This window comes from Phoenix dactylifera, chromosome 12 (assembly GCF_051530095.1).
Source record: "Phoenix dactylifera cultivar Ajwa chromosome 12, Ajwa_hap1_PhDact_Kaust_v1.1, whole genome shotgun sequence".
In the NCBI taxonomy this organism is placed as follows: Eukaryota; Viridiplantae; Streptophyta; class Magnoliopsida; order Arecales; family Arecaceae; genus Phoenix; species Phoenix dactylifera.
The window spans coordinates 29604705-29746096 of NC_143201.1; the positions used below are offsets into that span (position 1 = coordinate 29604705).

A 141392-nucleotide genomic window follows, 5' to 3' on the forward strand; every position below is an offset into this window, starting at 1 on the left:
AAAGAAAGGGAGTGACCGAGAGGGGGAAGGCCACAGATTTGGCCGGAGGAGAAGAAGGTGAGCCGGAAGTTAAGGTTTCGGCGAAAATAAAGAAGAAAAAAAAAAAAAAAAAGAGAGAGAGAGAGAGAGTCAGGGAGAGTGAGAGTTGCTTTGGCCAGAGGCGAAGAGGAAGACCGAAGGGCCGGCCGGAGCAACCAGGGCCTCCGGTGAGAGTGAAGGAGAGAACGAGGGAGAGGGAGACCCGAGAGGAGAGAGAGGAGAGCGGGAGATTAAGAGGCGGAAGCCTCTGGAAGGGGGGAGAAAGATCTGTTAACGGGTTCGCGGGTCGGATCCGAATCCGAACCCGCAACCCGTTAAGCCCAAAGAAAAAGAAAAAAAAAAAGAAGAAAGAAAAAAAAAAAGAAAGAAAAAGAAAAAGAAAAAGAAAAAGAAAAAGGGAAAGGGTTTAGCCAAATTCGACTAAACCCGAGCCCAATCAAATTGGGCTAAGTCTGGACAAGCCAGACTATAAATTTAACCCGAAATTAAACCCAATTAAGCTGGGAATTAAGCTTAGTGGCCAATCGGAAGGCCAATTAAGACTTATGAGCCCAGCCAAGACCCCAATACAAGGGAATTAGGCTTGGGCTAAATTTCAGGTAGAAAAAGAAATAATATATTGTTATTATGACATGATTGTAGGTGACTTAGGACTCGTCACCAGGACGCAGGAGACCTAGGAGAAAGGCAAATTACGGTAAGTAACTTGTTTTAATCTTGTTGTTAATCGTGTGTGTAAGTAACCTGTCCTAATCTTTTATGGATCATGCATGAAATTTAACCCGTTATACAAATTATGATTATATGTGCTTTATGATTTCCATTGTGCCTACGAAATAAGTGTATTACATTATATCCTAAGATATGGATTATGAATTATGTGTACGAGTGGCATGTGTTAGCCATATAATTGGTGATTATGCATAAATCATGCTTATGTAGATTTCATAATGCATGTAAGGTGAACGGAATTGTATGTCATAACTTTTATTAGCATGAGCATAAAGCATGATGATGAATTGCCTCTAGTTGTTTGCACATCGTGCAAGGGGTACCTAAGGGTTTTGATGCTACGGGCCGAATGCAACTGAGCCGGCCTTGCCAGTGGCCGATAATGACTGAGCCAGCCCCGCCAGTGGCCGACTAATAACTGAGCAGGCCCCGCCAGTGACCATTAATGAATTCACCGTAGCATCTATGAGGTACTACCTATACGGAGCATTATTTATGAACTCTTAAGAGCTACTGACCTAATGTAACTGAGCCGGCCTTGCCAGTGGCCGAGAATGACTGAGCCAGCCCCGCCAGTGGCCGCCTAATAACTGAGCCGGTCCCGCCAGTGGCCAAGAAAGACTTCGCAGTAGCATTTAAGAGCATGACCACGGCAATGCCGGTGGCACGATTTTTCCTACATGTGCATATTACATGATTTCTTGATATTGTAGGATACTGTTTTATTTACTCAGCATGGATATTTTATGATTGATTTAGTAGCATACATGTCAGTTTCTCAAATCCTGATAAGCATGATTAATATTTTTAGTCGATTCGACAAGATTATGCAGGATTACTTACTGAGCCGTGTAGCTCATGCCTGTTCTTTTACGTTTTTTTTTTTTGATCACCACCAGTGACAGCTGCCAGAAGCATTTTTCTTTTGCCACAGGGCTTCTTTATTTTTGGGATGATATAAATAAACTTTTGTGTATATACAAACTATGTAGAAGCTCTGTACTTTATATGAACCAGTGGGTTGTAATACTTTCTTTTGATATATACAAGTTACACTGCTTTTGACTACCTGTTTACCATGTACGAGGCTGCGTGCTATTGCGGGTAGTAGTCGGCAATAGCACGGCCGTGTCACGGATTCGGATCCGGGGCGTGACATTTCGTGGTATCAGAGCTTTAGGACTAACAAGAATATAACAATAAAATTTGGGGTTAACGGGTAGTTAAGGGTGTTGAGACTTATTAGGGTATATTGACCTTACTTTGAATTTTGGTTGCAGTAAACACTATAAGATATGGAGGATGATAGGAGGCCACCGTCCCCAGATCCTAGCTACCGCTCCGAGTCCCCGGATACACCACGCTCTGGGGCAGGTAGCGCGGATCTAGCTGGAATGTACCAGCTGATAGTGCAGCTCCTCCAGCAGCAGCAGCAGATACAGCTAGCTACCCTACAACCAACCAGCTCTTATTATGAGAGGTTCCGACGACTGAACCCACCAGTATTTGATGGCGGACCGGACCCGATAGCGGCCGAGACATGGATTCGGGATATGGAGAAGATGTTCCAAGCACTCCAGTTCCCCGAAGAAACGAAGGTCCGATTAGCCATCCCCCAGCTAAAGGGGAGCGCCGAGTTTTGGTGGACGACCATGGAGACCGCATACCCCGCCAGCAGGATTACTTGGAGGGACTTCACGAGGCTGTTCTATGCAGAGTATTTCCCGGACTCGGTGAACCAGATGAAACAAGATGAGTTTTTGACACTGACGCAGTCCGAGCATATGTCTGTCCTGCAGTATGCCAGCAAATTCAACGAACTGGGCCGGTTCTGCCCCCAGTTCATGGAAAATGAAAGGAGTAAGGCAAGCCGGTTTGAGCGAGGGCTGAGGTATAGGATCAGATCTCGGATATCTTCTCACCTATTCACCTGCTACAGAGACGTGCTGGACCGGGCCTTGAAGGTTGAGGCCGACTTGATGAGGCCTGACTTAGAAAGAGGTGATCTGACGAAGGCCAGGTCAGCAGGAGGACAGAGCAGTAGGCCCAAGGGCATCAAGGGGTCTATGATTAAAAAGAGGCAGAACCGAGGTTGCCCTAGCTGCGGCAAGCATCACAGTGGGCCCTGTCTGAAGAAAATTGGGGCATGTTTTACATGCGGGCAGCTCGGACATATGGCACGTGATTGTCCAAAGAGGGCACCCAGACCTCCTGCAACTGAGGACCAGAAGCCAACGAACACCCCCCGAGTATTCGCACTGACTCGCCAGGACGCTAGTGCGAGCGACCAAGTGGTGACAGGTACACTGCCAGTTAATTTGATTGATGCCTCTATTCTATTTGATTCTGGTTCCACACATTCCTTCGTGTCAGTTAGTTTTTCCAAACAGTTGCACTGCACATCAGAGAAAATAGAACCATTGCATGTTGCCACACCCCTTCAAGAGACAGTGATAGTTAACACTAAATACAAGAACTGCATAATTCATTTGGGAGGAAAAGAATTAGAAGCAAATCTTCTACAGCTGGACATGCATGATTTTGACATCATCTTGGGAATGGACTGGATGTCCCAGTATCATGCCCACATTGATTGTTACCATAAGAAAGTGGTATTCCGAATGCCAGGAGAACCAGAATTCTTCTTTCAGAATGACGATACGCCCCCTCAATGTAAGCCGACACTGCATTTCATTTCTTCCTTGCGAGCCATTAAAGCACTCAGAAAGGGGTGCACGGCTTACCTGGCATGTGTCACGGATACCCAAAAGGAAATCAAACTAGAAGATATTCCGGTAGTCAAAGAATATCCGGATGTTTTTCCTGAAGAGTTACCGGGACTACCCCCTGATCGAGAGGTCGAATTTACTATAGACCTCACCCCTGGAGCAGGACCTATCTCCAAGGCTCCTTATCGAATGGCCCCTGCTGAGCTCAGAGAATTAAAGACACAATTACAAGAGCTTTTGGATAAAAAGTTCATTCAACCCAGTGTGTCTCCATGGGGAGCTCCAGTACTGTTTGTAAAAAAGAAGGATGGGAGCATGCGGCTGTGCATCGATTACCGGGAACTGAACAAGATAACAATAAAGAACAAATATCCTCTGCCCCGGATCGACGACCTGTTTGACCAGCTGCAAGGTGCCCAAGTCTTCTCCAAGATAGATTTGCGGTCCGGTTACCATCAGTTAAAAATCAAGCCGGATGACGTGCCAAAGACTGCATTCCGAACCAGGTATGGGCATTACGAATTTTTGGTTATGCCATTCGGACTGTCCAATGCTCCAGCTGCTTTTATGGACTTAATGAACAGAGTCTTCAAGCAGAATTTAGATCAGTTTGTGATAGTCTTTATTGATGATATACTGATTTACTCAAGGAGCAGGGAAGAGCACGAAGTTCATTTAAGAATGGTACTACAGACCCTTCAGAAGAAAAAGCTATATGCCAAGCTGAGCAAATGCGAGTTCTGGTTGAGCAGCGTGGCATTCCTCGGTCACGTGATCTCCGGGGATGGGGTGTCAGTTGACCCTAAGAAAATAGAAGCGGTGGTAGATTGGCCTCATCCCACCAATGTCAAAGAAATTAGAAGCTTTTTGGGACTGGCCGGGTATTACCGACGGTTTGTGGAAGGGTTTTCCAAAATAGCCACTCCCTTGACCCGATTAACCAAAAAACGGGCCAAGTTTATCTGGGACAGCAGTTGTGAGAAGAGCTTCCAGGAGTTAAAACAGAGGTTAGTGTCTGCTCCAATTTTAACTCTGCCATCCACAAATGGAGAATTTACTATTTATAGTGATGCTTCCAAAACCGGGCTAGGCTGTGTATTAATGCAAAATGGCAAGGTAGTAGCCTATGCCTCTAGACAGCTAAAGCCCTATGAGCAGAATTATCCAACCCACGACCTGGAGTTAGCTGCAGTGGTCTTTGCCCTGAAAATCTGGAGGCACTACCTTTATGGAGAGCATTGTGAAGTGTACACTGACCATAAGAGTTTAAAGTACATATTCACTCAGAAAGAATTGAATATGCGACAAAGAAGATGGTTGGAACTCCTGAAAGACTATGATTTGGATATCAAGTATCATCCAGGCAAAGCTAATGTGGTGGCTGACGCTCTAAGCAGAAAGTCAGCAGTAAGTTCATCTGCACTACTCACCACCCAGCCACAGGTGCAGAAGGATCTTGATAAGCTGCAGGTTGAAGTGATTGTACAACCTACAAAAAGTCTGCTGGCCACTCTAAGAATACAACCGACACTGATCGACAGAATAAAGATCGCTCAGCAGTCTGACGCACGCACAGGTCAACTCAAGGATGAAGTAGAAAAAGGGTTACGACCCGAGCTCCAGATTCACTCAGATGGTACCCTGAGGTTCGGTCATCGATTGTATGTCCCAGCTGATGTGGAATTAAAGAAAGAAATTCTAGGAGAAGCCCACCAATCCCGCTTCTCCGTTCACCCCGGCAGTACCAAGATGTACAGGGACCTCCGAGAGCATTACTGGTGGAAGGGTATGAAAAGAGAAATAGCTGAGTATGTTGCCCGATGCATGACCTGTCAGCTGATAAAAGCAGAACACCAGAGGCCGGCAGGGTTACTAGAGCCATTGGAGATTCCAGAATGGAAATGGGAGCATATCACTATGGACTTTGTTACAGGGCTTCCAAGAACAGTAAAAAGGAATGACGCAGTGTGGGTGATTGTCGACCGCCTCACAAAGTCAGCTCACTTCCTACCCTTTAGGGTTGGAACCTCATTGGACAGGCTGGCCTAAGTGTACATTAATGAAATTGTGCGCCTACATGGAGTGCCAGTGAGCATCGTCTCTGATCGTGACCCTCGATTTGTATCCAGATTCTGGGGAAGCTTTCAGAAGGCCATGGGTACCGAATTGAGGCTCAGTACCGCATACCACCCCCAGACCGATGGTCAGTCAGAGCGAACAATACAGACCCTGGAAGACATGTTAAGAGCTTGTACCATGGACCTAGGTGGAGGCTGGGACGACCACGTACCTCTGGTAGAGTTTGCCTACAACAACAGTTACCATTCCAGCATCCAAATGGCACCATATGAAGCTCTATATGGAAGGAAGTGCCGATCTCCTCTGCATTGGGATGAGGTCGGAGAACGAAAACTACTCGGTCCTGAATTGGTCCAGAGTGCTAGAGATAAGGTACTGCTAATAATGCGGAGACTACAAGCCGCTCAGGACAGACAGAAACGATGGGCTGACAAAGGCAGGAGAGAATTGGAATTTTTGGAGGGAAACTTCGTCTTCCTAAAAATTTCTCCGTCAAGGGGTGTTACTCGATTTGGGCGGCACGGTAAACTGAGTCCCCGCTACATCGGCCCATTCGAGGTTCTCGCTAAAGTGGGCAAGGTCGCCTACAAGCTGGCCCTACCTCCAGAGTTATCAGGAGTACACGACGTCTTTCATGTCTCCCTCCTACGCAGGTACATCCCAGATCCCAGTCATGTATTACAGTATGAACCCCTGCAGATAAATGAAGACCTGACCTATGAGGAAGCTCCTCTGCGCATCGTCGATAAGAAGGAGCAAATTCTTCGGAGGCGTACCATCCCTTATGTCAAAGTTCAGTGGGCCAACCACACTGAACGGGAAGCCACCTGGGAACTTGAAGAGGAGATGCGCCAAAGTTACCCCCAGCTCTTCGAAGATAGAGGTATGTATAATTTCGCGGACGAAATTTATTTTAAGGAGGGTAGGATGTAATGTCCGGGCCCACAACCTACTAGGCCCAATAAGAAATGGGCCCAGTTAAGGGTTTGGGCCCAAATTTCACTGTGGGCAGTGCTGTATAAGGTTTAAAAAAAAAAAAAAAAAAAAACGAAGGGATAAGACCGACAGGGGGGGTTACCGCGCCCCCTTGCTGGCAGCCGATGCCGGCGCGCCGGAGACAGGGGGGGCGGCGGCCAGTCCCGAAATATGGAGGAAAGGAGAGGATGGGACGTCTCAGACGAGGGTTTCATCCTCTAATCAAATATTTAATCCTCTGCCGGCAACCCCAAATCACAGACCCCCCTAAACACCGAACGAGAGAACGAGAGAGAGAGCCGAAGCCCTGGAGCCTAAGGCCAAGGAGCTCTGAAGCTCTGGGAAAGGAAGGACTATTAGGGAGGAAGCACTGCCGACTGCAACCGGCCAAGGTAAGGAGTTTTAGGGTTATGGTTTAATAGAAGTAAAGAAACCCCTCTGTGGGGTGCTCTCCCCCTCTGTGTCAACAGTGAAACAGAGGGGAGGAGGCCGACACAGGAGAGGGAGAAAAAACCCACAAGCCCTAGGTCGGACTGGACTCACAGGCCGCGTACTCGATGACCACCCGGGCCGAACCCAACCGGGCTCAGCCTGCGGACGAACCGGACACCGCGGCCTCGGCCGCGGGTACCCTGGGGTTCGGGGGGCAGCCCCGGGCCGCCGGATCTGGCCGAGCCGGCAACAGAGGTGGCCACAAGGCCACCAACCCCGGCCGGACCACCACCTCTTCTCCGGCAAGGGGTGGTGGAGCCGGAAGGAAGAACCAAGGAGTAGAGAAAAAAAGAAAGAAAAGAAGAAGAAAACGGAAGAGGAAGAAGAACAAAAAAAAAAAAAAAAAAAAAAAAAAGAGGGGGTACTTACCGCGGACCACGGCCTTACCTCGCCGTGGTCGGAGCCAGAGAAGTTCTCCCGGAGGAGATCGGCCTCGACCCCACCTCCCGGCTCTTTTCCTCTCCTCCGGCACCACTTCGAAGAAGAGGGAAAGGGCCGGCCTCCCACCGTCGCCGCCCCGAAGGGGAAGCACCACTCCGGGCTGGTAGATCGGGAGCCTCGCCTCCCCGGCCGCCTGCGAGAGGAGGGGAAGAAATGGAAGGCGGCGAGGGAAGAAGGAGGCCGGGGAGGGTTCGGTAAAGGTCGGAAGGAGGAGGAGGCCGTAGATTTGGCCGGATGAGGAGGGGAGCCGGAGGACCGGCCGGAGACATGGGTCGGTAGAGACGAAGGAGAGAAGAGGGAGAGAGAGAGAGGGAAAGAAAGGGAGTGACCGAGAGGGGGAAGGCCACAGATTTGGCCGGAGGAGAAGAAGGTGAGCCGGAAGTTAAGGTTTCGGCGAAAATAAAGAAGAAAAAAAAAAAAAGAGAGAGAGAGAGAGAGAGTCAGGGAGAGTGAGAGTTGCTTTGGCCAGAGGCGAAGAGGAAGACCGAAGGGCCGGCCGGAGCAACCAGGGCCTCCGGTGAGAGTGAAGGAGAGAACGAGGGAGAGGGAGACCCGAGAGGAGAGAGAGGAGAGCGGGAGATTAAGAGGCGGAAGCCTCTGGAAGGGGGGAGAAAGATCTGTTAACGGGTTCGCGGGTCGGATCCGAATCCGAACCCGCAACCCGTTAAGCCCAAAGAAAAAGAAAAAAAAAAAAAAGAAAGAAAAAGAAAAAGAAAAAGAAAAAGAAAAAGGGAAAGGGTTTAGCCAAATTCGACTAAACCCGAGCCCAATCAAATTGGGCTAAGTCTGGACAAGCCAGACTATAAATTTAACCCGAAATTAAACCCAATTAAGCTGGGAATTAAGCTTAGTGGCCAATCGGAAGGCCAATTAAGACTTATGAGCCCAGCCAAGACCCCAATACAAGGGAATTAGGCTTGGGCTAAATTTCAGGTAGAAAAAGAAATAATATATTGTTATTATGACATGATTGTAGGTGACTTAGGACTCGTCACCAGGACGCAGGAGACCTAGGAGAAAGGCAAATTACGGTAAGTAACTTGTTTTAATCTTGTTGTTAATCGTGTGTGTAAGTAACCTGTCCTAATCTTTTATGGATCATGCATGAAATTTAACCCGTTATACAAGTTATGATTATATGTGCTTTATGATTTCCATTGTGCCTACGAAATAAGTGTATTACATTATATCCTAAGATATGGATTATGAATTATGTGTACGAGTGGCATGTGTTAGCCATATAATTGGTGATTATGCATAAATCATGCTTATGTAGATTTCATAATGCATGTAAGGTGAACGGAATTGTATGTCATAACTTTTATTAGCATGAGCATAAAGCATGATGATGAATTGCCTCTAGTTGTTTGCACATCGTGCAAGGGGTACCTAAGGGTTTTGATGCTACGGGCCGAATGCAACTGAGCCGGCCTTGCCAGTGGCCGATAATGACTGAGCCAGCCCCGCCAGTGGCCGACTAATAACTGAGCAGGCCCCGCCAGTGACCATTAATGAATTCACCGTAGCATCTATGAGGTACTACCTATACGGAGCATTATTTATGAACTCTTAAGAGCTACTGACCTAATGTAACTGAGCCGGCCTTGCTAGTGGCCGAGAATGACTGAGCCAGCCCCGCCAGTGGCCGCCTAATAACTGAGCCGGTCCCGCCAGTGGCCAAGAAAGACTTCGCAGTAGCATTTAAGAGCATGACCACGGCAATGCCGGTGGCACGATTTTTCCTACATGTGCATATTACATGATTTCTTGATATTGTAGGATACTGTTTTATTTACTCAGCATGGATATTTTATGATTGATTTAGTAGCATACATGTCAGTTTCTCAAATCCTGATAAGCATGATTAATATTTTTAGTCGATTCGACAAGATTATGCAGGATTACTTACTGAGCCGTGTAGCTCATGCCTGTTCTTTTACGTTTTTTTTTTTAGATCACCACCAGTGACAGCTGCCAGAAGCATTTTTCTTTTGCCACAGGGCTTCTTTATTTTTGGGATGATATAAATAAACTTTTGTGTATATACAAACTATGTAGAAGCTCTGTACTTTATATGAACCAGTGGGTTGTAATACTTTCTTTTGATATATACAAGTTACACTGCTTTTGACTACCTGTTTACCATGTACGAGGCTGCGTGCTATTGCGGGTAGTAGTCGGCAATAGCACGGCCGTGTCACGGATTCGGATCCGGGGCGTGACACTTTATGCATCCCTCAGCTGCATTAATGGCAGGCATTCTTTTGATATGCCACCACACTAGTATTTTAGAGGAAGCTTGTTGGAACAATAGAGAGAAGGCACAACATGTTCTGAGTTAATGTACAACTTTTTATCACTTCCAAAGTTGCACAAACTCAGTCCATTACCATACACCCATTAATTCGTACAACTTTTTATCACATCAATGCCACATGTGACAGATGCACATTTTTTTTTTTTGATCAAGATGAAGATAGCAACATGATGCTATTAGGTTACCTTTTTTTTCTTTAATTTTTGAATAAGATTCTCTCTCCAAACCAAATTGCTAGAAAGCAATCAGGTTATCACATTTCATCTACAGTGTCACTGCATGCTCGTTACTTACAGAGAGCATTGTCAGCTATCTTGAATTCCTACAAAGACAAGAACTTGTACCATTATATATATGGTGTATGATAGAAAAATGGAGGCCTTCCAAAATTACCATAGCCATTATTTTAAACCATGAAATTTGCTGCATTATATAAAGCACTCTCACCATACGATCCAACTCGTAACAGCTGACAAGAGAAAGAAACTTGAGGTATGGAAGCAGGCTGCCATTTACATGTTAATGAAGACAAAACTGTGGTCTAAACTCTAAAGCCTCCCATGCATATCTTGTCAGTAATTAACTCAGTAAGCGAAGCTAACATGCATTCTCAAGTCAGTAAACAATATCTCACCAAATTCAACATGGTACATGAAAAAGATTGGAGTAACAAAACAACAACCTGTGGCTGTTCTTGGATGTATAAATAAAATGGAAGTAGGTTCTTTATAGTCTCATATTACTTGTGTGGGCACAGGGAGCTGTTGGTCCAAGACTGAGTGAAGCTGACAGTCATCCAACTAATCAAGACCTCGCAGGGTCACCCAGGGGACAAACCCTAGCAATCAAGAGGCCCATGTGTCTCCTCTGCTACCACCACCGAAAGCTAGGGATGATGTATGCTTTCTAACAACTTGGCCTTGTGGCTTGGTTCTTTTTCTGCACTTAGATTGTGTGATGACCCGTGTAAGTATTAGTCCTACGTACATTGGTTATTTGGGTAAGGTTCTAAGTTGTTACAAATGGTATTAGAGCAGACCCAACTCATGACATATGTAGATAAGGAGATACTGTAGCATGGATATATTTGAGCTGACCATGAGCTGATCGTAGTGTTTATGATTAGATTTGAGTGAATTTGGATACTTAGCTTAGCGAGGACGCCAAGGCTTAAATAGGGAGAGTATGTGATGATCCGTGCGGACGTGTGTTTGATCCACATCGATTATTCATTGGATAGATTTTGGATACTTATATAAGAACAAAGAACTCAAATAATATATTTCAGCTAGCCATTTTGGGTGATGCCCTGGGTTGTTACTCGATCGTGATATTTGTTATTGGATATGAATGGATTTGGATCAGTTTGGCAAGAAAACTAAAGCTTAAACAGGGGGAGTATGTGAGGATCCGTGCAGGTGTGTGTTTAATTTTATATCGATTATTCGTCAGGATAGATCTTAAGTACTTATACAGGATCAAGGAACTCAAGTAATACCTTCCGACTAGCCTTTTTGGGTGAGATCTTGGGTTGCTACAAATTGCATACACTAGCTCGCTATTCCATCATATTTGTATTGATTACCTAACATCTTACAAGAATTACGACTATTTGACAGCCATAGCTAGCTTGTCGATATGGTCATTGATGTTTCTTCCTCCCATTGTAACATCATCAAGCGAAATCAGTGCCTTTATCATCCAATTGATGGTGAGGTTGTCGCTAGAATAGAACATGGTATAAGGCATCCCTACTCTTAGATTAAATCTCCATAGGGCATTCATGAATCTTGATTCGGGTATCGTGAAGCAGCTATTATTGAGCAAGCAAGCACTAACATCATTCGCCATGGTTTGATGTTGTTTGTCGAGAATTATGATCCAACACAATTTGGATGTTGAAGTATAGCTTTGATGGCTGAAGGGTCGATATCAGTTTCAAACCCTCAGGCATGGTCAAGCTGTGCCACCATGATAGTCCTGCATGCTCTTGTAGTGGACCCTTTGAGGTTATAATTGAATAATAAAACAAGAAAAATTTGATGTTATTAGTGTAGTCATCATCATGAACCATTAGTGCAATTTGTTCGCCCATCCAGGACCTTATCTGCTTCTCTTCTCCCTTGGCTTCTAGCCTATTCATGCCTTCACAAATTTTTGCATATTAATCCACCATCCTCCACTACACTCGTGAAGCAATGACTGTTCAATGTTTCAATTATAGATCAATAACATAGGAGACAATAGTGCATTAGAATAAGACACCCATTCCGGTGGAGAAGATTTGCATCATTATGGTGTCTTGATACAACATGAGAAAGGCGGTGTGAGTCTATTTCCCATGGTCCCAAGAAGCATTCATTGTTTAAATTTGTGATGGTTACTTTAGTGAAGCCGTACTCTGGGAAAACATAGACTAAATTCACACAACGCCCTATTGCAAGCCATCCATTGGGCTACGTGTAATAGAATTGTTCCAGCTCCCTTTACGTCCTTTTCTCCGTAGCTGACAAGAATGGGCAAGACTGCCAATAAGCCTCTCAGGTTCCTCCCACGTCCACATTATGCCATTACTTTTGGACATGAAACATCGACGAAATGATCTCTTTGAGGGAAATGATATCATATTGTCAATTATTGTACGACAATTCAACGAATGCACCTGAATTGGACCCACTTTCCTTGCAATACTCACAATTGAATCATTTTGGTCCAACAGGGTACGTACAAGGATTATGCGTTCTGAAATGAAGTCTGCCTTCATTGGTGGGGTTCAGCCACTGGTCGAAAGAGATGATTACCGGAGCAACTTCTAGTCCGAAGTAAAGGACGTGCACAAAGTTCCCCAATCCATCAGATAAATTTGTAGATGTCTTGGAGCTACCATCTTAAACATATGCTTGGGATAATGAGGTGAGAGAGTTTACCAATCTTAACAATGCATGAGCTGCAGCAACTGAAAACTTGGAAAAATAACAGGAGCATGGAGAATCTGTGACTGCTGAGGAAAGATGAACAAGTTGTACCAAAAAAATAAAAGGGAAGAAAGACAGGCAATCAATTGGTTATCTTTTTAATTGCCATACTAAAGAATTAGATGAGCAATAAATGGATGTAGATAAACTGTCATAAACTTGCTACTTTGAACCGGGGGCATGTGCAGAGGTCACCTTGCTGAAAAATTTAAAGAATGTTAGAGAAAATAAACAGAAGTTATTCTCAAGAAATTTCGATGCAGATTTTAGGAACAAAAATCATATGAGACCGGCGCCATAAAATATTATATGAGACGAAATTTTTAATTTGCCCTGTTTTCTCTAGACTTCGACACCAGTTTAAGCATTCAAGTTATAAAATTCTGGTAAGTGGCAGAAGACCAGATAATCGTGTCCAAGAGACTACATTTGATGCAAGCATGAAAGTAGATTTGTTAAGGGAAAATTTGAGTGTTGAACCGATCTTATAAGAATCCTGTTCAAATTAGAATGCCGATGAATTGATCCATGCTTACCCTTAGTGTCTAATACAAACAGAAAACTAATGAGAAGTGCAATTCAAGAGCAAGAAACTTGAAGAATAATGGCACCTACTACATGTAAGAGAACGCAGAGATTGAAAAGTTGAAAGAGGGTATCCAAGATGAAGCACGACAGAGAACAATTCACTAGATTGAACCAAAATAAACAGAGATGAACAAAAACCACTAATCTGTACAGCACGTAAGAAATCTTGAACAATGTACATAACCTATAAAGCTATGATGGAGATTCATATATGATACATTAACTGGTGAACCTACAGGAAAAATTTCTCATACCACTGACATGGTAAGTGGTGAAGGAGATAGCAGGCTCGAGAGAACTTCTCAAATGAATGTCCATCACCTTCCTCTCTGAAGACTTCGGGAATCACCAATTTGCTCCCATCTTTCAATCTCTCTCTTCTTTGCCTTCCTTCAAGCTTATATCGACCATCCAGTAACTCCCAGCCACCGACGCAGAGGCAGTGGAGTCGACGGCAGACCCTGCCTGAATCTCCTTGAACATCGCCATCACATTTAGCATCGTGGGACGCTTCATCGGCCTGTCATTCAGGCAAGCATAAGCAATTTTTAGATGCTCCAGCAGCTCCAGCTCCAGTGTGGGATCTCCCTTCAGAAGCTCGGGATCGAACACATCAGTGATCCTAAGCTTTGAGTGCTGCATGACCCATCCGACCAAGTTATTGTCCCCGAAGTCCGCCGAGTCCGTGGGCCGCTTGCCGGTTAGGAGCTCGAGCAGGACCACGCCATAGCTGTAGACATCCCCTTTGGTGGTACAGCGGAAGCTCTGGTAATACTCCGGCGGAACATAGCCAGGCGTTCCGGCTAGTGTGGAAACACTTAAATGTGTGTCCATTGCGCTCATTAGCCTTGCCATTCCGAAATCCGAGACCCTGGCTTCCAAGTTCTCATCGAGAAGGACATTGCTCGATTTCATATCTCTGTGAATGATGTGGGGAATGCAGCTGTGGTGGAGGAATGCTAGGCCTCTGGCTGCTCCAATGGCAATCTTTCTCCTGGCTGCCCAGTTGAGCTTGATCCCGTTCTTCTTCCGGTCATGCAGCACATCTTCTAGGCTTCCATGCTTCATGTATTCATAGACTAGAAGGCGTTCTTCCTTGACCTTGCAGTAGCCCAACAAGGGAACGAGGTTCCGGTGCTTGACCTTTCCAATTGTTTCCATCTCGGCCATGAATTCCCTCTCACCTTGCCCGCTGATGTGAATCAGTTTCTTTATGGCTACTACGCTGCCATCTCTGAGCTGGGCTTTGTAAACATCACCAAATCCGCCGGAACCAATTAATCTATCATTGTGGAAGCCATTGGTGGCTTTGAGGAGATCGGCAAAAGTGAGGTTCTTGAGGGGCTTCTCAAATGTAGCAAGGCTGATGCTTAAGGCTTCCTTCGTTCCTGTGAGCTTCCAGCTGGAATCCCAGGTTCCTGATAGATCTCGGCTGCTGCTGCTATTATCCTTCTTCCACTTCTTCCTCTTCCTGCTCTCAACTGCGATTATGACGACGCCGAAGATGCAGAAGAGAGAAAAGAGCGATCCCATCACCACGCTCCCTGCAACAGAGGCTTGCCGTCGTCGGTGGGACTCTGAATGCTGACTGCTCGAGTTCAATACAAGATTCTCCTCGCAAGATGGGAGAGGATAACCACAGAGGGCTGAGTTGTTCTCATACCGATATCGGGGAAATGTCGCCAACTGACCCCCTTGAGGGATGGTGCCATTGAGCTTATTATTGGAGAGATCAATCTCTGAAAGCATCGAGAGCCCAGAGAAGCTCGCTGGAATTGGACCTTCAAGAGCGTTGTGGGAGAGATCGAGGACCCCCACAGACCGCAAGCCCCCCAAGTCCGGCGGGATGAGACCAGAGAGCATGTTGTGGCCTAGATTCAAGATCATGAGGTAGAACATGCTCCCGAGTTCCTTTGGAATCTGGCCCTCGAACTCGTTGTAGGAGAGGTCGAGGAAGATCATGGAGCCGTTGTTGTTGAAGGTGTACTGGGTGCTCCCCATGTAGACCCTGGTGAAGTTGCAGGACCGCGAGCTAGGTAGCCGGCCGAGCTGTTCTGGCCGGACGCCGGCGAACTCGAGGAGGTTCCCAGCCCCTCGGCACTCCTTGCTCCCGTCATTCCGCAGGTACACGTACCTCTTCCCGGTGACCAGACCGGCGGCTACCTTGCCGGATTGCTTGGCGAGGCTTCCCGGAATTGTCCCGTTCAATCTATTGCTGTTGAGGTCGAGCCATATCAGGCTCTTGCAGTCCCCGAGCTCGGGCGGGATGGCGCCGGAGAACGAGTTGCTGCTGAGCTTAAGGATGGCAAGTTTGTTCAGCCGGCCGATCCACGAGGGGATCTCGCCACTGAGGTGGTTGCTCGAGAGGGAGATCCAGTTCAAACTGGAGCAGTTTCCAAGGCCATCGGGGATCAGACCGGTGAGCCCATTGTTGTCGAGAATGAGATTCTCCATGGTCTGGATGCAGCCCAGCTCACCCGGAATGTCGCCTTGGAGCAGGTTCTGCCACATGATCAGATCACGGAGCTTGGAGAGCGACCCAATGGAGGACGGAATGGTTCCAGTTAGGTAATTGAAGCTGAGATCTAGGGAGACGAGCATCGAGCAGTTGCCGAGGCTCGCCGGAATGGAGCCGCTGAAAGCATTGTTCTGTAAATAGAGCTCCTTTAACCTGGGACCACGGGTTTGGCAGAGGCCGGAAGGAATAGGCCCTGATAGGCCGTTCGAGCTGAGATCGAGCAACTCTAGTTTTACGAGATTTGAGAGTGAATCAGAGAGACTTCCGGTGAGGTTGTTGAAGGCGAGCTCCACTCTCCTGAGACTGGGCATGGAGGTGAGGGCTTCTAGGGGGAGCTCGCCGGAGAAGCTGTTGCCGGAGAGGCTGATGGACTCTAAAGAGGAACAAGAAGAGAGATCGCCGGGGAAAGAACCGGACAAGTGGTTGGAGGAGAGATTCAAGAAGACTAGATTCCGGCATTCGCTAAAGATTCCCGCGCCGACCTCGCCAGAGAGATGGTTGGACGAGAGGTCGAGGTGGTAAAGGGCGGAGCAGTCGGGGATGGTCGGAATCACACCGGAGAGCTGGTTTCCGGCCAGATCCAAGTGCTGGATGTGGGAGCCGGAAAGGAGCCACCGGAGGTCGGTCTCGGCGGAGATCTTGTTGAAGGAGAGGTCGAGAGTCTGGAGGTGGAATCCGAAGCCGGAGGGGGCATTCCCGGCGGCGGAGGGCCCGACGGCGTTGCTGGAGAGATTTAAGTATCTCAAACCCGAGCACGAGGAGGCGAGGGCGGACACGTCGGCGACGGACCCGACCAAGCGGTTTCCGGCGAGATCGAGCACGGTCAGGCGGCCGCTGCAGCGGGAGCCGCCGGCCGAGGCGAGGGTTCCGGTGAGGTTTGCGGAGGCGAGGGAGAGGGACTCGAGGTATTCGAGGGCGAAGAGGGTGGAGACGACGGAGCGGAGGTCGGTGCTGAGGGTGAGACGCTCGAGGGCGACGGCGGCGACGCGGGAGCTCTTGCAGGAGACGCCGGCGAAGGAGAAGCAAGGGTTCCGGGTGGGCATCCAGCTCGGGAGAGCCTGGGGTTCGGGGAGCGAGCTCTTGAAAGAGATGAGGAGCTCCAAGTCCTCCGAAGGAGACGCGGCTCCTGGACGAAATAGGAGGACAACGACGAGGACTGAAAGCAGGAGGGAATCCATGGAGAGTCGGAGCTTTCTTCTTATAGTAGCTGAGTTTACGGTTTCTAGAGTTCGGGTTCCGCCATTAATGGAGGAATGGAGGTCCAGAGTGACACGGAGGGAGGAGCCCAGAAACGAAGGCTGGGGGGGAGCAGAGGAAGGGTTTTTATCGGGCGTCGTCCTTCAGATCCGATCCCGCGCGTGGGGCAACTGCCGTCTTCTATCAGACCTCATAAATCCCCTTGGCTCAACATGAAATAACGCAACTGACATCAATTCATGTAAATTACTTGCCAGCGGCTGGTATTTGTCGGAGAGTTTAACGTACCCGATTTAGATGACGTAGATTTCCGCAGAAACGTCTAGAAGTTAGGAATTTGTTCGATCTCAGCCGTTCACCGGATTTTTTTTTACATGAATACTTATTTAAAATTTAAATTTATATAAATATTTTTTTAAAATTTTTATTTACTACCATTGCTATCCTAAAATACTATGTGCAAATATAACAATTCTTCTAATACCATTAATAAAAATTATATTTATTTTAATTAAAAATAAAAAAATTTTAAATTACTTTTTTTTGTCTCATCATGAATGCTTTATAAATATTTTTGTTTTACAGAACTATCTATTAAAAATATTCTAATCATTTTAATTTGAAATTATTTATTTTTTTACGGTGTTAGTGTTAGATGATGTAAGTACATATACAAAAATAAAAATAAAAATAATATAGTAAAATAATTTTTTTAGAATATATACATGTAAATATTCATTTAAAAAATATTTATATAAAATTTAATATTTAAAAAAGTATTTGTATTAAAAAAATTAAATTAATGATCAAAAGTGTCTAATGTGAAAAGTCAGAGTGGTCATCATAAGGTGGTTAAATGAACGGACGGTAAAAATGGCCGTCCAAAGGTTGGAGGTAAGAAAAATTTTAATTGAAAAAGAAAAAAAAAAACCTGAGGTGACGTGGTGGCATATCCAACATTAGTGGCTAGGCCCCGCACATCCATTACCCAATCACGAAACGTCAACGCCCTCTTAGTGGAGTATCTGGTTATGTGCTGTTCACGTGCTGACATGACAATGATAGATTAGTGTGCCATGTCAGCATGTAATAAGGTGGGAGGAGAGGGACACGGAAAAAAATCAAAGCGCGATGCGATTTTACCATCAGAACCCTCCTTTGGGGGGGTTAAAAACTTAGCGAAAATCAGTATATATATATATATATATATATATATATATATATATATATATATATATATATATATATATATATATATATATATATATATATATATATATATATTAAGACATAGTTTCAGAATTTATTATTCATATTTTTTTTTCATTGTTACTTTCGAGATAAATTATTAACATCTATTAATATTTTCTATAATACTTTTTATAATATTAGTATTTATTATATATAATAATAAAATAATATATAGATATTATATTATAGTATAGTATATTATATATCTTATGATATAATATAATATAATATAATATATTAATGTAAAATAGCATGATACTATAATAATATTTATTTTATTATATTAGAATGTAATATATTATTATAGTAACATTGTTATTATAATAATGACATGATAATTTTATTATATCATATCATATTATTTATATATAGTAATTCATATAAGAGTATATTATATAAAATAATTGATATATATTTATATATTATTTTTATAATATAATAATATTATATTATATATACTATTTTTTATATTATTGTATTATTATATTATTATGAGATTGGGAGTATTTTAGAAATAACATAAAAATAATTTTTTTCGCTAATGGAAAAATAACTTATCCATGTCATAGGTCGGTAAGACTTTTTTCTCATTTAGGATCTATTTTAATAATAGGGCTGAAAATCTTATAAGAGCAAATCTTTTTTTCTTTCTTCGAGCCGGTCCACTTCAAAGCTCTTCGTGCGTATCTTTGCATATATGTCTAGTCCGTTCTGTAATCCAATAATTTTAAAGATTGTACTGGTTTAATTTATGAATCTTATAAAATTTTCAATCCAATCATTCAAATAGAAGTTTATGAATAAATACTATCTATAAAACAATAACTTATTTATTTTAAAAAAATATAAACTTTTCTATAATATTTATTCACCAAAAAAAACTGGCCATTAGTAGTACCTTTTTTTTTCCAAGGGAAATAAACAAGCACCTCATGCGCGCTTTGAACACCAACAATAGTTTTACCCAACTTCAAAAGCAACGTTACAGAAAATCCAATTTGTATAAATCTTCAACGACAAATCATCAACTTTAAAATTGAGGCGTGAGCGGAGGAGAGAGACCTCCTATATATGGTGCTTGCTGACGAGAGATAGCAAGAGAAGGGATAAGGGTATTTGGGAAATAGGGCAGCAGAGAGAACATCAAGCGATCGAGAGAGAGAGAGAGAGAGAGAGAGAGAGAGAGAGAGGCGTTGGAGTTGGGGTTCGGGTTAGGATTGGAGTTGCTGGACCGAGCACGGAGAAAAACCCAAAGACCTGGGGACAGAGAGGAGAAACCCAAGCGCCTCGTTGCTCTCAATCCTGGTGGGACAGAGTAAAGAAATCAAAAGCCCTAGTGAAAGAAAGGAGATACCCAAGGACCGTGAGCCATGGGGAACGAGATGAGAAAGCGACGGATCACTCCGTTTTGGCGTGATAGGGAGAGAGGGAGAGAGAGAGAGGAGAGAAGCCCACAGCCATGGAGAGAGATGAGAAACCTAGGCACCATGAGCCATGGGGAAAGAGGAGAAACCCAGCGCCCCGTTTCAGAGGTAAAATAGTTTGCAAGGAGTTTGTGCGTATGTATGGCGATTTTTGCCTTTTAAAGGGGCCGCTACCACCTGAAAGCTAGAGGAGAGAGCCAGAGGCGAAGAAGCCAGGGTGTTTTACCAAAAAAAAAAAAAAAACAAAAGAAGCCAGGGTGTGGACCCCACCATCTGGCCACAGACGTCTGGCTGTCCTGAAACCGACGATTGGTATTATACTTTTTCAGAACGGACATAAGAAAGTCCATTATAGTCGTCCAGATTTGATCAAACGGATCGAGCGACTCCAGTTGTGAAGCGAACTAGAATAATACTAGATTCAATATTTCGGATCGATTGAGCGTAACGGGTCCCGCCGGTGAGGGCAGAGACCACCACTCACAATAGAAGAATTTTTTTATATAAATACCTTTTAAATATCAAATTTTGTATAAATATTTTATTGAATTAATATTTATATGTATACCCCGTCAAATATTTATTTTATTATTTATATATATATATATATATATATATATATATATATAGACACACACACACATACTTACTCATGCCATCTGCTGTTAAAAAATTAATCAGTTTTAAATTAAAATAATTAAAATATTTTTATTGAATAAATGTAAAAAAATATTTATAAAATAATTTCGGTAGAAAAAAAAGTAATTTTAAAATTTAATAATTAAAATAAATATAGTTTTTATTAGCGGTGTTAGAAAAATCATTATATTAGGAATATTGTGAAAAATAATATTTTATAAAAGTACGAAAATAAATAAAGATTTTAAAAAGGCATTCACATAAATTTAAATTTAAAAAAAAATATTCATGCAAAAAAAAAAAAAAATCCCATAATAGAGCCAGGCGGGCTCAGAAGGCTTCTTGCGCGGAGGGCCGATCTTGCAAAGCCCAGGGATGTCACATCTCGGTTCCTTGGACCTAGAAAGAAAGATCCGTTTACGGCCTTTTTCATTGTATAAAGTTGATTCCTGCGATTCTCCTATCATGGCATTTTCGTATATTTTTCACGATTTTTAAAGAACATTCTACGGAAACGAAGTCCATTAATCTACGTCAATAAATGCTTCACTCCATTAAGAAAGATATTCGAAGCCGAAGTCCGTCCTCGTGCTATTGGAAAGGAATGGAACAGAGACAGTGCCAGATCAACAAAACTTAAACCCACCTGCGGAAGGAACGTCGACGTTGCCCACTTGCAGAAGAAAACGTGCAACTTTCGTTTCCAATCCCGGAACTCCACCCAGTTCTGGATAAAATAAGGTGGCGTGCCCGGTGCATCTTTGTAGATTAATCTGAATAGCAATTGGATCTGCGTCTCAAGAAAATGTGGCAAATAACTGGGAGGCTGGAAACCAAGGTTTTTAAAGCATAATGAAGGGGCTCCTTGATTAGGAGTAAACTTTGCGGGCAGTATAAGGCATCCCAGATTCTTATAAATCTAGCAATAGAAAAGAGAAGTATAAAAGATAGCCAGGTTACGGAAAATGTTTTCGCCTAAGCAAATACCAAGAGAGTGAATAAAACAGGAAAGAAAACAACAGGAAGCAAATGAAATCTTCAGCGTCCACAACAGGAAAAACCAAACTAGAGATGCAAATCAACCATTAAACCATCTTCTGTTGAATAAGATGCAGAGAGATTCTTCATTGCAGCAAGCTGCACTGAACAGATTGAGCGACAAACCAAGGACCAAGCTTCTTGTTTCAAACACGCATCCATGGACATAAAATGCTGCTTCAACCGAGCCGTGTTTGCTGGATATCTACTTGATTCGCAGGATCATCACACAGACCAAATATACTACCTACCAAGTTCGCCAAATTCATATGATCCATAAACACGAAAAAATAGCAAACAGCTTTAAAACACACACACACACACACACACACACACACAAATCGGGGCCATTTTTTACATAGAATTAGGCTGACAGCAGCTGAAACTAAGAAGCTTATAATTAACAATGGCTTTGACTCTCAGGGTGCATGGAGCTCCATGAGATAAATGTACTTTTTGGATGCCTCCACAAACACTCCAGCATGCAGACCTCACAATTGGAGCACCTTCATGATTTACGTTTACCAAGTTTTTTGAGGAAGGAGTTGCAGAAAAGTAACCGCAGGTAGGGTTACCGGGGCTAACAACAAAGAAGCGATGCAGCTTTTCTGAAAAGTATCAATAGGACTCGTGTGATGGACTATCTGAATGCATATCCATAGATGTGTCATTGGAATTGAGGGAGTTAGAGCCACGGATTTGATTGGGAAAGACAACTTCATGGTTCCGAGTTCCACTGCCATTTAGCAAGGCACAATTTGGATAATATCCTCCATCCTGTGCTAGGTTATAAGGCTGAAGGCTGTGACGAACAGGACTGGAGAGAGCATTTGAGAAAATCGAGTTCTTCGTTTGATCAGAGTGTCCAGTCCGAGGGGCAATTACAACTGTTGCTGGTCCAGACACACCAGAGGAGGCCTGGATGTTTGTGTTCGTAAAGTGCATTGTGGTTTGAGGATGGCTAGGAAATTGCAGTCTTGGAGACATTGACGCATCCTCTCCCCCATAATCAATCTCATTCTGCAAGACCATAACAAGTTATTTAACAAGTCTGATATGATGTACATGCCAGAAAATATGAAGTTAACGCCATAATTTAATATGTCCTATTTAGAAATATTAAAAAACAACCTGTTGCCATCAGAAACTTTTAAGCAACCAAGGAATATCACTTGGGATGGGGAAAAACCCCCCCAAACAATACGAGCACAAATTCCAAATGTAATCATCAAACCATCTCCCAGTACCAGTTCACCAGCTAGTGCTCTAGTAACATACCATAAAACAAACTACAATACAATGACACAATAACACAACAATATGACATGTCAACGAGGGAGAGAGGTCACATTTACCCCTAAATATTCATCTGTCACTGTCAATAAGAAACAAGAACACCTGCCTTAAAAATGTATTTGCTTCATCATAACATATTATCGATATCATAATATAATATTGTAGCTAAAATTCCTAACCAATTGCCAATGCAAAAACATCAAGAAAGTAACAAAAGGAGACAATGAAAAAGACTGAATATAAATTAGGTAAAATATTTCTCAAAATCTTTTTTCTGATGGAAAAATATTTCTTAAAATCAAAAGGTCAAAAAAGAAAACTCATCAAAATTCAGAAATGATCCAGATTACCTCATCAGATATTCATGATATAACATGAATTATTTCCCGGAATTCGAAAGATTTTTTACAGTAAAAAATAAGGGGAAAAAAAGATAATTTTTGGATAATGGGAAGAATTACGTCAACAACTAAACAAGTATTTTGGCTGAAATGGTTGTTAGCACTACAAACATTTGAAACAGCTTGTGCAAACCAAATGACTGTAAGGAAAGAAGATAAATTGGTTTTTTTCATCACTATATAAGGCTCACTATATCTATCATGCCGCATCTTCCTAGGCTCTCTATAGTATTTATTTGTGTTTTCACTTGGTGCCGCACATAAAACAGGGCAATGTATGTCCACTTCTAAAGCCCAGGTTGACTGAAGGAATATAATGGATTCATGGAGCCCTTAAAATTTTAAAACTGCTACTAAAATGAGTAAAGCGTTACCATGCGAACAACCAATAGAGTTTATGTATTCACTTAGATATGATCATTTGTTCCTTTATCTATCAAGATCAATGCTCCATAAGGCAAGCCTGTGTATTATAATAAAGAAAACCATGAAATTTAAGATGATAATCTACCTCTTGCTATTATAAATTAACAATCAAACATCTTAAACAGAAATAGTACAATATTTCATTAGTTGATCCCACAGAGTAAATGGCTGTCTAAAGGGATGTCAACAGACAGATTCAGTAGCCCCGTCTTAAATTGTTTCGATCCGGATCACTCGGTTGAGCTTATTATAAATTTTGTATATGCTCTTGCCTAGACCCAATCCAAGGACATCCCTTTTACATCCATCCAAGTCACCACAACAAGGAGGTAATGAGGAATCTGAACATCAAAAAACTCCAACTTCTTGCTTCTATTTTTCCAGCACATTAAACAAAATTTCAAAAATTTGTGCAGGTACAGCTAAATATCTTGAGGTTCCATATGTTTTAAAAGGAAGTCAAAATCCACATACAAGTAAAGATGCACAAGGTTTCAAGCAACTTTTCAATTGGGATCCCCCTTCCCACTGAAAAAATGAACCACTAGAACCCAACAAGACTTTCAGGAACTAAGCAACCTACATTTTGCCCATTTAAGTGTGCACAACTGTGTGCTTCCAACAATCAGATGCAAAAGTGAGCACAAACCAGTATAACGATCTAAATGAAAATGATGGATTGCTATGCACTAGAAAGATGCAACCTATATCACTTACTGTAAATAACTAAGAAATGTAGGATATGGATTATGTTCAACGTTCATGATTCCATTATAGTTCTACGCATAACTAAGAAAAGTGAAGAACTCATCAAACATCATATGTGCAAGCACGTAAGACTCCTTGGATACTTTGTCATGCTAGAGATAACAGGGCATCCCATGGAACCCTACGAATTCACCACCTCACGTTGAATCAAAGCTCGACTCTCAAACAGAATCCATGCATCTTCAGCCTCCTAGTTTTCATAAGTCTTCTCAAACTATTCCAGAGCATGGACAGGGTAATTCTATCTGAAGATCTAACTCTCCAGCTTTCTGATCCTTGTATAGCATTAAGGGGCATTGAAAGGGAAACAACCTTATACCTTTTAAGGACTTGATTAGATGACTTCTCTTGTCAATTTCCACAAACTTACAGTTTTACAAACAAAGAACTTGAACATCAGAAGATGGTCATGCTTGAGTACTTAACAAATTATGATAATAGAAACAACTAACCCACATAAAGCAAAATCCTACAAATTAAACCAGGAAATTACTATTGCAATTTATAAATCAACAATTAGATCCATGATTGAAAAAGCTCCTGGTAATTGCTCACCCAAGGCACTAGTACAATGAATGAGTTGAGTACACAATGTATGCCACAGTTAAAGCTAGGAACAAAAATGTGAAAAAAGAAGGAGAGGGACGAGAGAGAGAGAGAGAGAGAAAAATTTTTCTTGCTTGAGTTGTAATTACTGAACAGGGCAAAATAATACCTATTATCAGAAGCACAGAACATAATAAAATAGATGTCGAAACAGACAGCAATAAACCACAAAATTATCAATTGAAAGTATACGAAATTAGCAAAACCTGCAAATAAGCAACGACTTCTGCTGCAGTCACTATTGCCCCTTCCTCATGCTGTCTCAAAATCCACTGGTAGAGTTTTTCCTGTATAAAACATAAATCTAGTAACAGTAAGAAGCTTATATAGCACAGCTCATATAACAATCTAGAAGAGAGCAGGAAACCCAGGGGAGAAAAGCAGAGAAAACATTGCAAGTGGCATCCCCAAATTAGAAAAGGAATAAACCACATAACTACTAGCTAAAGGTGAAACTTTGATAAGAGCTTGTCAGGGATGAAGTTAATCTGAACTCGCGAGTTCTTCTTGCTTTTAAGTTATTTGATAAAACAGAAAATCCGTATAGATGAAAATGATCTGTCTTTAGCTGAACTATCTCGTTCTTCCAGTTTCCTTCGATTCTGTAAATAAGTCATCCGGACGGGGGAGGTGAGAATATCTCGATCGAAAGCTCTACTGTTCTGAATAGTGAGAAAGATTTTTCAAAAAAATGAAAAGTATAGGCAAATGAAAGTTATTCTTGATTATTGTACCAGGAAAAGATAGCACAGCTTTGGATGCACATAAATAAACTTCAATTTCCATAAATTTAAGGCAAAACATTTCATTCTTCATTTGATTCTGGAGAAAATAATACTCTCCTTCCCGGAAGCCAACATTCATTTTCAATCCATTTCATCATACTTCCAAATTTCAGTTTTGATACCCTCACCAAGCTCTTCTGTGGGATGGTAACTGCTCCCTGACTAGCCTCATACACATGGAAACTAGAAAGCAGGGAGATATCCGTGGGACCATAAACGAGAAAAATATTAAGAAATTAAGAAATGATGCCAATATAGACAACAAAAAGTCATCAATACTCGTGAAACCAGCAATGGTGCAAGAATTCTGCTCCACGTCCTTTGAATATGGGAATTACATGTAATGAAGGAAGCACTGTATTCTCAATGCTACTTAATCAAGCATCATGGGTTGGCTGCCAACTACTGCAAATGGAAGGCAATTGTTTAGGCTGATTTTGGGTTTATATTGTAGGTAAGTCTACCTTCCTTGCATCTAGAATTTATTCACCGAAGTTGACTAGGTATGACTAACACAATTTTGTCATTAACAATTGGGTTCCAAGGGAATTATCAGGTAGAAAAATTCAGCACCTTCTAGAGATTATTTTGCATTTGCATATTCTAAGGTTGTCAGGTTCCTGAGAAGAACAAGTACAATCTGGATATGGAAGGGCCTCATGCGACAAACTTCAAGCAATTGTCATCGGCATTAGAACTTTAAAGTGCATGAAATTACCATACTCTTAGCATAAAATGTTCCTTTCTCTCCTTCAACAACCAATCCAAGCATCCTTTACTTTGTATCAGCACAAAACACCATCAAAAATTACATGACATCTAGTTCATGAACCATTCTCAGTCCCCTAGGCGATCCCACCCGTAAGCCTCTTAATTCAGACCCATCTAAAAACTTTTTCCTTTTTCGAGCGAAAGTTTCTGATGGAATTAAACACCATTGCTCTGGGTTGTCCAGTGTTACGATTATCCAAGTACATTCGCTACTGGAGTGGATCAAAGCTTTGAACCAAGAAAGGATCCGCAACCTCACTTTAATTTTCCACATCTGTGATTAGGCAAATGACAGATTCTAGTAAGAGCGTACTTATAAATTCATATTAAAAAGTGAAAAACAGTGATCATCCATCACCCCTTCAATTGCGGATGCAACATTTGATATGCAAGGAACATAATTCAAGTGATCCGTAAAAAAAAAAAGAGAGAGAGAGAGAGAGAGAAAAGATAGGTGCAGTACCTGTGAAAGATAACATCAAAAGAAGAAGTGAAGAAGAAGAAGAAGAAGAAGAAGACAGAGATGAATATAAACATAGTAAAGCAAACAAAACCCCAATTTCGCCAACAGAATACAAAATTATCTAGGGGAAAAAGCGCCGCTTGAGATCCATTGAGCAAAGAGAAGCTCATGCACGAAAAGATTTCCCCAGGATTAAAGCAAAATCGAACGACGCACGAACAAATTTTCCTTACGAAACCTAACAATTAACTGACGCAAAAATTGTTGGAATCTAAAATATATTAATAATCACAAGCGGAAGGCCCAATAAATAAATTATTCCGTCGACCAAAACCCATTCAATCCATCAAATAGAACATATTTTTTTATAAAAAAAATTAAAGTCAAAAACTTTCAAATTATTATCAACGGAACCCGACACAAAAAAGCCACACCAGCGATGGAGGGCAAACACATCCAATCGACGAAGACCAGAAGAAGATGAGAGAAAGCAACAAAAGTGGGAGGGAGAAGAGGGTGTACAAACCAGGGCGTGGCGCTCTCCAGCCTGGAAGGAGAGCTTCTGCTGCGCCATCGCCTGCGTGTAAATCTGAGACAACGAGTTCGCCGCGCTGCAGAAGGTCAAGTACAAGCTCCGATCCACCTCGTCCAGCCGCGTCGCGTCCGACTTCCTCTTCTTCGCCATGATGATGGACGCCTTCGATTCAGAAGATTGATGGATCCACGAAACGAATCCCTGGAGATTAGATTACGGAAACGAGGTGAGGGAGAAGAAGAGACGATGATGATGATACAAGAACAAGAACGAAGAGTGGAGGGGGTCGGCGATTTCCTATAAATTATATCCCTCGCATCAAGGTTTGTCCGAGTCGAAATCAGACGCAGCTGTCTGGGGCTAGGCGCGCGTTACTTGATCTGGTCCCACCAGCTTCAGAGAGAGAATCTCATCCGTTCGATCGGTGCATGACTTATTGGATGGTGGAGATTTCTTTGCCGACTATGGTTGGTTGTGCGGCCCGGCTTTGCTTGATGGACCGAGTCATTGGTGGACAAGTTTTGATGCAAGAGTTCTTTTCAACTTATAGCTTTTTATGCACTCGGCCGGTGCCTAACAAATTACAATTAAGCAATAAGTAGAGCTTTATCACTTTATGAGGATCCATGCAGGTGTATCTTTAGTCTCATATATTAGATAAAATTTTAAATACTTATACAGGACCAAAAAACTCAAATAATATTTTCCAACTAATCTTCTTGAGTAAGATCTTGAGCGTGTGTTTAGTTTCATGTTGGCTATGCACTAGGTAGATTTTGGATACTTGTACAGAGCCAATGAACAAAAAAAGTATATTCTGGCTAGTATTTTTGAGTGAGGTTCTGAATCGTTACATAATTCAGCTACTATGACCAAGAGTTCAATAAGGAATTTTCTTGATTATTATTAGAAAGTTTAGATAATCTCATAAAATTTAGCATAATGGTTGTATTATTGTTTGAATTGATGTCTTTTTCGAATATACAGTACCATCTATAGAAGTATATTAAAGATGCTCATTTCTCTTGCTTAGAAAGGTTACATTGCTTGTGCGCATTGCAAAAAGGCAATTGCACCAACAAATCTTCTAAACCGATAAAACAACTTGCTATGATAATACTATGACCTTATTTTACTTACAATGTATGTAATGGTCTTTTATTGTCAAATTGCTTATTTTCTCCATTGCTTAGCAAATTAGATAGCGTAGCGTCTTGAATTTGTACTATCATCCATAACTTCCTCTACCAAAAGAAAAAGGGAAATATAGTAAGGCCTTTCATCTTAAACTAAGCCATGATCCTTAATCATCACCATTTCATACTTCAACAAAATAGACATCATAAACTAACCCAAATTTAGGGATGGCCACGATTAACCATTTAACTTGTTTCAACCCTATGTAGATCCGATTATATCATGTATTGATCAGGTTCGAGTTCGAGTTAACAGATTGTTTTTATCTATTTTATATCTGAACCAATCTATATCTGATTTGACCTAACTTGATTGCCACCCTTGTCCAAATTAAATTAACTATGGCTAAATTTAGGGTTGGACTTAGACAGAGGCCAGAACCCTACGCATGTTTTGGCCGACCATCATGAAGGCCCAAAATTGTGGCCCATATTGCCCAGGGCACGGATCAAGTGCCCCAGGCGGCACAAGCTGATTCGGGCAAAGTGGTCGCGTGCTGCTCCCGGTGGGGCCGTGTAGTGCTTGCTTGGATCCATGCGCAACTTCGTAACTCGCTAATCGATGGGTGAGAAACCGGGAGGAAATCAGATTTAGGGCCGAAAACTATGTACCATATCATGAGTGGATCCAGAGTTCCGGACCATATTCCCACGGGGAGGATACGGTGACCATATCTAGCGGAGACTAATGCTATCGGCCAGTTGGACTTGATATGACGCCGGTCGGCGGTCGATGGGGCGTCGGATTCATGGGGCTCGTTTACTTCCTCCGATGGAGACCACTTTGTCACTCATCTTGATGCCTTCACTGATCCCATGCTGCCATGCAGATAGGGACCTTGCAATCCACCCACAGCCATATACAGAATATCTTTTTTAAGAGGGGGAAAAAAAAGGGCCACTTTGTCACTAGATCTCCTTCACTGATCCCATGCCAAATAGAGACCATGCAATCCACCCATAGCCATATACGGATTATCTTTCTTAAGAGGGAAAAAAAAGGCTGATACCCATCTTTTTTTATTCTCCATCTAGAACTGATTTCAATTGGAGTTATGAATGATAATTTATGACCTATCTTTCAGTCTGCAAACGTTCCGCTTTAGGTGGATTTGGATTTGACGTAATTAGATCATAAATAGATTAATCCATCTAAACTTATTTATTAAATAAGTTGGATTTAGCTCTAAACGTGGGTCGGATTATGACCTGCCTCGTTTAACTTATTTAATCTGTTTTCAACCTGTTTAACCCGATCCGCTTAATCTGTTTAAATCCATTTAATCCGTCCAATTCTTTTTAACTTGTTTAATAAATGAATTATGTGGATCAGACCGAGTTATCTGTTTAATAAACATGTTGGATTCAAATTTAAAATTTTGAATTATAATAGATATGCCATATATGGGTTAATGAATATTTGACTCAACCTACATCCAATTCGATTCATGTCTGACCCGACCCGATCCGATTGCCACTCCTAACTCGAATCAAATCCAACTTTATTTCATCTTCTAACCAGATTTATTAACATCGACTGGATATGGACGTGTCACTATGCAGAAGCTATCTCTCGAATGATTGGAAAAAAAATTAAATTATAGATAACTCTGTACATAAGCTAGATTATTAAATGACACTTTTATTATTTTTATTTTATAATACAAATCTATAGATAATGTGCTATATAACAAGAATAATCCACTTCCAGATATTTTGAACCTAACAAATTTGGACACGGTTTTCTGTTATGCAAGGAATGTTACCCACCCCTGCTCACATACATGCAATAGGCCTGTTGTGGTTGAAACCTGGCCTGAGGGTGACCACGCCGGAGGAGGACGAGAAGGCGCCGTCCGGGACAAAAAAGGGGAGCCACCTCCTACACTCTTAGGGACCTGCACAAAGCCTTTGCCAGGATTTTGGCGAAAGACCCTTCAATGACTAAATTAGTGGAGTTTTTGGAGAGTCTTATGTTTTAGCGAAGAAGAAAAAAAAAGTCCTTCAGTGTCGTTGGTCTAGCCCATTTATGGTCCTTACAAAGGCGACTGCCGTATATATCATCCTCATCATGGAAGAGAATAGTCTTGGCCAGGTGTGGCAGAGTGTGGCTCATGCTAGGTGTGGCAGGCTATGGCCCTTGGCCAGTATAGCAGGGTATGGCCCTTTACAGGTGTAGCAGGGTATGGCCCTTGACATGTGCTTGGCGAGGTCAGTTCGGCCGTTAGTGGGGTCCAAGATCGGCCGGGCCTCTTGTGAGGACCCGTGCGGGCGTGTGTTTAGTCTCACATCGGTTATTCGCTAGGTAGATCTTGGGTACTTATACAGGATCAAGGAACCCAAATAATACCTTCTGGCTAGCCATTTTGGGTGAGATCCTGGGTTGTTACAAATGGTATCAGAGCGGACCCGGCTCATAACCTATGTGGACTAGGGGACACTGCAGCACGGATCTATTGGGGCTGACCACGGGCCAATCGTGGTGTTTGTGATTAGATTTGAATAGATATGAACCCTTAGCCTGACGAGGACGTCAGGACTTGAACGGGGGGAGTATGTGAGGACCCGTGCGGGCGTGTGTTTAGTCCCACATCGGTTATTCGCTGGGTAGATCTTGGGTACTTATACAGGATCAAGGAACCCAAATAATACCTTCTGGCTAGCCATTTTGGGTGAGATCCTGGGTTGTTACACCTCTGGCCGAAATCGGTTCGGTCTTCGGTAGGACCCGAGGTCGACTCTGGTCGAGGTCGTCTCTAGCTAAGGTCGGCTCGGTCTTCGGCAGGACCCGAGGTCGGCCCTGTTTCTAGGCGGGGCCGAGGTCTACCTGGCTCTTGGCGAGGTCGAGGTCAGCCTGGCTCTGGTCGAGGTCGTTGCTCGCGGTCGAGGGAGTCCCTTCGGCCTACTCGATTCTGAAGTTTGCTTGGCCAAAGTTGGGCGACTCCATGCCGGAGTAGGCCGATTCATTTTGCCTCCGATGGCATCAAGGCCTATATATAGTAACCTAGATCGCGGGTGTTGGTCAGTGCAACTCCACCATGTAGGCCTATGGCACCCGCGAGACGAGCGGTAATACTCGGCCACGACAAACAATCCACGCTTTCCTTCCAGTAAAGACAAGATTTGACCATGTCTCTAATGCTATCTCAGGTGAAAAAAAAACGAAATCATAATTGATAGGTTCACTTTAATTTTTTACATTTGCAAAGGTGATTCATTCATAGACATAGTTTTCCCTTGTGCAAGGAATGTTACCATCCCTGTGCCATACATGCGATGGGCCTGTATGTTTTAGTAACAGAGATCATATATGCTGGTCAACGCAGATCAACTGCTGCATTATTGTTGTATGCAGGCCTATGGAACATATGAGAGACCCAGCTAGACCTGCTTAGTAGGCAGGCTGGTTGGGCTCAGCCTAAGGTACCATTTTATTTAGTCAGGCTCGATCCGGCTTAGCCTTCGGGCCTACTTTCTAATTAGGAGTAGCTGGTTGCTGATCGCCTTTGCAGTCGACGAGATAAGCTTGAACGCGGAGTAGCAAAGGTCACAGGTGCTTGGTGATGCAAGCGGTCTCCAGGGAGGCTGTGGTACAATGGTGGGGGAGTCCTTCTCGAGGAGGATAGGGAAGCAGAGGAAGGCAAGTGGCCTGGTTGTTTTTGGCCAACTGCCCTGGTGCCTTGGCCGTCATGACCTTCATCTTAGCCTTAGTGCTCGAATCCTCCATATCCCTCTCTTGGTGTCCAACCTGGAGGACAAGTAGGGCTTCCATGAGGGGACGACATTGCTGGCAGCCATGGTGGTGGATTTGGAGGAGGTGAAACCCTACATATAGATAGATATATATTATATAAGATCGATGTCGGGCTGGGCGGACACAAACTCGAGTCTGGTCTATTTAATAGGCAGGCTCATATTTCATTTTTGGGCTGGCCCATGGGCTTATCCAGGCCCAAGCTTGTCCAAAACGTTTTGGGCCCGAGCGGGCTGGGCGGCCCGCTCAACTTGTGAATAGGAGTACGTCGAGCCACAGCAACCAATCTATGCTTTTAAGTCTCCAATAAGGACGAGATTTGACTTTAAGTCTCCAATACCATCTTAAAAAACAAAAAAGAAGAAATCTTAATCCAAAAGTGCATTACATTGGGTCTAGATTTTAGAATCAAATTTTAAATCCTATTGAATTGGACCATTACAAGTCCAAGTGAACCCAAAATATGAGCTGACCGGGCAGCCTATGTGTCCGTTTTACATAGCATGTCCAACATTTCCATTCATTCACCACCTATTTTAACCAAGAAATGATTCCTCAATTATCAGCTATTATGTCCCTAATGCTAACTGCGAGCACTATAGTGCGATATATCTAAAGGTGGCAATTTATGATCCGATCCGTCAACTATATTTGTGAACGACCCACTTTAAACAGGTTTGGGTCTGACATAAATGAGTTTAGATCGTAAATGAGTCAATCCATCTAAATATGTTTATTAAACAAGTTGGGCTCAGGTTTAACTTTTGACCCGTTTAATAATTGGATCGGATTATGACCCAACTTATTTAATCTGTTTAAAACCTGTTTAACTTATTTGAAACATGCTTAATTTATTTACAACCTATTAAACCTGGCCTGCTTAACTTGTTTAAATCCATTTAACCTGTTTAATAAATAGCTTATACAGGTCGGACCAGCTTACATGTTTAATAAAAAAGGTTGGACACTTATTTAAAATTTTGACATGTTTAATAAATAGGTTAGATTTTGATTGATGAATTTTGACTCAACCAGCATCTAACCCAATCCGCATCTCACTCAATCCGGCCCCATTGCGTCTCCTAAATACATCTCTTCAGTAATACCTAACAACTTAAACAAAATGTCAAGAAAATGAACCAATCCTAAATCAATAAATTTAAACGCCATTGGGCGCAGGTCTTGGAATAAAATAATGTACAACATGCTGAAGAAAAGGCGTTCCTTAACCTCAAATGATTAAAAAGTAACCCTTATCATTGTTGCTGAGGTGGTGGGATCAGGATGGACCACCAGATCTTGGACCACCTGAAAGGTTCGGCCCTCGGCGGATCGGATGGCCCCATCCCTTGCGCGACACGCAACCAATAGAAAATCTCGACCGCCGATAACCACTTCCACCGGCATATGTCGTTCACCAAGTACCGCCGTACGATCAAGATCGGAGAATCCCATCCCATCGTTACATCTTTGCTTGTCCTTTTAGCTTTCTGTTGTTACGAAAGACGGAGGGATTCGTATGAAAGCCGACAAAAACAATTGCTTTCTCCATTATTATCACCATCACGCTGTGAAAGAAGGCATTGATCTTTCTGTTGTTTTATACTACGTATTCGATGGATAAAATATTAGAAGACCGTCATCACATACCGTTCATTTTATGCGGCCCAGTGCGATGATCAAAGATCGAAATGCGAAGAAGCCCGCGAGCCGTGGGATTCCAAAGGAAAAGGAGCGCCGCAACCAACCGCGAAGGAGAGCAAAAACTCGCCGATCCGGCGCGTATGGTAGTTTGTGGGGACCTTTTGATCTCCTTTATCTCGTCGGGTCGCGTCTCCTCTTTTCGCTCGTCGCCATGTTTCTGGATCCGGGCGGCGACAACTCCCGCCGGAGCTCCTCTGGGGAAACCCAACAGGCTCGCCGCATCTAGTCTCGCCTCTCCCGATCAGGAGATCTCTTCGAGGTTACCCTAATGAATGAATTTCATGTTTTTTTTCCGAATTTTTTATCATTATTCTCGTAATTTTATGAGAAACAGGCTCCTCAAAGGCCGTAGTCTGTGGTGATCGGATGGAAGGCCGAAATGAGACCAGGATTGGTCTGAGAACACGCTAGTTAGCAGAATGCAGCTCGTTTTTTGAGTAATTCTTCCACAGACGAAAAAGGCTTTTTTTTTTTTTGGTTAGATCTATTGCGGTTGTAATGTTAGTTTTATCAATTTGTGTCGAAATTCGAGGTTTTTACCCCTACTGCTTCTGGTAGTTATCCGATGGATTCTTCGTTTATTTCCTGTATCCTATTTGTTTGATTTATTTGAGCTGCCATTGAATGTATGGATTTGAGGTCTAGCTTCTCATTCAGTAAACTTTGCTCGCTGTTCTGTTTCGATCTAAACATCTTTTCACTTCACGTAATTAGCTCAAAAATGTTTTACATAATCTGCTATCTGGGCGAACTTTAATTTTCTATGTAAGTGTTCCGATGCTATGACGATGTTGAATGCTCGTTGTTACATCCGGAACTTTACTGTGAGTCACAGTCCTTACTTGTTACCATTGGTCGTGACCAAGTCCATCAAGTGATCTAGAATAATAAAGTTTTATGGTTTCTAAGTCCCAAAAATCTATATTACAAACTAGGCTCATGGTGATCCTTTTTGATCCACTCTAATTTAAGTCTCAAACAAGAGCACACACGATTTAACTGGTTTGCCTTGCATGCAAATTCCGACAAGTGATTTTTAGCAAAATTAAGATCTTATTTTGGAACTCTATTATGGCTTTGATTGGCAGATGATATGCTATATGGTGATGTGTAACAACCTTCATGCTCATTAAAGGAACTTTTCTAAGACAGCTTCTTGCTCATGATCAATTCAACCAGGTTTATTGTAAGAACCTCACCACTAACAAATGCATTCTTACCTTAAAATTTTGAATGTAGAAATGTAATACTAAAAAAAAAGTGTACAATTGTTAAAATTTCTTGCCCATTCTTTCGTTTGATTGCCTGCATTATGGGCAATGAGTGCCGGTATTGCCCTGATCTAAAAATTTAGTAAGCTGCATCTTCAACCTAACTAGGTTATTAAAGAAAATTTCTTATGTCTTTTTTTGATAGAAGAGGAGACAAAAAGCTACCAATTTTTTTTTAAGAAATCTTCTTATGTCACCCAGATGAGCAGTAGCAATGCTATTGGCTGTGGAAGGAGGAGGATTTTTCTCATCTTCAGCTACAGGGTATAGCAAAGGACTTGCTCTTTTGCTTCTGGGCCGAAGAAACGAAGAAAAACCCATGAGAGTTTCACCCTGGAACCAGTACCAGTTGGTGGAAGAAGAAGTTGACCCTGATCTTCAGCTGGCTTCCAGAAAAAGCCGAGTTTCCTGCAGATGCGCTCGCTTCATTTGTTTTGGCCGCGCATCTGCAGGAAAGGATGGACCATGCCCTCCTAAAGTGGGTCCCATTCACCAGCCTGAAACACTGGCAGATTCCTCTTCTGCTTCGGACACTGGCAGGCTTTGTAGCATTTGTGATGCTATTGATGAGAGTGAGAGGAAGACATGTCTTAGAAGTAGCCTCAAGAAGCCATCAACAAGTTGTTCTATGTTAGTTGGTGAAGCTGATGATGCACATGACTCTTTGCAAGAGGTGCCAACTTCTGTGTGTGCTTGCAGTGAAAGGAGGAAAGTGCAGTGGATGGATGCATCTGGACTGGAGCTTGTTGAGATAAGAGAATTTGAACCCAGGTAGTTTTGATGGAAAATATAAATTAATTTATTCCATATTTCTTACAACATAGATGTTGTTTTCATTATTCAGAAAGAAACAGAATACGACTGTAGTGATTATTATCTATAATTGTTATGATGAGCTCCAAACACATGTCCACAACTAATTTTGCTCCTAATTTTCTTTGCAAAATAAAGGTTCCCTGTTGCTGGCCTTGTTTGTACATAAAATTGCTGGTAAAAGCTTACTCTGTGCTTCGACTTTTGTGCATGGACGATTGGATTTTTGATTCATCTGCTGCCTTTAGCATCTATTTGTTTGTGCATCATGCATTTACTTACGATTAAAAATAAATGTTTGATCACAAGTTTGAAGATACAGCCTACATGGTTCTGACCTCAAATTCAATGTGATTTGATCAAGTGACCTCAAATATGAAGCATACCTTTTAAATGCAACCTAGATGCTTGATCACAAAATCAAATTTATTCATGACAATACCCGATGCTTAATAAAGTTTGTTGTTTATGCGTCATGCTTAGTAGCTTTTTGGTAGTTGAAAACAATTTATTGTACATATAATTTTTATTTTCTAAATTTGAACAGAAATGTTACATGGGGCCATCTCAAGATGACTTGAAGAATCCAACATGACAACTCTCTAAAACACTGACATGTTAGCATGTGTCTATACTTAAAGAGAGCTTGTATGTGCATAATGTAAAATCAATGGGAGCAACTGCTTCATTGCTGAATGAAAATAACAAGACCTTTGAAGTGTTAAGTGCTTAACTGAAATATGATTTCCTAATAAAACCTGCAATTGAAGTTGGTTGGTATTGTCGAACAGTCTATGCTTTTGTCTATATACTCCATTAAAAAGAGCAAAGTTGGGTCTTTGCGTGGTTTCTCAGTATTTCTTCCAACTTTGCCATTAGCTTTTTCTAACTAAATCTTACTTAAACAGAATTTTTTATAGTGGCAGGTTTTAGTAACAATTTTGAACAAGCTGCCATTTTGTATAGTGGAAGCATCATTTTCACCGGTCATTCTTCCTCTGACATCAAATCCTGTGTAACTACCTTCCCTTCCCACCTCTCTCTAGCCCCCAGCTGTCCCGGCTACACCCAGCTTCTTTACATATCCTAATTAATTTGGAGGTTTTTTAGGATATGCCTAACTGCCTATTAATCAATTGATCTAAAATTCTTTCCTAACATAACCAGGGAAGAAAATCCATGAAAAGTGGCTCCCCATTCTCTCTAAACTCTCAACCTCTCCTTCCCATATCACACCCCCACATACTCTTACCAATGTCTCCAGCCACTCCACTTATTTTGCTTCTCTTTCCTCCCTCATCATAATTTTCTTTTATGGGCTTCACATGCATGTGTACTAGTAGACACTAATATAATATCATCATGTTGTAGTTTTTTTGTCATGTTCCTTCACGGCATTTATTCTTTATGGGTTGAGCCCTATTTAGTAGTTTTTAGTATCTATAAAATGTGTCTTGCTTCTTAGTAGGAATTGTAACACTGTGTGCACTTATTTGCTAAATGGTTTCCTGAATTACTAACTTAAGATGGATGTTCTTAGCACTTAAGCCTGGCAGTGGTGGGTTACTTGAAAGAGGGAACAGGAACTTTCCCTTATGAGATAGGCATTATTGATTTTATTTTTTATGATATTTTCTGTAGATAATAGATTCTGTGTCTTTTATTTTTCCTTCAACCTTTAAAGCTCTGTACTTGCTTATTTTAAAACTGTCTCAAAATCTGAAATAATTGAGATACTTGATTTGTTGATGATTGTTGTGTCTGCTTTGACCTTTGAAGTCTGGAAGTCTTTCACTCGAACACAGACTTCTGCTTTCTTAAGCTAAAGATAGATGTCCAAAGTCTGCAATGTCCTATTGTCTTGCATAAATGATGATCAAAAGTTAGATCTTTTCAGTTTCTAATGCACAAACCACCTACTGCGTTACATAACTTCCTGTAGTTATGCAATTATATGCGAACTAACTGTGCTTCTAATGTTGCTTATTTTTTCAGTGATGCTGGCTCATCAGATGATGAATTTGGACTTGGAGGTGAGAGATCATGTGAATGTGTTATTCAGTAGACTACTATCTTCTGTACAGATGAAGTTATTACATTATCCATCGGGCAAGCATGTTATTTTTCTTCAGCATCGGCAATACCTTTTAGGTGATTGGCTGGCCGTATATGACCTATTCAGTTAAACTTGCCTGCCATCTATTACATCCTCCTACATTCATCAAAGTCGGCTTTGAGCAGAGATAACCGAAGCTCAAATTACTGTATTTTCCTCTCTCTCTCTTTATTGCTGTCCATGCTCTCTGCCATTTATCTTCAGGATGTACTGGCATGCAACATGATCTCACCCTCATGGTTGTTTTTTTTTTTTTTTTTGGCTTATGTTAATGGTCGTGCTCAATGTTTCTGGAATTTCTTTGTTCTTGGAAATGGCACAGGGGAACAATGGTCTCACAGTTGGATCAAATGGCTTTGGAATTAATTTGCCTATTACAGTCGATTTCGGAAGTTCTGTAAATGTCAAATTGAAAGGAGAAGACTTCATTGTTGTTGCCCTTGTAAAAATTATAACCTTTATGAGCGTCATCAAATTGAAAGCTTTGAAATTCCTTGCTTTATAGCGGCTGACGGCTGTATTCTGAACTTCTTTATAGTCTATAGCACCTCCAATTAATTTAATGAGAACATTGGTAGGATTCATAATATTGCATATGCAAAAGTTTTTGAGAAGCAAATTTCTTGAGTAAAATGTGGTCAGTGTTTCCGTATTCGTAGTAGACAAAGCTATACGTTAATGTCAAATCTATGGGCTGCGTGCCTGCAAAGTACATGACTTTTCGTGTGCGCCACTGGTGGCCCAAAGCTTTTCACCCGTGCGGTATTAACTCTATTTCCCGAAGACGGCCAGCCCAGGCTTCTCGTTGTTAGCTGAGACGTGACGTGCCACTTCCGCCTTGTCCTGGGTCCGAATGAGCGTGGAGGGGAGGAAAACTTATACCCTACGCTAGGTGCACCACATCAGCGGTACACCATGCTAATGGAACTTCGCCACGTGGCTAGGCATGCCATATTAGCATAAGTTAAAGGAGGAGAGGGTGAAGCGTCTCGCCTGCTCCCCTCTTTCTGATCGGAAAGTCCTAGCCACCCCTCCCATGTCTCCTTCATTACCGTCCCGCGGCCTTCTTCGAGGATGGCGCCGCATGAAGGGTATTGGCGGCCATAATAGGTGTTGGAGTTTTAATTATAGTATGCCATACCGAATGGTACCAAACAGTATCAGACGTACCGTAACATACTGTTTCGGTACCGAACGATATCGGACATACCGTAACATGCTGATTCGGTACCGAACGGTATCGATCCTCGGTACGTCAAAAAAATTTCGTATTGTATTGACACTATGCTAATATGACATCGGTATGTATCTGATACCAGTACGGCAAACCTTCGTTATAATTAAAAAATAATTTTTTTATCTTCTAAATTTTAGTTGTTTTAAATATTTTAAAAAAGATGCCGTCAGAAAAGTTGTGACTCTTTTCGAAATATTAATTTTATCCAATTCAAATTTTTTTTTCTCTTTTTTTTTACTAATACTCTGTTTTTCAAGAGTTTCTTCCATAAACAGAGTTCTTCCACTTTTTAAATTTTTTGCTTTCTATTTTTCACGATCGTGCTCGTGAGAGGAGGATGGAGAATCAGATTGTTGTACCTTGGGGATGAGAACGTTGTAAACTCGTACGTAGTATATATCACATACCTCGATGCAGGCATGCTCTTTTAATCTTCTAAATTTATTTTAGTAAATTATTTTTTTATAATACTATTATAGGATAACAATATAGCAACTTCTCGACAGTAGCTTTTGACAGGAGACTAAAAAAATTTAATTTTTTAAATTAAAATTAAAATTTTAAAACAAGTAAAATTTAGGGGATAAAAAAATTTATTTATTTTTAATTAAAACTCCAACAGAGCGTCCGTGGTAGTTGACAAGATTAGCTTTTGTGATCATCTTAAGCTTGCCGACGGCGGAGAAGATGGGTGGCGGGCGATGAAGTCGTGGAGGTCCTGGCGCTCGACGAGGGGGGCCTCGAGATCGAGATGGATGACGCAGTAGCTGGCAGGATGGCAGACGGTGAGGAGGGCGCGCTTCATGAGTGGCGGTCACCGACGGAGCCGGAGACGAGGAAGGTGAGGCGGGGCGGGCCGAAGCTCGGACTCGACGAAGACAGGGGTGTAGAAGGCGACAAAGGGGTTGGAGGCGGAGGGGGAGGAGAGGAAGGAGGATGGGAGGAGGGCAAGCGAGATCGGGGTAAGAGAGACTTGTCAGGAAGAGGAGGAGGGCGACGGTGGAGCCGATCACCAAAGGCACGACCCCACGCCCTCTCCAGTCTCCATGCTCGCCACATGGCGTGCCTGGCCACGTGGTGAAATCCCACTAGCATGGTGCACCGCTGACGTGATGCACCTGGGTATAATTTCTCAAAGGGGAGAGGAAGGTACCGTATAGGGGTTGTATCTTTCGAAAGAGATAGAAGGATTACACACTGCACGGCTCTCAATGCGCTTCAAATTCTATCACGCATCTGCCTGCACAGCTCTCAAAGCGATCAGCGGATGATCCAACGGTGGATGTGCAAAAGAAAGGTGAATCTTCTTTCGCACGAAGGATATAACGACTATCCATACTTGGATATAGCGTGTTACGTAATCCTGCAGCGGATCCACCAAGGCCTTAGGTGGAAGAGTACCGCAGCACGCTGTTCCGATGCGGACGAAACGCCCAGCCGTCAACTCTGATCATTTGATGGCTCCAACTGGCTGCTTTAGCTCCATCTGGACCGTTTAAAACAGGGGTTACCTCGTATCCGGAAGGTACACTGTATGTAGTTCGTTTTAAAACGCCGGGTTTCGGGGGAAAGGGCGGTAACTCTCCGCCCTTCGACTCCCAGAGAGGAAAGACAGATAAAGCTCCAGAGTCCCAAAATAAATATCCTCTTTCCTTCGCAAGAATCCTTCATTATGAGCTCCGATCTTGTTCTTGTTTCACCGTCTTCTTTCGCTCCACGAGCCAAACCCTAAGATTCGCCCGGAGGAGGTCGTGGCAGCGATCGCTCCTCCCTTGGGACTTCAAGGTGAGGAATCGATCTTTTTCTTGAATTTAGGGTTATTTGCCCCAAAATCCAGCGGATAAGAGCAGAAGTTGCACTTTTTTTTTCTTTTGATCTTTTTCGTGCTGAGATTTGACTTAGGGTTCTCGTCGGTGATTGCCAGTGCTTTCTTTTAATATATTACTTGTTTGCCGGTGTATTTTTTTTTTATTTTAAGTTCGAAATGTTGGATCTTTACTATCTTTTGATCGTTCTGATTGTTAAAACATGACGAATTTCAGGAGATTATTTCGTTTGTGTGATGCTGCTGTGTTTAAATCTTTTTCTTTTGAAATCGTTGATGGCTTTTGCGTGGCTCAAGATTAGGAGTCCAAAAGATAATTATTTGTTGAAGCACTGGTTTGATCCACGCTTCTTGACGACATCAAGATGGAAGTGAAAAGAAGCTGATGTTGGGGTGATTGCACGTCCATGATGAACAAGCAACAAAGGCCATGAATTCTCATTGCTTATGGCCTTTCATTGAATCTCATGGTTGTGAAAAACCCTAGATCCAATGGATTTCTGCTAGATTTGATGGACATCTGTTTAGGTTTTCAAGCAAAAACCATGCAATTGATTCTGTATCTCTAATTAAACCACCATGTTCCCGATTAGTCTATTGGTATCATAACCTACCATCTATTCTTAACTCTAGCATCTATTCACCCTCTATCACGATGAGTCTTTTACCTCCATATCTAGCTTGTGCTCTGAAATCTGGTCAATTAGCTTTCAGGACAGCAAGTACAATAGCCATGAACATTTCAAATTTATGCATGAAACTTATTCCCTCTCATTTGATCCAAGAACAATGCTTGCATAATCCAGATAGCTCATTTGAAAAAGTCATTCAGCTAATGTGGAGCTTTCCTGTTGCTATTGTTGGACTCACACAATGCCGTGTGATGGACAAAGGAGCAACAAAAAGCTTCTGACCAGCTGAGTGGCTGCCCTTTTAGGTGAGATTTCCTAGTTGCTAAATCATCTCTATTGATTCGATTGATTGGAGGGCACTTGGAAGCAAATGAATGGAAGTACTTGGGTTTATTGTAGAATACTTCCATGTGGAAATACTAGATTCCCCCCCTAAAGAACTTCTTATCCAATTAAAGTTTGACTTTTCTTATTTAGATTTGATCCAACTCTCAGTTTTTTGAATTGGGAGTGGCATGAGTGCATGGTGAGACTTTGAAGTAGGTGTTCTAACCTACATAAAAGTTTCATGGGATTAATGTCCAATTTCCTTTAATGTTCATAATAAGAAGGGAACTACACATTAAGCACGATAAATGAAGAAAAACATAAAAGTTTTTGGAAAGCAAAGATAGTGCAAGGAGTGTAACAAGAAATACACACACACACACAGAGACACACATAAATATGACTGAGGGAAAAAGAAGGCATACCAATATTGAAACAAAATATTAGTAAATGAATATTTATTTTACCTTGTGTGGCTTTAGTGATTTTTTTTTTGCCAGATCAAGAAGAGAGATTGATTTGGAAGGCCAATGTTCCATAGTGTCTCAGGATTGTTGGTTGTAGGGAGCTAGGGATTGAAACGGTTGTTAGCAAAGTCAGGGTGGAGGTATCAACAATGTTATCTAGACACTCCAAACTGTGATTTTTTTGATTTGTAGACACTTGGACACTTGGGATATTTCATGACCCTCTTTGCTCATGAATTCCACTTACTTATGGTGCCATCATCAATACATGTCTATGGTCTACCTTTGCAACATCTATATGGAAGTTATTAAGTCTAACATAACTATTAGCAACCATTTTATCAAATTTTTAAATTAAAGAGCATAGTTCTATCTCATTATTCATTGTATGTAAACATCAAAATGAAGTTATACATATATAAGATACATGCATGTCTCCATGCCCTGCTTTTATAAGATATAAAGTTAGACATACATGGATACTTGACACTTGTATCATGTGTCCACGTAATATTAGTTATTGAGGTGAGAGTGCCAGTGTAGTCTTGGATGAATCAAAGTGGTTTTAAGGGATTATAAACATTTTCTGGTTTTGGCTTGAAACGGGTTCTTTTCCCTAAAGGGCGTGTGGGGGGAAATCTACGACCGCTTTCACAAGATCAAATTAATGGCATGGTGATTTGATTTGAGAATAAATGGTATGGTAAGCTAGGGTGGATTAGTACTATTGGTTAACCTATCTCGTTTCCCATTGGATCCTCATCCAGTTGCTATATAAAAATAGGAATGCTAACAATTGGTTATGAGTGCAATAGATAGGGGATAGTGGATAATTAACTAGCAAGGAAATAGGTGGGTGGATAGAAAGTTTTGGTCCACCTAGATATACCATATCATTTCTCTTTCTTTGAGGGCATACAAAATAATTATTTTACATAGAGGACACGAATAACAGATTCAAGGTTTTTACACTCGATTTTTGTGCCCTCGGCATAGTTTTAGTTTTGGAAATTTTGGTAGTTTTGGTAGTTTTTTTCTGGATTTTGAAGCCTCGGTTGAAGAAGAAAAAAATGCAAAAATATGTGAAAGAAGAAAAAACTAAAAGAAATCAAGTAATTTTGCATAATCTTATTGTGTTTTGAGCTATACAAAATTATAGTTTATGTAGCGTATGTAGTTTTATGCCGAGAACTTTATGAGGCTTAATCATTAAGCATGCCAAAGGAATGTACTAATGTATTCAATATCAATAACAATACTACTTGTTAACTGACATAACAAGTACAAAAGAGTAAAAAATTAATTACATATACTTATTCAATATTTTTCCAATAATTAGAAGAAGAAAAGTGAAGGACATTGAGGTGGCACTAATAGTTAGTTCCTAAAATTCTCAGAACTAATAAAAGATTCCTACCTCCTAAAACGGCTTATTTTCAAATCAAAAAAGCACATGCATCTTTTAATGTTGCCTTCGTGTGTAACGTAAAGGCACATCACATAAACGTATCGATGCCTTGCATCTAACTGACCATAATAAACTAATAATATAGCTTAGTTAAGGTAACTGAACTTGTAAACTTTCGAGTAATATTTGAGTTTTATACAGTATAAAAATATTTGCTTGTTAAACCAATTCAAAAAGGAAAAAGTTGTTTTAGTCAGTCTTAATTAAAATCCAAATTGGCAGAAATTAACAATTTTGATTACTCCCAGATCAGTCTTTACCAAAATGGATCTATTTTTGCTGAAATAAATTGGTTTTGGCTGAAACTGAGAACCTTGCTCCCACACATTCTCCTTCTATCTCTGTTAACATGTGGTGCATATACTATGAGATACAATGGGATCTTAATACAACGAAATAAGAATTTTCTTTTATATTTCCATTATCGACATCAAATAAAAATACTAAAACCAAATACAAATAGCTTAAAAATACTAAAACCAAGCAAATACTTTTGTAATGTCATTTATGATAGGTCATTTCATTTAACTGAAACATCTCAATAGCTCGTATAAGTTGCGCCTCTGTTGATAGCTCTTCGGGCGAAAAGGTAATTAATAATAGATAATTTATATGGTTGGCAATGGGTTGAGTTGGGCTTGGTTTAGGTCAACTTAGGAGAATATACTCATGAAACCTTGAGCTATACTCAATCAGACCAAATATCGGGTTAGGATCCTTTGACCCATAACCATCCGTGAGTTGACCACAAGGAGTCGACCTGACTTACTTGACCCATAACCTATTATACCCAGCATGACCCAAACAAAAATAAACCCAGCCCAACTTGTTTGATCCAATCGTTGCAATTCTTAGCGGCCTTAGTGCCAAGATGAAGTAGACATAATATTATAAATAGACCAACTACTCTCAAATTCCTTATTCCAAGGGTATGACTTGATCAGAAACAAACTTAGAAGTCTATCCTCACGAGTTGTGTGTCAAAGCTGCGACCCTTATTGAACCCATTTAAGTTTGGGTCAAAAAAAAAGAGAGCTATGCTTGCCTTGAACTAAAAAACCTTTGACCCAAACCTAACCAATTAGGGTCAGGTCTAGTGAGGTTTTTGGCTCGGTTAGTTTTATGACTCTTGAGCATGGTTTGAAATACTATGGTATGGGAGTGTACCAAGCATGTATACATGCTCATATCTACTCATGGTTTGTCAATACTGGATGATAAAATAGAATATGTACCATGATACATTCCATGGTACTGTTAGTTTTCAAACCTTGGATAGGAGACAGGTATATCTATATGTCTGCTTGTGCATGTATAGGAGAGAGCGATGATCTTGGCATTACTAGCATGGAAATGAATGGGCCAAATTCCATATTACGAAGATGGTAAGGCAGAGAATATAAATATTGTGAGTGATCACTTCCATGTTTTCCTAGCTCTGTTAATCATTTTTGCATAGTTGTAATTATACCCATGCATATAATAATGACAAATAGAGATCAGGCATGTGAACTTATTATTTTTCCATCAGGGCAAAAATGACAGGCCCAAACCCATCAAACTTATGCTATTTGATATAGTTTAGGTATAAAATAATTTCTGATTCTGGGGATTTTCTTTTAAGTTGTTTGAACCACTATATTAGAGTCAAAATTTGGCTTTGCAATTAAAGCGAAAGATGATACCTTAAAAGAGATTGCTTGACAAAGAGGCTCATCTTAGGAGTCAGATAGTATATAGTAGTCTTCTTATGTTCCCCTTATAAAAGGTGTTATTCTATTTATAAGTTGAATATGGAAGTCCTTGATCATTAGAATTATATTTTGTAATGGTATAGGTTTTTCATGATATGAGGTTACAGTAAACTCCAAATTTTGTAATCTTAGGATTCGTTTGGTTCATGGGAAGAGGAGGGGAGGAGTGTGGTCAATGGAAAAATGGAGAAATGCCTTATGTTTGGTTGGAGTTTTCAAAGAAGAGAGATGGAAAAGTAACTTCCTAATGAAAATAAGATTCCCATATATGGAAAAGAAAAACCCATATGGAACATGGAAAAGTCGCATGGGCTGGGAATTGGTGTAATTTTTTGTCCAAAAACGACCATAAGTTTTTAGATAGAATGAGTAAGATCTTTTCCTTTATTAAGGGCATAACTAGTATTTATACAACTGTCTAAGGAAAGTAGATGCTCAACCAAATATAAGCCATTTTGGAATGTGCCACTTTTTCATGGTCAACCAAACTTGCAAAAACCACGTTCCCAGGCATCATATATCCATGTGTCAACTTCCTAGAAAAACAATCTAGTAAGAAATTCTTCCCACGAACCAAGCGGGTTTCCTAGTAGTGATTGTTTCGTGAGTTAAAAAGTCCTCATTGAACTCAATAACCTATGTTGGCCTCCCTATCCTTGGTTAGCATCAGGAGAACTTTATACTTAGAGATGATATCTTCTAAGGGGGGATTCTCCTGTCTATTTAAGTTCGATACAACTTCAATTTTTTTAAATAATTTTATTGATGTTGAATAAAATGATGGCTAGAACAAATTAAATCCATCTTGTCATGCAGTTCCATAATAGTTTTGGAATTAGAATTTGGTTAGAGGTTGAATTCTAACTTGTTGAACCAATCCTATTCCATCTATTTATATCTTTCTGTTTCATTTTTCTAGTTCAAAAAAAAACTCTATTGTTGACTGAACTTAAGTCAAGACAGTGGATTTAAATTGTTACAGCAGAGTAGTGGTTTTTGTAGTAACTATTTAATTGTTCTTCTGGATGCAGATGCAAATTCAAGCTAGATAGTTGATTTTGCTGAAATCAGTAATTGATCATGGAAATTATCTGCTGGGATTAGTTAATTTTTGCTAAAATCTACCGTCCATGAGTAGAAATTAGATTTTTTAAAAAATTGAAGCAGATAGTTCAGTTTGAGCACCAGATTCAAACTCTTCTGCCACTAATTTTATTGCATATCTAAAATTATCGCATTTGTCTGTTAATCTTTTCTGGGTTCAGTCCTCACTCAGCCGATTGACAGGACTTCTACAGCTTCGAGTCTACTGATTTGAAACAAGCGTCTTTGGCCAGAAAACATTGATCTTGTATGGATGCATGTGGCGACTGATATTGTATCTAATTATGGCATGGAGATGTCAAATGTTCATACATAGATATTGTTTGGACACATGCACTGTGATACATAAATATTGTCACATTCTGCATGGATCCAATCTTAAGCATGAGTATTCAGATAAATCATCAACCCTACTGATTATTGGATAGTGTTTTACTGAAATAGATGAACTGATTCTTTGCAACTTTCGACCATTGTCAGGTAACATTGTGGTTATAATATCGTATATCTTTGGATTCAGGAACAATAAATATTTTGCTATTTCATGTAAGTGCTGAAATCTATGTTTCTAACTATTTTAATAGAAGGAACCTTACTTTATAATCCAGAGAAAAAGTACTGAATTATCCATGCAGCAGTTTTGTCTGAACTTACTAGTGACAGCTTATGTCAATGCAGATTCAAAGCTGATAGCTGTTCGCAAAAATTTTATTTATAAGATCCAGTGGTGGGATTCACGTGAAGGGTGTGATCCTAGGGTGACTGAGTTACCATGATGACTGGTGGGAAACAGCCTAAAACAACTATAGGGGCGCATAGGAAAAACGGACTTGGCTGCACCAAATCCGTTACTACAAAAACTGCCAAGCAGCGGCAGAAAACAACGGGTAATTTCATGGCATTGTATTGTATCTTATATAAGCTTGAAAAACTAACCTGCATCATTTCGTTGGTATTTGTTGAAGTACTCCCATTTTGAATTCTTCAACAATCGCATATTAATTAACTCTGGGCTCATATCATAGCTTAAACATGGAAGCATATAACCAACAATATATTGCATACATGTAATGCTTTTGTTTCTCGGACATCCAAGTAGACTTAAGAATTAAACACTATCAATAGAAGAGTCTTGCTGAGCTGGTTTGTAAACCTTGGTTTTTTTTCGTTTTCTTTTGTATTTTTTTGAAATTCTAAATTACTTTTGTTTTCAGGGGAAAAAAATTCTCCAGAACAACCATCCCCTCTGCAAACCAAGGTTATGCAGACTAGCCTCCAGGAAACAACACCTGGAAGTTCTAGGCTTGCATCAAAACAATGTCTACAATGCAGTGAGAAGCTTAAGATGCAGCTCTTTCCAATAGATGAAGTTACTAGAAAAGGGGTGGAGCAGGTGAGATCAAAACCCGAATAGTATATCAATGACAATTTTCACGCTGCTTTACGAGGAGTAAAAAGATAATTGTGACTAATAACTTGTGGCTAAACCTACGCTTATTATATACCATGACCTGCATTCTTGATAATATCACAGGGTCAACATAACCCTTACCTGGAACTTATTATAACAACTCGAAAGAAAATATCATCAGTGGTGAAGCACCTTAATGTCAAGTGGGGCAGTTCAAAATTTGCATCAGGAGAGCTAATGCTCTTTCCATACAACGCACAGATAGACACTCTAGCCAGTCACCGAAGATGGACAATAAAAGATTCTGATACCACTGCAGCTGCTGTGTATGCTTCCATTGGTAAACCTGCCATTTTCCGTTTGAGGTATACCTCATACATTTGTGCTGGTTGTGTTGCTCTTCTCATTCATGATTACAATCAGCTACTTAGCTAAAAGGTATGACTTGGATATTCTTTTTCAAGATATGGCTGGTTTTCCAATTCCGAGCCAACAACTGGTGGGATACATCTGACTCCTCTCCATTCTGAAGACAATTTACAGACTAAAGAAATTTTGCCTATGAATATAACTGAGGCGAAAGCGCCTCCGTATCCTGTATCAAGCATGGAAAATGAGCCAGTGGATACTGATAACTCATTAAACCAAGTCCCTGTTGCAGCCCTTGTGTTGGATAAATCAGTTCAAGCGGTGGTACTTAACTAATCTCCTCTGATTTATTAACCAAATATTTTTTTTTTTTGCTATTTTGTATCTTTACTGACTGTATCTTCAACTTATTCTTTTGTTTTTATGGAGAAGGAAAATCTTGGTAAAAGTGACGTGCTTTCATGGGCTGATTGTCAATGTAACATAAGCGTTGGAGCTCTGCTATCTGAAGCATCACCAACTTCAGATGCAAACTTTTGCCATCCATTGCCTGCACAGAAGAACTCAAGTCTTCAGCAGAATCCAATTACCTGTGATTCATTTGATGCTGCTCTTGCTTCCCTTGTTGCCTGTCATCAAACCACAAATCAGTCCACACAGGTGCCCCGTTCATCCATTTGGGATGCTGAAGAAACACGTCATGCGTTTCCATTTCATAAGATCACTCCTAACAATAATGATCCAGCTTCATCCAAAGATGCTCTTATGCCTACATGTATCGGTTCAAATTCAATGGGACTTAATGATATGGTAATTGTCTTGCTTCCCCAAACTAGAATATTTTTGTTATTATTCATAGTGAAGCAAAGATTAAACTAGTTCATTAACTGTAATTTTGCAGCTAGGCACTCGGGTGGGGCATGCATCAGCAGATCATGTTTGTCAAGAACCTGCGACCAATCGGCAGATCCACACAAACAGTGATGCAATTCCAGAACCTGCGGCGGGCTTGCAGCCCAATGCCCAGGATAATGCTAATAAAGAATCAATAAAAAGTTCAGAGCCTCAAATAGAAGCTTTACGCAACAGTGATTTTGGGAGAGTGGACATCTACTGGGTACCAATAATGTTCTCAAATAGTTTCCTCTGCTTATTGTTCAACTTCAGATTCAGTAATTGAAGTCAGCTAATATGATTTGTGTTTATTTTTCCATGACTGCACAGCCTGAGTCCTTGGGTACACTGGAATACATAGCAACTTGCTCTAGGCAGATCAACAGTGGTGACACTCTTAATCTTGGTGCGTCATTTGATACAAGTCTTGATTCATTCCAGAACTTCTCTATTTTTTGATACAGAGAAGATGCCATGTTTCTGAAGCTGCCTCATAGGTTGGTTCCTCTTTGTGCAGAAATTTCAAGTAGTTAAGGCCATATATCTGTTTCTTTGTTAGATTCACATGGTTCAGCTTCTGAAAGAAAGTGCAAGTTGTATAAGGAGTGTTAATATAAAGTGACCTGGTGACATTTTCTCAGTTTTTAATGCAACCATAAAACAGCAACATTTTAAGTTGGGTGCAATTATGGTATTGTTCCGATTGTTATTATGTTCTCAAAAAGCATCTTTTCAAATTTTTTAGTATCAAAATAGTTATTGTTATAACTTTTTCAATCACTCATGGCACAAAAAAATATTATTTTTGAAACCGCACAATCTCTTTTAGTTATTATAAAACTTGTAATTTTGAAAGGAAACAATATTTTATTTAGAGTCAAATAGTAATGGCTATTATTTGTATCTAACAGATTGTTATAACACAATAATATATAATCTATTAACGAGCTCTTATTAGCTAGAGAGAGAGAGAGAGAGGATCATGGAGATGTGCGGCTAGGATTAGGGGAAATTGTGTTTCTTTGAATGGATGAGATAAAAAGAGGGAGAGATAACATTAGGTGAGAGAATTCAATCCAATGATATAGAGGGGTGATAAATGGAAATATAGGATTGTCTCATTCCTCTTTTTTTGGATTGATCAGGTGGAGGGTGAAAGGATGGTTAAGATTTTGTATGATAAAGAAAAGAGGATCTAATGGAGGGGAAGAAAATGTCATAGTTGTGACATGGGCTGGATTTAAGGAGGGTTTTAAAGGCTCATTTAATTATTAGGAAGGGATTAAGGGTGAAAAATATTGCACCAAATTTCATCCCATGCATTTCATAAAATGTATATGAAGAAAGGGGAAAAAAAAATATCATCCATGATATCTTGCCTTCATCTTTTTGTAGGATTAGGATTTAGGGGGGTTTGGTTCGCAACCACAATCGGAATTGAAAGTAGAATGGAGTGGAATAGAAATTAGAATGGTCATATACCCAGATACATTTGGCTCGAGACTAGAATCGAAATTAGAATAGAATTTGAATACTAAGAGAGAGTTTGATTGGATTTTGGGAAATTTGGGATATTCTCATTTTCTCTTGAAATCAGAATGTGAATAGGACTTTCTCTAACCAAACAGCTAGAATGGGAGTTATTCATTCCGATTCCCATTCTAGATCCCAACTCCTCCTAACCAAAACATGCCCTTAATGTAAAAGAGATAGTATCAAGAGATGGTGTTTGAGGGAGATATGGCATAAGGGAGATGCGGTATAAGGGACATATGAGGGTGTGGATTTATGAGAGTGCTATTTTACACTAAGTGGTCCTAAAGGGGATGGTGGACGCTATGAAGAATGGTATTTTTAGTTAGGTGCACAACCATGTAAGATGGAATCTTCATAACGTGCACTTAGGCTAAAAAAGAGGGGGAAAGGTTGTTATGGATATGATCCTAATAATTAGGTTTAGCTTAATCTTATTTTCCGTTTAAACTAGATTAAATTTTGGTGCACATGTAAATTTTAGGTTTTCATGATACATACATTGTGTTTTGCCCTTCAAGTTGGGCCAGCCATCTTCGGATGGGGCTAGAGTCAATTAGATTGGGATAGGATGGGTTGAATCGAGTATGGTTGGGTGAGATTGAGTATCGGGTATGATCTGGTGGCTCGATTTAGGTTGGATGAGCAACTCTTGGTTACTTATCATTGTTTCAATTTAATTGGCTAAGAAGGCATTTTGTTTTGTGTCTAAATACCGCATGTCATTTTCTTCATTTCTTATGTTTTCAGATCGGCTGCATTATGTCGAGAGCATTTATGAGTTTTCCTTAATATTCTGCTTTATTTTTCATTCTAATAACTAGTTATAGGTTTAACATTTTCTTCACCAATTTCATCTTTTGCGGTCTTCCTCAAAATTCAATTTGACTCGGTCCAAATTCATGTATCACGAGTTTGACTCGTCCTTCTTATGCTTGCTGGCCGGCCAAATGCAAATGTTTGAACGTAAACGTTTGGACTAAGACCTCTTCTCCCACCTGCCACTGATGTCCAGATTCTAACAACACCAATTCCCCGATTGATACCCTCGGCTTTTATATTCTGAAACTTTTAAGGCTCTCGAAGCAGTCAATATTGTAATATAATAATACCAGCCGATTTCGGAATCTAAAGAACCCCTCAGGCAACTAGTAATTTCTCTCAGGACTATAAGCGACGGGTGGGCGCTCTGAGAGCTACGTCCGAGACTTTAGACCCCATGAACTACACTGTTGAACTTCTGAGTAGGATCTAACCAAAGCAGTGGGCCAGTCAAATCTCAATTTTTTCTAACCTCACCCTCCGAGAAACGCTGCACCCTCTTCAAATACATACAGACATGCATATGGATATATATAAAAAAATTTATTTGGCTATATGCTTATATCAGGCCAGATCTAAATTGGATGATAAAAATTCCATCTCACAATGCGAGTCATTGGATATGATCTATTTCCTCTAAATTGCTTGTATACCAAAAATTATACGATTTAGAAACTCCTAATCCATATATCAAGTGATCAACAGAAGATTGATTACTTTTTTAAGATACCTTTAAGTTTTATTTTCGTAAGATTGGTTATATCACCAAGCACATTTCAATCTTTGTTAGCACAATTACAAATCAGCAGAACCACATTAGGAAAAGGATCGAGGGCTAAAGTTAGCAATATATTTTATACTTATTAGTTCACTTCTCTCTCTCTCTCTCTCTCTCTCTCTCTCTATATATATATATATATATATATATATATATATATATATATACACATATTGGATGAGAAATGGAGGGAGATGCATCCAATTTTATTGAGATAATGGAAGTAAACTCGATTGATAACCTCGAGATAATAAATCACCACATGAAAGCTCTGTGGATAAAATTATTAACCGACCATTGATGTCTTCGATGTAAAACAGTATCTCTATTTTAATAGAAAGGGCTTAAATTATCAAGACGTTCCTTCCAAGTCATCTGCGCGCCACACCTCAGTTGCTTTAGGTGACTGGTCGTTACCTTGTTAGATCGAGAGTCAAAAGACTTGCATGGTTGCTGGATGAACTAGGAATTGCCTCCTTTTAATATGGACTTTGTATTTCTACCAAAAACTATATATATATATATATATATATATATATATATATATATATATATATATATATGGACTTCGTATATAATACACACGAGACTCATGATTCACGGGATGGTTCGCCAAGGAGATCTATCTCTTTCTCCGATCGAATAAAAATTTCACACCCACATGGGCCCATATTAATATCATCCATGCCGAAGTTACTCAGCTCCCCTTTCCCGACCGTGGGGTTCACGTCCCGGACAAATCCATAGCAGAAGAAGCTGGAAAAGATCGAAATGGATCGATCACCATTCGGCCGGCCGGTCAAAGCGTCCCTTAGGTCAAGCATATCTCTGGTCTAAGTTCGTCGAAGCAAGCGGCCGGATAATCTTGCCAATCTCGAGACTTGGACCATTAAATATTGGCAACGTGGTATTGGAGTAGAGAGCATACAGTTCTATAAATAGAGTGAGGCACACGACCAAGGGCCAGTCCATCTCATCGTCCCTCCGTGCCTTCTAATTAAACGCCATAGTCTTCTTCCTCAAAAAACAAACGCCACCTCCGTTCCGGATTGTTAACCTCTTCCCCTATATATCCAGACACTGATGGACTTCATCAAGGTGCAACTTTTCCTCCTCGCATACATCTTGCTTGCGACTCTCATGCATCCATGCCTTTGTGAATCCACGGTAACCTCGCATCCAGGAAATGCTAGAAAAATTGACGGTGAGTCCTCAGTTTCTCCATCTACGTGCACTATTTTTTGACTCTAGAGGTTTTAGAATCCTGAGTTATGCTCCCTTTGAAGTCATGCAAGGTTAAAATGCAGCGTTGCAAAAGAGAGACGATGTGAAAAAAAACCATTAGAGCTAGGGACAATATTTTCTGTTTTTTTTTTCTTGGGTTGTTGGGGAAGATTAATGCTTCTTATATATTTATGATATCTAAATGCTAGTTGTTATTTTTACTCTTCAAATGCAGGTACGGCGATTGATCAGGGCATTGCTTACATGTTGATGCTCGTGGCGTTGCTCGTTACCTATCTCGTCCACTGACTGGTTTCAACAAGAAATGTTGGAGCCTCTGTTACTTTGCCTTCCCTCCGGAAATACTACTATGGTGTTGTTAGTAATTATGTCATAATTTGCAGTCAGCGAAGCTGAGTCGGGTGTACGTCTTCCTCTACGGTTTCATGAACTAAGCAATCGTGAGCCGCCTAATTAACGTGCCATGATAGTCTTATATTATTTGTTTTATGTGTACGTACAATAGATGCATATATATGTGCATATATACTTACATGTACATAACTACATACATGTGCGTATGTACGTTTGTATGTGTGTGTATCTACGTGCATAGATGGACATATGGATGGATAGTAAAGCAACGAGTACTTGTGAAAGTTGTTGGTTTAAGCACAAAATCAATAACCATGCTTTTAAAATGAAAATTTACACCTTTAATTACAATTTACAGAGTTTGTATTATCTAGAAATGGAAAAAGCCGTGAGCACAAAGTGGATGGCAGTAACATAATCACAAAGCTAAAATGCATTGTATACTATGTATTCTGAAAATCCAAGCCATATAGCTCTAACCCTCCAAACCCTAGTGAATGTGAGTTTTGCATCTGGATCTATTTAACCAACTGGCAAGGTAAATGGGCACCTCCATGATGGATGGCATTAGTGACGAAGAAAAATATCCCCCAGCTGAAAAATTAGAGATAGCGAAAAATAAGAAGCTAAATGGCCTACAGCTGATATGAAGGCTTTGGCTTGCTATTAGCAGCTATCAATGTTAGGAGTGTAGGAATTGCACTCTATAATGCACGCACCGAGTGCAATTGCTGGAGTGCCGGAGCATGGTTAGATTTTTGTTGGATTGACATATTTTAGAAAGAGGAATTATATCCTACACGACATGCACTACATAGCCATGCATACCACCAATCACAGCCGCTCATTCTTATGGGCTTTATTTATTAAGCGCTCATCTCGGTGCACCACTTCAAAAATAAGCAACTGTGATTAGCGGTATGGACGGCTCCATGGTGCATGCTGTGTAGTATACAATCTCTAGTAGAAAGCTGTGTTTTTGGCCAGGGTTGTTGCTGGCAACATTGGCAGTAGGTCCCGGGTACATATAAGGCATGTAGGTGAAGGGCCTCCTTTGGGAATCACTGAGTCAAGAGTAGTTTTCCCATTAATACATACCCTAAATCGAGCTTATCAACGTATAATCAGTAATTATTAGTAGAGACAAATGTCCCTCATCTTGTGCCAAGCCATCCAAGGATTCTAGTAATGGGTAGAAGGAAAAAACAACAGAAATTCCACCTCTAACGTTCGATGACACGGTCTGAATTCTTCAAATTATAAGAGGCCCTCAGGAACTAATTATTGATAATTTTCTGTACTTCTGAGAATTGTTATAACAGAAATAATCTCCAAATGATCCAAATACTCATCAAGAAACAAGAAATTCCAGCAGTCGGTGCTACAGAAAGAAGGGACTTGGAGGGAAGGGAGAGGGAATGAAGCCCTCAAGGACCTTCTTTCTTTTCTGGAAGAAGATTTAGCTCACGCATGCGGCTCTTTGGAAGCATCCCTCTAGTTTGATCTAGTCTCGCCATGGCGCGTCGATTAGTTAAGCGATTTACCGCAGTACCTCCTATAATTCCGACCTACTGCAGGGATTTATAAGGAAAAAATGCTAATAGGTAGTTTTAGACTAGTTCCCGCAAGCGGCGTGCCGGGAGTAGTTCAAACCGACTATCAAGAACACCAAATATTGATTATGATAGGGTATTATATGTAAACATTGTCAATGAATGGTTTGAACTAGTTCCGGCACAGGGCTCGCCGGGACTAATCCAAACTAAAGATAGGTATTCCTGCATATAAGCCCCTACCTGACTTCAATATTGTATATGAGGTGCATGGGAATGCTGGGCTCCATCTCAGCAGGCATTACGCAGCTAAAACAATCATGATTTATTCATTCCATCATAACCAGAAGCCTTGCTGGTAAATTTAACAGACCACGAGCAAGTCCGATTTCACCTCTTAATACACAAATTTGTAGCAGAAGTCCTCAGAATAAACTGAGAGCAAGAGCCCGTGAGCCAGCCCAGCTCTTCGGCATCCGGGCCCAGCCCACCAGCCTTAAGCTAAACCGATCAAATCAACAGAAGCATATCCCATAATTTATAGTGATCTTGAAAGTGCTCCATCTTTAATTTGTTTTAATGAGGAGACTCTTTAATTTGTTTCGATTCTTGCTCCTCACAAGTTTGAAGTAAGAAAAGTATATTGGTCAAAAATAAGAATTTATTTATCAAGATGAATAGATTATAAACAAAAATTTCAATCAAATAAGCCGAGCATAATTAAGGATGCCATCGAGTTTGCTTGCTAAAATTACTAGATGTCGATACCGGTGACCTGATCTCAAGAGCCACCCTCATCTGAATTCAGCTAGCTTTTCCCCTGTCCCAATTCAGATTAGTGTTTCTTATGCTTCATTTTCATGCATATTACGTATTAACAATAATTATTGGAAAGAAAAATCTCGCATCATATGTATCTTCTCAATGCCTAAGACCCAAATCTAGATGTAATACTGGGAATTTGTGTTTGTTTTACTTGGCAAGTTTTCAGGATTAATTTATAGAGATCCCTAAATTGTGTTGTGACTTTGTTAGAAGATACCTTCCAATTGCATGCAGTGTCAAAAAAAACATGCCTCCTTCTAGAAGTGATATGAAACGAAACTTATTCTCAGTAATTAGCCCTCTTCCTTTTTTTAATGTTTATTATTAAAATTTTTAAGCTTGAGCTAAGGGCCTAGTGGTTGTTCAAGTGGTGAGGTCGCATCAAGATATGTTTTTACCTAGGTCCAACTTTGAACCATTTTGGGGTCTAAAATATCAAATGAGTAAAATGAGTCTGGCTGTATACTTGATTTATATACAATTAGGTTTTTCATAGATTTTGGGAATTCAAACCTACCTTAAACATTCTATTTTATATAATCAAATTGGCTTGGATTCGTTGAAGCCCCAGTTTATTAGATGAAACCAAGAGGATCCACTTTTGATTTCACAGAGCGGCTTGAAGAAGTGATGTGCATGGTTAAGATCTACATAACTCTAAAAAATCCGACCTAATAAAAATAGGCCAATGTAGCTTTTGACCTTTTCCGCCCGCTGGTAATTAGCACATGGAAATGCTCAAAAATTTTCTTCATTCATACTCTTAACTAATGATATGCACATTTTTTTTATTAAATCAATATGATGCACGAACATTTTAATCAAGTTGCTTTCACTATAAGTAGGGGAATGGCTCTCTTTGCCTTCACTCCAAGGATCTTTTGTGTAAAAGAAGGATTCTCCTTCCTTCCTTTCTTAGATTGGGCAAAGGTCGCTTCAAGATCTATGCAAATGGATGAATGTAAGATTTTGGTGTACTTGAAAGCTGTATGAGATACGATCCAATGATCGAAATTACAAAAGAAGATCAATCATTTTTTCCCATGAAAGATACAACCCGAGCCCCCATTCAAACAACTTATATAATAGTAATCTCGAGCTAGACTTCCGATGGCTAAAATTGTGGCAAGCACACGCCACAACATGCTATACATATCTTCAAAACACAAAAGAACATGCCACCTAACAAAGACTAGATGTCTTACAATCATTAACAATTGAGTGCTTGCATGTTAGATCATCTCTCCCAATGCATAGATGGGCCAATGCAAGACTATAGATTTCTAGGCAACCAAAAAATTGCAAGTTACCTTGTCACAAAGGACCACCATTCTAGATATCTAGGAACCATTATTCTAATTCAATCATTCGTAAATACTATTTGGCATAACAGTTGGAAATCCTTGGGAAGTTATTTCTATTTTTTCCAAAAATGGCTTCGTTTGTTGGTGGGCACCCTGATGACACTTTTTAAACGACTCTAGCTAGTATCCTCATAACTTTAGAAATATTTTATTTTCTAATTTTATAAAATATATTCATATTAGGCAAGTATGAACCATGCCATTCTATCGGTATATGTATATAACTTTATTTTGGGCAATCAACTAACGTGGATATAATTGACCTAGCGAGATGATATGATATCATGGCGGACAAATTCCACCGGAGATGATGGATAGCGTGTGAAAATGAGACCATTCCAAGAGCCGTTTGCGGGCGTGAGGCGACAAGGTTGACCAAACACCCTGTTCTTTGACATGCTATCCGACTCTAGCTTGTGTTCGGCCGAAGATCTAAAGAGATGATGAATCCTCAGGCCATGTCCTATCCAATGGCCCCTGATCGGCCACTCCCCTGCTTTCATAACTAGTGTTGAGATCAAGTATCTTCTACAAAAGAATTTTTTTCAACAGAGAATTGAATTAAAAAGGAATAGCTCACTAGGGCTGTCAACGAGCCGAGCCGAGCCCGAGCCACAGCAGGCTCGGCTCGGCTCGTTCTATAAAAGTCTGGGCTCGGGCTCGGGCTCGGGCTCGGTACCGAGCCCTGTGCTGGGCTCGGGCTCGGGCTCGCCTGGCACAGCTCCGGCTCGGGCTCGAGCTCGTGAGGCTCGTTTGCCCGAGCCCGAGCCTGCCCCGGCGGCCGGCGCCCCATCCCCATCCCTATCATTCGTCGGAGGACGGGAGGAGAGAACGAAGGAAATAAAGAAAAAAAGAAAGAAGAGAAGAAAGAAGGGGGCGGCCGCGAGCACCACCGGCACGGACGTCGGCCGCGGGTCGACCGCAGGCGCTGCGGGCGCCGGAGGCTCGGCCGCGGGTCGACCGCAGGCGCTGCGGGCGCCGGAGGCTCGGCCGCGGGTCGACCGCAGGCGCTGCGGGCGCCGGAGGCTCGGCCGCGGACTGAGAACTGAGGAGCAACCGAGCAAAAAGATGATGGACGGACCGTGAGGAAAGAAGAGGAAACTCACCAGCAAGTCGGGGTCGGCCGGTCGCCGGTCGGGGGTCTGTGAGCCTGTGACTGCTGTCTGTGGAGTCGGGATTCATGGCCGGCGGCGCGGCGTGCGGGCAAAGGAAGGCGGAGCGCGGCGGAGCTGGGGCTTCAGGAAGTCGGGGAAGGCCGGAAGGGGATCGCCAGACGCCGGATCCAGGAACTAGGGCAGCCGTAGCAAGTCGGGGGAGGGCTGGGAGCCTGGGAGTGGGAGAGGCCGAGACTCGAGAGGGACTGAGGTCTGAGGGAGATTAGGGCATGAGCACCCTTTTCGACGGTGGGGGGCCTGGGGGCTGGGGAAAATGGGATTTGGCCATGGGATTGGGAGTCGGGACTCGGGACTTCGGGAGTCACACTCGAAAGGGGGCTGGCTGGGTGGGCCCGTGGGCCGTGGGTCATGAGAGAATGGGAGCTGTTTCCTTGTTTAGCGAATGGTCCAAGCTTGTTTGGGCTCGTGAGCTGCTCGGGCTCGAGCTCGGGCTCGGGCTCGGATGTAAACGAGCCTGATATTGGGCTCGGGCTCGGGCTCGTTTGACTAACGAGCCGAGCCCGAGCCGGGCTTTTACCGAGCCGAGCCCGAGCCGAGCCCGAGCAGCTCGGCTCATTAACAGCCCTATAGCTCACAAAATATAAATAAGAGACTGAATCTTAACAACTGCAGCAAAAAAGAGGTAAGAAGCTCGACATACCATCTCTTGGATTCAAGGCTGAAATGATTGACTAAAAAGAAAGCGATAAGAGCCGTGCTCATGTTTCTTTCTGCCCTTTAGCCATGGATATTTGAAAATTATAACTTGACATCAACTTCTATGGATACGGACGGAACCAAGACCTTAACTTCTCGTATTTTCCTCTTGGTTGGCTGGAGTACACCATTATTTAGAACTAACTTCTCAATATTGTCCTCTTGGCTGGCTGGAGTACGCCATTATTTGAAACTTTTATAGGAGACAAAACAAGTGACATTTCTATGACATTGTTTCTCACTTGTGGTCCATGGATCAGATGGTCTCAATAGCAATCCTCATCAAGGACCCAAAGAACAAGTGGAACATTGAATAGTTCCATCAATATGGGCTGACCAGCCATGCCAACCGAGTGCAACACTTAAATACCAACCGTCTGATGACGCCAACGGTTGGCTCCCAATTTGGACCGCTAAAGAAGCAGATATCATTTCATCCCCATGCACCCAAATCCAAATCCAAATCCAAATCCCAATCCCACAAAGAGCTTATAATATATATAAATATGGTCATACCCCGCCACCAGCGCACCCCTGCCATGGATTACGATCCAGAGCTCCAGAGGCAGAGATCCTGCGCATACCCGGTTCTCGACGTCGGCAACTGGTGCAACAGTCGCCGGAGGAGCTCCGGGTTCAGCCGGACATTCGCCGACGACTTGGAGTACCCATCGGCCCGGGCCACCGGAACGAGGTGGCGAGGTTGGTGGCGGAGGATCGTCAAGGAGAAACGGAGGCTCTCAAACTCGGCGGCCACGATGCACGTTCCTTACGATCCCTACACATATGCCCAGAACTTTGACGAAGGATCGGCGTCCGTCGAGCCGGAGAACCTGTCGCGGTCTTTCTCGGCACGGTTCGCCGTCCCCTCAAGGCTGCTTCAAAGAGTGGGCTGATGAATGCGTATTATGAGTGTTTTCTGTTATCGATCGGCCTCTTGATGCGACCATGGGAATGCCCGCTGTAGCTATTTGTACGTTTGAAATGTCAATTTAATCGCTTCATCCATTCAAGCCTCTCTCCAATTAATGGCGTCTCTCTAACCTTCTCTCTTCCTTCCTCCAACGCCAAAGAGAATCAGAAAATTATGTGATTATTAGTTTCTGTTTCCCGTTTCTATCTTAACTAAGTTCACATCATGCAGCTTTTGTTGTTGATACCCCAACTGGCTCGATTTATTTATATCATAGCAAATGCAACAATTTTGCTGTGGATGGTTGGGATAGACAAAAGGAAAATACATATAGGAACCCATAAACGTCTTCATTTGTGTTGCACTTCAATCATTAGAAGATAAAGCTTTCCTCTTATCACTCCGTTCCTTCTACGTGGATAAGCTGGTTTCTCTTCTTTAAGAATGAATCCGCCTTCCATTTTGTGAACCTTGTTACAGATAATAGCTTAGAATACCAAATTCTCAGTTAATAAGAAGTTACAAGAGACACTAAAAGGAAGAACAAAAATAAGAAGAAAGAAGCGGCGATTTGACCTCTTGCCCGTGACCTAACTAATCAAGTTATATGCCAACACCTCTGGCATTTTCCTATGTCCATATCTACCAACCTCATTAGAGTATCCTCTCCTTTCTTGCATCCTTATTTGACCATGCTGAGGATCCTAGGGGAATAGGCCAAAGAAAAGAAACAGAGACCTTTGATGGTTCTCAGCTCTTCTTTTACCTTAATTTCAAGGAAGGAAGAAATTAAAGAAAAGGGAGAAATGATGCCACAATGCCCCTTGCATCCTTCATTAGAAAGCTATTCTTACTAAAGTGCAGGACAACTTGATGAAAGAAAAGGAATCTCCCAGCCTTGGTGTTGTTTTTTTCTTTTTATTTATTTATTTATTTATTGGTACTCATCATCTTTAAAATAATGAGAGTTACGTTTGTCTGCAAGTGGCGTGCATCTTTAATGACGAAGATGGGACCTATAGCCAGAAAAATTTAGGTTTCCTTCCATACATGCATGGAGAGAGATCTGCGAGCCGGACCCCAAGGTGGCACAGAAATAAGGGACAGCTGCTGTGGCGATCTGACTCGTTGGTGACATGGCTTCGCAGGATAAACTAATACTGGGAAAAGGATACTAATGAAAAGTTGAGAAAACTTGAGCTATCTCCTTCCTTTATTCCGTTTCGAGAGAGATGGAGTGATGGATTTACATGACTCTGGATCTTGTCCGGATCTTACATACGGGAGAAAAGTATGGAGTCTCAAATAATTTTGGTGTCCTGCAGGCCTGCCAGATCTCTTAAATTGGCTGAAAGACTCATATGGATGCATTAAAAACAGGTCTCCATGTTAACGTTCACATGGAAGTCCTGAGAATGGACGACCAATCTCATTTAATGGATGCATGAAGGGCGCTGCCACCCCACCTCCTCTACTATGAGTCGCAGAGTTTGACAAGATGACTGATAAAAAATGAGGTAGTGAACCGCATGTGATCTGCCCACACTTCATCTCAATTTTTTTAAGTTCGTTCTCCATACAAATATATCTACGTGTTTGCGAGTCAAGCTTAATGTGGGCTTCACATGGAGAGAGATCATAATGAAGTATTTCATGTGCTAATTTGGTAAGTTGTAGCTGGGTCCCACCAACTTGTAATGATAATGTGATATATGTAGCTAATTTTCTATAGAGTTTTAGTTTTATAAATAAGTTTAATTCGGGCTAGTGTATGAGTCCATTTTTTAGAGTAGAACTGGAGATTTGGTGAATGATGATCTCTAGTCAAAGTAGAATTTTTGTTCTTATTTTTCTTTTCTGTTTTTCTTGGTTGGGATCTTTTTCAAGCATCAGGGAGGAGGTGTTTCATGAGAGGTTAACTAGTGAAATGCATGCAATCGGAGTGTGACCATTTATAATATATCAGATGGTTAGTAGGGCGGCTTCATGATGCTATGCTGAGTACAATATCCATACGGGAATGTAGAGTGAACATTCAATTAGCCACAAAAATATTTCATTATTGGCTTAAACCTCCCAAAGTTTCATATATATTTGATGATAAGTAGCCTCTTTTTATTAGATGAACTAGATGACTAACACTCGGGCTCAAAACGTCCATCCCTGCTCCAGAGAACAGCCAGCTTTATGGGAGTAGGCACCCCAAGATCATCACATGTTAGATCAGAGTTAGGTAAACATTTTTGTAAGATGACTCGGCTCAATCAACATAAGAAGTGTATCTATAAGTGTTTATTTTCCATATACCAAAAAAGAAAAAGATTTTTTTTATGAATATCCTTCTCAATATCGAATTTTGCATGAATATCCTTTCAAAATTGATATTTACATGCATATCCTCGTAAAACATTTGTTTTGCTATTCTATCCTTTTTTTTATCCTTATTTTTTCATATGTACCCACGTCATCTAATGCCGTTAAAAAATTAACAGTTTCAAATTAAAATGACTACAATACCCTTAATGGAAAAAAAAAAGATTTATAAGGCGATTGTGATGGAGGACAAAAAAAAGTAATTTCAAAATTTTATTTTATTTTTAATTAAAATAAATATAGTTTTTTTACTAACAGTGTTAAAGAACTATTATATTAAGGGTGTTTGTGTAAAAATAGTAATTTATGAAGGTAAAGAAATAAATATAAATTTTAAAAAAATATTTATGCAAATTTAAATTTTTAGAAAAATATTCATAAAAAAAATTTCAAAAGAAATTTTTTTGATTTGAAACATGTATATAACAGAAGAAACCCATCGTTCGATATATCCCCCCTAGGAAAGTGTGAACTTTTAACTCCAAATCTCTCTAGTTCATCTAGTGCGGCCCACAACCTAGCGGGAATCTAGAAGGTTGCTATTTAATTATGAATTAGGTGACGATCATCCAAAGTAATCATCTCTATGTCTTGATGAGATAAAGCAGTCATGGTCTCTTTAAAAAGGTAACCAATATCATGAGGGTCATTATCTCCTTGTTTAATATTAACACGTAAAGTTCACACTGCCTTTTAACAAGAGCAAAGCGGATTATGCTTAGATCACTTAGTAAAATATTTAGAGCAGATATTCAACCAATGTCGCATCTAATGGCCTAACATTATTTCTCCCAGTTCATTTGTTGGGGAAGATATCCACGGGACAAACTTTTCAAGAGGAAATTTTGGTGGACTACTAAATATGACTGAGTACTGTGCACTCGTTGAGTTTATCTGAATATATATATATATATATATATATATATATATATATATATATATATATATATATATATATATATATATATATATATATATATATATATATAATATAACAACTAGAGCGGAAACTTTTCCTAGAAGACAATTAAGGCTGAAACTTTAGTTGTCCATGAAATGACTTCTCTTCTAAACCTCTCTCAGACTAGCACTGGGTCAAAGTCCCAAGAAGGACAACGCTTGCATTGCTAGTTGTATATTCATGCCCCATGGCAACCAGAACCCTTCCCTAGAAAAGCTCCCACATCTACCACTGCAAAATATATATGATAACCGGTGCTTTTTAGTTGTTTAAAGGCTGCAGCCAACTTATTTCAACACCCTCTCACATGATACATTTAACCTACTTTGTTTTCCACTGGTAAACTCCCAATGACTCAATTCTGCACGCCAACAGGTTGCCTTGCCTGCTCAACTACAAATCTACAATCTTGTGCATATGGGGTTAAAAACTGGGACACCATCAACTAGGTAGCTACTGTAGAATTCTCCGTTGTAGTCATTAATGTCCATCAGCTTGTGATGCTCCGATATGCATGCAATCCATCCTTTCGTGTTCCTTATGCAACTTATTATGCTTCTTCACTTGGAGACAGACTTGAAAAGCTAGACTTTCTTCCAAATGACGATGGATTTTAACTGGAACTTCAGCTAGATTGTCCAATTTAAGGGACTCTCAGAGCTTCTTGTTTCCTGGAGGGCTACCCTCATGTATAAATCCTTAGCTTTGATGCGTTCCGAGATAAAAACAGAAACAAGTGGGCTGCCAACAGCAGGTACTTAAGTACTCTCAGTGGTACATGTAACGCATTTCTTGCATTCCATTGAATGATATCTTTAAAGTAGAGTTTTGAGCTCTAGTGGGTGATGGCATACTCTAGAATATGCTTCTGCTCCTCCAGATCCCAATACGTTAAAATGTATCATGTCACAACCCCATGTGAATTCATTCACGTCTCATTTTCTGTAGTGCTGGCCACAGTCACAGTGTACACGTAACCAAACACCATCAATTACCCTCACCGTACATACTTATTAAGTAGAGCAGATCATCGGGTGGGCCTCGGCCCCAAACTACACTCATGTGTAGTCGGGCTTCAGGCCAAGCTTATTTAAAATTGGACACCTTCTGTTTCTAAGCTCGGCCCAAGATCAGCGCTACTACCGACAGGAGGCTGTCGGCCTTCTGACTCCTGTTTTTGATCCACACAAAGACTAAGATGCTCGGGCAAGAACACTTGGCAGCCCCTCATTGCCCATCCATATTCAGACAATTACAAGCCAATTTGATAAGAAGAACAATAATTTTGATGCTGGTTAGTGCACCAAGAAACCAGAGTAAGCACCGATGCCAAGGAAATAAGAGTATGTTTAGTGAAAAGGGGGGAGAATAGGATTTTTCCAAAGAAAATAAACAGTTTTGCAAGCAAATAATCATAAGATTTTTCAAACTTAATAAATTTCTTAAAAAAATAAATACAAAATAGATTCTCAAAGGAAAATAACCATTTTTCTTTAGCCAAAACATATCAAAGTTTGGGCCCGTGAACTAATCATTCCTTATTATTAAAAGCTCTAATAAGCTTATATATATATATATATATATATATATATATATATATATATATATATATATATATATATATATATATATATATATATATATATATATATATATATATTTATATATATATATATATATAAAACTGCTCGCTTGCATGCCAAGTCACAAGCACATTTATGTAACTCCCAACATGGACTTCAAACTGAGGACTATCTTCCCTAATACAGCCCCCCTTGATGCCCTGCTTGTTTAGTCATGCAAATAACTCTTAATCCTTGAGTTGAAACAGCAACTTTTTTAAACAAAAATTACCCTGAAAACCAAAGATAAGCCGTAGCCCCAAATCATCCATTCTCTGAGAACACACAGCATAGTATGTGGGTGTGGTAGAGCGATTGAGAGTATGGTCTCTGATCATTGGCCTATGCAAGCAGGAGGGAGAGCTAGACAACTTCCCTACAGATAAAGGAGGTAGGCATGGAAGCCTCCATAGCGAAGATTTCAAGATTATGCAAAAAGGATCTATTTGAGAGGGTTTGACAACAAAAACAAATTGACATGTATGATATAATGAATGGCTGAGGGCGCAATTCATTTTGGATACATAGCTATACTTGGAGGAACAAATGATTAAGTTTCTGCAGTGCAGAATATCCACAACAGAATAACCGCTGAAACATAGGCAAACAATGTTAGACAGCATAGTGGCTATATTTGTTTCATGACGAGATTCTGTATGTGAATCACGACATAACATTGTAACCTCATGAAAACAAAATATTTTCTCTCAGACAAAAATATATAACTAATAAGAAGAAGCAACCAGGCAGCAGGCACAAAATCAAATATTTATAACAATTCAAACACTAAATACTTATTTTTGCCAAAGATGTTTATACATAGTTTCAATGAGACCGAAAGTTTGATGGTTGAAATACACATATTAGGATATCATTGTATCAAGTCAATGAACCACATAAAGAAAGATCTTACGTGGCAGCTGGTTTACTCGTTGCGTGTTTGCAGGGGACTCCCAGACTTTGCCTCGTCATCTGATTCCCAGCAACAAGAAAGTATGCCGTGTGCCTGGGTGGAAAAAATTGCGAAACATCACCAAAGGTGATATGCTGACCCAGCAAATTGATTATTTCAGAAAAGAAATCCAAGGGGCCAAGTAAGTGCCTGAAAAAATTCATCATTTTGATTTTGGAATCTGGTTCAATACTTGATATGCTGTCTAACGCTTGTTGCATGTGGTGTAACCACCTCTCCGCTGCCTCATGCGTGACTGGAAATGGCCGATGTCGTGCAATCAGTGCAGGATGACCTGCAACAGGAGCAAACGTATGTAAGTTAAGTTGATGCAGCATGGTGCACTACGGTTCTTATTTACTGTCTTTACTTTCTGTGATATTTGGTCTCACATCAGACATGGATACGTAAAATACAAAATTTCCTACAAAAAGAGAGAAAATGGAAAGAAATTCTAACAGGTACACAATGGCCCAGAAATTTTCTCAGAGAGAATTTGGTTGAATTTCAAATAATGTATTTGACCAATATAGCTGATGGCAAGTGCAGATTTGAGATTGTTCAGGCTTCTCTTATATCAAATCAAATATTGTCTTAAAATAAATAGGATAACATACATTCATAAAAAATAAAATAAAAGTAATGATTGCAAAATAATTTTTTTTATACATAAAATAAATAGAAGATGACATGTCATCTGGGGTAGGGGCATGCATGAGATGCCAGATTAACTACGAGAAAGGAACAAGAAGGCCAAAAGATTCCCTCAAAAATTAGACTCAGATTCAGTTCTAAGCAATATAGCAAGTGGCTATTTTCATGTTGTGGTGATGAATGTTCCCTGTGTATACATTGTGATTGTATCTTCAAATGGAAGGAGACATTGCTAAATCTAAGCTATCTCAATTTTACCACCAAACATTATAACTTGGAAAAATCATATAAACCATAAAGATAGTACACCATACATGACACTGCCTGGCAGGCACTACCTCGAATTCCATACATTGATATTCGCAGGAGCTTGTTAGAAAGCTGGTTATTTTTTAGCTATTAAAATTTACACATTGGTTTGGTATATTTATACCTCTTAGATTTTAGGGGCCTGAGTACTTATTCTTTTGAGTCGTTGGTCTTTCATAAGAGACAAAAATTCTATTGGTGATATTCCCAATGTCAAAAAATTTCTTTCTACCCATGTTTGAAACTCAGTAAGATTTTTAGTGTTGGTCAGGCTTGTGGAGTTTGATCTCATCAATTTGGATGATTTCTCTCTAAGTTTCAGAGTTTCGGTCATAAAAATTGGGAAATTTTCAATTGAAAAAAGAAAAGAAAAGAAGGGGAAAAAGTTATTAACAACATTTATGTAATTCTTTGTTTTTATAGTTCTGACAATTTTAGGATGAAATTAATATTGCATACAAATAAAGTCATAAAAAAGTACATTGGTACTTTATCTTATAAACATAATTATTTACTTTTTGAACTTCAATTGTTTCAAAAATCATCATATTTAGCAATTGTGAAGCTTTCAATAAATACTACACTCAAAAATTCTTTTCCACCTTTCTTTTAGTAGAACTCGTAAATATCTTGAATTTGGGCATTTCTGTCTCATATTTTTAAGGTTAAGTGATTTTTTAGTTAAATGCATGTAATTACAGAATGTCATATTTATTTTAGATAAGAATAATGTCATTGCTATAAATAATGGTGCCTTGTGTTTAGTTTTTTGCATCAGCCTTCATAAAGCATCATAATAAAAGCTTTTTGGAGGTCTTAGCCCATCAAGGGTTATGTTTATCATCTATTCGCTCTTCTTAATTTCAGGGAAAAAGAAAAAAAACCCAAAAATTGACACTATACAGCCGATAAAAGAAACAAAGAAATAACCTTCACATAATAGGTAGATGGTTGAAAAAGCCAGAAGAGGTAATGCACCGTCAAAAATATCTGACTCCTCGTTAAAAAAGAGTGAAATACCAAGCTCTCCTCCTTAATAGCCAAGTAGGGTGCCAATTCCGGCTGAGAAATAGCCAAGTCAGTTCTGTGTAGCTCTCGTTTCCAAAAGCCTATTTTTGCTAACCCAAACAAAAATGTAACTCCCCTAAACTCACCTGTGCACTTCTCACAATTGCCTTCAACTAAAGTAGCCATACAATTGACCTTATCAATGTTCACATTGAAAATGTAGATATTTTATAGCTTGTAGTTCCTAGTTTGAGTAGCTCATAGTTTCAGACTTTCAGCATTTCCAATGGATCAATTAGTCTAAAGGAATGGCCCATTTAGACTTCACTATCACCATCTCAAGAAAAGGGAGAAAAAGAAAAAGAACTCCCAAAAGAATAAGTGTGTGAAAAATACTATTGTATTTCTAACCTAACTGCAACTTCATTTCCTTCCAGTGGTATCGGCTCTAGTTGGCTCAACAATGTCAAAAGGGGTTTGAAATATTTTAGTCACAAGTATCATAGGACAGCATGTGGGGAGGAAGCACACGTATCTAAATATGGAAGAAGAGAAATGGATGGTGCTGCTCAGCATGGCAAAAGACGGATGTTCATCACTCACAAACTCCTGATTCCAGGAGTTTCAGGAGAAAAGAAAAGATTAAGACTAGTGTCATCAAAAAATTTTCAAGCTCATCACTGCATATTACCCACCAGTTCTTTCATCCTCAAATAGTCTCCTTCAATAACACTCGATATCGAGATGATGTATAAACAAAGCTTATTCAGAGAATCTTCATCTCTTTTTTACAACCTTGGACAGGGGATCAAATCATCAAAATGTTCAAATGAATTCAATCCACTATACCTGTTATGACATGTCTGGGAATATTAGCTGCCTTAGTCATGTCTTCCATGATTTGAGCATCCCCAAGTTACCAAATACAAAAGCTTTTACATATCAACTTCATATGCATAACAGATTATGAGCTCTCCATACTCTTTGACCTAATGCCATTTGGCAAGCCATCTCAAAAGATGATTCATTTGAGCAACAAAAGTGTATCCTTGTGGTACAACAGGTTGCTCTAGTCAGACCTTTAGTCTGTCCAACCAAGCCACTTTCTCTGTTATTTCAGGGTTCCAACCGATGCAGTTGGTAAAGTTATTGGGGGTTGGTACTGATGACCAGGACTCAAATCCCACTCTCACTCAATTTTCGGCCAGGTTTCCTCCCATCCTACTTCTTTAAGAAAGAGGAATTTTTTTTCTGATATTCTCCTTCTCCTCTTCCTTCACCTTCTTCACCATATCAATCTTGCATTTCTCCTCCTTCAGTATGACCCATTGTACCATAAGCATTACATACTTATCACAGTTATAAAAACACAAAATTAGAACCTTGGTGTTGATATAATGGCAACTATGCATGTGAACTTTTAGAATATTATTTAAAAAAAATGGCTACTACACACTTTTAAGTATATTTTACATAGAGAAAAAACTGATATACTAGATGCTATAATATTCTTATCATTAATATCATAGCAAGGTATATTCTCCAGAAGATCTCTGTCATTTGCATAGGTTGGATACGTGTACATGCAAAAAGAAACTACCCAATACCTCCTTAAAGTAAATTTTAATCTTCAACATGTCTCCTTGGCACTTCTATAACACCATAATCAACTAAATACATTCTCCTTTTTTCCAGAAAATAAAGAACTCTGTCTCCATTTCTTCGCACTAGATTAATATTTGAATATAAGTTAGCCAACATAAAAATAATCATAATAATAATGGAAGCTGACATTGCAAACTCCAGATGTACACAAACCACAAAGCAATCAATCGGGAACAAACAAGCCTGCTTAAGTTCTCTATCAGCATTTGAAAATTTTAATTTAGTCTCAGACGTCCAATAACAGATTCTGCCCGTGCAGATGGTTGGTGTTTGAGTTCCCACCCAAGAATATCAGTATCATAAATAAAGGAATGGAAAAATGGATAATTTATCTCATATCTATCATAGAAGAAAGAGTAAAAACTATATCCCTCTCATCCCTGATCCCAGTACTGAAAAATTCGGGTAGTAGTAGTCTGCCAAACAATTCAATGAAAACAGACCTCGATAAATCTAGAGGACAGAGGAATAAAAAAATCTTGACTTGTTGCAGTTGACTTCTGAACTAAATCGAGACAGTCCGAGAACCACTCAACCAACATAGTACGACTCCAGAATGAGCCTCTAAAGAAGAACTAAAGAACCTTTAATCTACCGTATCTCATTTCGAAAAAGGTAAAAGATACAAAAAATGTGGGGGGGTGGGGGGACAAAACAAGAGTTTACCTTTCCTCTGGGAATAGAGAGGAGGACCTCCCATCCTCTGCACAAAGAACTCGTACTGGTTCTGAATCGCGTCCTCCTTCTTCGAGTTAGCAAAGATCGACCGAAACCACTCCTCCTCGTCATCGTATACCCTAGATCGCATCCAAGATCAAATCCAAGAACAAATCCCACACAGGCAAAAAAGAAAGGAAGCCGAGGAGGGGAGAAAAAAGGATCGGAAAGAAGACCTGCTGTAAAAATGGGTGGAGAGATCGACGACAAAGAGAAAGGAAGCAGAGGGAAGCGGAGAAAAAATGGGAAAGAAGACCTGTTGTAGAAATTGGTGGAGAGATCGATGAAGGGCTGGAGGCCGCCGAGGGTTTCGAAGAGGTTGGTCTCGTCGATGGCGAAGGCGTCGCTGGCGGCGACACCGCTCCACTCGGACGCCTTCTGCTGAAGAGACTCCATCGGTATAGATCATGAGAACAGGTGACGAGGGCGAGCCCGAGCTATTTATCGGACCGCACGCTCCGTGGTTTCTACGCTTTCCTGTGGGTCTAACCGGATTGGAATATTTCCCTTTTTCCGTTTCGTTTCATTCAACGGTCATGATGAAGCAGTCATCGCTTCCAACGGACAGTATGTGACGCCATGTGTCGCCATTGTTGCGTGGATATGGCGACATAAGGAATGGTGGAATACAGGAACAACGCGGGCGTGGGCGGTGCCTGCTGACGTCAATTCCGTGACGCAACCACTAGATGCAAGGGCACTTGGAAAGCCCGTGCACCGACCGGGCCACCCATGGATCCATGATTATCGAAAAGTAAACAGTACTGTCGGCCTGATTGCCTGGCTCACCATTTTAAAGAGTTTTTTTAAAAAACCAAGCATCAGTTTTTTCGTTAATTTTTTTTTTTGTTTAGCTGTACTCATGCTCATTCTATATGATGCGAGCTTGTTAAAAAAAAAAAAAAAAAAAAAAAGCCATATGCCATCCAACTCTATCCAAATATTTTTGATTAATGTTGAAAATAATGCTGTTTGTGACAAATTTTTTCTATAATACAAAGTAATGGCCATTATAATTGGTTGGATGCTAGAAAAATGCTGGACTAGACCAGGTTGGATCAGGCCTAGATTTGACACTAAAATAAATCAACCAATTATCATGGCCAAACCATGCCTATGCTTGGTATCTGAAAAATACAGTCCAAGCTTGGCTTAGCAAAATATTTAATGGGGGAGGGAGATAGAGAGAGAAAAGGGGGGAAGGAGAGTTAGGGTTACATCTCTCTATTCCAATCTCTCTACTTTTCTTTCTATTTTAAATTTTAAAATAATATTAATAAAATGTATAGTATTATTAAGAAAATTTTAGCTATAATAGGATTATATTGTAATATTAAAATAGGTATTAGCAATTTTAGTGTGCTGAGGGCTTGCCAACCGGCCAAACCCTTTTGCTTGACAAGAAAAAATTATAGGTTCAAATTTGGGCATTCTATCACTAAAAATTTGGATCCAAGTAATTATAATGCAAGTAATTCATACTATTTGGCTTAGAAATAAGAGATTTTTCATATTCAATTCTTAAATGGTGCATCTCTAAAAATTTAAATACAAGTAATTAAAATATGGTGGACTCTGTTCCCTTTTCTCTAAAAATAATAATTTTGACATGAGCTATTTCATATGTATTATCAGATTATTAGAATTGATCATGCAAGAAATTATATCCTGCCTCTTGCTTGCCCCTAAGACACATCCTATTCGAATTACAGATTATTCATATTTTTTTCTTGTTTATGATCGAACTAATCGATGATATGAAGGGACTGGAGTTTGAGTTTTTTTTGTTATTATTGTTTTTTCAAAAAGTGAAGTATGAATCATGCACTGGGTAAATATCTCCGTGCATGGTTGAGATATATTTTATTGTGACAATTATGGAAGGATTATTTCTTTATATGGAAGCAAAAACACTCTCCAAAACATGGATACAATATTTAATTGCACATTACAATTTCTTTTTTTGGGTGTCGTTTGCATAAGCTTTACAATGGTGGCATCAAATAATTTCCAACAAGTAATGATAATCATCAATTAGTTCTTATGCACTTTGAAGTCATCTAGAAGCATGTGCTTACAACACAACATCAATGCAAAGCAACTCTTCCTTTGAGTCTCTATTTTAGTTGTTATTAGGAATTTTAGGAAACATTTTTTTATTGATGTTGTCATCCAAACTACTCAACGGATGATCTCTAACGGGCAACCATGCCTCTCGTAGGACTCATTTTGTTCGTAGCAAAAGGAGGAAGAAAAATATAGTTAACAAAAAAAATAAAAAAAATACCCTATATTTGGTTGAAATTTCTGAAGAAGGAAAATGTAAAATTGGCTTCTCCATAAAAATAAAATTGCTATATTTTATGGAAAAGAAAAATGCATATGAGATATGAGAAAATACAATTCCTACCAACTGAAAATTAGAATAATTTTTTTTAATAAAAGTATCCTTAAGCTTTTAAATTAGATGAAATAAATATTTTTTATTAAGAGAACAATAAATATTTTATATATTTTTTAAAAAAATTAGATGCTCAATCAAATATAAGTCATTCTGAAATATGTCACTTTTTTATCATCAACTAAATATTGAAAAACTATTTTTTCGAACATTATATATTTAGTCATTAATTTTTTTATGTAGATATTTTAATAAAAAATTATTTCTGCCAACCAAATAAGAAGGTATTTCTAATAATCATCCATGATCTCCGGATAACGAGCAATCCCGTCACTTCATCAAACATGCAACTCGGTAACGTACACGAAATAGCAATCCGCCACCACACAGCAAAATGATCGAAGAGGATCGGGTTCCTTCCAATAACCTACCCATGCCCGTGTCCCGAGTCCGGACCCTATCTACACCCCTCCGCTCCGTGCCACAATCGCAAACACACTCTTCTCGACTCCCTCGCCTTCGCCGCTGGATTCCATGGCGACCGACGTCTCCGCCACCGACGATCGAATCCAGAAGGCCTTCGACGAGCTCGAGGCCCAAAAAAACCTGATCTCCAACTGCACCCTCATCTGGAAGAACCTCTCCGATCACTTCTCCTCCCTCCGCCAAACCCTAGCCGACCGCTCCCAGGCCCTCGACTCCCAGCTCCAAGCCCTCGAAGCCCAGAGCAAGCAAACCCTGGAATCCCTCGATCTCCGCGAGGCCTCCATACCCGACCGCGAGTCCGCCGCCACCGCCCTCATCGGGGAGCGCAAGGATGCCGTCCTCTCCGAGATCGAGACCCCGGACGCCAAGCCCCCCGATGACCTCCAGGGGATCCTCCGCTGGTACTGCCGCCGGATGGACTCCGCCGGACTCTGGCGGTTCGTGGTGTCCCGTCGCAGGGACCTCGCCGTCCTCCGCAAGGAGATAGCTGAGGCCGTCGCCGGATCGGTGGACCCCACCCGGCTTGTGGTGGACGCCGTGGCGGACTTCTTGGACCACCAGACGACCAGCGGCGGGGCGTCCACCGGCGCCGGTGCCGACCGGTGCTGGGCCCTCGGGATGCTGGTTCGGGCGCTCTTCGATTCCGAGGGAAGGAAGGCGCCGAGGGTGTCGGATAGCATGAGGGAGAGGGCGGCGGAAGTGGCTGAGGCGTGGAAAGAAAAGCTTGGAAACAAACAGGGGGAAGGGGAAGGAGGGATGGGGGGTTCCGAGGCCCAGTTGTTTCTGCAAATGGTGGTGGCGTTTGGTTTGAGCTCGAAATTTCCGGAAGAGTTCTTGAGGAAGTTGGTTCTGGAGCATGCCTCGAGGAAGGAGATGGGGAAACTTGCTCCTGGATTAGGATTTGGGGAGAAATTGGCAGGTACAAATACTTTAATTTTACTCCACTTGCCATGTCACTGGTTAATGCTTCTAGCTATAATTTTTAATGGGTACTGGCTTCCTTCCATTCGTTTTCAAACATTTTTAGCTGTCTTGTTACCTATGCTGGAAATTATTGTTGTCCGTTTTGTATATTTGATTTGTCATGTCGTAGTTCCATCTTTTAGAGCTGTTCATGGATTGCACTAGAAGCCTAGAACTTAAACATAACCTTAGTGAACCCTGGACCTAAATCAGACATCATGCACAAGTGTCTTAAACTGAACCCTGATGGTAGTGTTTCATGGGCTCAAATGCATTTTCTTTATTTTGACACTTGGAGAAATGATGGAGAAAAGAGCAATAAACAATAGCGATAAACAATAGCTTCATCAATGACAATCTGTTTTATTATTTATATATACTACCCTTCTGGATATAAATAAGAGAGGTGATTTTGTCTGTCATTATTTGCATGTTCTAAAGCTTATATCATTTTTACACTGTTAAAAACAATCATTTGCAAGCCCAAGTATCTGACCTGCCGGTACACCTTGACTTGTGGATGCATGTAAACTCCATTATTTCAATGGAACCAAGTTACCAGATATCTCTCCCAAATGTATGGGTCGGGGCATGCTAGTTGTGGATATAATATGATAGGAAGTGCATTCTTCTAAACAAGAGCGTCTAGTCTAAGTGGATAGTTTACAATAACAGATTTTCTGACAAGATTCTTTCTTATGTTAAACTAAGTCAGCATGTTCCAAAAATATTTACTGTTTTCTTGGTTAATAATATACATATTCTTCATCTGTTAGAGTCATGTGGGCTTTGAAGAGGCACGATTGTTACCATTTGCAGGGCATTGGAGAAGGTTGCATCTATCACTTTTGCTGCACAAGAAATTTAGTTCTTCCTGTGCTGCTCCAACCATCTAACTGAAAGTCAGGAACCTTTCTTGCTGTGGACAAAATCTTTATTGCTATCCTAGCTATCTCTAAAACCTGTGCTTTGTCCATACCAATCTTATATTTTTTCGATTATTGCAAGCGTGCTGCAGAGTTAGTGTTTTGTTTGGCCTCATGAGTTACACATAAATGATAAATTCATTGTCACCCAACGGATATGAGAAATTGAAATAGATGTTATCTAAATGTAATGTTTTCTGATAGGAACCTTGTTCAGACCTTTATGCTCAACTTCTAAGTTCTCTTTGTGATATAACCACGTGGACTATTATGGCTGATCTCATTTTCTTATTTACAGTTCAGCCATCAAACTTGCTCTGAAGAGAACATAATCTTCCAAGTCCAAACAAAAATTTTGAATTTTGAGTTTGTAAACACTTCCTCCTGAAACCTTCCTGAAGGCATTCTGACATTTCCAATATCTCCTGTATTATGGAAATGGTTTTAGTTATGAGATAAATTTCTTTTGCTGTAGCCTGTAGGTTTTCTGTTGCCTTCAGTGTTTATGTTTTAACCATAAACCTTAATTATCTTGAAGAAGCTGCCTTATCATGAGATTTGAAGTTTATAATTGTGAATCCTTTTTGAGACTGAGTTTATGGTGCTCAAGTCTCTATCCTGGCTGTCCTTATCTATGAACCATGTGCCTTTCCTCGTCCCTCAAGTCTGAGCTTATGATGAAACTTTTATTAGCTCAAGTTAAGGTCGCCAGAACCGTCGCCGTTCCGAGCCGTACCGGTGGCTCACCGGTATAGTTCCGGCAACGAAAACAAGACCTGTTGCTGGAGCTAAAGAAGGAGAAGAAAAGAGAGAGCGAGTGGGGGAGGGAGGGAGGGGGGAAGCGGAGGCCGCGACAGGCGAGGCCGCGGCCGGTTTCCCTGTTTACCGACTTTACTTAAAAAATTTGAATTTTTTTAAGCCACGGATGGACTCATGTTTCATTCGAAACAGGAGAACCGGCCGCGGCCTTTGCCAGCGTCCGCCAGCCTCTCTCCCCCTTCTCTCTCTCTCTCTCTCTCTCTCTCTTCCTTCCTCCCATGGTACCGTGCCCTCGTCGGTACAGGCCCAATACAGCCCGTACTGACTCGTGCCACTGAAAAATTGGTACGGTGCCCAGTACCGGTTCCTCCGACGTTGCCTCAAATAACTCTCTATGGAGCCTAGTACCTAGGCAAGAAGCTTGCATCCCACTTTTTTTCAATGATGAGAGGTATTCCTATCTTTTTGCATTTAACATCAAACTCACCAAATCCAATATGTCTGTCATTTTTCTTTAATTCTCAATTTAAAAAAATCAAGCACAAGTTCCTAGGTTTTGCAATCATGAAAGCAACAGGCTTTAAGGGGACATTCGATCAGGTAGAGAACTCAGTCCTAGAGAATCTATTGACGTCATCAGGTAATTGTTGATCTCCTTTCTGCCATTGGCATCCATTGATCTTACCTTGGAAAAACACCCAATTAATTTACCATGGCTAGAATTCTAGTAGGTTTACTATCTGATATAAACTTTAATAATTTAGAAAAAGGACAACCAGCTTCAAAACAAAAAAAATATTCTATTTCAAGGTGGAAAAATGAGGAAGAAATTACTTGACATCCAGATTACTACAAGAATAGAGCAATAGAAAATTGCAATTCTGGTTAACTTGCTTCTACTTCTTTTTCTCTCTGTGTGTGGTGTAATAGTTAATAAAGGTTGGGTGATTTTTCCACAAGTTATATCTGCATACATGCAGAAATTGATTAAAGCTTTGCATTGTCGCCTGCACTTATTACCTGAAAAGATTAATTTCAGCATTGCATGCTCTTGCAGATATTATTGATGAGTTAGCAAAGAATGGAAAGGAGCTTGAGGCAGTATATTTTGCTCATGAAGCTGGTTTGACTGAACGATTTTCTCCTGCTTCTCTCCTGAAGTCTTATCTCCAATCCTCAAGGAAAAAAGCTAATGCCATGGTGAAAAGTGGGAATCATTCTGCTGCTGCTACAGTATGTTTGACTTTCAAGTTTCAACTACTGAACTTCTTTTGTTGCATTGAATTATGAAATGCCTTGTCTTGTTCTTGCCCTCTCACATTTATAGTTTTATTAATTCACTGCAGGTACATGGTTCATAATTTCTATGATCTATGAGTAATATATCTTGCTGTTTGTGCTTCTTTGTTAATTAGCTTTTACTCTATTGTCTTCAGGTAGAGTGTCAAGTCATTGAGTGATGTCTATGTGATATTACTAACTCTATAACTTGTAGAATTTATATAGCACGAGATGCAATCTTGAAGTTTAGCCAATATTACTAATTTTGAGAAGAGATGACATCTGACATGGAACTACATACAAAGGATTAAAGGATCACAAATTGATGAGTGTTATAGGCATATGGAAAAATAGTGATTGTTACTTGCGTGCAAGTTCATCACTTCTATCATGACTGCAATTTATATGATCTCTGGTACTAAGGGAATGTATGCATGTTCACTTCTATCATGACCACAATTTATAGAAAGCTCTGGTACTGCGAGATTATATACATATTGTGGCACTGGCGCACACTAATATTTCAAGGCATACACAAAAGCAATTGTTTGAAACATCTTCCACAGCAAACTTGGTCTAATCCTATTAGCTCTCTATTATTAGGATTCTTTTTCCAGGAATATTAGATTTGCTGAACTCCTTTTGTCCATATCAGTGAGCTCCTGCTTTGATAGTTATTATTTGTATATTATCTGTTTATACTACCATATCTGAGTAAATTATTGCATTAAAATTAGTACCAGGTAGGCAGAATGTAAACAAATTGGGATGAGCTGAGAAGTCTATTGGTAGGCTTCCTTATCTATGGGACTATTTTCCTTTCTCCAGACTCCAGAGAGTATTTATAGCAGTAAAATGAAGCTTGTGTTAATGTTGAATTAGCATTAATGTTTTCACCGCCATAAGTTTGTTGCATTTCCAGGAAGAGGCTAGCGCGGCAGAGATGAGCGACCTCAGGTCCATCATCAAATGCGTCGAAAGTTGCCATCTTGAATCAAAGTTCAGTGTTGATGGGTTAAAGAAGCGACTTGCACAGATGGAGAAAGTGAAGGCTGATAGGAAGAAGTCTGCAGCAGCCAGAAAGACTCAGGGCAAGAGAACACGGTCGACTGGCGGGACTGGCCCCCCTTCCCGTCCTGCCAAGGCAACTAGGACCTTCAACGCTCCTTATGCTTCATACCATCGGTCGCCCACTGTACCTCAGCTCCCACTGGCTCGCCACCCATACAGTTACCCTGCTCGTGGTGGCTTTGATGGCCCAGCTTCTGCATCATATGGTTCAGCTCATAGCCAGAGTCCCACCGTATCTCAACAGTATTACATGCCTGAAGAAATGAGCGGAAGACCAGGTGGCTTGCCCCATGGATCTTCGATTAATTATGCTGGGTTTGACTATGCTTCTCCCCTTGCTGCTCCTGCCCAACCATCATATCCTCGCTAACTGTAGTCCAGCTTGTTGTGCTTCATTTTCTTGCTGCGGAATCAAGTGTTTGCATGTTGAAGAACTTCCACCTTTGGTGAGGGAAAAACAGAACCCAAGAATTACTTCGCTGTCGTTTTCCTTTTTCTTTGTAATCTGGCTGCTGTCTGTTAGTGTTCGGTTTGCTGGGTTCCTTTTGGAGCCAGCCAAACTTGGACAAAGGAGAGGTCGCGAGTTTGACGCGGATGGTGGCACTGCTTGTACTAAAACTTGTCAGTTTCGTATGCTTAAATAGCACACTGCTTACCCCTTTTATTTTTATCAGCAAATTATTTTTTTTTTTAATGCTCGTTTCCCCGTTTCTTTTTCCTTGCTTGCATGCGTGAACGGGTTTAAGCTTGGAAACGGCTGTGGGATTGCGTTGGAAACTTGGGCGATGGACTCTTTTCGTCGTCACTGGTCTGACTGGTTTAACGTAGCAGGGTCCTACTTGGCAAGCTACGGTATTTCCCCTGATAATTTATTTGAGGCCTAGATTTACTAAATTAAAAATATTTTAAGCAACCGATTTCCATAAAACGTAAAATTGTACATGAAAAAATGCTCTACATACTCCGGAATTTTGCTGAAACGCCGGGAACCGGTTTGCCGCATATGTTCAAGCGTGTGCATAGCAGCAATCTTAGTAACAACAATCCCACCAAAAAAAATCTTATGAAGAACAAAGGTATTCATCAACATTTTCCTGCCTTCTCACTCACGGTATGGCTTGATTCTTGACTAAAGAAGAAAGGTCAAAACCTGGACTGGAACGACATTCGGAATCCGAACTAAACATAGAGTGGGGAGAGGGAGGGAGAGAGAGAGAGAGAGAGAGGAGGAGGAGGAGGAAAAGAAAAGCAATTTTGTAGTAGTTGAAAAAGATCCATGTATTTAAGGAAACTCCAAGAAAATCTACAATCTGGTTGATTTTGTCTCCTAAATGGTGCAGAACACCAACATCAGTATCACCTCAAACTGAGAAATTTATATAATTCTACTTAATCCTTTTTTTTCATGGCCACAAGCAGAGAATTTTATACAATGAAAAACTTTCTCTTGTTACATGTATTAAATACTTATTCTCTCTTTCTCAACGTCTTCATCATTTGATCCAACAGCATTGCGTTAGATAGGAATAACTCTTTGATCAAGCCAAATTTTTGTATTCCTGCTTTGGGATTTAAGACAGGAAACGGTAGCTGTAGAGAAAGAACAGCCCCCTGTGGGCTATAAAGGAGAAACGATCCAAAAGAACACGCTATAAAGAAGAAATCCGACATTCCTCTAAGTCTATAGACTCAGTGGGATGAAAGATTAATGCAATCTCTGGCGATGGAATAACATACCACTTGAGATATCAAGCACCAAAATGAAACCTTCAGCACTGCTCATTCCAATATGCTTTTGAGCATCTATGACAAGATTTCCATGGTGGGACAAACGCTATTTCTTCGTACAAGAGGCTTATTAAGATTGTTAAATAAAAAAATATCCAATTGCAAATTGTAAAACAAACACATGCAAAATAGATATTGACATTTCAGCGCCTTCCTGATGCCGCTGATTCAGACGAGAATAAGTACCGGACACGGGAAAGAACAGAATCATGTGTTGGGTCATAGGGGTGATCTTTGGAAGGGATCTCTAAAATTGCAGGAACAGGCTTGTTGTAGCTATCCACAAGAAATCTTATCGTATTTGCAACCTGAAGCAAAAATCACAAAAGCATTGTCAGTGATGCTACGGTAGATGTTAACTTGTTTTAGCACTCAAGCACCAGCAGACTTGGAAAAGGTTAGTCAGCTCTAAGCTGCCTTGTGGTGTGAACGGTTGCTAAACAATTTCTGATGATGTAATTGAAAATTATGTCAAAAAATTTTGATATAAGATCTAAACAAAAATTAGGCCCATAACAATTAGGGGTGTAAATAAACCAAGCAGCTCGCCAACTGCTCGAGCTCGACTCGAGTAGCCAAATACTCAGTTCGAATGCTCACGAACCTAACTGAGTATATATATTTTTAATAAATCTATATTTTTTTATAATATATTATTAAATAACTATTCTAAAACATAAAATTTTTTATATGTTTTTAATCTGGCCTAACTTCTAATTTTTAACTATATTTTTTAAGTTATGATCAAGAATTCGAGCTTGAACTCAAGCTCGAGTATGGCCTGATAGATATCGAGTCAAGTCAAGTCGATGTCGAGTATTTTTTTCTTTTGATTGAGTCGAGTTCGAGCTTGGGTATTAAAACTTGATCGATCTCAAGTCGAGTTTTGAGCCCGAGTATTTTAAATCTAGTCGAGCTCAAGACTATAGCCACTCGACTTAGCTCGGCTCAACTGCACCCCCAGTGACAATCCAAGCCTATGCAGTAAATGAGTTTAACATTTAGAACCCAGTATGATTAGTTCCGTCGAACATCAAGTTCGACCAAATTCAACAATTGAGTAAAGGAAAAGTTCATATATTTGATTTGTATGTATAAATTTTTTGTCATGTACTAATTTCCTGCTGACTTAAGGTAAACTTGGCATAGCGCTATAACATGAACATGGGCATCCCAACATGCTATCATTGAGTTGATGCAAGCAAAAAATTTCACATGCAAGAATTGAAGGCAACTCTTAGTTTGCCAGCTGAAGATATGTTTAATAATATAGTTACTTGCACAAGTTTGATTGCACTATTTTCTGTCGGCTTTTACTGCATCAGATAGAATGACATACTACAAAATGTACTGGGCTACCCAAAAAAGCATGAAAGGTGAACAAAGTTTACCAGTGACCAGAAAGAAAAGAAAATCATATATCAACTAATAAAGTACTCATACATGAAAGCTTACATATTGGCTGATCAGCACTATGGCAATGTCTTCCTTGGTGGTGAATTCTCTAAAAGCATCCTCGATTGCTTTCACAGTTGTTTCTGATAAACAGGAATAAGTTGTTACTAATTATTAAAGCAAGTGTTATCCTAAGATGGATGTAAGGAAGATTAATTACTCAAGTTTGGGTTTTGGAGTTGTCTAAATTAAACCTATAAGGGAGAACCTATAAGATAGAACATTTGAAATCTAGGAAAACCAGATTCATATGAAAAAGAAACCAGTACAAAAGCAAAGAGTCTACGGTACATCTTACATGATCATCAGACTATAAACTGAATCATGCAATAACTAGTGCACCAGAACTTCAAAAACAGGAGCACCATCAGATGTAAAGCATTAAAAAAATAAAAGGAAACAAGGATCAAGTTAGCAGTAGCACATAAACAAATTTTAATGCCTGGGATGAGTACAAAGATGTTAAAACTAGAAGGGAACTACCATAAGAACAACTAGAAATGCAGCTCAAGCTTATAGGTACATGTACACATGGGGAGACACATTGTTTGACAACGAACAATGTACAGTCTTGAGACTAAAGAATTAAGTGTAAAAAAAATTCAACTTGACAGGAAAAGAGAAACCATAACCAAAAGCTAGCTGAATACAAGTACAATAACAAGGAAGTATGTTAGCGTACTTGAGGCCACGATAAGGTAGTTTGTCTTTCTTCTCAAATCAACATTGCCAACTCCAGCAAGCAAAAAACCAGTTACAGTGTCCTATAACAACAAGAGAGGCCAATTGTCAGATACCCATTTCTAGTCTGCAGAGCACAGCAGCAGCACAGCAACTGAGACAAACACTGCTGTATCCAGGAGACATGGTTACACATGCTTAGCTATAAAGAGTTAGATTTCAAGATAGAACTACAGGAAATGAATGTGATGCAGTCTTACAGCACAGCACATCTGATTAAACTCGTCAGAGCATGGAATGAATACAAATTGTTGATTTCATATGCATAGCATACAAAAGAGATACCTAGCATATATAAGCAAACATAAGCATGCATGTCATTTAACATGAGTTCATACAGGACATGATTTACAATGTCTACAAACTTGAGACCATAGGATGATCCATGTTTTTGTTTCTGAAGAGAACAAAGCATACAAATGGCAAGGTTCTTCCATTTAAGAGAAAGAGCTAGGAAAGGTAGCTGGTGCAGCAAGTAGCCCAAGGATCATAAGCATAAAATTCAATTTATAATTTGATTCCTCATATACTAGACGTTGCAATTCTGCATATAGATCAAGAGGTTCATATAACTACATCTGTCATGCCCCAGATCCGAAGCATGATATGGCCGTGCTACCGAGGGATACAACCCACATGAAGCCAAACATTTCATTCAACTTCCAAATTCCTCTCCAACAAAATATAATAAATAAACGTTCAATTTCATTATCCATTAAATGCAACTAATATAGGCTCAGAGCATCTAAATCCAACATAAATGCCAAACCAGTAATCCTCAATATTCAGAAAATCATTAATTACAAATTCATAGTCAATTTAAAATACTAAAATTCTCCTACAAATTCATTAAGTTTGCTCGCGCGAATTCCAAGCCTAGACTATCCTTCATTCCTATTGATCCTATTCGTCTGGACAGATAAAAATATGAATAAAGATATATGAGCGACATAGCTCAATAAAGTAAACCTTTCACTACCTTACTGGATCAAGCATAAGTTTTTGCATGAATCAATGCATTATATAGAGAAAATAACAATTATTGCAAAATAGAACATATCATACTATCATATGATAAAGTAAGTCATAAAGTCAATCATGCATACATAAATCATCAATATGTCGTAAACATGATTCAAGGTGCATAGAATAAATAAAACCATAAATTATTTACCATTTAACCATATCATTGATCAAATTACTACTTTCAGACTAAATGCTAAGGTCGCTATTATATTCGTAATAGGGCCGTAATCGACAAACACCAACTACTATTACCCGTTGTTCTGGTCGTATACCAACTACTATTATCCGCTGGCATGGTCGTATGCCAACTACTATTACCCACTGGCAAGGTCGTATGGAACTGGATGCCAATCTACCCCACTTTTAGAGGCGATATATAGCTATCTGAGAGCTTTTTTACCATAACTCTTAAAATATTTTTTTTATCATATTTCTTGAATCATACATAAATAAAACACTAAATGGCTTTATAGAGTTCATAGCCCATAAATACGCATTTAACAATAGAATAATCATGAAATTATTCTTTTCATAACAAAAATACAAATTTCATAAATATGGAGTTTATAGTTCATAAATAGTGCTTAACGGTAAAACAATCATGAAATTATTATTTCGCAATAAATCATGAGTTTCATAATATCGTATACTTGATCCTTGATATTAAGAAAACATGATACTGTAGATTTTGAGATCCGACAATGGGGGAGAATAATAGTTCTCCAAGAACTTTCAAGCTTATCTGCAGGAAGAAAGGATTGACTCTCAAACTACCCGCTTGATAGCTCATCCGGTCTTCTTTCTCACCTGGTCAGTGCTGGAGTTTGGATAGTTGTCCCAATCCCTGTGAGACCTTCTAGTTCTTGCACGACTCGGAGGGAGAGATCAGCTTGTAGGGAAGGGACGAGGGTAGGTCAGTTGGTCCCCGGGGAAGCGAGATATCCACGTGTGTCCCCATCGTAGGGGCAGGCCCAAGCTGTCCACAGGAGAACCTTTAGTCGCAAAGCAATCTAGGTTAGCTGCCCCTACTTTGGGATATTGCCTTAGCTAGGTTGGCTCCTAGGCTAAAGCAACGCCTGGTCAACTGCCCGGCCACCTCTTTAGCTCATCAACATTAATACTATTTTCATATTTTCATAATACTAAAAAATAAGTGAAAATTTGAAAACTAATAAGGAGTGTTAGAATTACTTACAATTTCGAAAACTAGCAAGGAGTATAAGATTTACTTACCTCTTTTGTCTTAGACGTCAAACTCCACTAGACCTATTTGAAATATTAACGGCAAAATTAATTTCTAAATAACAAATTTAAATAAACAATTCGAGAAGACTTGACCGAGCGCGTACGTTGGTTTCATGTGGGTCAGGTCTAAATATTTTGCTCAATGAATCGGACTTAATCAGGCCAAGATCAATCAACATGGTTCATCAATGGAAGTTTTAGAGACATTCAACAGGGCCGAGATGAACGGTCCAATAGGCGGCTCGGGCACCAAGGCGGATCAAAGCCCTTTGCAGGGGGTCAACTCGTGTTCATAGATCAAGTCGATGGGACTCGATTCATGGATCCATGAGTCTTTTTAGAGAGAGAGAAAGATGAGAGAGAAAAGAGAGGAAAAATGAGAGAAAGAGACAGATGGTTCTCCCTTTCCTCTTCTTTTCTTCTTTCTTCTTCTTTCTTGGCAAAACAGAGGAGGGAGGGAGGTAGCTGGTGGCTATGATCGTGGTGGTCCAATAAGTGGCAGCCGGAGGGGGGGCTGCGGCGGCGGTAGCCGGCTGGCCGAATTCAACCCAAAATAGGGCCAAAGGAGGGGTTTATTGGCTTGGTCGTTCTCCGATCTCAGCCTACTTGCCGGTGGCTAGGAGTTTGGCTCCGACTAGGGGCCGAGGCCCTCGAATACCGGCGGCGGTGGTGGTCAAAAAAAGAAAAAGAGGCAAAAACAGAGCAAAATAGGGGATCCTTTTCCCCGAGTAGTTTTCGGCCGATTTCTCGACCAGTGACCATGAATCCTAGTTGTCTGAAGAAAAAGAAGGAAAGGGGAGGAAGATCGAAGTGTTACCTCAGCTCCGGAGTCGCAAGCGACCTCGATTTCCGGCGAGCACAGTGACGGGCAGCCGTGATTTCGAAGCAAGAGAAAGGAGATGCGATCACCATCTTGGAGGGCCTTAGAGGAGAGAAGGATTAAATAGATGATGTACCCGAGTTCTAGATGAATTCGGATGGCCTTTGTTCCCGCCGAAATCGGAAGAGAAACCAGAGTCTTCTTCTCCTTCTCCTATGTGCAACAGGGCACGGTCAGCCCCTAATGGGCTCTGGCCTCTCCGGGCCGGCCCACAAGCCCAATTTATGTACGGGCCGGCCCATGGACTAGGCCCTCACAACATCTAAGAAGGTCAAGCGAAATCAAAGAGATTCCACTGTAGTTAGCATCCATTGGAAGCCAATAATGTAATATCTGTATAAATAATAAGTGCTAATCCATCTATCTTAAATTAGGTTTATGAATCCTTCATCTTTAATTTTCCTATCAGAAGTTGGATTCTTTGTTAAAAATACTTTTCTCATGTAACTAAAAAAAGGAAAAAAAAAGAATTTCTCAGCTCCTTAAAACTTCGATCTAAGTTTAAAGAACCTATGCATACTTCAAACTCCTGTAGTTACAAAAGTTTCCTCCAAATGCGCATAACCAAATCATCTCAATTTGTTTCGATTGTTTTATCCTCTTCAGGTGAAACTTTCAAACTTTATATAATTTCTCATTCCAAGTCAGTCCACCATTGGTCTATATGCATCCTGACTAGGCCTTTTAATCTTTCCAATTTCAAGTTACATCTCCACATTCTCTTGATCAGTTCAACATGGCAATCTATAAAATTTTGCAGGCTTTATTGTTGTCCCTTAAAATTGATTCATATAAGTTCCACATAAGTCTCATAGGCATACAATGTTCAAAAAGGTTTTCCTCTTTTTTATTTTACTCAATCACATATTTGGACCACTTTTCTTACTGGGCATATCAATCTATACATTATTACACACCATATTACCATCCTTCAATTTTCAACTCAATGCCACTGCATGCTTTGATCTAAAAATACTTAGAAAGAACAAGATCACTTTATCAAAGCCCTAACTCTATAATAGGTTTTCCACTGGTTGTTGATAGCTATATTATTTTTACAACAGCATCACATTCCATGTACTTTGTTTTTCCAGTTCAACCAAATTTGACCCAATTGCTTCAGTGCATTCCTCCATAATTCTAGTTCAATATTCATTTTTATTTTAGTCTCACTAATAAAAATTATGGTAGATACACTTGAATATGCCATAGGTCCTCATATTAAATATCAATTACTAGTTCATCTATAACAAGTGAAAATAGTTTTTGCAAGGAGTAACCCTCATAATTGAAGAGTTGCACCACAAATAGTGCATGGTTCACATATTTTCTCCAAGTCATTAATTTAAAGCTTCAATTCCAGTATTTCTTGATACCCACCAAACCAACTTTTTTAAGAGTCTAATATATGTTCGTCCAAGTTGACAAACATGATGTTAGAACATTTTGATTTCCTCTAAATTTGCTTTTCTAACATATTGTAGACATCAGAATAATTAGAAGAAACCCCATCGTAAAGGCACCAAGTTGTCACGCAAAGACCAAGATGGACTAAAGACACACGCAAAAGAAAACCAAAAATAAAGAAAAATAAGGCTCCGAAGGAACTCAAAAGCCCTGCTTCTACCACTCCTGCTCAACTCTGCAATTGATATTGACCACAATAATGTCCTTGTAGACCATAATGGTAATTGCAACAGTAGTAGTAACTGCCAGCAGCAATGTTGTAAAAGTGGCCATCATTGCCCACAGCAGTAGCAGCAGCCAATAGCAAAAAAGATAAAAAGCAGGATAAGAAGGAAAGAAACTTGAACATACCCCCTCACTGCCACAGATACTGCTGGCCTTGGAGCTTGCCAACACAGCCTTCAGCCCACTCTATTCTTCCTCTCTCCCTCTATTCTCTCTGCCAGGGCATGCTCAAATAGGCTTAAATAGCTGAAGAAAGGATTATAAATTGTGGGCTTGGGTCCAAGTCATTGGGATATGCACAATACACACAACCTGTCCAAAAAGTCTAACTTGTATAAGCATTCGGGTTGCCTAAACACCTGCCCAGAACTTGGACTGCATGTACAAACTGATTATGCCCTAGGCGACATGCTTAGGGAACTGCCCAACTTAGTCAAGCATCTAGGGGGTCATTTGACTATCTTTAGAACATCACTTTAGTTTTTTTTCCACATTAATCACGAAGCATAAAGCTAAATTGATCATTATAATTGTTAGTAGTTATCCAAATTTTGCTTCATTATTCTTTTTCATAACTTTTAGGAGTGGCCACTAAATTTCAAACCATAAAAGTGGTTGCAAACGGTGATTTAAAATGTGGTGCATGAACTGCAAAAGAGGATACAGTTTCTGGGGTGCATTACATTGTCCATGTGTGGTTGCAGTCATACTGCTTATCGGTCAAAAAAGCATTCCAATTAGAAATATGTGGCCATGTATTTGGTTCAATTAGAATTGCACAGTTGCATATATGACCCACTTAGTATTATGGGGCCAAATATGAGGCGCACTCTTACATGGATATGTGCAGAAGAGCATGTTCAAACTGATCATTGAGTTAGATATGGTTTTCAATTATGTTATAACTATTACAATTAAGATTAAATGCTAAGCAATAAGCACTAAATGTTAGTAGTTATTGTTATCAATATAGAAATTATTTATCATAAAAATACTATCATTATTGTTTTGGCATTACTTAAAGTATTTTATTTGTTTTCATATAGTTAAAAATATTGGCTGCATGCCTGTATATGCAGCCTGCATACCAACATACCATATATATGCTATGCGGTCCCTTAACCGTCCACATACCACAGCCACTTTTTAAAACACTGGTTGCAAATATGCATACAATCATTATTTCTATATGGTTGTACAAAAAAAATCATTTTTTATCATGTAATATCTATCTATCTTCAAGATGTAGTTGCATAACTTGGTTAACCCTGTCTACATGGTTCTCACAATTATTATTTAGGCTTTTATCGATGTTATATCAGATCCATTTAGCTTGTCTTGTACATCCTCTAAGTAAGGCTCTACTAAATTTACTCTCTTGATCGATGCACTCAATCATCAGTTGTTGGAATTGTCCATTCTATCGTGATCTCTCCATGAATTGTCAAAATCACATTTTCCTTGCATATAGCTTGCATAATATGGACCATCCTTAATAATACTCTCTCTTGATATTCTAAGCCATAACCTAGTCTCAATAGCTATTTCACAGCCTTCAAGAAATTTTTAAGATTTTCAGAATCTTTTTTTATATCTCATTCTTGGCATTTCATAATTTTAACTTCCTACCTCATATTTGGTTTAGATTCACCATTCAATACAGGTTATCTCTAAAGGAAGTCTAATACACCATTTTAATGAGAGATATCAATTCCATCATTTTATTTTTTGTCCCCTTCTTCAGGGTACACCATAAGAATGACTAATAAAATAAATAAAGACAGTTCACAATGTTTTCAGACATGATTAATTTCCAACATCGCAAAAAACTGGTGTAATTAAAAGGAAACTACCCATCAGTGTCCTCAAAGAATGTTTGTTCCCCGTAGTGTTTTCCTTTTTTTTCATCTAAGAAGACATTAAGTATCTTTACAATTAAAGAGATGGCCAAGCACTTGATAAACAATAGACAGTATATGGGAATGTAGATCTTATTAAGTCTGATTGACATGATATCATAAAAAAGAAAATTCCACAAGATAAGGAAGACAAAGAGAGGGGAATACAAAAAGCAACAATAGCAATAAGACTGTAACAAAGACACAACAGAATGCCTAAATTCTTCTTGTGATCGGCAGAACAGTAAACCTGTCTCTTTGATCGTTAGCTATTTGGAGACATAAAATAAACCGAGTTCATGTTCTTGACACCAAAAACCTTTCACATACCTCATCAGCAATCATAGCAATAAGGGCAGAGCTATTAGTTCGAATCTGAGCTCTACCGGCCATCGTAATCAGTCAAGAAACACCTATCTACGAGAAAAGAAACTAGAGTTAGAATAACAAACAGAACCAAGCCCCTATTTCTCTTTTCTAGGTCATCCCCCCAAGAACCCGCCCCAAATCTTGGAGGGTCTCCGTTATCGAAAACCTAAAGATTTCCGATGTAAAGAATAGATCGAAAACTGGCTTAGCTACCGTCATTCGATGGAGGGCATTCCAACGTTCCGACACATTTATGATAGAAAAATTTGGAACCCTTATCCGGATCTTGGAGTCCCGAAACCAAAGATCCATCGGTTTTTTGAATCTACAGAATGCCTGGGAAGAAGGAGGGTTTTGCAGACGAAAGAGAACCTGCTGAAAGGATCGAAGTCGACCGATCGGGAGACGGCGACAGAAGGGAGCAGGAGGAGACGGTGGTGGTCCGGCGACGGACGTAGTGCGGGGTGGGATTGGATACAATAGGGATGGGCAAGGATTGGTCCTAAAATATAAGACCTGGTCGAATTGGGCCGAATTCTTTTCGGGCCGTCTAATCCCGACACACGATCAGGCGATTGGTCCTAATTAATATCTGCTCACTGCTCGGTCCTGCCAAAAACCGGACCGGAATATCTTTGCTCTGGTCCGGTCTACTGGGTTCAGGCCAAAGAGCGAACCGGAAGGCGGACCATGAATCCGGCCTATGTTATGTGGAGAATCTGAACTCGATTTAAAAAGAAGACTATCTAACTTGCATCTCTCTCGACGTGTATGTAATAATAAAATTGTGCTATTATAAGCCACATGGATCAGTTGAAATTGTTCAAAACAATAGAGGAGGATGTTGAACCAAGCCAACCCCTTGAGCACCAATAGAATTTGGAGGCATCTAGAGTGCACAGCCACGCACGCTTGATGCGCGAGTGAGGCTGCGCATCTCAAAGCAGTCATCAAAGTGTCATTGAGCCGTTGAAATGTCTTCTCACGATGCCTCCACGAAAAAAAAAAAAGACAAAAGAAAAAATATCACGGGACAGAACTAAAATTAAGAATCGGGAATCATCAACGCTGCCTCCTTTTGCCGTCCTTGCAGGTCAAGTTTGCCATCATCGTAAATCATGGTTGTTTCAGCCCGCGGAGAATTTTCTTATCCAAGCCTCCTTCTCTTTTTCTTTTTTAAGGGCAGCTCACATTAATGAGCATAACCAATACTTTCAAAAAAAAGTAGACTGCTCAATGATAAAAGAACATCCGACTCTTAAGTCTAGAGAACCTCTCCGGTGTACTGAGTAATGTAGGAGGTGACTCAATCAATCGCTTTGTTCGTCTCCCGGTATACATGCACGGTCTGTATTGTGACACACTTCCTCGCCAACCACCAAAGATCGCCAAGAAGTGGATGCTCTCCAAGCCCTTTAAGGTTACTCTCCTACTTAAAAAAGACCGATTATATGATACCTCCTTGCCTCCTGGGCATCCAGCTTCTCTCTTGCCTCAGCAGCCCACTTAGCATCAATGATATGGTTGAAAACGTTCAAAGTTAGATATGGTGTTCTAAGACAGAGAGGATTATAGGCCAAAAACATGCAACAATCTAGGGCCTCATCCAAAAAATCTTGCTAAAATATATTATTTAAAATTTGTGGCCTTATATAAGGACTCAAGATCTACCTAGTACATGTCGATATAAGATTAAACACATGCTTATACGAGTCCTCACATGCTCTCTCGTTTAAGTCAAATCGTTCTTGCTAAACTAAGAATTTAAATCCATCTCATAATCTACATGGGTCAAATTTACTTTGATGTCATTTGTATCAATTCATGATCTTACAAAAAAAAAAATCTAGCAAGAAGCTACTATTTGAATTTTTTGACTCTCTATAAGTACTCAAGATTTATCTATAATCCATGTGGTGCTGAACGCACGATCAAATGAGTCTTCATGGAATAAATGACTAAAAGCCACTAGAGTTGGTTCGGTGTGGATGCCAACCAAGAGAAGGCACCTTTGAAGATTTGGTGTTTTTATTTGTTTTTCCTACTGCATTTGTTTTTCCCCTAATGAACCATGATGAGATGTTTCCAAAAAAAGTTCGGGTTATATCTTTGGTGTGGAAGAATAATTGATCTGTGCCATCAACCGTTGAATTGCATATTGTTGCAAAAATAATAGATGGAAAGAAGGAAGAACTTATAAATTGAGGCGTGATTTCATTGTTCTTAAGAATAGCAGGTAATGGCGGCCTATCCTCCAAGATACAACAACTCGCATATGCAATGACTCTATCGAACAACCCAGAATCGCTCAGGAAGATCGAATCCAACAATTTTGCCTTGGACCTCCATTGGGCTCGTGAGCGCATGGGCTAATTACTTTGAAGATTTGGTGGGTTCGGTGTGGATGCCAACCAAGAGAAGGCACATTTGAAGATTTGGTGTTTTTATTTGTTTTTCCTACTGCATTTGTTTTTCCCCTAATGAACCATGATGAGATGTTTCCAAAAAAAGTTCGGGTTATATCTTTGGTGTGGAAGAATAATTGATCTGTGCCATCAACCGTTGAATTGCATATTGTTACAAAAATAATAGATGGAAAGAAGGAAGAACTTATCAATTGAGGCGTGATTTCACTGTTCTTAAGAATAGATCGCGCCCCTCGGAGTAGCAGGTAATGGCGACCTATCCTCCAAGATACAACAACTTGCAGATGCAATGACTCTATCGAACAACCCAGAATCGCTCAGGAAGATCGGATCCGACAATTTTGCCTAGGACCTCCATTGGGCTCGTGCACGCATGGGCTAATTACTTTCTCCTACTGCATTTGTTTTTCCCCTAATGAACCATGATGAGATGTTTCCAAAAAAAGTTCGGGTTATATCTTTGGTGTGGAAGAATAATTGATCTGTGAATTGCATATTGTTGCAAAAATAATAGATAGAAAGAAGAAAGAACTTATCAATTGAGGCGTGATTTCACTGTTCTTAAGAATAGATCGCGCCCCTCAGGAAGATCGGATTCAACAATTTTGCCTTGGATCTCCATTGGGCTCGTGCGCGCATGGGCTAATTACTTTCTTTGCTTCACAAAGTTTAAAATGTTGAATACTACATAAAGACGTTTTGTGTTTTATCTCCTTCCAATGTGGGACTAAAAAAAGTGCACTAGACAAAGGACAAAGACAAAGAAGGGCAGACTTGAAATTTTAAAATATTCCAACACATATTGCATATATCTCAAAGCGCTTCAAATTTTTTGTTTAATCGATTTGTATAGATCTCCGAGGGGCCATTGCACAATCTAAAGGAAGATGAACCCTTCTTTGGCGCATGGAAGATAAGGGTTTATAAATGCTTTAAGAGTCGCACCCTGCATCCCAAGTCAGTCAAGGGTGACCGCGCACTGGATCCAGGGTGCGGGGCGTGCACCCGAGATCCATACAACCTATTTTTAGATTTTTTTTTTTTTTTGTGTGTTTAAACCGTAGATCTTTCTGGAACCGAAATCTTCAGTCCGTTTTCTAGAGTCAGCACGAACTCCCCGCCTCCGCATACCTGAGGGTAGACAACCAAGCATCTCAACCGCACATTTGGTGGACCTCGCCGATTAATGATCCCCGTACTTGTCGTAGGATTAGCCGAGTGGGCGGTCTGGATCGATCGAACTGCCAATTGGCCCATATGCACCGTTGCACGAGGTCACTATACGATTGAATTTCTGTATCGGACTCACACTGCTGTACTTGGGTCTATGATGCCGCCCCGGGCACTCGCAATCGAGGGTTCTAGAAAAAGCCACGCTTCCGACGCCTATATGGACCCCCGTCCGCCGACTGCAGGAAAACCTAAAACGAAAAAGAAAGGGAGAATTTAACAGAGGTTCGATCCAGAGAGCGTTCGAACGGACTTGGGAACATCTTGGCATCGGAGCTTCGAGGCTTCCGGAAGGTACGCCATATCGTCTCCTCTCCAGATCTGTTCGGTTTTTTCTCCCGAAAGCCCTATGTTCTTGCGGCCATCGGATCGATCCAGACTTAAGACCCTAATATCTGCGCGTTGATTCTGTTCGCCGTTGTACAGCTCGTTTTTTTTTAAAATCTTTATGAAGGCTTAGATCTCGTGGAGCACTATCTCCGCCGATCTTCCATTTTTTAGGAGTATATTGCAAGGTTAATTCCATAATTGGATAAAAGATATCATTTTCGCGAGTATTTATTATTCCATTCTTTGCTTTGGGCGAAATCTTTGGCTTTAGGGATGGTATGACCAAAATTTTCTTCTTTTTATATTTATTGATGCTTAGATCTCCTCGTTTGCGCACCGGAGATAGTGATAAATCCGGAAGAAGATGAGCGTTGTCGGGTTCGATGTCGGAAATGAGAGCTGCATTGTTGCGGTCGCTCGGCAACGCGGCATCGATGTGGTTCTCAATGATGAATCCAAGAGAGAGACTCCAGCGGTCGTGTGCTTCGGTGAGAAGCAGCGGTTCATTGGGACTGCTGGAGCCGCATCCTCTACGATGAATCCCAAGAACTCTGTCTCCCAGATAAAGCGTCTGGTGGGCCGGAAATTCTCTGATCCCGAGCTCCAGAGGGACCTGCAGTCCCTCTCCTTCTTGGTGTCAGAAGGCCCTGATGGGTTTCCTCTGATCCATGCTAGGTACCTCGGGGAACAAAGGGCCTTTACTCCGACCCAAGTCCTGGCAATGGTTCTTTCTAATCTGAAGAGCATCGCGGAGAAGAATCTTGGTGCGGCGGTTGTGGATTGCTGCATTGGTATCCCAGTATATTTCACTGATCTCCAGAGAAGGGCTGTTCTGGATGCTGCTGCTATTGCAGGATTGCGTCCTCTCCGGTTGTTCCATGAGACCACGGCAACTGCTCTGGCATATGGTATCTACAAGACAGACTTACCTGAGAATGATCAGCTCAATGTGGCGTTTGTTGACGTTGGTCATGCAAGCATGCAGGTCTGCATTGCTGGGTATAAGAAGGGGCAGCTGAAGATTTTGGCCCATGCCTATGATCGGTCTCTTGGTGGGAGAGATTTTGATGAGGTCCTCTTTAAGCACTTTGCGTCTAAGTTCAAGGAGGAGTACAAGATTGATGTTTACCAGAATGCTCGTGCCTGCCTAAGACTCAGGGCAGCATGCGAGAAGCTGAAGAAGATGCTGAGTGCAAACCCTGAGGCACCGTTGAATATTGAGTGCTTGATGGATGAGAAGGATGTGAGGGGATTCATTAAGAGGGAGGAGTTCGAGCAGATCAGCATCCCAATATTGCAGCGGGTTAAGGGACCATTGGAGAAGGCACTTCTGGAAGCTGGGCTGAGCACGGAAAGTATTCATGCAGTTGAGATTGTTGGATCAGGGTCTCGTGTTCCAGCTATTATTAAGATATTGACAGAGTTTTTCGGAAAGGAGCCTAGACGTACCATGAATGCGAGTGAGTGTGTTGCCCGGGGTTGTGCCCTTCAATGTGCCATTCTCAGCCCCACATTCAAAGTGCGGGAATTTCAGGTATCAGTTTTTTTTTTTGGCTGATTCATTTCATATATATTGCTTGCTGTGAGGTATTTCGTAGAGGTCATGCCTGGGGCTTCATACATGGTATAAATTTTCATATCCCTTTAACTTGATGAAATCGTAGTTTTCGAGTTTAAAGCATCTAAAATTGTCCTTACATGTTGGGCCTTGACTTTTTGTGCATTTACAAAAGCAATTTTTATTTCTGTCTGTGCACTGTAAAATTCTAGTTTTCTTGTGTGTGCATGCACTCGAGTTGGGGGTGGAGTTGATTAATCAATAACTGATGTATAATATCTGCTTATTTTGTTGTTGGAGTTTATATCCTGTTACTTGTTTGGAAGTTAAGCCTGGAATTCAAATTGGTCCAACTGGAATTTTTATGGTATCATGAGGAACTTCTTGTAGAAGGGCAATCTGAGTCAATGGGCAATCTGAGGTCAGCCTAGAAGGGCTACCAACCTTTTTCTTTTTAGGAGTTGGCAATGATTCATTTGTTAGCTTTTGCAAGATACATCTGATGGATGGACATTATTTCATGCATACCTCAGAGTCTTTTCTTTTCTATGGTAAAGATATTTGATTATGGCTTTGAGGAGTTAGCTAGACACCAAAATAAAAGTCATTTTATAAAGATATTTGATTTTGGGTTTGAAGAATTAGCTAGACACCAAAATAAAAGTCATTTTATACTTCAAATTCTGTAATGCCTGAATGCCTATCCTCTTTTGCTCAGTTCTGAAACTGTTCAAGATGAGGACTTATTTAGGCAGGGTGAATCCAGAATCCACCCTTCAACATTAGCAAGGAAACCAGCTAAGATTAACTTACATCTCAAGGATGCAATTTTACCATGGTATGTATATGTTTCTGAATTTATTATAATTTCTGCATAGATTGAGATTCCTAGGGAGCTCCACTTGGGTATTTTATTACCTAAGTCATTTTCTTTATCTAATAAATAACCTAAATTAGTCTGTCTGTATATTTCTCTTAGGTGAGTTCATATTCTTTTACTTAAGACTGTTTTGGTGTGCTCTGTGTGGCCTAATTCACTCATTTGAACTATTGGTGCAGTTGTCAATTGCTTTTATATCTGATAGTGAAATATCAGTTAACAGGAAAAATTGCAGCATTCTTCTATGATGTGAAAGACAAATCTATTTTGTCTCTTGTTGTGTCTATGAGCATTTTTTGATAGGTATATTTTTTTGTCTGATATTATTTCTAATACCTAGAACCATGATCCAGTACTGCGGTTGATTGCTAGTGTGATGCTTCTATTTATATGCTTAACTACTTATTGCTGTTTTCTTCTCCTACAATGTACCGACTGAGCCATGTCTCATTTGTTGTTCCTTTATACAAATATATAATAATATTAATATTTGACTTTATCCATGTCTGTAGGTTCATGACAGCTTCCCTTTCCCTATTGCCTTGTCATGGAAAGGATCTGCCCCAGACTCGCAGAATAGTGCAACAGAAAACCAGCAGAGTTCAATTGTATTTCCAAAGGGGAATCCAATTCCTAGTGTCAAAGCTCTTACATTCTACAGATCTAGTACATTTACAGTTGATGTGATGTTTGCTGATGCGGGTGATTTGCAAGCTCCAGCAAAGATTAGCTCATGCACGGTAATTAATGATAATTGTCGTTCATTTATATGATGTTATATTTTCTAAATAATATGCTCATAAAACTGGCCTCCTGCTGTTCATGACAACTATGGATTCTGTTGGACAGATTGGCCCATTTCAATCCAGCAAAGAAGAGCGCGCTAAATTGAAAGTTAAAGTTCGCCTGAATATCCATGGGATTGTTTCTATCGAGTCGGCAACTGTAAGTCTGCAAGAAGTCATATATAAATTGTAAAACTTGTTGTCTTCTTCCCCTATTTAACCCCAAACTCTTAAAAATAAACTTGTGTTCTGCAGATGTTGGAGGAGGAAGAAATTGAAGTTCCAGTAACAGCTGCAAAGGAGCCTCCAAAGGAGGCTGCCAAGATGGACACAGATGAAACAAGTGTCTCCTCCAGAACTGAAGCTGATGTAAATATGCAGGATGCTAAAACTGCAACAACAGATAACTCTGGTTCTGGGGTGGAAAATGGTGCGCCAGAGGCTGAAGAAAAACCTGCGCAGATGGAAACTGATGCCAAGGTTCGTAAAACAACAGCTACTTGTTTTTTCAATATGCTTATGGCTTGGATTGGAACTTTGCACTCAAGTTATATTATGCTTCCTTACTCTATTTTTTGAGGAATGATTTTTTGTTTGAGAGTTGGATCGACATATTTATAGAGGGCGGGCCTTGATGCAACGGTAGAGTTGCTCTATTGTGACTTGAGTGTCATGGGTTCAAAACACTGAAACAGCCTCTCCACACTAGTAAGAATGCATACATCTAACCCTCCCCAGACCCTGCAGTGGTTGGAGCTTCATACACTTGGATATGTTTTTTTTTGGACTGACATATTTATATTTTTACTATGCACACCCTAGTTGGACTTTGTTACATTATTTGCTATTTTCGAAGATAGAATTGTACTTATTACAAGTTTGGAACTGATAGAAGCTATTCTTCTGTTCTTTGGTTTCAAGTCTGTTGGCTGAGAAATAACCTATCCCATCTAGGGATTTCTGTGGTTATAGGATTGAGATTGGGCTTTTACATATATATATATATATATATATATATATATATATATATATATATATATATATATATATATATTGAGGATATCATAGGCTTTTTGCTAAGAAGTTGATTGTTGACTTGGCTAGCAGAAGTATCTGGAAAGTTCTTTATTGTAGTGTTTGCGTTGGGCTCTTCAATGTTTAATTTATTGAAGATTGTAAATTTCCTTATGTAAGCTTTCTCACATTGTGCTTCCTCGACGTCTGTGGCAACTTGGTCTTTTCTAAATGGCACTTACCTCAGCTTTTCTTGCTGGTCTTTCTTGCTTAGCATGTCATCTCGTTTGGCTATTGTTTGCCTTTTCTGACATTCTGAGTCCTTCAGTTTTTTTTTAATCATCATTTTTTGTGGGAACTTTGCATATACATCTAAGTTGATATTGTCTCCTGTAGATTTATCTTTATGCTTGTGATATTATTGTATGTAGTCCTCTGCCCCCATGTTTTCCATACTACCATCTTCTGCTATTAGGCATCACCTCCAGGAAAACTAATTGTCTTTTATCGTGAAAAAAATTTGACAACAACTAGTTGTCATTGACCCCCCGTTTCCACTTGCTACCTTGTGCTGGGAACAAAATATAAGTGTCGATTTATCTTTATGTAAACCCTTGAAAGAAGAGGAAAAAAAGATGCAGAGACAGAAAACCATTGTGAATTTTGGTTGGACTTTTCTCTTAGTTCTCATTCTTTTTGGTGGCTCTATGTTTGGATTGATCATCCTTTTGTGATCTTTTTGGTTTTGACTGAATTATGTAGCTGGCTTTGTGGGTTATTGGTTTTCTATCATAGAAAAAAACACATTCAGAAGTCTCCTCTTTTCTTTCACTATTAAATGATTTCTTATTTAGTAGCTATACTTGATTGTGACGTGCAATGCAGATGAGAAGCATGGATGTGGTTGGGGTGGGGGGATGTGTTTTAGTTGGTTAAGTAATCATTCTTGTTTCTCATGGATGATTGGATGCCATCCTTACAGTTATCATATGAGCTTCCAGTTTCTTTGAAAGGCCAGGTCTGAGCTTTTCTCCCTTGTTTGTGGTGCATGATTTTCTTTCTGATAGATCGCATGTGCAATAATTATTATTATAAAAGAAGTTTAGCATTAGGTGTTAATACACAACTATTGTCTTTTTTCCTGGTCAAGTTTAAAAGTACATTGCTAATCACTGATAATAACTTCATGGCTAATTGATTGTACAAATCACTATAGTAATTAAATTGTATACGGGCTATTCATTAGTTTTTGCAAGGTCTCTGTACAGCAACATAGCACACTATATAACATTCTTTTCTTTTTGGGTATTTGTTAAATCTCTCATAAATTTGCAATGATCTTTTCACAATGTTTGCATATTCTCAATATTCTCATCTTTTATTTGAGAGGCAAACAAGATTTTTAGCAATTACTGTTCTTTTCCACAAATAAATTTTACATTGTACTTCATTTTTTTAAACCACCTCTATTCGTTGCGGAACGTGTTGACATTTATATGTTATATTTGGCAAATAGCTTGTTTCTTATGATCAGTCGACAAAACATTCTTTGCATGCCTTTCCGGGCATTTTCCTTTTTAATCTTTTCTTACTCAACAAAACTAAAAATGTTTTCAGTATCTTTATCCACCCGTTATAATTTAGGATCATTGAATGTAAATTGCAATGATAAATTGTATCATCTTGAAGCTCATAGTTAAGGATTATGAATGATGCATTATATTTAACTATTTATATATTTTAATGTTTTCTGTACACCACAAAGTTTGTGTGATTGAATTGAAATGAGCTAGCAATTTGTATTTTTGTGGATGTCTTCAACTCAAGCTTTATAAATGTCAGGAAACTCCTATGTTCCTAGTGGGAGTAAAACATAAAGTGGTGGCCTGTTCCTATCTTATAATACACTCTTATATGTATTTTTTATGGCTCGTCTTCAGTGAGTTTGTTGTGCTAGTTCCTAACAAATATGAAGATTGTATCTTATATGTTGTCTCTGTTGATGTCTGACAGAAGTCTCTTCTCTTTCTACGGTTAAAAATATCTCTTTCTCCAATGTTTGTCTACCAGATGTTGTAATTTGATTGTCCTAATAAAAAATTTTGCCATCGGAAACAGTAAGAATCCTTATTTGTGGTGCTATATCCATATATTTTACAACAGCTCCTGTATATTACATCCCTTTTTTTTCCATGAGTTGTGCACAAACACATCTGAAGGATTATGACTTGTTCATATAATGTTGACCCTTCAGGTCGAGGTTCCCAAAAAGAAGGTGAAGAAAACAAATGTTCCAGTTTCTGTACTGGTTTATGGTGGAATGTCGGCCGAAGATTTGCAAAAAGCAGTTGAGAAGGAGTTTGAATTGGCTCTTCAAGACAGGGTAATGGAAGAAACCAAAGACAAAAAGAATGCTGTTGAAGCATATGTTTACGACATGCGAAACAAGGTTCCAGTCATCCAGCATAAACCTTGTATTATATTATTGTGTTAATCTACAAGGGCTGATCTCATTACTTCCACGATTTTGTTTTCAGCTTTATGATAAGTATCAGGATTTCGTGACAGCAACGGAGAAGGATGAGCTCATTGCAAAGCTTCAGGAGGTCGAGGACTGGTTGTATGAAGATGGTGAGGATGAGACAAAGGGTGTTTATGTTGCTAAGCTTGTGGAACTCAAAAAGGTGATTCATTATTCTATCTTGGTTTAGTTCTGTCAACCTGAGATGTTCGGTGCTTCTGATATGGGCTGTCTGAGTGCAGCAAGGTGACCCTATTGAAGAACGGTACAAGGAGTGGACAGAAAGAGGTCCAACCGTTGATCAACTCATCTACTGTATCAATAGTTTCAGAGAGGCCGCCTTGTCCAAAGATCCTAAATTCGATCACATTGACATAACAGATAAGCAGAAGGTATGATGCTACGCTGTACTCCTTCCTGGGCCTGATTTTTATGCTTATTTGTATGTTAGTGAAGGTTGACCTGGGTGCCACGGGTTTGAAATACGGAAACAATCCTGACCCTCTTGAGACCCCACAGCAGCAACAGCCTCGTGCACTGGGCTGCCCCTTCGTCTTCCTTTGCTATCAACATTCAATTGGAAAATGTCCAAAAACTGTTTTGCCTTAAAATCGGAAAGCACATGGCTGTCCTTTTATTAGAACCATCCATATACGTAGATGCAGTTGTTGTCCTCCTTGCATGTTTTTGTCAATTGGCACACCTGACTGGGATTTGTTTCCTTCTAATTCTTAGCCTTCAAGAGTTTTCACTACCTCCAATATTGTGCATGTTGTAACACAAGCTTAGCATACAATTGTTTAACATACTCCTGTTTTTTTGGTACATTGGGTGGTCAAAAGACCTCAAAATTGTTTAACATACTTGTTGTGTTAATATCTGACATATACTGCATATTTAATACATCTCCTGCAGTTCATGTGCTGAATTTGTTGGAACAATGGTTGCTGTAATTGTTTGTATATTGGGAAAATCTTGCAGTCGTGCTTATTTGTTGAACATTTAATATAGGTCGTTAATGAATGTGCTGAAGCAGAAACCTGGTTAAGCGAGAAAAAGCAGCAGCAGGATGCCTTGCCGAAGCATTCCACTCCTGTTCTTCTTTCTGCAGATTTGAAAACAAAGGCTGAAACGCTGGACAGGTAATAATTTAGGTCATTTGGCATTGCTTTTGATTTCCACTTTCGAAAACATAAGAAGTGAGCTAGAATTAATCGCTATGATGAAACCTTTTTGTTTCAATAAATTTTTTGGGTAATATCTTTTAGAGTTTTGGTAGGAATTATTCCCGTAAAAGGGCTGAATGTAGAGAAAGGAATAGCAGTAGTTTTGTGCGAGTGCCATCTTCATCATCAATCCTGATCTAGCAAAATATTTCTGAATCCTCCTTTCAACTTAGCTGAATTGCGCATTAAGATTTGGCACTCGTGTGTCCATTTTGTGGTACACAAATTTTCTATCTCAAGTTTGTCGTGCATCGTTGTCTAACTGTATAAGAAATTGCTTTGCACAGGTTTTGCAGGCCGATAATGACAAAGCCAAGGCCTCCTCCAGCCAAGCCGCAGACCCCACCTCCAGCTGAGACGCCAGCACAACCTGAAGCCACCGAGCAGCAGCCTCAAGGAGATGGTACGCAGGGGGAGCACTTGGCTGATGAAAGTGGTCAGGCAGTGCCAACTGCACCCGAGCCAATGGATACGGACAAGTCAGAGGGTGTCACAGATCCTGGAGCATAAGAAAAACATTGTAGTCCTGTGGTTTGCATTACATAAAAAAGCTATGCTCATCTCGTCTCAGTGCTGTCGTTTTCTTTTTAGAGTCTTGCTCTGCAATAGGTGAGAGGGTCAGGGGTTTCTCCATAGGTGATCAATTTGTGTTCTAATATTTGAATCCACCCCCATTTTGTACTAGCGACACAAAATCCAGCTTTCGGAAGGTGGTTTACGGGAAGAAGGGATTCAGAGTCTGATGGATTTCGTTTCTTTTGTTTGGAGGCCAAAAATCCGGCTTATTTAAGCCCTTGTTCTGGAGGGATGGGCTTTTTGGTTTCATCTACTTCAGCTGTCTGAAGTGGGGTTTCAGGTATCTGGAGATGCAATTCAGGAATCTCTTTTCGAACGGGACAGTATTTGTGCGTCTTATATATAATTCTTGTAGTAGACAATCTGATTCCTGGAAGGTCTTATCAACTTTACTCCTGCCATGAGCAGTATGGTCTATTTTCGCTGACGTTTATGCGGTTTTCCTGCCATTGGCATGCTGTTCTTCACTTTGCGTAAGTTTCACAATGTTATATATGATCTGTATTTTAACTGATGACTATCATGTTTTTGCTGCAAAGCTCGCCGATGCATAGGCACTGCCCGAAGTGGTTGGCAGGAAGGAGTTGTGATTTGCCTGAAATACTTATCCGGTTGTAGGTCCGTTGTCTATCGCCATTCTCTCTATTAGACTATAACTGGGCTTGGAGCCTGCTTGGTTTTATTTAATATATTTATGGAAGGTTTGAGTAGGGGGTGACGTAAGATTGGGGAGGCCACGGCCGTCCCATTGCTACCCTGCTGGTAGTTGGATGGAGGTCTGTCATCCGTCGCACCAGGATTTCGTACTCAAAAAGAATTCCGGACATGGAAGAGTCCAAGTCTTGAGAAGTATAAGGCCATTTCAAGTCTTGAACCGCGGACTTCTTATGTAAAAGCGCGAGGGCAAGCGACCGAGCTAATGATGAGGTACGCTGCTATTTAGATCTTGATCAAGAATGATCTGAGAAGCTGCTGAGATAAAAGAGTTATTTGGAATTTGATCGAGGATGGACATCTGTTCTGATATCTTGCAAGTAATGATCCTAATAAAGATATGCAGGTCTGATTTGCTTGGTCTTGGTTGCTTTCCTTTGATTTGGGTTGGACCTGACGATATATGTTCCGGCTGATTTGGCTAGGCCTCAAACTTGCGTGCTTATCCTCACATTTGTTAAGCCCGATATTTCAAGTTTGACGTATTACTAGATTTGAAAACGTATAGATTGAGCATGCAACTGCAAGCTAAAATGATTTTACCTTCTACCAAAGCTGTCGCTTTTTTTTTGCCTTTTTCCAAGCCTATATATTGTTTTAAGGCCCCTTTTTTTTTAAACAAAAATTTCGTCTGGCCCATTTTAAAAATAAATTTTGCATCGCACGAAATTAGGTATAATCCATATCATATATAAAAAATCCATATTTAAATATTTAAGCTAAAAATATTAAATATAATCCATATTTAAGCTAAAAATATAATCCTTGGACTGCAAGTCTCTTGTATATTAAATATAATCTATATTTAAGCTAAAAATTCGAATAAAATTTTCGATTGGGTGGATTTTAATACTAATTTAACCAATCTTCCGAACGAAATTAGATAAAAATCAGAATAAATAGACAATCAACTTTGTGGAAAGTTGATTGATAATCTCAAAAATGGTACCAATCCACTCTTTTGGCGGGCCATAGCCCTTGGAACAATGAGCCCTCACCTCATTTAATATTGAATCATGGTACAAATGCGAGCAACCCCAGACCCGCACAGAAACTTTCAGAGTCCGGTGCGTTGTTATCATGAAAAGAGATCGCCTTGTAGGCACTACTCTTAATGCACAGTGATGAATATAAAGTTGATAATTCCACTAACTTAATTTAAAATAAATGAAGAAAAATAGTCCACCTTTCTCAACTAAATCTCGATTCTACAAGCATCACTGTTTCAGATGCTTTTAAGCAACATTTTTTCCATGTAATCTACGCAAAGCACAGTTAAAGCTACTTTTGAACCATCGATTCGATCTATTTGTGAATTTCTCGTTGGCCCCATACATGTTTCACGAGGCATCCACTATTTTGATACCGAATACTTGCAACTCATCAATCAATCATCTTTCTTGTCTACAGCTTTGGTTGGTCCTAACTTGGAATGAACTGGACATCTCGACAGTGTTTGAATACCATCATATATTACCTGCAAATAATTTGTAACAAAATGCTTTGATAACTCAGAAATTGAACTCAAAAAACAATTATTTAGCTGGTGTATCGTATTCTCGTTGGTCCCTTAATTCATTTGCATTATGAATGGCTCCGCGTCTTGAAGAAGCAACGGGGATGACCGAAGACAGTTGGGTGACATTTTTGAGTGTACTTTCGGAGTTGACATAGCATCGCTCTAATGCCTAGAGAGAGTCAGGAAGCTCGTGATCCTTAAATTTGGAAGAGAATATTATTTATGTCATCTTCTACGCATTGTATACTCTAAATGCACCATCACACGCCATTCATATCATCATGTCTGCATTTGCGCCATCTGCAGCATAGCTCCCATTTGCACCATTCAAAAGCTTGGAAGAGGCCATTAAAAGAATCATTGGAGTCACTTCGCTTGGAAGAGTATAATATTTTATATATCTTTGATAGTTCTTTTATATTATTGTTTCAAAATATGTTTGTTTTTCAGATCTCAACTTATTCCTCATCGTGGCTCCATCGTCTAACTTATGTCGTGGGAATGAACGCCTTAAGAGGTGGGTGCCTCTTCTGGTAACCTAGTCCAATTGAACTGTATCTATTTCGTAGCAAAAAAAAAAAAATACTGTATCTAGGGAGATTTTGGGACGGAAATTTAAATTCTTCAAATATCAATTTGATCTGTTTTTTCTTTTCAGTAAATTGGATGGTTTAAATTAATCGAGAATAGGTGCATCATAAGAATCAGTAAATAAAATATTAAAGAATTGAATAGAAAGATTAGCTGAGAAAATCCATAATGTAGATTTCGTTTGGTTCGCCATGAAAGATCTGATTTTTTTTTTTTAAAAAAAAAAAACCAACATGGTGCTCTCTAGTGCACCTGACATTTTTTTTATTTTTTTCAGTTAATGATGTGTCCTCATCATCTAGATTGTTTTAGATCAAGAAAATAGGGATATGGGAGATGGATTGGAAAAGTCTTGACAAGGGGATCATATAAGATATTCTTGGGGACCAAAGTGGAAGAATCGGGAGGTTTATGGACTCTAAAGTGGACGCAAACAACGCAAAAATAGGGAGACACTGAGAATCTTTTGCATTATTTTATGATAAGAGAGGTTTTAGAGCATTGCGTAATGAGAGCTCGGTCTGATTCTGGAATGATTCAAATGATGCCGTCTGTACCTGATGGGTCCGACTCTATATCGAGGGCCAGTTGGTCTGCTTCCCCACCATGTCTGGTTCCCTCCATAATCAGGTTGTTTCCTTCCATTTTTTACGAAGAGATGGCTCCTTAATCACAAATTATAAATATGCACTTCAAATCCATTTATTTGTGTAGTTGAATGATTGCCCGAAGGATATATACAACAAGAGGTAGTTATATATGAACACAAGGTCCTTCGCTTTTTTATTATTTTTGATGCAACATAATTTAAAAGAGCCTGTAGGTGGAGGCTCGCTTGTATCACGCAGTGACCATAACACGCACGGGAAGGGAAAGTGTGGCCAACTGAAAAAAAAAAAAAAAAAGCGGCTCATTGTGACTGGAATGCTCAAAAAATAAAAAATAAAAAAAAAAACAACATTTTTATGAGAATGAAATTTTTATATTATATATATATATATATAATCGTATAGGACACATGAAAGTTTAATTTTTATAGACTAAAAAACAGAATATTTTTTTTTAAAATGTAGCCTTGAGTTTTTAGATAGAATGAGATAATATATTTTTTATTGGTTCTAATCCAAGCTGAAATGTATCAGAATTGACTGTATTTTCAGTTATGTCAAAAGACAAAAAAAAGGAGCAGAGAGTAAAGAAAGCCCTTGCTTGATGGGGGTTGAATCTTTTTTATTCGTTCTAATCCTAGCTGAATTATATCAAGATTGACTGTATTTTCAGTTATGTCAAAAGACAAAAAAAAGGAGCGGAGAATAAAGAGAGCCCTCGCTTGATGAATACTACTATTTCAGCTACTTCAAATATTGGTCTTTAGCCTATCTTAACCCACATTCTGTCTTGCCCATGAGATCTTTTTCTAAACGTCTCGGCAAGCCATCCTTTGAAACTGAGCTTCTTCTTGACGCCTTTAAGCCGTGATCTTTTCTTCTTTTTTTTCCTAAAACGGGCATTTCATACAACACGGATACGAATACATCCAGTAAAATCTGCAAACAAAAGGTTCCGAAGTGCACCAGGCAAGTCATCCTCCCCAACCCATAGGGTGCCTCCTGAGTAGCTTGTAATATATGCCGCCACCCAGTCCGCCGCCCCGTTAGCCTCACAATATATACATGCATAGCATGAAAAGTAATACCCTCCCTCACCATCAACTATATATTACGGAGCAAAGAATGAACTCTTATATCACTGTGTGTGCTCTTTTGGACTCAGCTGATCACAATGGCCGAATCGCCCTCCAAAATGATGGAGCTTATCTGAAGTATACGCCGCGCATACTGCAGTCCCATCCAAGCCGCTCGTAGCTCTGCCCCTGGAACTAAGGTGTCGAAGATCTGACACCCCCCGCTGCCACCATGCTGGAGCTCAGACCCCTGATAACAACCCGCCCCCTCTCCTTTTGCCTTCATTCAGGACTGAGCCGTCAAAATTGATCTTGAGAAAACTCGGAAGTGGGGCTCCCATGTGAAGAACACCATATGAGTAGCTGCCGAGGCAATATAGGGGCCCAGGTATCTCGAGCTGTCAAAAGTCTGTGATTTGAACGTGCATGAAGAATCTCTGCTGCTTGTGCCGAACCCGCTCCATCACGAACCATGGAGACGGATTGAGCTCGCCAAAAACTAAAGTATTCTGGCCAGCCATACCTGATAAATTATGCAGGACGCTCTAATAGCTACAAAATGCATCTGAGGGGTGCTCGACCTAACATTGTGATCATTTTTTTTGAGAAAAGAAGCAATTTCCTTGGGGTCGCTTTCAGTGGTGTTGGTCCCCGTTCCAACACCATATGTCAGCCTGATTCAAAAGAAGAGAATAAGGGCCTCGACGGGGCACTAACGGCTCTTTAATGGAAAACACAAATATCCAAATTTGCTACAGTTCCTCCCAAAACACTCTAAATATTAACAGAACAGCCTCCCCCCGCGTGTTCATATTTCTTAAAATTCTTAGCACAAGCAAGACGGATGTTAAGACTTTGTTCCAGATTTATTCCTGAACCAAACATATATATGATGGCTGGATTTGCTTCGACGATAAGAAAAAGTGGAACATAAAGAGTTATGCTATAATTCATTCCTCTTTTTGTTTAGTTTTATCTTATTAGAATTGCTCTCGACTGCACTGTATTTAACATTAAGAAAAAAAAACAGACTTAAATGATGGCATTATGTCCCAAATAACTTGTGACAGTTTTCCTTGAAAATAATTATAATTGGCATAAGCAAAATTGAACAGAATAATTACTTATACTACTTAATTATACCTGATAGTTTGAAATATAGTAGGCATAAGACTTATTTCACTTGCTATATGCTTGAGCCAAACACTGCATAGGTACTTAGGGGCAAAGTCATGTCCATGGGTACGCAAGAAATATTAGGTGCGGTATCAACTTCTCCAAAAGGCAAACTACAGCTCTAAGTGGCCTTCTTCCCTATATTTCGTGCCACTGTCCATTTTCCCGTTACATTTATTCAAAAGCATTTATAAGTTTAATTTCTCCTGAAAATATATTGAAACAATGAAATTAATTTTTAGGAAAGCTATACTAGATACATCAAAAATTTAAAATAAATATAGAAAAGCCATACTAGCTATGTGACATTGAGGATGCGATGTGATAACGCTCTTAATAAGGAAGTTGCCTGCCAAAATGATAAACACTATATTTTAAATCACAATAATTGGGTACCCACTTAGTTTATCCCATCTAATTGGATACCGTGATGATAACTATCTTTTATCAACGGAAACATAAGTAAAGTCGATGGAAACATATAATTTTTTAACTAAAAGTAATTGAATTTATCTTATTTTTAATAATACTATTGAGATATATTCTACATTCGATTATTCGTGGAATATCTCTATTTATATATCCAGTAAACAGATAAGAGAGAAAACTCTACTATTTCAAATTTTAGAATTAGTACCGAAGGACAACGTGGTGATGGCGTTGGTGGCGGAGAGGCGGTGCCAATGTGGTCAAGGCTGAAGTGGATAAAAAGGCCAAAGATAATTTTTAGATTAAGACGGCAAGCTAGAGTGGGAGGGAAATAGAGAGAGCTAGAGGAAGTAAAGTGGCAACAATGGTGATAGACCTTTGGCAAGAGGTTAGCGGGAGGAGGGAGAGAAGGAAAAAGAATCTTATTTGTAGACTTATTTGTATATTTTTATTACTTTATATATCTTTTGCTTATCAATATGTTTATATATTTCTTTATTTTATTACTTCATTTATCTATATATTTCTCTTATTTTATATGTCCCTTATTTATCATTGTATATTTTTATTTTATTATTATATATATATATATATATATAAATTATCAAAGAATTTTATAGTTATTTCATTATTGATCCATTTGAAATAATAATTATAGGAAAAAATTATTTAGTAGCTTTGAAATCTTTATTTTTTATTTTTTCATGCACTGCCTAGCTATTTTACTTAGAGTTTATTTGGATTTTATTTTTGGTGCGAAAGAATAATTTATTTTTCTCGTAATATTAACAATTGGATCATGCAATGGCCTTTTTAAAACTTGTGCAGGGATATAAAATAATAAAATGTTTTGAGATTCGTGTAATATATGATCTAATGGTTGGCATTATAAAAAAAAAAAGATACAGCCAGAGCCCTCTACTTAGTACCTCATACAAGCCAGTCGCGAAACGATGGTTATTTACTTGAATAATCGCGTGATCATGAAATTAGTCGCATAGACCCGATCGAACCGCCAAGGAGGGACGGCGTGACCTTGTAACTCCTCGAATGGCCCACTCATAAGTCATAGGACGAGGCGAATAGAATCCTACGTATCCCACTAACGCTTGCTGCCCTCGGATTTCTCTATATACAAACTTGTACCTTTAAAAAAAAATATTCAAACGCGTACGATACCGCATAACCACGTTTAATAATCTATTCTTTTTGTTTTTGACATAAAGCATAAACGCGTACGATGCGTGATGGTCACCCGGGGCTTCGGGCAAAGCATGACCCTGATGGAGAACTTTTTGGCTTGTTTGAAGTTATCTTGGGCAAAGCCGAGCACCATGAAGTAAGATATCTGTACCTATTTAGCCTATTATATATGGTTAGATAGAAACATTTAAATTTTTAAAAATAGAAAGATTCATTCAAGGGCCGTGATGGATGAAGCACTACTTCACACAGGCGGAATTCATTAGCACTGCTGCATCATTTTCTCTTGGGATGGTCAGAAATATTTGGAACCCTTTTTAGCTTCTTCGGCGATTAGGGTTGCTTTTGTCTTCTAGAAATTTTCATCCTCTAGTTTTCTTTAAGTAAATTTTGACGACAATGTTGCTGAGAAAAGTGATAGTGGAGGCGTGGCTTTATCATCAGAGACTGCAACTCTAGATTTGTGGTGGTTGGCGGCCAGTGGATCTTCGACACCTCTGTTATTGGCACTGAGTTTACAACTGCGTGAGAGGGCTTCTTCTACGCGAGGCATGCTCTAGGTCTGATTTTTATTCACCTTGAAGAGAACTCGGCTATGATAATCGAGTGGATTTTACATTAACACAATAAGACGGGCGGATAGTCGTCGTCACATGATATCTAGAGAATAGCAAGAGGTTGTGGCTCTTTTTTATGTTTATTAGAAGGCAAACAGTACACCTAACTGAGTGGCCTTCTTTGCAGCTCATTACTCTAGTAATTTTTTTTGGAAGATCAAGCAGGTACTCTTTATTTTTTTTACTAATTTTTTTAAAAAAAATTGTTGGTTGCGCCCGTGTTGTGTGGGTGCTGTTGTACCAGAAAAAACAAAAAAAAAAAAAAAGAAAGAGTGGAGATCAAGTGATCAAATAACGTTTAATACAAGCATTAAAATACTAATGCAACAATAAAATAAAGCAATATTTATAAATCCCTCGCGATGGATTTTTCGTTTCTCGCGAGGGTCTCAGCCTGCTTAAATTATTGCAATGAAAAAGTACATTTTCAAATAAAGCAATAGAATTATATTAAAAGCAATATAAAATAACGTTAAATTACTGCCAAATGTCCTTGCCCGCGGAAGATGACTCCGCCCGATCTCTTAAAAAACCCCAGTACAATCCATTTAAAAACTATTTTTACTGCCACTCTTTTTACCGTTACGCGTGTGAGTCCATTACGAACTTTCCAGTATTCGTGTTAATTGTATATGTATGTGATATTTATATTCCACCCCGCCCATGAATGGATTGAGCGGGGGTAGAGCAGTGCCAAATTTTATCACAAGATCGGAAAGTATTCGCTTAAGATCTAATTAACAAAAAAAATAAATTAATCATATTATCATTAAAGTACGTACATATTTTAATAATTTTATATTATTTATAAAAAATAAACAGATGATAGCAAAGTTAACACAGACCGTGCCATATAGCATCATTTATTAAATATTAAATATTAAATAATTAATAAATTTTTTTTTTATTTTAAATGATATGGTTTGGATTAACTGCTACTGGCTGTTACCATCCAGATCCACCGATTAATAATGAAGCACCGCATGCCCCACACATTTTAGCACTATAGTGAATTAGGAAGAACATCTATAGACCCTCATCGTTATAGGGTGCGATTTAGAGCACCATTCAGGGAGGACAATTATAGCTCATCTATTATTTTAAAACCTAAAGCCGAATTTTTTTTTCTTCCAAAATAAATATTTTATATAGTTTTAATATGGATACATCAAATAAAATTAAAAAACAACAAATTCTGAAGCGCTCTAGTCAACTCTACTTCTCCAATCCATAGGATACTTTCGAAGTGACTGGCCACATATAAGACCATCCAGTCCGCTGCCCTGTTAGTTTTTCTAAATACGTGCTTGGTCTGAAAGACTATACTGCCATTGATTATAGTCTGAATGTTTTGAAGTAAAGAGTGACACTTTCTACTACTGCTGGTGCCATTTTGAAATTCATCAATCATCGTGGACAAGCCATCCTCTGGCATGATTGAGCTAGCCCATAATACTTGTTGGCCGCGGGCCGACCTATACTGCACCTTCATCTTTATACAAATAAAGCTTGAAGGATCTACGGTATGATCATTTTGGCTCTCATTCCACCTCATAATGATGGTACTTTCAGATCTTTTCTATTTCATCAAAGTTCAGTGAATCTTCCGTCGGACCAGATTTAGTAATTTTTTTTATATTTTTTTTCTTAGTAGAACGGTATTACGGCTCATCAAAAGTGTTACCGTGTTTTACCGTAAGCAACGTTCCAGGCGTCGGCGCGCTGCGGCGACTGCAACGTGGGAGCAATGCACGTGTGCTGGAGCCCGCGATGCAGCCCGGCGTCGGTGAGCCGGCAACCGTCAGGGAATCTCCATCTTGAGCCGTCGGATTGCCTCCAGATGCGCACCTGGCGGGAGGGCGAACCCGAAGTCATGAAAAGTTGAGTCACGCTAAACGACACCAAGGACTGCACTTAGAATATAATAATATAAAGGACAGTAAAAATTAAAGAACGTAGGCCCCGTTCGACTTTAACCCTGTCCGGGTTAAATCATGGCTCGTGGTTTAACTGCAGGGAGGTTTCGACGTGGCACTTGATGGCGACGCGACGCGAAATAATGAGATGACGGAAAGGAACGGCGTTTGTTTTCGAGCGCGGCGCGCAGCGCAAGGCGGAGTGAACCGGCCGGTTTTGGCCGTTAAGGGAGAACCGTCGGTTGGTGGCGAGCAGGAAAAAGACAACGGAAAGTAGGGGTTGGGGTACGGTGTGGGGCCGGTCCAACGTGAATGGTTGTAGTGGCCATCGATTAAAGATTGCAGTGATCTCATGTCGTACGTGAAACATGATGCGAAACTCGCACTTAATATTATGGTGTTAATGACATTATGATTTCAGCTAATAGTGGGAGGAGAGTTTAAGTTGCTAGTAGTTTGGATTGCTAGTAACAAAACTATGGGGATGACCACATATCTAACGGGCATGAATGCATGATTACATGGATGAATGGACCTGCTTCAATATGAAAAAGCTTTAAATAATATTTCTAAAACCAAAGAGGGCTTAATCTCATGTTTAAAGAGAACTTTGGTACGCAGAAGGTGGTCTTTATCTTTTCCACCGAGCTCTGCTTCTTGGAGCGCAAGACTTGGGCATTTTTGCGTTGGGACCTGCAATGCTTTGTTGTTTGATGTGCTACTTCTCAGGCTCTTTTCATCGCCCAAGGGCTATTTAACATTTGTTCACCTAGTACACTCTATTGTTATCTTTCCCGATGTAATAATTCATCTCTTGTCGGACATCTCGTTACTATTGTACAGCATTGGATTCAAGTGACATAAATAGTGTCTCCCCATTACCAATTTGCATCGAATTCGTACAAGGGTCCTTTTTTGGGTCAATACTTCCAATTCACCGTCTTTGTGATGTAAGTATGTAACTATATTTTTTAGAGATAAAAATTGAAGAATAAAGTTGGAAAGAAATTTAAGAAACGCCACATATTAGCATAAATAGGGCCATAAAAGAAATGCAAAGTATAAATGGAAAGATATTTTTTTTTTGATTTAATGCTCACTGTAAAGATTATGATCGATACGAAATACTATGAATAGTTATTGATGCATTCTACTTACAGCTGGTCGTATTTATAATGCATAACTTATTACGTATATCATGTATCATATATGTAGCTGTCAAGATGTGTATAAGCAAGCTTTTCTCTCCAAAAATCTTTGTTTTGATACCTCTCTCTCTCTCTAGTCTCTTCTTGTTATCATCAAAGATTTGCTAAGATTATCGTAGAGAACGGCGAGATAGAAAGAAACACCATAGAAAGTGAATGAGCTGATTTTTTTTTTATGTACATGTAAGAAAAATATGTTATATAGAAAGTTTCTCGGATTCATGTCACCTTGGTGAAACAATCGATGGTTCAACCAAAACTTTTTGGGTCGCACCAAATCCTCTTCTCGATAGATGTACGTCAGAACATAGTTGCCTTCGAGCAGTATTAGGCAGTTATCAACTCTCAGAAGTGAATTACAAAGCTCTTGATCCAACGTGGAGGGGAAAGAATAGAACAGAAAGAAACCGCGAAACAAACGCCTGGTAAATTTTGGCCGTCGATCATCATGATGAAGGTTTGCCAACTCGCCTCGATTAAATCGTCGAGGTGGACGAACCCCCCCACCCGCCCCTATCGGAAGGTAGAAGACGCGCATTGGTTGGGCTTGGGCCCACCCGGTCGGCTATCACTGTCCTCGTAAAAAGAACCGGGCCGAGCCTATCATGCTACCCGGCCCCACTATCAACGGATCATCCGAACCGTCCAGCTCCCTGGCCCATCCGTGATTGGACTGTTTCTGATCCGTGGACGGTCCATCCACCGAACGGTGATGGTGATGGTGATGCTTTGCATCGAATGCTTATCGAGGAGGCCATCACCTTGCAGCTGCTTGGGTTCGGATTCTGAAGAATCGGATTCCCTTGCTGATCTCGTTTCTTACATCCGTTTCTCACCACCGACTCCTTTGATCATTTTGGGTGCATCGACGGTCTGAAATCATTTCACTGCCACCATCACCAAACTGGTATTGGGTTCCCGTTCTGTTCGTGTACCGTATAAGTCTCCCGAGATAACATGGAGTGCAAAGAAGGGGTCCACCTGGGAGCCCCCACCCCCGAGTTTCCTCAAGGTCAACTTTGACGGGTCAGTCCTGGATGGTGGCACGAGGGGAGGTGCGGGTTTCGTCATTCGGGACCCTTTCGCTAGGGTTGTAGCCGCTAGTGGCAGTCACTTATTTGATACCTCGGTTCCGAGCGCGGAGCTGAGCGCTGCCTGGGCTGGCCTTCGACATGCTCGGTACGTGTTACAGGCTAGGTCTATCACCCTAGAGGGTGATTCTGCCACCGTTATCAGTTGGATCCGAGAGGGTCCTAAGGGTGACGGTAGTGACCACCCTTTGCTTCGTGATATATGGAATATGGCGAGGGATGGAGGGGCCTTTCAGGCCAAGCATATCTACTGTGAAGCCAATGGGGCTGCGGATTGGGTGGCTGCATTTGTAGCTCGCCACTCCGGAGACACATTGTGGACTGGAGATGGGGAGTTGCCTTTGGCACTCTGAGGTATCCTATTTTCTGACTTTATTGGGTGTATCTGTACCCGACAGGTATGATCCACCTGTATTAGCAAAAAAAAAAACAAAAAAAAAAAAAAAAAAAGAAAAGAAGAAGAAGGGGGGGGGGGGGGGGGGGGGTTCTATCCGACCCGTGGACAAAATTTGGGCATTTTGTACGTACCGACCGTATTCTATACGTTAATTATTTTTTTTATATTTTTGTCTGACAGTTATGAATAGGAGGAGGAGTATTGCAGAAGCCACGCTGCCACCGTGATTTTGATGCATGCAGCCGAAAAAAAGAAACGAAACAAAGAGAGGAGAGAGATAAAGAGAGGGGGAGGGGAAGAGTAGTGCTGTGTAAGCTTCGTACCTTCGTCAACCTAGTTTTATGGCACCTGGCTCTCTCCTGGCCTCTGTCTGAGAGGCATCTTCTCAGATAGAGAGAGGAGGAGGAGGAGGAGGAGGCAAAGGTGGGTTCTCTGTGCCACCCTCTGGTCTCTGTGGTGCCGGTCCCCATTCTTCTCATGACTTCCATGGGCTCGTCATATGCCCTCTTAGATTTAGCCTTGGAAACCCGTGAAATCTTCACTTTTCCAGGTTCCTTATCCACTTCTTCAATGATTTAAGCCCTCTTTTTAATCCATTTCTGGAGGTTCTGCTTCGGGATTCCATCTGTGTTTTGGAGGCATCAGGTTTATTTCCTGTATTTTTCCTCTTCTCCCTCTTCCTTTTCATTTGTTTACTGGTTTTGTTTTGTTTTTCTTTTTGATCCTACGGTTTCGTAGTTTTTATGTTTCCAAATCGGGTCAAAGTCTTGCCTTTACTCATGATTTGATACGATCTTGAGCCTTTTTCTTTTATGCATCTGTTCTCATTTTCCTGCCGTTAATGCCTGTCTTTGGATGAACAGTCAGGTGGCCGTCAATTCCTCTGTCATCTACTTGCATGCATGGCCCCAGTGGCATTTCAAGTCTCTTTTTGATGTCTACATTTGTTGATATATCTGAATCCGTCGTCTTCCTTTAGACCTATTTGTTTGTCTCGTCGTTATTCAATGTCTTTTCCGCGCGTTCATGGTGTTCTTTTATCATGGGTAAATTTATAATATAATGGTGGTTTCTATGGCTGTCCCCTCATAAATATGAATCATTTGAGGACTGATTCTTTATATCGATCTACTCTTTTATAGCATATTTAAGCGGACAGTTTGTAATCTTTATCAGTGAGCCTATGAGCATTCTTCTTCCTATCGATCTAACCCTGTTACCTGGACTATTCTATTCTAATATTTTCTTTGCCTTTGTTGTTCTTGTTGTTGTTGTTGCTGCACAGGAATCTCTTGTTCTCTAGGTGGGAGGAGGGAAGGAGGTCTGAGAAAATGCTGAGGAAGAGGAGCAGGCCAGTGCAGAAAGAGCAAAGCAAAGGCCTCCTGATGCCTGATTCAGCCTCGGACTCCATCGTCTCCGCTGATGGTGTGGTGCAAAAGGCGAGGAGCACCTCCTTCTTCAGTGCCCCTGGCCTCTTTGTGGGCTTGAGCACCAAGGGCTTGCCGGATTCCGAATCAGCCAAGAGCCCGACCTCTCCCTTGGACTCCAAGGTCTTTTCCAATCGGGGCAGCTCCTTTGTAAGCTCCCCCGGATCACCAGGTCCCGAGGGGCAGCCGAGGAGCTGGCACTGCAACAAGGTGGGCCTTGGCCTGGTCGATTCTCTAAACGACGAGTCCAAGGTTGGTGGGAAGGTACTGAGGTTCTCTGAGAGCAAGAACATACTGCTTGGATCGCAGATGAGGATTACCTTCCCAACCCCTAAATCCCTCCTGGATGGTGGCATCAGAGACGAGCCTCTACGAGCAGCTACTCCCAAATCTCACCATGAGAACGTTGGGACTTCCGCAAAACCTCGCATTGGATCGCCTTCCTCTCGATCTTGCTGCTCGAAACTGGCCATAGGATCCGAGGGAGCTGGTTTAGAGCCCGGGGAATTTGGAAAAATTCGATCTTGGTCAGCCGATATCGGTAGATCATCACTTCCGCTGACTCGTTTTATGTACCACAATCGCAAGTCCGGTTCTGAAATGTTCCCATCCGATTCGAAGGACTCTAGGATGGATTCTCCTCCATTGGTTGGAAACGCCACTAATTTTGACAGCTTTTCGGGGTCTCTCCCGATATCCTTTGGCTCATCTCGTGGATTCATGGCTTCTCTCTCCGCGAGTGAGATCGAGCTATCGGAGGATTATACCTGCATTATTTCACATGGTCCTAACCCTAAGACAACTCACATTTTTGGGGATTGCATTCTTGAAAGCCACACAATTCAGTCACCGGATTCTAAGAATAAGCTTGGAAGAGAAGGAGGAGGCTCTTCCTGGCTGGTTAAGTGCCCTGAGGATTCACCACCCTGCCCCTCCAATGATTTTTTGAGCAACTGTTTCTCTTGCAAGAAGAAATTAGAGGGGAAAGACATCTACATGTATAGGTTAGCTCCTTCTAAACATTGAATAGTTTCTTCTTTCCCATGATCATGAATCTAACTGCCTCTTTTAGGCGGATCACCAGCTCTCAGTTTCTAAATTCTTGTATGATTCTTCTATGCGTTGCAGAGGTGAGAAAGCATTCTGCAGCTGCAATTGCCGTGATCGCGAGATTTTGATCGAAGAGGAAATGGAGATGCCGGCAGCTGATTCTTCCGATTCTCCTGGTTCGTCCTTCCATGAGGAGATATTCCTGGCTGGGATGGCTGCGGCCTCGTAGGCTGGAGGATTGATTGATGAGTCCCAACCCATCGATCCGTGAGTGGTGAGACTCCAAGGTAAACAATTCGATCATCCGTTTGCCGAATGTTACGTGTGGGCGTCTTTAGTGGCCACGGATGATCGCCATGTACATTCATCTGTTTGCAGATTTTGTTTCAGCCCTCATGGTGATACTGGTGCGTTGTGGCTGGAAGTTGCCCTCTTTTTTTTTTTTTTTTGTTCCTCTTTTGAAAGAGATTTGCATTAATGGTTAAACTTTGCATTCTCTTATAATTTTGATCAGAAAGGTGGTAGCCACTGCATGGGCTCCCCATTTTTTTCCCTTCTTTTCCTTCCCTTGCAGCAGTTAATGTATAACCTTCATGAACTTTGTAAGTTAAATGAGTATGAGCGTATCTTATATATTTCGGTTGCTTATATTGTGCTTATATTTCATTGTTCGAACCTATCTTTTCATTGAAATGGTGATAAAATTGTTCAAAGCATGGAGTGCTTCATTTGGGTACAGATTCCATGGTATCATAAACCATTTATTTATTTTTTACTGAAAATATAGACTTCATGGTATCATAAGCCATATAGACTTCATGCCTTGCGTTGGAACTGAACTGTCTTAATAAGCTCCATGTCTCCTGTACATCTCTACTATGTGCAACTAGATCTTTCCCTGTGGTTCCCCCCAGTTTAACGCAATTAGAGCATCTCTCTCACGCATACACTATAGAGAACATCAATGTCATGTTTCCGTTGGGGGTGATTGCAGTGAGCCTGCTCAGCCTGGTGTGTGTAGCCATCTCCTTACCCAACACGCACACATTTTTAGCAAAAAAAAAAAAAAAACACGCACACATTTGGTATTATAAAATTTTGTGCAATAAGGGAAGATGGTGATTTATGCAACTGCATTCTTCTTGTGCTCCATCGTAATTTGATCCTGCTATATTGGCATACTATGCATGAAGCATTTAGATATTATCCTAAAGTCACTTTCCATCGAAGTCTCCATCCTGATGGTTGATACATCCTATGCACCAAGTTCTGCATCCGAGCACGTTTGATGTCCTCTGCTTCACTTTGGACGGAAGCAGAGAATCATATTCCTCTGCTTCAGTTTTGATGTTCTTTACCTTCTCCACTTCAGATAAGTATATAAGCCACTGCTTCTCTTATTTTTCTTCTTCCTTGGTATATTTCTAATACTTCTATGGATGTAGATATCTCTTTCTCAATAAAAAATTGGGTGGCTATGCCTCCCCTTGGATCAAAAAAGAAAGAGAAGAAAAACATAACCAAAGCAACCATCGGTGTCGATGGCCTTAATATGAGTTTGTCTACATATCTCTTTCTTTTTTTTTAAAAAAAAGAGAAAACTTAATCGTTAGAACCTATTAAAAAGAGAGACGATGCTTTCAGGAAGAGACACGAAACAACTCGGGATGCTCTCTGCTGACGCCAAGCAAGACAAACGGAGCGAATCCCTTCCGAATTAGGATCCCCATTTTGATGACATGTTGATTTGTCCTTTTGGGTTAATGGTATTGTCTTGCTACCTTGTGCGTTCCAGTTTTTCCTTTAAGTCGTATTAGCGAGTTTAAAATCTTAGATTTTATCTTCTATTGTACAAAGTATCATTGGTTTTGTCAGGTTGACTCTGGAATCGAAAATATGCTAATCCTTCTATTAGATTTTAAACTTTGGAATCAATATGACAAAACATAAGATACTTTTATACAAAGTATGAATTTATCAAAAATTCTTTTGTCCGGCTAGGTTTTCTAGTCCTTTGCTGAGACTTTTTGAGATCATTTATATTTATCAGTTAGAGGATCTATGTAAGTATATATTTAGTTTCATATCACAAAGTTAATTTTAAATATTTATATAAAATAAAAAAAATTAAATAATATTTTCTAGCTTATTTTTTTGATAACATATGTGGTTATCATAAATAAAATTAAAGCGTAGTTGTTCTATAGCTCATAAGTATTTAGTTTTACATCGGTTGTTCGTTGTGAAGATTTGGATATTTATATAAAGATAAAAATTCTGCACAGCACTACGAAAATCTTTGATATTGATGCATATTAAAAAATTTAAGTAATATCCACCGGCTAATTTTTTTGAAGGAGGTTTTGGATTGTAACATCATGCGTCGCCAATGGTTATAAGCATCAAGCAAATAAGGCCCTTTTTTTGGGGAAAAAAAAAAGGGTGTTTGAGAAGGAACTTGTTGCTGGTGGTCCAAACCGAGAACGATTGGCACAGCGGTGTGAACGGAGTTCCGTTTGAGTTGCCTTGGTTGGTGTTGATTGCGCTCCACCTTCCACCGGAAAACCTGCAAGCAAGCCTCGCACCACCACTGGGGTAGTGGGGGCCCTCCGACGATCAAGTCAGAGGAAATTGGAGGAGAAGGAGAGATAATAGTAGCAAGTAAGAGAATGCTCTGGAAGTTCTTGCTTATCCCCCCCTCCTCCCCCCAGCCGCATATATACCAGGCTGGGGGGTCTTTCAGGGGGGTTCGTCATCGTGGGGCACGATGGAGCTGCCACTGACACGGCCGTTACAGGGCGTCGTGGGGCAGCGCTGGGTACGGCCATGACAGGGCGTAGTGGAGCTCCGCCTTGTACGGCTGTTACAGGGGATCGTGGAGCAGCGCCAGATACAACCGTTGCAGGGAGTAGTGGAGCAGGAGGCTGCGGCGTGCCTCTGGGGAATAGCCTGTCGTTATCGAGAGATGTCCGACTCGGGGTCGGGCTGCGGAGACGAAGATGTCCGACTCGGGGTCGGATTGCTGGATCAAGGGGCTGCCGACTCGGGGTCGGGCTGCGGAGCCGAAGATGTCCGACTCGGGGTCGGATTGCTGGATCAAGGGGCTGCCGTAGTCTTCCTGGGCGCGCGTGCCGGTCACGTGGGGCATGGTGGCTAAGTTCCCCCATAACAGTAGCCCCCCACTTCCGAGCCCGGAACCAGAAGGGGAACGAGTGAAGGGAGTGATGCTTCGAGATTGCCGCCATCCCTCGGAGAGGCGCGCGCGCTTCGAGCTCCCCGCCTTCTTTATGGCGTATGGCGGTTGTTGCTGACCTGGCAGTCTGAGGATTTCGGCGGACATCCTTCCTTAATGGCGTCGATTCGCCTTTGGGGTGCGAGCGACCCTTCGGCAGCCAGGCGTCCTCTAGCGTCACCGAGGCGTCACCCACCTTTCCGCCTATTTAACCGGGGGCCCTCCTCCGTCCGCCTTTCTCTTTACAGACATCTTCGAGTTTCTCCTTTGCGCTGCCGTCATTGCCGTCGGACTGTTCGCTTGCTCCTCCTTTGACGCTCTCGGAGCCGTTCTTCCTTCTCTTCCGGTGAGTTGCCCCATTCTTCAATTTAAGGCTCTCCATACTTTCTCCTTCTGTATTAGTGTACTCCAGTCGTTCCGGTCCTTTCCCCCTTCTTGACCCCGTCCTGACCGTAGATTCACTGGCCATTAGGGATGGGCGAAGTGAGAGCAGACCGCATTAAGTCGGAGCTGGTCGCCGAAGACCTAGATAGGTTCGTAGCTCGATACCACCTTCCTGAGGCCTGCAATGTTACGCTCCCGGGGCCTGAGGAGAGGATGTCCCATCCTCCTCCAGGGAAGGTTGCCATCAATGAGGGCATTCTTCAGGCCGGGTTCCGCTTTCCCCCCTCGGACTTAGTCGTTCAGGTGCTTCGGGGTTTAAGAGTGGCGCCGACGCAACTGGTGCCGAACTCATGGCGCGCCCTGACGGCCTTTCAGGTTCTCTGCCGCATTCACGAGGTTCCCGCCACCCTGAATGTCTTTTGGGAATGCTACGGCCTGAGCGGCCACCCCCAGGACAAAGGGTGGTGGTGCTTTGCGGCGCGGCGAGGGTGCGGCCTCGTCAAGGAGGCTCCTACCTCCATTCACGGCTGGAAGGGGCGCTTCTTTTTCGTTGACGCAGATCCCTCTTGGGGAATCAGGGCAACCTGGGAGACGCCGATGAAGTCCCCGATTGGCCTATCGAGGTTGTCGAGGGAGGAATCCGATGGCGTCGCCGTCTTGAAGGGGTTGGTTGCCGAGGGCCGGCTCCCCCCGGTGGCTCGCCTTATTTCCGAGGATACCTTGGTGAACGTCGGTCTGAGCTCGGTCCCCGCTGACCGTGAGCCCGCCACCATTTCTTTTTTAGCTCTTTTCTCCTCTTTCGTCTCGTTCTCTCCTTCAGTTTCTCAACCTCCGACCACCTCGTCCTTTTTGCAGAGATCGACGACGTCATGCAGTCGGACAAGGCAACGGCTGTTGGTAGGACGTCCCTACTGGAAGCAGTCCGGAGGAAGAAACGAGCTCCTCCGAGCGGGGCCCCACCGGCGAAGAAGTCCCGCCGGCAGGTGACTCCGACGCCGACAGACGGGTCCGGACCCACCGATCAGGGGGACGCCGCGGGTGCGGACCGGCAGTTGACGCTGTATCAGCCCTCCGATGCCGAGACTACCGTTTCTCCGGAGGCATCACCCGGGCGCGCCCGAGATGGACGGGTCGGACGTGATCGGTCACCAGCCCAGCCTTCGACTCGGTCGGCTCCGGATGATACGAGGAGGGACGCGCCGAGGCCCCGGCCGAGCGGGACCCTGTCAATTCCAGGGGCGGTCCCCGCCCCGAGCATGGTCAGCATGACTCTTCCCCAAGCGATGGGTAAGGGTAAGGCTGCAGAACCACCGTCCGACTCCGGGGAGAAGTCGGGGTCGGCCTTCACTTTCGCCGGCGCCCGAAACCTCATCGAGACGGTGCTGCTGGAGAAGGACCGCAGGCGGGTCCGGGAGATGAGGGTCCCTGACGTTGGGGCTGCCAGCTGCGTCTGTCTCATGTCGGTGAGTGTTCTTTTGGTCGCTTTCATCATTTATAGGCTCTGTTGATCCCCGCCTGACGCCCTCGTTTTTCTTATCTCTTAGCTCGCCCAGTACATGATCCGCCTGGAGGAGTGCTACGAGGAACAGACGAGGCTTCTGGCGAGGGCCGAGAGCCAACTGAAGGCAGTAGAGGAGGGAGGTCAGGCTGCGGCGGGGAGGACGACCAGGGACCTCGAGACGAGGCTCCAGGTGGCCGAAGAGCGGGCACTCGGCTTCGTCACCCTCGAGAAGCAACTGTTGGAGGCTCAGGAGCAACTCAAGGTTGCCTCGGGTCTCGAGGGCGAGATCAAGAAGGCGGAGGAGCGGGCCGAGAAGCAGTCCCGGAAGGCTGCCGACTACCGGGAGAGGTGGGAGAAGGCCCAGCGGTCAGCCGACAACGCCCGCAACCGAACCCGGTCTCTTGAAGCCAAGCTGGGCGAATTGGAGTCGGCCTTGGAGAAGTTCCGCGCGAGCGACCAGGAGCTTCATTCGCGCCTGGAGGAGGCTGAGGCTGCTCGCATTGCTGCCGAGGCGAAGCACAAGGAGGCTCAGGCTGATCTGCTGAGGGTCTCCTCCGAGGCGGATGACCGGATTGTGGCGAAGGTCTTGGAGGCGAAGGCTCAGATTATGGAGCGGGCAGAGGCGGCACTGGCCGAGAAGAGTGCGGAGATCGGGCGTCAGGCGGTACAGGCTTATCGTCAGTCCGCCGAGTTCACCCGTGATATGTCGGAGGCGGTACAGGCCTATCGTCAGTCCGACGAGTTCGTCCGTGACATGTCGGACGCGGGGTCCGACTCCTTTGTCTTAGGCTTCGAGGAAGGCCTGGCAAGGGTGTCGGCTAAGTACCCCGAAATTGACATGAGTGGGATCTCCCTCCTCGACTCCCCTCAGGCGCCATTGCCTGCTGATTCTCCAACCGTCTCCCTACCCCCTGCGGACGTGCCTGGCGTTCCCGACCCGGGGGTTCCTCCAAGCTGACTTTCTGTATTTTTGTTCTTTTCTTTGTGTGTTGGCGTTTTGCCAAGTTGTATGGGTCTCGGCCCTGAAACAATGAAAGTTAATGCAAATAGAGTTTCTTCATTTTACTTTCGTCCTTCTTCTTTTTAACTCTTGGTAGCGTCTCGCTGACTCCCGACTCTTGAAATTCTTCGGGCGCTAGGCCAGGTATCTGAGGGTTAGGCCTCAGGGAATTCTTCCGGCGCTAAGCCAGGCATCCGAGGGTTAGGCCTCAGGAACTTCTTCCGGCGCTAAGCCGGGCATCCGAGGGTTAGGCCTCAGGAAATTCTTCCGGCACTAGGCCAGGCATCCGAGGGTTAGGCCTCAGGAAATTCTTCCGGCACTAGGCCAGGCATCCGAGGGTTAGGCCTCAGGAAATTCTTCCGGCACTAAGCCAAGCATCCGAGGGTTAGGCCTCAGGAAATTCTTCCGGCACTAAGCCAGGCATCCGAGGGTTAGGCCTCAGGAAATTCTTCCGGCGCTAGGCCAGGCATCCGAGGGTTAGGCCTCAGGAACTTCTTCCGGCGCTAAGCCAGGCATCCGAGGGTTAGGCCTCAGGAACTTCTTCCGGCGCTAAGCCAGGCATCCGAGGGTTAGGCCTCAGGAAATTCTTCCGGCACTAGGCCAGGCATCCGAGGGTTAGGCCTCAGGAAATTCCTCCGGCGCTAAGCCAGGCATCCGAGGGTTAGGCCTCAGGAACTTCTTCCGGCGCTAAGCCAGGCATCCGAGGGTTAGGCCTCAGGAAATTCTTCCGGCACTAGGCCAGGCATCCGAGGGTTAGGCCTCAGGAAATTCCGCTCGTTGGTCGGCCAAGGCTGGCGCAAGCCGAGGCGACCGGTCGGGGCTTCAGGCTAGTTTGCTCCCGGGATGATCATCGGATTAGCCTGGCATCCGAGGGCTGAGCCTCGGGAGATTCCGCTCGTTGGTCGGCCAAGGCTGGCGCAAGCCGAGGCGACCGGTCGGGGCTTCAGGCTAGTCTGCTCCCGGGATGATCATCGGGTAGCCTGGCATCCGAGGGCCGAGCCTCGGAAAATTTCGCTCGTTGGTCGGCCAAGGCTGGCGCAAGCCGAGGCGACCGGTCGGGGCTTCAGGCTAGTCTGCTCCCGGGATGATCATCGGGTTAGCCTGGCATCCGAGGGCCGAGCCTCGGAAAATTCCGCTCGTTGGTCGGCCAAGGCTGGCGCAAGCCGAGGCGACCGGTCGGGGCTTCAGGCTAGTCTGCTCCCGGGATGATCATCGGGTTAGCCTGGCATCCGAGGGCCGAGCCTCGGAAAATTCCGCTCGTTGGTCGGCCAAGGCTGGCGCAAGCCGAGGCGACCGGTCGGGGCTTCAGGCTAGTCTGCTCCCGGGATGATCATCGGGTTAGCCTGGCATCCGAGGGCCGAGCCTCGGAAAATTCCGCTCGTTGGTCGGCCAAGGCTGGCGCAAGCCGAGGCGACCGGTCGGAGCTTCAGGCTAGTCTGCTCCCGGGATGATCATCGGGTTAGCCTGGCATCCGAGGGCCGAGCCTCGGGAAATTCCGCTCGTTGGTCGGCCAAGGCTGGCGCAAGCCGAGGCGACCGGTCGGGGCTTCAGGCTAGTCTGCTTCCGGGATGATCATCGGGTTAGCCTGGCATCCGAGGGCCGAGCCTCGGGAAATTCCGCTCGCTGGTCGTGCGCCTGTCGCTTGCCGCTCGACGGGATTTCTCCGTGGCCAGCTGCGATCGTGTTTCTCCTCCTCTCCAAGCGTCGCCTGGGGAACACCAGATGGGCATTAAATGCTAATTGAGGGGTTACCTGGGAAATCGGATCGCCAGTTGCTGCTTGCGAGGAGTGTCAGTTAAGCGGCCGCGATACGCGCGTTCTTCGAGGCGGATGCGGCCTGGGCGCGAGCGGAGATATGTGGACCTAGGGGTACAGGCCACCCGGAGTGTCCTGCACAAAGAATGCGATTAAGGAGAATAACGCTTAGGAAATCGCGAGAAGATACGCCTCGAGAGCCGGATCGGCTCCGGATTCAATGCGCCCGCATTTATTGGAGCCACCCGCATCGGAACGACCGGGGGGCCGCAGTTTGGCTATAAATATAGGTGCAGGTGCGATGGAGCCTGCCAAGCCGGAGCTGTTCAGGTTGCCATGGATCGTGGGCCTCCTCTCCGGCGCATGGTTGAGAGACCCCTACCGGAGGAACGGGAGGCGCGCCCTTTGCGACTTCCGCCAACTAGCCGTTTCATCTGGGATCAACAAGGAGGTTCTCCCCGGCGGAACTCCGCTCTAGGCGTTTCATCCGGGATCACGTCTCCCCTCCTTGAAGTTCGGCCTCCCGATTGAGCTCCGCACCAGGCGCTTGATCCGGGACCGCGCCTCCATATGCTCTTCTCCCTTGTATTCCTTCTCTCCCCTAACACTGGGGAGGACCGGAATATCCCTTGGAGGTGGCGTTCCCCTGGAGGCAGCGGGAGCTTCGTCTGCGGCGGCTCCTCGTCTTTTTCGTGAGGCGTGGATGGCGCCTCTGGGTAGGAGCAGTGTGGACTTCTCCTTCGTCCACTTCTTCTTCATCCGCGCTGGCTCTTCGTCTTTTTCGTGAGACGTCGATGGCGCCTCCGGTTGGAGGCACCCACTTCCGGTGGGATTGCAGCCGCTTCGGATGGAGGTTTCGGGATCCCAGATCTCCAGCTCCTCGGAGTCTCCACCTCTTCTTTACTTTCTTTACACCCTAATTCCCCTCTGGGAATTCCTTGTAATCACACGAGCACGCCGTTGTAACCAGAAATTATTGAAACGAAAAGTGTTATACATTTTTGAACTGTCTTTCTGGCATTGTCGTTCTACTGGTAATACATCCGCAGGTTAGCGGAATTCCAGCTCCTTGGAATTTCTCGACCATCTAGGGCCTCCAACTGGTAGGAGCCAGGTCGGTTTACCTAGCGAACCCTATACGGGCCTTCCCAATTTGGCGCTAGCTTCCCACCTTCCGCAGGTTGAGATGCTTTAGCTCGCCTTAGCACCAGATCTCCGATTCTGAAAAGCTTCGGTCGGACCTTGGAGTTGTAATATCGGGCCACCCTCCGCTGATACATCGCCATCCGAACCTGCGCCATTTTCCTCGCTTCTTCCAAGAGATCCAGGTTCCCTCGGAGTTGCTCCGAATTGGCCTCGGGTCGGTGCGCGGCCACCCGAGGTGAGGGGAGTCCGAGCTCCACGGGGACAACGGCTTCCGTGCCATAGGTTAGGCTGAAAGGCGTCTCCCCGGTAGGGGTCCGATGCGTGGTCCGATACGCCCAAAGGACATTCTCGAGTTCTTCGACCCAAGCTTGCCCCGTCCGACCGATTCGCGCTTTGATTCCTTGGAGGATTGTCCGATTTGTGACCTCGGCCTCGCCGTTGGTTTGGGGATGCGACACAGATGTGAACCGATGCTCGATCCCGAACTCCTCGCAGAAGTCACGGAAATGCTTGTTGTCGAACTGTCGGCCATTATCCGAGATGAGGACCCGAGGTACCCCAAATCGGACAATGATGTTCTTCTTCACGAACTTCCGGACTTGCGCCTCCGTGATAGTGGCCAGCGGCTCTGCCTCCACCCACTTGGTGAAGTAGTCGATTGCAACAATCAAAAATTTCCGCTGAGCTGAAGTGACGGGGAATGGTCCGAGGATATCCATTCCCCACTGGGCGAAGGGCCAGGGTGCAGTGATTGGTGCCAAGGGGACAGAAGGGACTCTCTGGACGTTGGCGTGGCGCTGGCAGGCGTCTCATTTCCGTACATAATCCTTTGAGTCCTCCAACAAGGTAGGCCAATAATAGCCTTGCCTCATGATCTTGTGCGCCAAGGACCTAGCCCCCAAGTGTGATCCGCAAACGCCTTCGTGGACTTCGCCGAGGACGTAGGCCGCTTCCGAGGGGCGGAGGCACTTTAAGAGGGGGGCGGTGAACGAGGTCCGATACAGCCTCCCTTCATAGAGTACGTAGTGGGCGGACTTCATAACAAGTCGCCGAGCTTGATCTTCGTCTTCAGGGAGGATCCCTTCGGCGAGGTAGGCGACAAGCGGGTCCATCCAAGACGGCTCCGGATCAATCGCCATCACCGCTCCAGCCTCGCCGATGCTCGAGGCATCCAGGGTCTCCAGGTAGATCGCCCTCGACAAGTTGTGCGCGTCTGCGCCCACTAAGCGGGACAACCTGTCGGCCCTGGCATTTTTACTTCTTGGGACCTGCTGGATGTCGACACTGCCGAGGTCGGGAATGAGTGCTTGCACCTTCCGGACGTAATTCTGCATGGTCGGGTTCCGGGCTTCGAACTCCCCACGGACCTGCCCGACCACCAGCTGGGAGTCGGTGAAGACCTTCAGGCGCCGGATGCCGAGCTCCTTGGTGAGTTTGAGTCCCGTGACTAGGGCCTCGTACTCCGCCTCGTTGTTGGTCACTGGAAATCCGAACCTCAAGGCATACTCGGCTATCACTCCATCAGGACTGGTAAGGACCAGCCCGGCCCCTCCACCTTCGGGGTTCGACGACCCATCGATGTGAAGCGTCCAAATCGGGAGGTCGAGGCTGGGTGTTTCCGACGACCTAGGTTCCGCCTCCTGCACCGTGCACTCAGCGAGGAAATCCGCGAGCGCCTGGGCCTTGATGGCGGGTCGGGGCTGGTAGCGGATGTCGAACTCACCAAGTTCTACTGCCCACTTCACCAGCCGTCCCGCATTCTCAGGATTGCTGAGGATCTGCCGCAGCGGTTGATCGGTCAAGAGGGTGACAGAATGGGCCTGGAAATAGGGGCGAAGCCTCCTGGTCGCGGTCAGCAGCGCGAAGGCGATCTTTTCAGCCTTCGTATACCGCGTCTCGGCATCCCGTAGGACCCGGCTGATGTAGTACACAGGCTTCTGGAGCTTTGCCTCTTTCCGAACCAGTACCGCACTGATTGCGGTTGGAGAGACCGCCAGATAGAGGTAGAGCATCTCCCCTTCTTGCGGCTTGGACAGCAGGGGAGGAGACGCCAAGTATTCCTTGAGCTGGTCGAATGCTGCTTGACATTCGGCCGTCCAGAGGAAGTCTTTCGGGCGTTTCAACACCTTGAAGAAAGGTTGGCAGCGTTCGGCCGATTTTGCCACAAATCGTCCGAGCGCGGCGACCCTCCCAGCGAGCTCCTGAACCTCCTTCACTTTGGTCGGAGGGGACATATCTTGGATGGCCTTGATTTTGTCCGGGTTGGCTTCGATCCCCCGCTGGTTGACAATGAAACCGAGGAACCTCCCGGCCGAAGCGCCAAAGGCGCACTTCGCTGGGTTCAGCTTCATGTGAAACTTCCGCAAGGTGGCGAAAGTCTACTCCAGATCCGCGATGTGCTGGTCTGCATGGCGGCTCTTCACCAGCATATCGTCCACGTACACCTCCATGTTCCGGCCGATTTGTTCTTTGAAGATTTTGTTGACGAGGCGCTGGTAAGTGGCGCCAGCATTCTTCAGACCGAAGGGCATTACCTTGTAACAGTACAGCCCCCGGTCTGTTATAAAGGCAGTTTTCTCCTCGTCCTGTGGAGCCATCATTATCTGGTTGTAGCCGGAGAAGGCGTCCATGAAAGACAGCAGCTGATATCCGGAAGTCGCGTCGACCAGTTGGTCTATCCGCGGAAGCGGAAAGCTATCCTTGGGGCATGCCTTGTTCAGGTCGGTGTAGTCGACGCACATCCTCCACTTTCCGCTCGCCTTCCGGACAAGTACGACATTTGCCAGCCATTCGGGGTAGCTGACCTCCCTTATGAATCCTGCCTCCAAGAGCTTGTCTACCTCCTGGTCGACCACTCGGATCCGATCCGGGGCACAGTGTCTCTTCTTCTGTTTTACCGGTCGGTGGGTCGGGTCGACGTTGAGGGCGTGAGAAATGACCTCCGGGTCGATCCCAGGTACATCGGCCGCCGACCAGGCAAACACATCGACATTGGCTCGGAGAAATTTCACCAACCGGGCCCGAGCTCCCAGGTCGAGATTGGCGCCGACCCGGATCGTCCTGTCCGGGCGACCTTCCTCGAGGGGAACTTCGATCACACCCTCGGCCGGCTCCCCGTGCCGCAAGGCCACCTCGTCTCTGGCGTCGAGGGACTCGACGCTTAAGGCTTCTACGGGCTTCTTCCCTTTGAGAGTTGCTAGGAAACATTGCCTTGCGGTCGGTTGGTCACCTCGGACCTCTCCAATCCCGGCCGCCGTGGGGAACCGCATGAGCAAGTGGTACGTAGAGACCACCGCGCGAAGGGCGTTCAGTCCGGGTCGTCCGAGGATAGCGTTGTAGGCCGAGGGAACACGGACGACCAAGAACCCGAGCCGCACCGTGGCTTCTGCGGGTGCAACGCCCGCAGTCACAGGCAGCTCAACGACACCTTCGGCCGAGATAGCGTCACCAGTGAATTCTATGAGGGGGGTGGATGTTTTGTGCAACAATTGTCTGGACAAGCTCATCTTTTGGAAGGCCTCGTAAAACAAAATATCAGCTGAGCTTCCACTATCCACAAGAACACGCCTTACATCATAGTTTGCCATAGTGAGGGAGATCACCATGGCGTCGTCGTGGGGGGTCTGAACCCCCTTTACATCTTCATCACAAAAAGTGATTATATTACCGACCCTCTGCCTCTTTGCGACGGCTGCCCCTGACGCTTCAGTCGAGCCCCCTGCGTTCCTCTCGGGCCGGGGGCAGCCCCCAGTGATAGTGTGGATCACGCCCGCGACGGGTCGATTCTGCTCCCGAGGCTCCTGAGGGGCCGGGTCGGCCGGACGCGGGTCTGCGGGGGGACGTCGGTCGTTCACATATCGACCGAGACGCCCTCGGCGGATGAGAGCCTCGATCTCGTCCCGAAGCTGGAAGCAGTCTTCGGTGTCGTGGCCGTGGTCCCGGTGGTACTCACAGTACGCCCGAGAGGGCCTCCTCCCAGGAATCTTCTTCATCTGTCTCGGGACCGGGAGGTCCTCCCGCCCCTTGATTTCCATGAGGATCTGGGCCCGGGGAGTCAGGAGAGGAGTGTACCGGTTGAAACGTCGGGGCGGAGAACGAGGGCGTAGGGCGCCGTGGTTCCTCGCCGGCGACAGGCTTCTGCGCCGACGTTGAGGCGTCGGGCTCCTCCTCTGGCGTGCCTCTTTTCGCCTTTTCTTTCCGAGCTTTGGAGGGATCTCGGCGGCCTCCTTGCTCCGGTGGGCGGCCGCCTCCTCGGCGTCCGCATACTGGTTCGCCCGGGACAACAGCTCCGGGAAGCTCCGCGGCAGGCGTTTGTCCAGGGAGAAGGTGAGTCTGCCCTTTCGGAAGCCACGCTTCAGGGCTGAAAGAGCCACCTCCTGGCTCAGGTTCCGGACTTCCAGCGTAGCCTTGTTGAAGCGGGTAAGATAATCCCGCAAGCTTTCTCCCTCGTTTTGCCGGGCATCAAAGAGGGAGTCGGAGACCAGTCGCCGCCGGCTACTGACGGCGAAATGGGTGATGAAGAGGCGAGTAAACTGGTCGAAGGACTGGATTGAGTTAGCCTCCAAGCCGGCGAACCACGCCCTTGCCGGGCCACGGAGGGTCGCCGGGAAGGCCTTGCAGAGGAGAGGATCTGATGCTCCGTGGAGGAGCATAAGGGTCCTGAAACTCTCGACGTGATCCCGCGGGTCCGCCGCCCCGTCATAGGGCTCGATCGCCGGCATTTTAAACCCCGGCGGATTCGGGGTCCGTAGGATCCTCGAGGCAAGCGCCGGCTGGGAGGAGATCTCCAAGTCGGCGAAGGAATCTTTGGAGTGGTCCTTCAGGACCTGGAGTTGTCGGTGGAGATCGTCCACCCGCCGGTCCAGGGAGCGCGACCGATGGGTGGGAGACAAGGTGCACCGAGAGGGGGACCGACTGGAGCGCGGGTTCCTTGAGGACTGGGGGGTCTGGGAACGCGCCCGGGCCCGCCTCTCGTACCCCGCGCAGCTCCGATGGGAAGGTCCCGGCAGAATGGACCGTGCTCGAGAATCTTCCTCGCGCCGGCGCTCCTCCCCATGGGAGAGGAAGGAGTGCGGGTTGAGGAGGACAGGTGAGCGCTCAGGGAGCAGCGGCTCCTGAGCCCGCTGCGGCGCCCGAGACATCACACCCTGCAGGTTCTGCACTGCCTCCGCGAGGGTGCGAACCTGCTGGGCTAACTGGTCGAACTGAGCGGCTTCGACCATCTGAATGGGGGGTGGAACGGTGGAGTGTTGCTGAGAATGTGTTGGAGACGCAGCGGCCTCCCGGCCGGAGGCGCGAGAGGCCCCGCGACCGGAGGCATTGGAAGCTCCACGACCACCTCGCCGTGCCATTACGATCGCTCTGAGATTCGGTTCCCTTCCTCTAGCGCCAACTGTTGCTGGTGGTCCAAACCGAGAACGATTGGCACAGCGGTGTGAACGGGGTTCCGTTTGAGTTGCCTTGGTTGGTGTTGATTGCGCTCCACCTTCCACCGGGAAACCTGCAAGCAAGCCTCGCACCACCACTGGGGTAGTGGGGGCCCTCCGACGATCAAGTCAGAGGAGATTGAAGGAGAAGGAGAGATAATAGTAGCAAGTAAGAGAATGCTCTGGAAGTTCTTGCTTACCCCCCCTCCTCCCCCCAGCCGCATATATACCAGGCTGGGGGGTCTTTCAGGGGGGTTCGTCATCGTGGGGCACGATGGAGCTGCCACTGACACGGCCGTTACAGGGCGTCGTGGGGCAGCGCTGGGTACGGCCATGACAGGGCGTAGTGGAGCTCCGCCTTGTACGGCTGTTACAGGGGATCGTGGAGCAGCGCCAGATACAACCGTTGCAGGGAGTAGTGGAGCAGGAGGCTGCGGCGTGCCTCTGGGGAATAGCCTGTCGTTATCGAGAGATGTCCGACTCGGGGTCGGGCTGCGGAGACGAAGATGTCCGACTCGGGGTCGGATTGCTGGATCAAGGGGCTGCCGCCTCGGGGTCGGGCTGCGGAGCCGAAGATGTCCGACTCGGAGTCGGATTGCTGGATCAAGGGGCTGCCGTAGTCTTCCTGGGCGCGCGTGCCGGTCACGTGGGGCATGGTGGCTAAGTTCCCCCGTAACAGAACTTATATTAGTTTTTTGTCCAAAGTTTTAATCTACAATGGGCTGGGTTGGCCTTGCGTAGTGCAGATCTGGTAGCCTTAAGGCCTACCAAGAGACTGTCCAATTAAAAGGTCCCTATAGAGTTTGGGCTCATACCCGGTCGTCCAAGACTCTTCTATTACTCGGGAAGGAGCAGGTAGCTCACCATCATTGCTTAGCCCGATCATCTTAATATCAACAACTTCAATAGTCTTAAATCCAACAATAGAATCCTTATCCACACCCCCAACCACCTCCCCTCACCAAGAAAAAAAGAAAGAAAGAATATGGTGCCACCATTATTCTTTCACAACTCAAACCATTCTTGATTCTCAATCTTAATTTCAACACCCTTAATGGGCATCCCTCTCATTTCAGTTTTTCCAATTGAAATGAGTGGTGGCTTGCCAGTGGTTTGCTCAAAACACCTTTTAATACACCAGCAGTAATGTAATCCACAATACTGTTCCTTCGGTTTGGCGGTCCGGTCCGGGCTCGGATTTGGACCAGTTCTTATTAAGAGATGGTCCCATCTCTCTTCATACCAGGTGCCATTAGGTCTCCAATTTCCGGAAGACTGGGACCCATTTAACTTGAGGTTTAAGAATGAAATGGTCGATGGCGTCGGTTGCGAGAGAGACCAACCGCAGACCAATTTGCGGGACTCCAGCATTTGCAACGGTAGTTACATCCAAACTTCGGATGATCCCGGCCCAACTTGGTTGTCGGTGGGTCTCCTCTCAGGCCACATCCAGATAGAGTCCAGATCTGGCTGGTGTTACAAGGAGCTGAAGCTCAAACATCAAATAATAGTTCACACGGGAGCTAAGAAAACCTGAGAAATGTTGCACCAAAACCATCAGCCCGAAGGATCTGGGCGAGGAACAGGGTGCAGATGGTCATCCTCAGCAATGGTGAAGCTGCTTGCTAATGCTCTAGTGGCTAGAAAATTGATTTTCGGCAGCCATGAACCAAGTTTGATGTTAAATTGGTTCTTTGACTGAGTACTGAAAAATAGATCAACTTGGTGCTTCATAATATCAGCAAAAAGAAAGCAAGCACGCTTTGCCACTTGATGTGGGGAGGAATTGGCAGTTTCTGGCCCGGTTTAAATCCTGACCAGCTTCTAGCATAACCTGAGGTAAACCTCGATCAAATGCCAGCATTTTTTTTTTTGGTATTATGGGAACTCACGTCAATCTAGTGTGAGTTCTATCATCAGAGTTAAAAGAGATAAGAGTATGTAAGGTCAATCTCTATCTATAAAATTTCTCTCAAAATGACGAGCAGTAAAGAAAGCGACTCAATCTGCCGTCGAGTTTGCTTTCCGATACACATGGGCCATCTGAAATGCTAGCTTTTAGTGTAGCCTAAGGTGAACACTCTTGGCCATCGTTAGTACGGGGACTTCGTGTGCCATGCTTTGGTGGATTTGGACATAAAATAATGACATACTTGCAATCTTCAGCATGGCGTCCTTACACATCACAAGACTGCCGCGCGTCAGCAATGATTTTCCTTCTGTATAGCAGGTTTTTACATGGCAAACGACGTCGGACAGGCTGCCATCCGAGGGTTTTAACCCTCATAAAAACATTCAGTTTCCAAATGCACCGAAAACTAGTAAAGGGAACTATTGAAGCCGGCTGATGTGGCAGCCTAAATGCATCTCCTTTACGAGTGAATCTATTATTTCTGTGCAAATTTCTGTGCCATTTTTCTCGTAGAAAGAGTGACAGGCGAGAGGAGAAGTTTTTTTTTCTTTCTTTCTTCTCGTGCTAAAATGAAATTATCATACATGTACGGATACAGCAAAAAAGTTCAAAAAAAAAAAAAAGTCTCATCTTCTTTGCCATCCAAGTTTAGTTTGTGATGTTCCCAGGAACACCTGATTGAAATCGCAAGTCAGCAAGTCGGCACCGGGGGCAATTATGTAATTTAAGATAAACATCATGTTTATTATTATTATTATTATTATTGGTTTATTACCAATTTCTTTACTTATATATGTGCGTACATATATTTTTTACGCGGAGGACTAGTAGGACTACCCCCATCCCTGGTTCCCGAAGCCAAACCTAGCTTCTCAAGCCCACCCTCCCCTCGTTCCGTTTCTCCTCTCTGCCATCGTCGTCGCGATTCCTTTCCTCGAGGAGATTCACCGGATAGCGACTCTCCTTCCTCGTCGCCGTTCTCAGGCATCCTAAGGCTTCTTGATCCGCGGATTTCTCCACTGCCCAGCGCTCGCACGCGGTTTCACCCGGAAACATGGTAGGCTTTTCCGATCTTTTTCTCTTCAGTCGCTGTTCTCAGTCGGAATGACGGTAGATCTGGCGCAGGATTTCCTTGATTCGAAGTTAACAGCTAGTAATTGCTTTTATTGCTCGAATTCTCGGTGGTCGCACCAAGATTTGCTGCATTATCGATGTCTGATTCAATTGAAGAGTTTTTGTTCGTTAGGATCTTGAATTTTCGCGAGATCTGAGTTTTTTCCGGGCAGCTGATCGACTTTTCTTTCTTTTTTCTTATTTTTGTTCCCGTGGCAATGCTTGCAGCCTCTCAGACTCGAAATCAAGGTACTCCTCTCCGACGCCAATGAAATTTTCGATGAATACTGCTTGGTGATCTTATGTTTTCTCTGGTTTCTGCGTTCAAATCTCTAATTCTTGAATTCTTTTTATGTCAAATTTGCTTTCTATGATCTTTGGATCAGAGGAAACTTGCACAAAGGTCAGAAAGAGTAAAATCCGTAGATCTACATCCAACAGAGCCATGGTAATCTGATTCTTGATTTGATTTTTTTTTAAAAAAAAATGTTTTAAAGCTACCTGCATTTGTCTTTTCTAATATTCAAGGACAGAGATTCTGCTGGAATTCGGTGTATACGAATATATAATCGTGCATTGGTCTTTTTGCTGCAGGATTTTGACGAGTCTTTATTCTGGAAGCGTCTGCATCTGGAACTATCAATCACAGGCAAGTAACTGATTCTCAATAAGTTCTCTAAAACCGTGATTTTTCTGAACTATGATTTATTTTAGAAGGAACATCTTTTACTACATGCATTCAATGCTAAAAACAAGTTATTGGAACAAATGTGTTACATGAAAAGTGTAGATAGTCTATGACATCGATCACTGATTAAGCCTTACATTTTTCTACCTTTGGATAATTAATCCTTGTCGTCGTTATGCTGGAATCCATGCCAACTGTCTAACTAAATTGTATTAGTTAGATTAAATGTCATACTGATTAGGTACATGTTGTTATCATTTGTATCACAGAAAAAAGATGGCTGTTGATGATAGTTAACTTTGATGTCTATTGTTTCATTTCATGTTTGAATAATCAAGAAAAATGGATTCAAATCACTTCATGAGAGGGAGTGGTGCATAAGATTTCAACTCGCTTCTTTAGCAGGAGTACAAGATTTGCTAATGTCTTGCATGATGCTAAGACTGGATAAGTTGGATATCGCAGGTTTGGCTGTCTATAACTAATATAGAAGGATGATTGATGCTTTAGGGAAATGTAGGATTCTGATCGTATTTCACGAGCAATTTCTACTGATGCTTTGAAGTCATCTGTCAGTAAGATCAGTTGAGTGGTCTCAATAGGCATGTTGTATATGCATATGTTTTGTTCAAGATCCTGAAAATGTTTCAGTCTTTTTAGAGTTTGAAGGGCCTGTCTGACATTTATGGTGAAGATAGTACCGGTATTTGTGAGAATAAGAAAGTTAGAGAAGCCCGATCGCATGCTTTGGCATGGTCAAGCAATGTTGGTTGGAACAAGTGTAAGAGGACATAAGAACCATAACTTATTTTAGATGTCAAGCTTGCTGGTGCTAGCACTCCCTGCTCTCTCTCTCTCTCTCTCTCGGATCCATGTTCCTTTTTCCCAAGATTTTTGTGCACACTAAATTTACGGTTCTTTGGGTGATGATAGATTTGTGACTCATGGAATAAACCCATATAGACATTATGTGCTTTTGGAATCTAGTTAAGGATTGTGAGGGGACTAGGCTTTTTGGTGGATGATTCTAGAGCTGTTGGAGAATGATGATGGGGTGCTTAGTAGCTAGGTAGAATGGAGTGAAATGGTGGACAAGATGTCGGCAACAAATATCTCCTTCCCAGGGCTCCGCACTTTGGAAACCTGTGCACACACGCAAGCTTGCTTCTAGATGATTTCACTTTCATAAAGCGTCTATCATAAGGATCATATTGCTAGTGAGACTACATTTGCTCCATTTCCTGAACCAATCTTTCAATATATATGCACAAACATCGTAAATTACAACCATAAAGTAAGTCTGTTTTTTCTATTCTTTATCTTAGTTTGGTGCTTCTTTGATCCCCCTCAACCCTCCACATTGCTAGGGGGAAAAAAAGTGAGGGATACTCTTTTTTTTGGTCAGATGGATGATATTGTTATTTGCAATTTCCTTTTATAAAACATGAGATTTTTGTTATCAGTTCTTCCTTGAAGCTTGAAGTATTTCTTGGCCCGCCAGGAAGCAAGTACTAAAGGTAATCGGCATGATAGATGGAGCACATTAGTGGAAGTTTGGGACCAGTAGAGAGGCACTAGAGAACCGGTGGATGTTTTGTAGCTTCTTAGCAATTTGAGTAACATCTGGTTCATGCCTACAATAGGTACTTGTGGAAAGTCTATTTTAATGCAACAACATTGGAAAAAGGGCTCATGGGGCAAGTATGCTGCTTAGATTTGGTTATTTTTGTCAAACTTTATTGCAATGAAGATGCCATCGAATACCAAATCAGAAAGATGCTCAAGCATTATCAAAAATTGAGAACCATTGGTTAGAGGAGCATAATGTGGAGAATGCAAGCAATTTGGCAATAATAGATTAAGACAAAGCAAAGTAATTCTCCATGCATAAGGATAAATTTGCTTGCATGTGATGTTTGCAACTCTAGTTATTTAAATTGCTATAAGCAAGAGCTGCCGTACTGGTACTTGGGCTCGTAATTGCCGGCGACCAGTGTGGTATGGTACCATGCCAAGGCGTACGAAAATAGGAGAGGGAGGGGGAGATGAAGGAGGGAGGGAGGGGGGGGGGAGAGTGGGGGAAGGGCTTACTTAGGCATTGATCGATGTCGGTCGGCGTCAATCAACATCAAAGATGGGGGGAGGGGGGAGATGAGCGGCAAGTGAGACGAGCAAGCGACGACACACGTGGCAGAGCTTTGAAGCTCTGATCATGGCAGGACGGGGGAGAGAGAGAATGGAGGGTTGGGTGGCATCATGGGGGGGTTGAGGCTCGGGAGGGTTTTAAGACACCAAACCGTCATGACTATTCAAATCGTTTTGGTACCTGATCGATTCAATTCGGTGCAGCCCGAACTGAATGGTTCGCAATGGTTAAGTATTGTTGTCTTATGTAACTCCAACTTACAAAAAAAAGCATTTCAAATGCTGCAGTTTGATTTATGTCTAGAAAAAAAACTTGAGATTGAGTTTTAGTCATTGTGTGCAATTACAGACATTTAGATAACCGCATTCAGTGTACTTTTTCAACTCCATGCTTTCTGATTTCTTGGCATCATTAGATGCTAGCAACAAAATATACCTTAAGCTCAAAACTCACGACAGATGCACATCACGAACATATAAATTTTTTGATAACCCTAAAAAGGCTTCGTGGCATGAAGTGCATAATGGCTTAACCCTAGAAGTTGGAGGCATGAGAATAAACAAATGGCTTCTTTGATGTAACCATCTTCGAGTAGATTTGGTGATCTTCCTAATGCCATTTAATGTTGAATGAAGGTGAGGGGATAAAACCATGCAACGCCTGATGTTGCAGTAATTGGGTTGTGAAAATCTGTGTCATCAAGATGGGCTTCCAAATGATGGTCAATAACGTGTTCAAGTGTGCTCTAGCAGTATGGATTCTGCTCCCTCACTCCTTAAACCGATAAGTTAAACATCCATGGTGGGACGATAGCCATGCACATCATTAAGAAGAAGGATCTATAAAAGCAAACAAAACATGCTACCCAGGCATTATGGAAACTAGATGTGAAATCCATAAGTAGGAGCTCAATACTTTTACATACTTTTGTGCCTTTTGATGTATATGATGCAATCCTTGACATAGCTATGTAATATGGACGAATTCCTTAGTTTGTTGCTAGGGCCTATAGTTAGATTTCACATGCTCTGTTTTCATTTATTGGTACGTACGTATGTGCATGCATGCTTGCAGACAGATATGCATAATTACATATTGACATGATGTTCTGGTTTAGATCCTTTTTCTTGAGTGTGTAAGTTTGAGATGTAGAAGTTTATGCAATTGTCGGTTGAACACCTCACTTTCTTTGCTGGATCTTCCTGATCAAGTTTATTATGTTTGTTGATTCATTTTCAGACTATGGTAAAATCTTTTGAGGTGACAGAATTGCCTGGTATGCTACTCTGTACTTCACCCTCCATACTTTTGCTGGAGTTGGCAATAGATTCTAATATGCTTGATAAATTTTCAGTGCGATCAGCAAAATTCATAGCACGCAAACAGTGGGTTGTGGCTGGAGCAGATGATATGTTCATCCGGGTGTACAATTATAACACGATGGACAAGGTTAAAGTGTTTGAGGCACATACAGATTATATCAGGGGTCTGGCTGTCCATCCAACCCTTCCATATGTGTTATCATCATCAGATGACATGTTGATAAAGCTTTGGGACTGGGAGAAGGGTTGGATGTGTACTCAAATTTTTGAGGGACATTCCCACTATGTGATGCAAGTCACTTTTAATCCGAAAGACACCAATACATTTGCAAGTGCCTCCCTTGATCGCACAGTAAAGGTGTTGCTGAATTATCTTTTGATTGGTGGCATGAATACTAGTATAATACTGTTGGTTTATGGCAATCCACTTCTCCTTTTTGATCGTTTGGTCTATCTTAAAAATTGACTTTCCAGATCTGGAATCTTGGTTCTCCAGACCCAAATTTTACTTTAGATGCTCATTTGAAGGGAGTGAATTGCGTTGATTACTTTACTGGTGGTGATAGGCCGTACTTGATTACTGGTTCTGATGATCACACTGCAAAGGTCCGCCTCCTGATTTTTTGTTGCATAGTTATTGTATTTGTTTTCTTCTGCAGCTTTCTGTTAATAAATTTAATGAATTTCAGGTCTGGGATTATCAAACCAAAAGTTGTGTTCAAACACTTGAAGGCCATACCCACAATGTTTCAGCCGTCTGTTTTCATCCTGAGCTTCCTATAATAATTACAGGTTCAGAGGATGGAACTCTTCGTATATGGCATGCAACTACATACAGGTTTGTGCTTTCTTGATCTAAATCATATGTGCATTTGTGGCAGTAACGTTCTTTTTACTCATCCACGTGAATTCTGAAGTCCATTTCAACTTGTTTTTATAGCATTTTAGAGAATTCATTTGTGTAGATGATGTAGGCTTAGTGATAACACTTACTAGCTGGCACCATCTGCTGTGCAATCAACAGGCTAGACAATTTCTGTCTTAAATCTAAAAGATAGCATGTTTGTTCATTCCATTAATTTTTGCACATCAATTCTTCTTATTGTTCTTTCTTTTTCTTAATGAACCAAGTGCAACTGCAGGGCTTCCCTTGTAATCTGATTACGTTTCAGATTCTTCTTGCAACTGTTGTTCTTTGTTTGTTCCGGATCCCTTTCGTTCGAGCAGCAATATTGAAATCTTCTTTGTACATGAACCACTCGATAGGGCGGAATGCTAACTTCTAGAACAGTGAAATGCTCACCATCTTGTTTACACTTATCTATTCTGAATTACAATTCATATAATATTCTATCCTTAAAAATAAATAAAAGTTTCATTTGATAGTTTGGCCTTTTATTTGTATAAATTGATGGCTGCCCACAACCTTTCCTTCAGGATTGAGACTGACATAAGCATTTTATATGGGAAACCAATTGAAAATACAGTAAAAACTAGCAGGGTTGCTGATAGTGATATGGTTAGGACACTGAGTGTAGAGATAGATGAAGATTATTATAAATAGGATTATAATGAGGGCTAGGATACTACTGAAAGATAAGGTGCTAGATAGGGGGCAGGAGATAACTCTAAGATATAGGTTTTGTTGTAGATCGCGCATCCACTGCATGTTGTAAAATGTCTACTGCTTGTTGTGGATATTTTTGTATCGCAGAGATCCTTTCTGTAGCAGTGACAGTTAAGTGTAGCATCTTCTTTTTGCAATAGATAACAGTTATGACTTGGGCAATTTGTTTTAAATGTTCCTGTATCTATGGAATACACATGCCCTCTTGGAGGTCTGTAAGGCGATTTTGAGTTTTTCATTTCCAG

General features: G+C 42.0%; 10 protein-coding genes and 1 long non-coding RNA gene across 56 annotated transcripts in view; 7 read left to right on the forward strand and 4 right to left on the reverse strand.

The window, feature by feature from the left end:
• Positions 1-13444: 13444 nt before the first annotated feature.
• BRI1 (Leucine-rich receptor-like protein kinase family protein) lies at positions 13445-17261 on the reverse strand. Its single transcript, XM_008788285.6, has one exon. The coding sequence runs from the start codon at positions 17061-17063 to the stop codon at positions 13734-13736; it is 3330 nt and encodes a 1109-aa protein (XP_008786507.4). The 5' UTR covers positions 17064-17261; the 3' UTR covers positions 13445-13733.
• Positions 17262-21462: 4201 nt separating this feature from the next.
• LOC103704817 (uncharacterized) lies at positions 21463-27808 on the reverse strand. Its single transcript, XM_008788272.5, has 3 exons — positions 27477-27808; positions 25138-25218; positions 21463-22454 (listed from the first exon to the last, which is right to left on the reverse strand). The coding sequence occupies exons 1-3, from the start codon at positions 27633-27635 to the stop codon at positions 22053-22055; spliced, it is 642 nt and encodes a 213-aa protein (XP_008786494.3). The 5' UTR covers positions 27636-27808; the 3' UTR covers positions 21463-22052.
• A 6381-nt stretch (positions 27809-34189) lies between these two features.
• On the forward strand, positions 34190-38841 carry LOC103704798 (uncharacterized). 8 transcript variants are annotated; one of them, XM_088708052.2, is made up of 5 exons: positions 34284-34398; positions 34474-34576; positions 35228-35325; positions 35556-36181; positions 38219-38841. In XM_088708052.2, exons 4-5 carry the CDS (start codon positions 35625-35627, stop codon positions 38286-38288), a joined length of 627 nt encoding a protein of 208 aa, XP_088564178.2. In that variant the 5' UTR covers positions 34284-34398; positions 34474-34576; positions 35228-35325; positions 35556-35624; the 3' UTR covers positions 38289-38841. The 8 variants fall into 8 exon arrangements, with proteins under 8 accessions (XP_008786483.4, XP_088564176.2, XP_008786466.4 ...); XM_039130459.3 differs by having other exon boundaries at positions 35612-36181; XM_088708050.2 differs by lacking the exon at positions 34474-34576 and having other exon boundaries at positions 34267-34398.
• Positions 38842-40943: 2102 nt separating this feature from the next.
• Positions 40944-50502, forward strand: LOC103704772 (TSL-kinase interacting protein 1). 8 transcript variants are annotated; one of them, XM_088708056.2, is made up of 10 exons: positions 40944-41361; positions 47634-47699; positions 47832-48040; positions 48368-48546; positions 48688-48929; positions 49029-49257; positions 49363-49743; positions 49835-50050; positions 50158-50233; positions 50345-50502. In XM_088708056.2, the coding sequence occupies exons 3-10, from the start codon at positions 47926-47928 to the stop codon at positions 50359-50361; spliced, it is 1455 nt and encodes a 484-aa protein (XP_088564182.2). In that variant the 5' UTR covers positions 40944-41361; positions 47634-47699; positions 47832-47925; the 3' UTR covers positions 50362-50502. The 8 variants fall into 8 exon arrangements, with proteins under 8 accessions (XP_088564182.2, XP_088564181.2, XP_038986389.3 ...); XM_088708055.2 differs by adding an exon at positions 42861-42967 and having other exon boundaries at positions 40947-41361; positions 47817-48040; positions 50158-50502; XM_039130461.3 differs by adding an exon at positions 42861-42967 and having other exon boundaries at positions 40947-41361; positions 50158-50502.
• Positions 50503-53558: 3056 nt separating this feature from the next.
• LOC148700539 (uncharacterized) lies at positions 53559-55161 on the forward strand. The gene is made up of 2 exons (XR_015971685.2): positions 53559-54164; positions 54420-55161. It is a non-coding gene; the product is annotated as an uncharacterized LOC148700539 (long non-coding RNA).
• An 11648-nt stretch (positions 55162-66809) lies between these two features.
• GLB3 (hemoglobin 3) lies at positions 66810-71770 on the reverse strand. Its single transcript, XM_008788188.5, has 4 exons — positions 71603-71770; positions 71296-71426; positions 67144-67288; positions 66810-67047 (listed from the first exon to the last, which is right to left on the reverse strand). Exons 1-4 carry the CDS (start codon positions 71740-71742, stop codon positions 66951-66953), a joined length of 513 nt encoding a protein of 170 aa, XP_008786410.1. The 5' UTR covers positions 71743-71770; the 3' UTR covers positions 66810-66950.
• Positions 71771-74148: 2378 nt separating this feature from the next.
• On the forward strand, positions 74149-79903 carry LOC103704756 (FRIGIDA-like protein 4a). Its single transcript, XM_008788176.5, has 3 exons — positions 74149-75152; positions 77939-78114; positions 79085-79903. Exons 1-3 carry the CDS (start codon positions 74282-74284, stop codon positions 79601-79603), a joined length of 1566 nt encoding a protein of 521 aa, XP_008786398.4. The 5' UTR covers positions 74149-74281; the 3' UTR covers positions 79604-79903.
• Positions 79904-80979: 1076 nt separating this feature from the next.
• On the reverse strand, positions 80980-90853 carry LOC103704707 (V-type proton ATPase subunit F-like). 3 transcript variants are annotated; one of them, XM_008788158.6, is made up of 5 exons: positions 90700-90853; positions 90289-90375; positions 83159-83240; positions 82477-82559; positions 80980-81329 (listed from the first exon to the last, which is right to left on the reverse strand). In XM_008788158.6, the coding sequence occupies exons 2-5, from the start codon at positions 90349-90351 to the stop codon at positions 81165-81167; spliced, it is 393 nt and encodes a 130-aa protein (XP_008786380.4). In that variant the 5' UTR covers positions 90352-90375; positions 90700-90853; the 3' UTR covers positions 80980-81164. The 3 variants fall into 3 exon arrangements, with proteins under 3 accessions (XP_008786380.4, XP_008786367.4, XP_008786374.4); XM_008788145.6 differs by having other exon boundaries at positions 82465-82559; XM_008788152.6 differs by having other exon boundaries at positions 82465-82559; positions 90289-90371; positions 90700-90850.
• A 2841-nt stretch (positions 90854-93694) lies between these two features.
• Positions 93695-103322, forward strand: LOC103704699 (heat shock 70 kDa protein 15-like). The gene is made up of 10 exons (XM_008788104.6): positions 93695-94277; positions 94633-95847; positions 97264-97491; positions 97601-97696; positions 97792-98016; positions 100805-100999; positions 101088-101234; positions 101314-101463; positions 102083-102213; positions 102585-103322. Exons 2-10 carry the CDS (start codon positions 94678-94680, stop codon positions 102805-102807), a joined length of 2565 nt encoding a protein of 854 aa, XP_008786326.4. The 5' UTR covers positions 93695-94277; positions 94633-94677; the 3' UTR covers positions 102808-103322.
• Positions 103323-115630: 12308 nt separating this feature from the next.
• Positions 115631-118543, forward strand: LOC103704680 (FCS-Like Zinc finger 10-like). Of its 3 annotated transcripts, none has more exons than XM_008788076.6 (3): positions 115631-116063; positions 116704-117849; positions 117974-118543. In XM_008788076.6, exons 2-3 carry the CDS (start codon positions 116750-116752, stop codon positions 118122-118124), a joined length of 1251 nt encoding a protein of 416 aa, XP_008786298.2. In that variant the 5' UTR covers positions 115631-116063; positions 116704-116749; the 3' UTR covers positions 118125-118543. The 3 variants fall into 3 exon arrangements, with proteins under 3 accessions (XP_008786298.2, XP_008786308.2, XP_038986390.1); XM_008788086.6 differs by having other exon boundaries at positions 115631-115841; XM_039130462.3 differs by lacking the exon at positions 115631-116063 and adding an exon at positions 116383-116464.
• A 16505-nt stretch (positions 118544-135048) lies between these two features.
• Positions 135049-141392, forward strand: part of LOC103704604 (coatomer subunit beta'-1) — a 19237-nt gene continuing 12893 nt past the window's right edge. For 27 of the 28 annotated variants that reach the window (XR_015971688.2, XR_001879248.5, XR_003385256.4 and 24 more), the window contains exons 1-8: positions 135049-135308; positions 135593-135613; positions 135751-135812; positions 135959-136013; positions 139438-139474; positions 139553-139878; positions 139995-140126; positions 140210-140358. Coding sequence is in view for 13 of the 28 variants with exons in the window: in XM_008788011.6 (XP_008786233.4) it covers positions 135306-135308; positions 135593-135613; positions 135751-135812; positions 135959-136013; positions 139438-139474; positions 139553-139878; positions 139995-140126; positions 140210-140358 (785 nt within the window). In the remaining 15 variants the exon portion in view is untranslated. Of the gene's footprint in view, positions 135309-135376; positions 135614-135750; positions 135813-135958; positions 136014-139437; positions 139475-139552; positions 139879-139994; positions 140127-140209; positions 140359-141392 lie in introns of all 28 variants that reach the window. The other variant, XM_088708068.2, reaches the window with a different exon arrangement.

Bases quoted from the DNA above. Each gene is read 5' to 3' on its own strand.
- BRI1 (XM_008788285.6), bottom strand. From the start codon at position 17,063: ATGGATTCCCTCCTGCTTTCAGTCCTCGTCGTTGTCCTCCTATTTCGT.
- LOC103704817 (XM_008788272.5), bottom strand. From the start codon at position 27,635: ATGGCGAAGAAGAGGAAGTCGGACGCGACGCGGCTGGACGAGGTGGAT. The intron at 25,219-27,476 runs GTTTGTACACCC...TGTTTTATACAG, and splicing joins CTGGAGAGCGCCACGCCCTG to GAAAAACTCTACCAGTGGAT. The intron at 22,455-25,137 runs GTTTTGCTAATT...ATGGTCTTGCAG, and splicing joins AAGTCGTTGCTTATTTGCAG to AATGAGATTGATTATGGGGG.
- LOC103704798 (XM_008788261.5), top strand. From the start codon at position 35,625: ATGCTATTGGCTGTGGAAGGAGGAGGATTTTTCTCATCTTCAGCTACA. The intron at 36,182-38,218 runs GTAGTTTTGATG...TTATTTTTTCAG, and splicing joins ATAAGAGAATTTGAACCCAG to TGATGCTGGCTCATCAGATG.
- LOC103704772 (XM_088708055.2), top strand. From the start codon at position 47,926: ATGATGACTGGTGGGAAACAGCCTAAAACAACTATAGGGGCGCATAGG. The intron at 48,547-48,687 runs GTGAGATCAAAA...ATAATATCACAG, and splicing joins CTAGAAAAGGGGTGGAGCAG to GGTCAACATAACCCTTACCT. The intron at 49,744-49,834 runs GTAATTGTCTTG...GTAATTTTGCAG, and splicing joins CAATGGGACTTAATGATATG to CTAGGCACTCGGGTGGGGCA.
- GLB3 (XM_008788188.5), bottom strand. From the start codon at position 71,742: ATGGAGTCTCTTCAGCAGAAGGCGTCCGAGTGGAGCGGTGTCGCCGCC. The intron at 71,427-71,602 runs GTCTTCTTTCCC...GATGCGATCTAG, and splicing joins TCCACCAATTTCTACAACAG to GGTATACGATGACGAGGAGG. The intron at 67,289-71,295 runs GTAAACTCTTGT...CTCCTGTTGCAG, and splicing joins TCTCTATTCCCAGAGGAAAG to GTCATCCTGCACTGATTGCA.
- LOC103704756 (XM_008788176.5), top strand. From the start codon at position 74,282: ATGGCGACCGACGTCTCCGCCACCGACGATCGAATCCAGAAGGCCTTC. The intron at 75,153-77,938 runs GTACAAATACTT...ATGCTCTTGCAG, and splicing joins ATTTGGGGAGAAATTGGCAG to ATATTATTGATGAGTTAGCA. The intron at 78,115-79,084 runs GTATGTTTGACT...TTGCATTTCCAG, and splicing joins ATCATTCTGCTGCTGCTACA to GAAGAGGCTAGCGCGGCAGA.
- LOC103704707 (XM_008788145.6), bottom strand. From the start codon at position 90,351: ATGGCCGGTAGAGCTCAGATTCGAACTAATAGCTCTGCCCTTATTGCT. The intron at 82,560-83,158 runs GTACGCTAACAT...CCTGTTTATCAG, and splicing joins CTACCTTATCGTGGCCTCAA to AAACAACTGTGAAAGCAATC. The intron at 81,330-82,464 runs GTATGAGTACTT...TTTTTGCTTCAG, and splicing joins GCCAATATGTAAGCTTTCAT to GTTGCAAATACGATAAGATT.
- LOC103704699 (XM_008788104.6), top strand. From the start codon at position 94,678: ATGAGCGTTGTCGGGTTCGATGTCGGAAATGAGAGCTGCATTGTTGCG. The intron at 95,848-97,263 runs GTATCAGTTTTT...CCATGTCTGTAG, and splicing joins TCAAAGTGCGGGAATTTCAG to GTTCATGACAGCTTCCCTTT. The intron at 101,000-101,087 runs GTTCCAGTCATC...TTTTGTTTTCAG, and splicing joins TTTACGACATGCGAAACAAG to CTTTATGATAAGTATCAGGA.
- LOC103704680 (XM_039130462.3), top strand. From the start codon at position 116,445: ATGGTGTTCTTTTATCATGG. The intron at 116,465-116,703 runs GTAAATTTATAA...GTTGCTGCACAG, and splicing joins ATGGTGTTCTTTTATCATGG to GAATCTCTTGTTCTCTAGGT. The intron at 117,850-117,973 runs GTTAGCTCCTTC...TATGCGTTGCAG, and splicing joins AAAGACATCTACATGTATAG to AGGTGAGAAAGCATTCTGCA.